Raw genomic sequence first — 144179 nt, 5'->3', positions numbered from 1 at the left:
GTCTGGCTTGTCAGGCTATCAAATGTAGTCAAATTGGACAGATAGTGAAAATAAACCGCTTCTCGTCCAGGTAGATGAAGAAAACAGACGTGTTTAAAGGTCATTTCCAATCATTTACATCACAGAGTTTACCGGTAAAGTCATTCTGGTAATTTTATGGTAATTTACTGGGATTGCTGTGTGAAACAGGGCTTATAAAAAAAAGATGTTAACTTCTATTGCAGCATCACAAAAGCAGAAGTTTTCAGTATGCCATAGTAGAAACACGTTACTTATGTCACAGTCAGTTTATTTTCTAAAGACGGATATAGAAGGATAAATACATATTTATAAGTAAAACATTTCACACCTGACCTCTCTTGATGAACTTTCTCTCCAGTATGACAGACTAAACCTGATTAAAGTAAGAACTCAGTATTTGTGCCCTTGAGCTCAGACCTATCCTGTGAGAAGAAACCACAGTAGAGTACTGTAGAGTCCCAGTGTGCGTGTGTGTGTGTGTGAAAAGATCTGTCCAATACTCGCATTACACTTCTTTCTCCATTCTTTAAGGTCTTTATATGTGTATATGAACCATAAACTTGTATCACAATCACTGTTGAGCCACTTTTAGGATAGTTGTGGTTTTATAGATCTGTCCTGTCCTCTATAAAATGCATTATACGTTTGGCAATGTTTAAGAAAAAGAGTTTAATTTAGTGTAAAGACTGCCCCCTTGTGGTAGCTTTGTGTATGGTGAATGTGCAATGATACAAGCACAGATGAAATATCCTATACACAAACAGAGCCTTCCCATAATCCCTTGTCTTTATAATATACTTATACATGTGCTGATCAAACATTCATGGATGGATGGATGGATGGATGGATGGATGGATGGATGGATGGATGGATGGATGGATGGATGGATGGATGGATGGATAGATAGATAGATAGATAGATAGATAGATAGATAGATAGATAGATAGATAGATAGATAGATAGATAGATAGATAGATAGATAGAAATGAATGCAGTGTTGTGGGAACCAACTCTTGAAGGTTCTCAGGTGTATCCTATGTGACAAAATGTCCCCACAAAGTTGGCAATTTTCAAAATCCTTGTCCTTGTGGGGACACTTTTTGGTACTCATGAGGAAAATGGCTTATAAATCATATTAAAGGTGCATTAAGTAACTTTTCATGTTAAAAAATACCAGTTTTCTAACCCATACATGCTTAAACAATTGCCTGATGGGCTGAATGAGCCCTTCTCTGATCACTGAGATTGTCTCTATAATCCTGTAAAGTAAAATAAATAAGAGGAATTCGGGCCGAAATTTTAGACTGGGCGTGACGTCATGCGCGTTCACGGCACGCTCACATAGTTATGTCTGGCAGGTTTGTGTATTTGCCGGCATTCTCCGTAAGATACCTGCTTGTAGTTCATTTCAAACACCAACGCAAACTCCACGTAAGATAAAAAAAAGAAAACTTTTGTCTAGTGCAACCAAAAGGGCCAAATTGGACTCAGACAGGCGTCGGAATAAGACGAGAGTAAACATAGGGAAGGCTTTCAACAAATGGAGAGATCTCCGGTCTGTTCTAGGGCTCAAACGGGATTTATAACTTTATTACCTCTGAAGACATTATGATTGTAAACAAAAGATTTGCGGCTGATGCTCCTTTGGTTATGAACAGTTTGTGCTCATGCAAGCGTGCGTGTGCGTGTGGTCCATGAGCGTGCACATCTCTGGCTGCAGTTTCGCTTGCCGCCAGAGGTGGCATAGTTCTGCAAAAACTCAGAATCTTGCGCTATGCACCTTTAAATAATGTCTTTTGAAAATGTAAAAATGCAGAAACTTTTCTGTGATGGGATGGGTTAGGGGATAGAATATACTGTCTATGGAATGTCCCCATAAAACGTATGTGTGTCTGTGTTTGTGTGCAGTGATATGTATATAGCCAAATATAAGTGTTTGTGTATATTTGAATCACTCAGAACCCTTAAAAACTCACTCTAATGTTTATCTCTTCTATTTTTGTGTCTTCTACCATCAAAATCGGATTCTTCAAACTCACAGAAAAGTCAAAGCTGGTATAACGTAAGTTTTTTTTAATAAATGTTTTTACTCTTCATTACTTTTGATGTTGAATGTCGTGTGTTTATACAATATTGTGTACAATATTGGCAGGTTGGGGTTCTTTAGGAACTGGATTCTGTTTTTCATTATTGAAATAATTGTTTATTGCTCATCTACATTTTATGTCATGTGAATCTCTGAGGGTGTCGCTTGCCAGAGTTAAACTGCCTTCACAGACATTTCATGTAGCAAATGATTACCTCTTTCTTCTGGAAGGCTGAATGTTTGGCCTGACATTTGATTTCCTATGGGAAAGAATCCATTTTTTTTTTTCAGGTCAGCTAGTACTTAATGACATTTTTCATCATTTTACAAGTGCCTTTGTGATGTTTTGTCAATGTGTTATTGTCGGTCATAACCTCAGAACATCAGAACAAAGAGTGCAGTGTTCTTTCTCTCAAATAAACAGTGTTTCCGTTTCTGCCACTGTTACTGCTCAAACATACTAGTCTACATCTAAAATATATAGTATACCACTAGAGGTCGACCGATATTAGTTTTTTCAGGCCGATGCCGATGCCGATTTTTTAAAATCCGGGTCGGCCGATGGCCGATTAATGCTGCCGATTTATTTTGGCCGATATTTGGCCGATATGTGCTTGTTTTTAACCTCTATTTGAAAGATATAATTTAAGTACACAAATAATTACTAAGATAGACAAAATTTCTCAACAAAAACATTTATTGAACACACCAATCTGAACTTGTACACTTAAATTAAAAATGTATAATGTAAAAACATTGTATAAATAATGTATAACAAATATATTAAATAAACGAAACAGGTAAGAAGAAAATAAGCTGTCAAATAAACTTGGCTGGGTGAAGCGCTGCCATGGGGGTGGTTTTCTTTTCAGCCATCAGACTGTAATGACTAAAAAAGGGGAAAAATAAAAGGTTATGTTAATATTTTTTGTATAGTATCTTGACATCATCTTCAAGTCATTTTATAGGTATAGATATAAATCTAAAAAATGTTTCATAATTCAGCTAATAATTCAGTGCATTGTAAGTAATACAAGACTAAAAACATTTCTATCCTCTTCCCAAAAACTGTCCTGAAACATGTATTTATGGTTTATTTGTTTTGTTTTATGGACAAAGCTAAATGGACATAACACAATTATCGCAAAAAAGGGGGGGAAACGGAATTATTTAATAATATAGTAGTAGCAATAACGTACTAGTAAATTGTATGTTTCCACTGTTCGATCGCGTCCGCGCCTCACACACACACACACACACACACACACACACACACACACACACACATATAAGTAAACACTCTGCGACTTCTCGATCGCTCCCACGCCCCCTCTCTCTCTCTCTCTCTCTCTCTCTCTCTCTCTCTCTCTCTCTCTCTCTCTCTCTCTCTCTCTCTCTCTCTCTCTCTCTCTCTCTCTCTCACACACACACACAAATATAAGTAAACACTCTGCGACTTCTCGTTCGCTCCCGCGCCTCTACAGTGAAATACAGTCACACAACATTACACTGTTTGGCCAGCATTTTTACCGTGTTTAATCCAGCTAACGGTATGCTAAAGTTAGCTGCTGACTAGCGTCACATGCAGCGACGCGGTGTTTCTGTTCTAACGTCCGTTTTCAGAGCATCCAAGAGAAACAAATGCATAACAGTAGCACCGAAATGAAGCAAAGAAATCCGTGTTGATATTCGGTCCGGTAGATAACGGTCGTTAAGGCACCAGTGCCGCGATGACACTAGCAAAGCAAAGCCAGTCCTTCACTAGCTTATAGTGCGCGTTGGTCTCTTTTTTATTACTTATTTCTCTGCATTGAGTGACAACCCTCTCAAATATAAGACACACAAACAGAAAAAAATAAGTCAAATGTACTGTCTGCAATTGCAAATTTCTTGCTTACTTATTGTGACATGATAGCAACCCTTCTGCTGTGATAATGCAACCTCAACTACGCTATCAATATCCAAAGTAGCCGAACGTCATGTCGCCTATTCATGTTTTTTCTCAAAGTTGGCAGTAACATGAAAAGTTTTTAATTAAATATAAAGGAGTTATAAGAATGGAATCCTTACCGTTTTCTTTAGGCACTGGAAGCTGAAGGTCTGCGGTCTGCTCACTCTGCTGGATAATGACTCTAGGGGCAGCGTGCGTCGTACACGTGTGCGCCTGCCTAATAATCGGCTTGATATAGGTGGATATTGGCCGATGCCGATTATGTTAAAAAATGCAAAAAATCGGCCGATTAATCGTCCGACCGATTAATCGGTCGACCTCTATATACCACAGATCATTTGGTTCACATTGAAATCTCAGACTTTTGATTTGATTTTGAGATCTCTTCTGAAACTCATGTGAGATTGCTGGATTCTTTTTACGAGAAGAATCTAAGAATTGGGAGATTTAGGAAAAGTTCCCGTATTATCAAATTTTTTCCTCACTGAGAAGCAATTGAGATGAAAATATTTAATTTGTGGGTATTCTCCTCAGCATCACTTTTAAAACATAATTATGTTTATATAAAATGCACTGTTTTTTACAGGGAACATTTTGCAATTTAATGTGCAAATCCTGATTATATACACTGAACAAAATTATAAATGCAACACTTTTGTTTTTGGCCCCATTTTTCATGAGCTGAACTCAAAGATCTAAGACTTTTTCTATGTACACAAAAGGCATATTTCTCTCAAATACTGTTCATAAATCTGTGTTAGTGAGCACTTCTCCTTTGCCGAGATAATCCATCCACCTCACAGGTGTGCCAGAGTCCACACTCTGAAGACTGTCAAAGCTTTATATTTACAACGCGGTTTGTTGAACATTATTGCCTATCGTTTGCTCGCTTTCTGTATGTAGTCTATTCAGAATTTGAATTATATTTTTATGCTGCTAAGAGGACCAACAGCCACGTATAAACTCTAGAGTTTCAGGAGAGACCGCATTTTAATGTGGGTGCAGTTTGGGTCACGGTCTCTGTCAAACGGGTCAGGTATGGAATTCAATCAGTGTTGCCGTCGGATAACAGGTCAGGTGTTTTGTTCGGTAGTGTGGGTGCGGGTTTAACAAACACGACTCTGCGAGGGAAGTCTGAATGGTTATGATGCTTCTGCATGACTCTATAAACAGGAAAACCAATGTGTGGACAACAGCATCTGTGTGGAGATAACAGTCAGTGTTTATAAAGACCAGCAGGAAACAATGATGCTGGGACTCTCTCCAAGTGTGAGCTTATCAGAAAATTGTATACTTTGCTCATTTTTGTTTTTCTTGGGGAGGCAGATAAACCGCAAGCTGTTGAATAATCTGCTCAGTTGTAAGATGGCAGCTGTAAACATTGTAAATACAGACAGTGAAGGAGAAGCTTTTTCTCCACAGGACTGTAAATAATCACATGTCACGGTCAAGTCATTTTTATTTGTACAGAATATTTACAAGTCATGTTGTTTCAAAGAAGCTTTACAGAAAATCATGTCTTAAGCTTTAAACCCCCAGTGAACAAGTGAAGAGTAAGCGTAGCAAGGAAAAAATGCCACAAGATGTTGAGCTAGAGAAGTGAAAAGTTCTGAGAAATTCTGAGATAGCCTAAAGTACAGTATGAATGGGAATATAGTGTTATTCTGTTTTAATTTGTCATTTGTAGTGGTGCCATTAATCATGGCAAATTTCCACTGCATAGTACGGTACGGCTCGCTTCGGCTCGCTTTAAATGGTACCACCTCTGTTGAGGTTCCATGCGTACCGTACCGATACTAAACGTGACGTGAAAACACTGCAGATCACTGATTGGTCAGACAGAATCGTCACTTCAGCGTCATTGTATTTGCGTCACGAGACACTAAACCCGCTAGATTTAAATAGCCAGACAACAGCCAACGCAGTAGCACCTGTTTTTAGAGTATTTACTTGACAAAATAAGTTTAAAAAGAAATGGCTGAATCGTGGTCAGTGGACGAGGTGCAGACGTTCCTCTCGTTGATTGCCGCCGGACCAACAAACAGTGTAGGGACAAATTAGAGGCGACAACTATTAACGATCAGTCCCACCCACTTTGAAGCGGTACTAACTGCAGTGGAAATGCAACCGAGCTAAAGCGAACCGAACCGTGCCGTGTCGAGTCGTACCATGCAGTGGAAAAGCGAAGCGAGCTGAACCGTTCCGCGCCGAGACGAACCGTGCCATTACAGTGTACTTGCCTAAAAAAGTACTGAGTAATATAAGGTAACTACAGGGCTTAAGGTTAGGTTTAGGGGTAGGTTCAGGATTATTACCCAGTTACTGTAATACTATAATAAGTGCATAGTGTGTACATGGGGAATAGGACTGTAAAATAAAGTGCTACCCCTTTTATTCTATAATTCTACTTCAATTAATGGTTATATTTTTGTAAATATTTTAAATGAATTATATTTTAGTTAAAAACAATTCTTCAAGTTTACCAATAGGACCTAGATTTGACATTGGGCAACCAGACATGTAGTGCCAACATGTTTTATTAGACAAAAAAAGAGACTTCCTTAGGACTTCCAAAGAAAAGAGATGGCTCTACCGAGTGTCTTGCTCCTGAGCTGAACAATGTGTCTGGCTCAACAGTGGCCTCAGATGTTTTGCTTGAGAGGGGATTGGACGAGAGGCCAGAGAGAGAGATGATTCACCCATTTGGCATCCCCTCAACATCCCCCCTTCCTCCAGCCCAGGAAGTTAACTCGAGTTCGTTCACCCCGTGAGAGTGCAAGAACGAAGGAGAGGCGTTGTCCTTGGCCGTGCCTCAACACTTACACCATAAAATGACTTGTGCACAATGGGGGCCTCTGTGTTTCTCTCAAACACTTTTTATCTCTCTGTCCTCTACTTTCTCCAACTTTTTGGTCTCTTTCTCCCACTTCATGAAATAAAAACAACTGCTGCTTTTGCTGTTTTGGGGGTTTCGCAATAAAACAAATTTGTGGAAGATGAAGTGTCTTGTTCAGGCACCGAACCCTTCAGGGTCTTCAGGAAACTGACAACAGCAGCTGTCACAGGAGTATAAGGTTTTTTTGTAACATTTCCGGAGTGACATTGAATCAAGCTTGACCTGGGGTGGGGGTGTAATGGCAGTCTTAGGAAAAGCATATAAATCTCCCAGCTCTTCGATCATGAGTGAGAAAAATGTACTGCCTGAAGCAAAGAGCTCACTACATCTGGCACAGCCCCTCCTCTGTCTTCTTCTTTGCATACTATTGGCCAGCTGGCTTCCCTAGCTCCTCCTCCCTCGTTCTCACACACAAACATTCTCTCAGGCCCCTCCCACTCCTCTTGGCAGAAATGTTTTGTAGAAAGTCTTAGTGAGAACTCTTTCCTGTTGTAGTAAAGGCTGCTTCAGCTCAAGAGAGTCTCTCTGTGAGATTAAATGACACATTTTGCATCCTCCAGGAAGATATACTCAACGGGACGTGCCGCAGATGAACTAATCTGGACTTGCAAGGATATTAATGCTTGCATTTTGACTATTTTTATCCATGCTAAAAGAATTTTGAAAGATTGTTTTTATCTGAAGAGAAACCCTGCATTTTTTTTTACAGGTGGATGTTTTTTTGGGATTCCTCAAGCAGTCAAACACTTTTCAGTTTTTGAATTTATGGATAGTTCTTGGACAATTTTGTTTTTCTTGGCAAACATTTAGGATACGCAATATCCTAAATATATGTTTTCATCAGATAACCGTAACTGAAAACCTTCATGAACCCTTTGAATGTAAAATATTGTAAAGTGGCAACGTACCTACGCACGAGTTTCTGGCTGGATCTGGAACTGTTTCTTGTATTTTGTAAATTTGGTGGATCAGCAGGCATAAACCCTCAAACAAAAAAGATCGTTTTGCCACAGCCTTTCAAAGCAGACCACTAACAGTCCTCTGTGTCTTGTTGAAAGTTGGACTCATTTCCTGAGGAAACCGTGCTCCGTTTTCCTTGTCAAGATTGATTTGCCTCTCTTGTCAATGCGAGGAGTTCTGCTGTATATGGAGGATTGTTTGGCTGGTGTTTAGGTGCTGAGACTCAGGCTGCACTACTTAAAAAACAAACCCGGTAATGCCAAAGGACGGGTGCAGAGGTTACTCCAGGTCATTTTAGAGCATGGCCTGCTGAAGCTGGTATTGAGCTCAACCTGCATATCGTGAAGCATTGCACCACCATCAGGAGCTGAGACAATAAGTGGGAACGTTTCCTCAAACGGACGAGCAATGGAAGTCCTCAGCTTTGATGCAGAGTCTGATTGGCTCTACGACTGGGAGGCAGTCCAACAGCCTGAAGTGCCCCCGTGTGATTGGATAGACTGGGACTGGGATTCAGAGAGTTTGCCTGCTGTAAGCATCCAATCAGTGAGCAGATGAGAAGGGAGTTGTCTCCCTTTTTAGTTTGGCTTTGTTGATGTTAGATCATGAGCATCTCATTATGTTTCAGTGGAGAGACGACTACAGAGTTTTACTACTGTGCGCTTAGGAAAGATGTCATGCATTTGGCTGTGAATGCAATGATTTGAGGGAATGCAGTAGTTTTTCATACATTCAGTTGAGTACCTTGATGTAGATCGTTCGGCTGACAGAGTATTGAAAAAAAAATTATATATATATATATATATTTTTTTTTTTTTTTGTGAACCAAACTGCCTTTTCCAAACTGATAAAGTGATTTTTAAAGTACATTTTTGTAAAATATTAAAACTTTAATCAACATTTATTCCCACAGAAAGTGTTAATGGAAACAGGGTGTCAGCTTTACAAATTCATTTGAGAATTTAATGTTAATATTCTTTCCATTTTAAAATTCACGTGTCTAATATACAAAATCATGGTAACCAGGTATAAAAGTTTTTTTTTTTTAATGTTTTTTTTATGTATTGAGCTGCTGTTAAAAGAGAAAATATGCTGGGGACACAAAAAGCCTTTAAAATAAAATAGTTTAATTCTTTCTTCTAAAATAAAAAAATATATAGAAAGAGAATGAAGAGAAAATTCTAGGTTTTATTGCATTAACAGGGGTGGGAACAGGCCAAAAAATCTTCACAATTAAAGTAAATGGGGAAAAAAAGAGCATAAATATACTTACAGATTTTTCTTTTTCATTTTTGGTTATTGTAGGTAAGGCAAAAAAATGTGTGTGTATATATGGGGATACAAATGGCACCCGTATTGTTGACCCTTTTACAGTTTGTCTCCAAAAAAAAAACAATGTATGAGGTCTTTGCTCCTCCTTAAGTGTTTTAACTGTCTCTGTGTGGATGTTTGTGGTTCTATGTGTGTTTATCTGTACTGTACATAGCTGGTCTCATTCTCTCTCTCCTCTTGTCACTCAGGTTTTGAGCCCCACATACAAGCAGCGAAATGAAGACTTCAGGAAGCTCTTCAAGCAGCTGCCCGACACGGAGCGCCTCATTGTGGGTGAGTCTTGTGTTTGATCTTTACACACTGAAGGCAGCTACACTATAATTAGCCGTCTAGTAGCATACATGTTATCATTTACCATACAACCTTAAATTACTGCATTGATTTGTTGTTGTTGATTTGGTTAGCCCAAAAATGTTGAGACCTACCTTCTTTTTCTTTTTCAAACTAGTGATTGCCTGTTATATTTTTAGTGTTTGGTTGTAAACAATATGTATAAAACATGGAAAGTGGAGGATGCATCTTAACATCCATGACCTTTTGAACTCTGACCTCTCACCTCATCCTGACAGACTACTCCTGTGCCCTGCAGAGAGATATCCTCCTGCAGGGCCGCCTCTACCTCTCTGAAAACTGGATCTGTTTCTATAGCAACATATTCCGCTGGGAAACGCTGGTGAGTTGAAATATTACTCTCATCTCTGAGTGCATCAGTCTCTCGTGGCATTTTCTTGCACAGCTGTGAGGAGAAGTAGCGTATTCTGCACGGAATTGACATTCCTGCCTCTCTTTAGCTCTGAAAAAACGGATATCCATGCACTGTACTGTGTTGCTTCAGCAGGTTTGTTGAGTTTGTGTTGCTGTTGTCATCTCTCTATGTCTGTGTGTGTGCAGCTGACCGTGAAGTTGAAAGATGTTTGTTCCATGACGAAGGAGAAAACGGCTAGACTCATCCCCAACGCCATCCAGCTGTGCACAGACAATGAAAAGGTAAACAGAGGTCTTTGCCTTTGTGCCCCAAACTCTGTCGTACATACTAAACATTTGCTTATTCTCCTTTAGCACTTTTTTACCTCATTCGGGGCGAGAGATCGGACGTACATGATGATGTTCAGACTCTGGCAGAATGCTCTACTAGAAAAGGTTCGACAAGATATGTCATTATTCCCAATGATCCTTTGAAAACTAATGTTTGGTGGCCATGTTAGCCCACAAAGTCTTTATGTGTCTCATATTTATCTAGCCATTGTGTCCCAAAGAGCTGTGGCATTTTGTCCATCAGTGTTATGGGAATGAACTGGGTCTGACCAGTGACGATGAAGATTATGTACCTCCTGATGACGACTTCAACACCATGGGGTGAGTCTTCCCCCATCCTGAATGTTGAATCATTTAGGTGATTCATAATTCACAAATCTACACCCTCTCTCACAGCTTTGTTAGAAGAGGTCCAGGAAACAGATTTTCAATTGCAAGTTTAGGAATATCTGGTATTGGGGGTATTTTGTTTAGTCACAATAGTGGTTTTGTACCCCTTTCCCAGCTTCTAGTACACTCAGATTTACAGATTTAGTTTTTTTTTTTTAGGTCTAAACTCAAGAAGCTATTTTAACACAAAATACACCCATTCAGATACACTGATATAGTCCCAATCAGATACAGCCAATCCAAACCAGTTTTGTTTTTGAAAAATATTTGTGGGTCATGATAATGCCAAATGTTACCAGTAAAAAGTGGCCTACATTATTTAAATATATCTAGTCAGTGACAGAGTGCAAGCATATTCGTCTAAAATAATTCAGTATTTTCAGCTTCAGAATCATGAATATTTTTATTCTGGAGTTTCCATTGTCAAAGTGTCCAAGCCTATTCATTTACATCCACAATGTAATATAACAGTACATTTTTGTTAACCTTTTACCATATGTCTTGGATTATCGCAATAATATTGTATCGTGAGTTTAGTATCATGATATGTATCGAATCGTGACATGAGGGTATCGTTACACCCATCATTATTAATTAAAAGTGGCAGTAAAAACATGTATAATGTTACAAAAGATTTCTACTTCAAACAAATGCTGTTTTTTCCTTTCTATTTATCAAAGAATCCTGAAAAAAGTGTCACCGTTTTCACAAAAACAATAAGCAGCACTTTTTTAAACATTGATATTAATTAGAAACATTTCTGGATCACCAAATCAGCATATTAGAATGATTTCTGAAGGACCGTGTGACACTGAAGATATACATCAGTCAGACTACAGCGGTACATCCAAATTATCATTGATTAGCTGTAGATAATCTTCACTTCTCCTTTTTTCCCACTGTCTATCAATCCGTCTCATTGCTATCTGTGGTAGAGGGTCTATTTCACTGCCCGAGCTGGTAATCTTGACCTGCAGCTGTTGCCCCTCTCCCTGGTGCAGGTACTGTGAGGAGATTCCCGCTGAAGACAACGAGGCCATTGACAACTGTCCCAAAACCCAAGATGCCAAAATGGACATCAGCCCTCAGCTCCACAGGAAGGTTTTCCTCAATAGCAGTCTCAATTCCACAGACAGCACAGACGCTCCGGTCAATGTGAGAACTGGGTCACCTTCACAAAACACATACAATAACTGTTACAGTGGGAATACCCCTGCAGAATTGTTTATTAATGGTAATTTATACATTAAATAAATGGTTAAGATTGCCATACCTGACCAGTACAGCATAATGTTAGCACTGCTAATTTATATTTTATTCATTAAAAATGTTCATAATCAATCTTTCTCTCCTTGTAGTTTGATGTGCCCCCAGTGGAGGACTTTACTGGCTGCGTCCCAGAAGACCTCCTGCCCCTGCCTTTACCTGACAACATGCTGTTAGAGACCAGTGGCTCCGCCCATGTTCCCGCCCCCTCCCCCTCCCCCTCCCTTGATTTCAACGACAACGAGGACCTCCCCACTGAACTGAGCGACTCCTCAGAAACACACGATGAGGGTGTGTATGCAAAATCCATTTCTATTTACTGTACCACAACTTTAGTCTGACAGTTTCTGTGCGTGTGTTTTCTCAGCTGGGGAAGTGCAGGCCTTCCAGGAAGATCTGAATGGGAAACTGTACATTAATGAAGTGTATATGTTCAGTGTGGAAAAACTGCACGACATCCTCTTCACTGAATCCCAGTTCATGAGAGAGTTTCTGGAGCAGAGGCGCTTCTCAGGTAATCTATCTATCTATCTATCTATCTATCTGTCTGTCTGTCTGTATCAATTTATCTATCTGTCTATCTATTTGTCTATCTATCTGTCTGTCTGTCTATATATATATATCAATTTATCTATATGTATCTATCTATCTATCTATCTATCTATCTATCTATCTATCTATCTATCTATCTATCTATCTGTTTATTTATCTAGCTATTATTGATTTGTACCCTCTTTCTCTCTATCTTTCTTTTGCAGATGTGGTCTATCACCCCTGGAGGAAAGAGGACACTGGTCAGACCAGAGAGATCAGGTACACCATCGCCCTGTCCAACCCACTGGCCCCAAAGACGGCCACAGTCACAGAGACACAGGTGAGCTCACCAGAGGAGATAAACAAGCCTCGTGCAGTCTCTGAATCATGTTTAATGTAGTTTTTATCTTCATGATGATGTGAAAAGCTTTAGTTTCTTTGTTTTTCTTGTAGACTTTGCACAAGGCCAGTCAAGTGAGCGAGTGCTACATCATCGACGCAGAGGTGATTGCTCACGATGTCCCATATCACGATTACTTTTACACGCTCAACCGCTACATGCTCACTAGGGTCGCCAAGAACAAGTGCCGTCTGAGGTAGAGTCTGCGCTCTATTTTAATCCAATAAATATCATTATAATGTGTATTGCTTGGTGCTGTAAAAAACAACACATTTTGTAGCATGTAAGAGGAATAAAATGCTGTGGTTTCTGCTTATGAATCTAAAAGAGTGTCAGCTGAACTGCGCTACAAGAAGCAGCCGTGGGGATTGGTCAAGGGCTTCATTGAGAGAAACTTCTGGAGTGGCCTGGATGAATATTTTAGGTATTTAGGTAAGTTTTAAAAAACATTTATGAAAATTAAATATTAATTTTGAACATTAAATATTTAATTTACATTCAGAGTACAAGTTTAAGATATAACATATAATATAGCCTACAATAAATATAACAACTTAAAACAAAAAATACAGAGAACTGGATAAAAAGAATGAAGATTAAAATAATCACTGTTTCTCTCTTTGTGTGTGTGTGTGTGTGTGTGTGTGTGTGTGTGTGTGTGTGTGTGTGTGTGTGTGTGTGTGTGTGTGTGTGTGTGTGTGTGTGTGTGTGTGTGTGTGTGTGTGTGTGTGTGTGTGTGTGTTTAGAGCTCGAGTTGAGTAAGCTGGTGCTTTCAGAACCTCACAAACAGTCTCCCAGATCCAAAGCGTTACACACTGCTCCAGTGAGGCGGAGGAAGCGGCCCATGACACACATGAGGCAGCAGCACATGGACGAGGCGCTCAGCCCCGTCACCACACCTGAGGATGAGAAGAGTGTCATCCGTCGCATCAAACATGTGGCAGGTGCGACATCAGCCAACTCTCCTCCTGAGATACTTTAATGAACTGTACATGGGCAGGAATATAGTTTTGGTTGTATTTTCAGGTGTTTTCCTCTGTGTTTATTGAGTATTAATGTATCTGCTGTCACAGGATCCACACAGACCAGACACATCCCGGACCACGGATCTGAAGGCCTGGCTCTCTACAGCGTTTCCAAACTCCTGCTCATCATCAGCTCTGTGTGGGTATTCCCAATGAGAGATGAAAACCAAGACATCACAGGAATTAAACAGCAAAATTAAACTTCTTTTCTCCCAGATTGACACATGCAGATAATTTCTTGAAATATTTTTTTTTTATGTTTACATTTTCTAACATGGCACAAAAGTGTAGAATAGGCCACTTTAATGTCCTCACTGCATGTTTCATTCAGTGTCTACTTTGGTCTGTTTTCAATCTTCTCACTTTGTCAGTCACTCACACTGTTACATTATTAGAGGATTTAAAAAAAAATCCCCCACGTTTCCGAGTTACTGTTCAAGTTACTCACATTGTTGGTCAGCAGGAATTCATTATGGTCTGTTGTTCTTTGGCTTCATGTCTTTTCTCTCTCCTGTTTTCATTGCATCCTGCAGGATTTGTGTAAGGTATTCAATGTTTTCATCTGTATAAACGTATAAATGCTGTCAAAACATTTTCAGCTGCTGTGATTTATTTGATGTAGCTGATATAGAGATTCATGAGCTGATCTGGGTTTGTTCTCTTCTGTTCCTCAGTCTGGTGCTGCTGGTCTTTTTAAACATGATGCTGTTTTATAAGCTATGGATGCTGGAATACACAGCCCAGAGTTTGACCTCATGGCAGGGTCTCAGGTCTCCGGAAAGGTAACTAGACCCTTGAATGTGATGATTTGTTATTTTTATGAGAAGGAATGTGAGGTTTTTCAAAACACCTGAACGAAATGTAAAACGTTGGCACGTAACTGTTAGCCCACTGTAAAAAAAAATATTTTATTAATATGTATTTTTGTTTCGTTTTTAGGTAAAAATGTACAAACACTTACAACTAGCAGTATTGCATAAGATGGAAGTTAATTTTTTCTTAAATCATTGTCCAGTTGTTTTTTACACATAAACCCTTGTTTTACACATAAATCTGTAGCGAGGTTAATGCAAGAAAAAATGCCAATGTGGCAAGAATGAATAAATTCAATATATATTTTGCTGCATAAATATGAACACATGAATGCTATTTGCATGAGGAATGTTTTGTGTATGTTGCAGTAAACTTCCGCAAACACAGATTGAATGGGCTCAACTTTTGGAGTCTATGCAGCGTTACCATGAAAACGAGCTGGAGAAATGGAGAGAAATAATAAAGTCATCTGTGCTGTTGTTAGATGAGGTACGATCAAGTACTGTACAAGTTTGAAAAATGTGCGAATTTCATAGCTGTATCATATTAAGAAATAATAAACAGTATTAAACTGTGGTCCAGGGATGACGTCGAAACCCGGAAGACTACCGGTAACTCGTCACTGGTTCCCTTGAGATTTTCCTTTGGGATGCCTGTGGTATACAGTACAACTTGACGATGCTTTGACATTTTGTTCTACAATGTAAATTACACACACCCATAGCAAAAATGCACATTTTGAAGCGCATATTTCTAATAAGTAACTAGATAAGACAGTTTGGGTTGTGAGTGTGTGTGATTTATGTTGTAGAACAAAATGGCAAGTATCATCAAGTTATGTTTACCATGTTTACTCATAAATAAATAAAAACATAGGAAAATTACCAAGAAACTACCATTAGTCTTCTGGGTTCATGTCATCCCTGCACCTCTCTATAAGGAAGAAAGGAACTCAAAGGGATAGTTCAACCAAAATGAAAAATCTGTCATCATTTACTCATTTTCACGTCATTGTAAATCCATATGACTTGCTTTCTTTAGTGGAACACAAAAGGAGAAAAGAACTTTACTTGTTGCACTTGAAAAGGATGCAAAAGCATCATGAAATTGGTTCGTATGATTATATTCCACATCTTTTGGGTGAACTATTCCTTTGAACTGCAATCAATCCAGGATTTCAATGATACATTTGTGTGTTTACAGATGAGAGAGTCTCTAATGAAACTACAGAAAGGTATCGGGTTAAAAGACTATGATTCAGACAGTGAAGAGAGGAGAAGTCGCTATCACTGACGAACAGAGTCCCGGTTCAGCGAATGTAATGAACATCTCCACACGCAAGCGATCAGATGAGTAAGTGGGCGGCACTGACTGAACGCAGTCTGGCTACAGCACTGTGAGGCCTTTCTGACAGCAGACACTGAAGGATACCCAGCACTTTCATTTCTCCGTCTTTAGAGCTGAAATGCAGTTCGGAGGAATGATGGTGAAATCGGTCTGTTCACCCAGGGCTAAAACAACTCAACTGTCACCGCAAAAACAGACACCGACTCTCTGGTTTAAACACTCGGAAAACTTGAGCATCCCTTTTTTAAACCTTTTGGAGTCTGGGACCAGATAAAGAAAATATGGAGCTACTATCAAACAAGTGTTACTGTATGTGAACATGTACACATTTATTTATAAAAACAAAATATGGAATTGAATGATATTATGATAGACATGAAAATATATAATTTCTATGTAGAGCTATATTTGTTGCCAGAGTTCATTTGTAAATGGCTTCCATGGAGAATCGAGGCTGGTTCCTTGATAGCTTGCGCCATGGTACATCAACTATATGCAACTGGTTTATCCTCCTCTGTTCGGAATGACTTCCTCTGATTGATTGATTTGCGTTGGCAAAAGATCCACGGTAGAATCATCTACTGAGCGTCACCGGCTGCATTCCAGTGTTCATACTACTACACGATAAAAATACTTTTAGCATATAGTTAGGTTAGGTTAATTTTCCATGTTCCACTCCATCTTGCGTACAAGCGTACAAGCTTTTCAAAGTATACTCATTTTACCGTGAGCGCGGATGGATGTGTTTGGCAGGTGTGGGCGTTTCTATTCAAGCACTCGGATCACTCTTACATGCGCTGTTGTTGTGCACAAGTTGGTATGGATGCAAAATTCAGGACATTATTATTTGAAGGAGGATTTTTCAGTCATCAGATTCAACTATAAGAAATCCAAAGGATTATTTGCCTGAAAAGTGAAAAACTGTGGCTCTGTGGTGCTATCAAAAACATCTCAACCAGCTTGGCACGGCAACCAATGGCTAGAGTTTGGGCGGGACTATTTGTTTGGCTGATCAATGATAGGCGGCACACACTTATCTATGCTAATAGTGTAGTGCATCAGTGGCATATTTTTGTAGGCAAAACCTGGAAACAAGTTAGCATTTTAGCACGTCCAGCTCCGTCATCCCGAAGTCGAAGTTTTTGGTTAAACTCAAGCTCGGGATATTTTCACATTTTATTCTACAACGAAAAATACATCAGTACAGTACAGTACAATACATAAAGTTGTCGGAAGCTTAGTGATGATGACGTTGAAGTCATGCGACTGTGGTGTAGTTCGTTTATAGCCTAACTTTAGATTTTTACTTTAGCCGATTGTATTTAGACTCATTTCTGAAGATTTACATGTAACTTGAGAATCATGCATTTTCTCAGCGCACTATTATGAGGTGTAGTATGAGGACTGGGATGCAGCCATCAAGCCTGTGGTCAACCAAACCTCTCATGTCGTAATGGTTGTGGTATATTACTGGTTAACTACCATAGGTCCACTCCAGCCAATGGCATCCGTTCAAATGTGAATGAGTTATTGTCACATGAATGTGTTTCTTTTCTCCCTCAGGGTTCATTTATATCCTGCGGGCAGCTGTAAACAACTTCATATTGCCAAGCTTTGATTTTAAAGCCACTTCATGATTTTTTTTTTCCATGTTGTACTGTATGTTCTCCATGTGTTTTGATGCTGAACCAGCTGCTGGACGGGTGAGAGATGCACATTGATTTGAGAAAGTATTTACCGTGGCTTTATTAGAGTAGTGGAGCTGGACAGACTTTTGTTCCTGATGCGATCTAAAGAGAGACCAGCAGTGGGTTTGTTAAGACTAAACTGTGAAAAATCCAGGTTATGCTTGAATTTTCAAAAAGAAACTGAGCAAGTAATCTGAACATTTGGCAATATAATAAACATTCAACCTCACGATAAAGTTCAAATTAACTGTAACCTCTTGAGGTGCCAGATGCAAAGTTGCGTTTTCTCATACACACTCTCACACGCACAAGTGGGAAATGTATTTCTAGCTGGAGCTGCGGCCCTAGATTGGCCTCTAGTGATATTGAGTTTTGGTGCTCATGTGGGCGACACGGATTCAAGTCTTCTTTTATTTCCTGATCCTGTTTCCCATCAAGAATAGTTCCAAAAGGCCAAAATCTAGAATTAGAAATGTGTTTACTGGAATTGATCTATCTCTAAGCAGCAATTTCACAATCTAAAGATGGTTCTGATTTGTATATTTAAATATCAGGTGGGGTTTTCCCCCCCACTTATTATACAACTCAAGAATCCTAGTTTCTCATGGAATCAACTTGTTTTAAGTCCCATGTATGGCATGTTTAAGAACAATGTATGAACTGATGAAAATACTAGAGACCGAGAGCTGACGGCTTGGAGAGATGCTGGACACATGTCTTTTGGAGTCTATGCATTGCCCTGTTGGCTTTATTGACAGACCCCTTGTCCTATTTTAAGCAACAAGGGCAATTAGGAAACATCGCTAGACTGAAAATAACATCTGCAGGTCACAGTGATCAGCTTGCACTGTTTATGCTAAAGGATCAGTTAGCTCTCAAGAATGGTCCACCCACAAAATGTATTTTTCATTATGATTATGTTCCTAAAAATCAATCCATAACAGGGACCGTGGAATTTATGTCTGTATTCATCCTCATAGTCATTAAACCAATATGCAGTATTTAACGTGCAATGTGTGTTCAAGTAGAGTAAGTATCACTGAAACTGCACATGAACCGTCTATGAGAATGTATTTTCTGCTGAAAGACGATCCTTTATTTGGACGTTTTTTTGAAGCACGGGTGATTTAGACGGTGTATGTCGAGCATTGGGAAGCCACAGCAGTTCTGCCACTTTGCTCACTGTCAGGCCCTAAAAAATATTCTTTCTTTCAGCATTTTGCAAGTTCTGCGAACAGTGTTATTTCTACTGTAGCCTGTGTGCACTGACAGCATGGTTGCTTTCCTGTGGCCATGACTGTTCTGGTCCAGGTGAATTGGAAATTCATATATGATATGATTTTTTTTTAGGGCATGTCAATGTTAGGAGCAAAACACTGAGGTAGAAAAGCACTGGTTACCCCCGCCCCCCCCTAATAAAAAACATGGAAAGAAAGAAAAAAATTATGTATTTTAATTACAACATTGAGTTTTAAAATGCTTTTTTATTATTATTTAAAATGTTCTTTACCAAATGTATATACATGTGTTACTGCAATGTATGTATATGTTGTGTACAGTGCACATCCTACATGCGCTGGTTGCACTGTGGGATCCCTGAGAAATGTTCAGAAAAAAATATAACAAAATTTGTGTTGTCAAGAAATAGGCGGAATGAATAAAAGTATTTGAAGACGATTTCCACGGCATTTGTTATTACTTACTACATTTTCTGCATTTTAACTTTTTTTTTAAATTATTTTTAATAGACATTTTATATCTTATTTTATATCAAACGGACTGTCATGGTATTTCTTGAATTCTGTTAGTGTTTGTCTTCACCTTGTGGCTGTTAGCAGATAGTGCACTTTTAAAAAAAAAAAACTGGACTACTTTTGACAATTACCACAATGTCAAAAGTGTCCTAATTTACCCAAATTAACCCAGATTTATCTGAAAGTGTTACTCCTTTACCACATTTTTTTAGTTCTTATTATGAAATTGTAAATTACAAAGAATAATTTCGAAGATATAGAAATTAAATTTCAGTAACCACTCAATTAGAGACAAATTTACTTTTTGGCAGCAAACACTTAAGATGGGTTTGGTGCACATAGAGATAAAAAAAAACCATGTAATAAAATATTCTGCTGTATCTTTAATGCTGTGGGCCTAATTTTCTGCCAGAGGTCCTGGACATATTGTTCAGATACATGACGTCGTGGATTCTATCAAATACCAACAGATCAGAATCAAACCCTGACAACCTCTGCTAGAAATCCTATAATGGGCCATGTTTGGATCTTCCAAAAGGACAGTGATCCAAAAATATATATATATATATATAAATGGGTCACTGAGCACAAAACCAAGCATCTGCCATGACCATCCCAGTCCCAGACCTGAACCCTATAGATAATGAGTGGGCTGAACTGAAGAGAAGAAGCACCAACATGGATCTGGGGAGATTCTGTATGGAGGAATGGTGTCTGACCTCTTGTCATGTGTTCTCCAAACTCACCAGGCATTATAGGAGAAGACTCCGAGGAGCTGTTATCTTGGGAAAAGGAGGTTGCAAAAGTATTTAATAAAAGGGCAAATATTTGTTCCCAAAGTGTTTTGGAGAAAAACATTTCTTTCATAATATGACCCCCCACACACACTTTCAATTATTTTACTTCAATGAAAGGTTAGATTTTTTGCTAATTTTTAAAATAAAATATCAAAAGGATTAACAATGCAGATTTATATTTTACAGTCATCTTATATAATATTTAACAGGGGGGCAAATAATTCTGACCAGCACCGTATATGTCTTTGTGTGTATGTGTGTTTATGTGTACTTGCTGGTTGTTTTGATGAATACATTATTGTGTCCATTATAGCATCAAGACATCAGTGTGTGGGTCACTTTGAAGACATAAAATCATATTAATTATATTTAATTCAGATTAATGTTCATAAACCATCAACATTAGAATTTGTAGCTCTGAATTTGTTTAGCTTTTTCCTGCTGATATCTTTTCACACTTGAGGTCCATTGTGATGGACATTACACTTAAAAATATTTTTAAAAGGGGCTTCTTCGTTCTTCCTCCTCCTGTCTAGTTGGTTAATCATGCCTGTCTTTTGTGATGCCTGAAGTTCAATCACCAGAAGACCTTTGTTCATCTTCAGAACACAAATGAAGATATTTTTGATGAAATCCGAGAGCTTTCTGACTCCTCCAGTCCATAGACAGCAACGCAACGACCACTTTCAAGGCCCAGAAAGTAAAGACATCGTCGGTGTTCTGAAGTTGAACCCAAAGCGCTGTGGTTACAACGTGAACAGCGTAGGAGACTGACACAAAAGAGTAGAAATTCTTTAATAATGTTATTTTTGCGCACAAAAAGTATTGTCATGGCTTCATAATATTAAGGTTGAACCACTGAGTCACGTGGACTATTTTAACAATGTCTTTATACCTTTCTGGGCCTTGAACATGGCCGTTGCATTGCTGTCTGGAGGGGTCAAAAAGCTCTCGGATTTCATCAAAAATATCTTCATTTGTGTTCCGAAGATGAACGAAGGTCTTATCGGTTTAGACCTAATTCATTACAGAAATTTAATTTAGGGGTGAACTAACCTTTTATGTTAGTGGCAGATCTGCATTATGATTGGTTGATCAAAGACCAATGAGTGACCAGGCTTTACTCAAATTAAAACATAAAATTATATTGGTTTAAACCAAAAACCATGTGATGTCCATTCCAATGGCTGCAGGACCTGAAGGGGTTAATTGTGTTGGTATATTTATCTGGTCAGAAATTAACCAGGGGATGAACCCAGAGAAAGTGACAAATTCTCCAGATATTTGAAATGTAAATTCCTCTCCTTTTCTCTCGTTTGTGTTTATATAGTTAAAGTACCCTCTCATGAATGTAAAACGAAAAGTAACGCGACGCGACGATTCAGCACGCTATTGGTCAGCGCGTTCGGAGATGGTCGCGTCGCGGTGTCATGTTGAAGAACACCCGCCCATGACTGCTGATCTCCTCCTCTTCCAGGAAGTAAAAAAAGGCGTCAAATAAGGAGGAACAAGGGAAAACACGTCCTCCCCACATCTGTCTCTCTCCCTCATTAATGTGTTAAGCACATTAATGTTTTAGTTTGTCGTGTAAACCCGCTGTATGATGTCCATTAGAGCGCGAAACAGAGAGGTCTGCGCAGACTGCAGCTCGACCGGTAAGACAAACAAAACAAACACGAAACAAACGCAAACAGACAGTGCCTTTGAGATCTTGCAGGTTTTTATTCAGACAGATGTTTATAAACTGAATTTATTTTAGATTATTCTCAAGTCTTAGCCAACACAGTGATAATACACGGATAACGTTAACGTTAGCTACTGGTTTCTGAATAAAACATAACGCGGTTAAAGGACAGTCCCGATATTCCCATTTGGAAAATACCGCTAACGTTAACAGATGATGGTCAGGCCCTCTTTTAAAAAACAAATTTTTACATTCAGATCAACCAATAAACCGTAGTCTCCCAATCTTTACTTTGAGGGGAAAAAAAAGCATCTTTAATTCATTAAGCAGGAACTAACAAAGATATACCATGGTAACCGTAGTTTCCACCGAAATCCCTTGTTTCTGTTATCATAACGGTTATTGTGATTTATTATAATAAAACACTGAACTTAAATACCCCCCCCCCCCCCCCAAAAAAAAAATGTCATAAAATGTAGTGATAGACCAATAATAGGCTATATGTTATAAGCAGTGGCATTTAATGTTTCTAATAAGTTTAGTCTATAAGGAAATAACGTTAAGTGTTTATTCATTTATTTATTCCTAATTTTATATAACGTTATTTTTTTACAGCCAATTTCTACACATATTATTTTTATTTGTAAGTGTTCTGGTAGTCAATATTCAGAACTGGTTATTTGTTTTGGTTTTATTAGTAGGCTATATTTTGACACAAGAATGAAAAACTATTAAAAAATATATATTCTACAGCAAAAATACACATAAATTCGATATTATATTTAGGTATATGTTATTATATATTATTATTTAGGCTATTATATTTATGTACCGTTGTTTTGTGATCCAACTGGTCTAAATTATCTACATTAATTTACTATTTCGGATTTATCTGACTATTAAGTTTAAAATGCTGTTTGTTGTTCACGTGAAAATTAATGACTGTAAAAAAATTTATTTAAATAAGTTAAATGGAACTGTAAATAAGTTACTGTTCCTCATTTGCTTCAATGACAGTATTTGAAAATTATGCAGGAGAACCTGATCATCAGAATTTAAGTTCTACTGTCGTGAATGATTGTAAAAACCAGCACATCTGGCCATTTTTACAAAGGAGTCACATGCTCATCGTTAAGGCCCGTTCACACCAAGAGCAATATAGTTGGAATCACTTTCAGAACGATTTTATCCAGTTGATGAATGATAAAAGCATTGACAGCCAATCAGAATCAATCCTGCTATAACGAGCTGTTAGAATAAACAACGATATTGTCCGCTGGTGTGGACACATATAATTATCTTTATTTATCGTTCTTGGTGTGAATGTGCCTTTATACATTTGTCATAGATTTGGCAAGTTTTAGGTGGGTAAGGAGGAAGAATGTATAATGTCGAGATCTGCCTTTTGAGGGGAATTTGTAGTACTTGAGTCGCAAAGCTTTTCTTTTCTCTTCCTTAGATCCACGTTGGGCCTCGATCAATCGCGGAGTTCTGATCTGCGATGAATGCTGCAGTATTCACCGAGGTCTCGGCCGCCACAGCTCTCAGGTCCGGCACCTGACCCAAACTTTGTGGCCCTCCTCACAGCTACAGGTGAAGACCCATTCTGCGTGCTCTAAAGTGGAGCAGCTTTGTTTTGGATGTTTCCTGAGGCTCATAAAAGGAAATGAGGCATTGTATCTCAGTTCCTCAAACAGAAATAGAATAGTGGTCTGCGTTTTTTCTCTCGTTGGCCCCGTTACCACACCGCAAGACAATTGAGCATGTTTGCATGTACACAAATACGATAACTCCCTAAAAACAGATCCTTGAATTAACCTCTTGTCCTGGTTTACATGCAAACCAATAACCTGGTATTGCAAGTAATCCCTGTTTACATGACTTTTGTTAAATCTGATTATTGCCCAGTAGTGATGTCAAATCCTAATCATTAATGTATCTGTCTTTGGTTTAAGGATTGGTTAATGCTTAAAGGAAGAGTTCACCCAAAATATTTAATTCTGTCATCATTTACTCGCCCTCAAGTTGTTCCGAACCTCTATGAATTTCTTTCTTCTTTTGAACACAAAATATATTTTGAAGAATGTCAGTAACCAGACAGTTGATGGGCGCAATGACTTCCGTAGTATTTTTTTTTTTTCTTGTTCCTTGTTTTCATTGGATTGTCTAGACACTGCTCTTGTATCTTGCTGACGTTGGAGTCACAGGAACACCATTGCAGCTTTTTATGCATGTTCATTTCTTGTCTCAAGTGAAAGTTAATGAAAGTTGAGGTGAAGTGTTTGGTGTTTATCCATAGATGGTGAAGTCCCTGTACAATAATGGAGCAAATTCAATCTGGGAACACAGCCTTCTGGATCCATCTTCCATCATGAGTGGAAAACGCAAAGCCAATCCTCAGGACAAAGTCCAGTGAGTCCCATATATCATGACGTTTACAGCCAAGCAAGTCTCTCAGCTTAAACATGCCCACTTAATAATTTACTTCTCTCTCAGCCCTAACAAAACAGATTTCATAAAGGCTAAATATCAAATGTTGGCGTTTGTTCATCGAATGCCATGTAGAGAAGATGATAGTGTCACTGCCAAAGACCTCAGCAAGGTAAGAATGTTACTTAATAAAAATGAACGAACTGGACTGTACAATAATCTCTGAGATGAAAATGAGACTCACACAAGGCCTATTGGAGATCTACACCTGATGTGGTCTTCAGAGGTCTTGAGACCAAAACCACTAAATAAACCATGAATGCACTCTTGTTTTTTTAGCAACTTCACTCTAGTGTGAGAACCGGCAATTTGGAAACGTGTCTGAGGCTGTTGTCGCTGGGAGCACAGGCTAACTTTTTCCATCCAGTAAGTTTCAAAGACCATAAAGATATTGCTACATTTTTAAATGCTAAAGTTCTAGTTTATGTAATCTAAAAAAATAAGTGATCTACTCATGACGGGCAAATTATTAAAGAACAGACGCAGCTGGATAATTTCCATAATGACCAACGCAATCTACCAAGCGCAGTGCAAATTAGCGTCTGGTTTAATTAAGACTTGCAAAATAATGCCGCAAATAACCGTAAATTGACTAGCTCAAACCTTAGTAAATCACCCTGCATGATTCATTTAAATACTCTCCTCCCATAAAACTTGTGTCTGAAAGGGAAATGCATATGCAAGGTCAGTCAGAAAAATAACTGTCCTTTTCACTGCGTGACTTTAGTAAATCCTGACAGTAGTTTTTTAACATCAAAAGAGGGTTTGCGCTGGAGCAACCTGGTAGGAAATCTGGCCCACTGATATTATCAGAACTTAATTTTGAAAAAAATGTGTAAATACTGTGTTTTGCATCGCAGTATGCCTTCATGTTGATCCACTGCTAAAGTGGAATAAGAATCATTATTTTGCTTTCTTTGCTATTTATTACCATAGCAGGAGTTAAGCTTCATTGTCCCTGACTGAATTACTCTAATGAATGTCATTTGTTTTCTTCAGGAGAAAGGAAATACTCCATTACACGTGGCAGCTAAAGCAGGTCAGCTGCTACAGGCAGAGCTGCTTACGGTTTATGGAGCCGATCCCGGAGCACAAGACAGTTCTGGGAAGACTCCTGTTGACTACGCCAGGTGAGAGAAATGCAGATTTGAGGGATCAGTACAAAGATGAATCCTTTTCAGTGATGTTTTATGCTCTGTTATCTGTTATGTCTCACTATAGGCAGGCAGGACACCAGGAACTCGCAGACAGACTGGTGGAGATCCAGTTTGAGCTGACAGACAGACTGGCGTTCTATCTCTGCGGAAGAAAGCCAGGTCAGTGATCAGTATCTCTGTAATGACAGCGCAGCATGTACCTCAAAGATTTGAGATTCTGGAAAGAAAATGGCTTCTTATTTTCCTCAGATCATAAAAGTGGGCAACACTTTATAATTCCTCAGACAGCAGACAGGTAGGATAAGCTCTCTTTTGTATCATGCCTGTAAATTATTAATATACTTAATTGCATAATTTGTTTTCGTTGCTGGCTTCATATGGATAAGAAATGTGTAAGTATGGAAATGGCACTTGCTTGTCTTTCTAGAGTAAGTTATGATCAGATGATAATGGCTCTCTTCATTTTATTTTACATACAGCAGTCTTGACTTGTCAGAACTGGCCAAAGCAGCAAAGAAGAAGCTTCAGTCTGTAAGTTGTATAGTAGTTTACTGTTTTTGTAAAGCTGAACCTTAGTTTGTCTCCATGCATGGTGGGTTGCTCATTACATTTTTATTTTGACACCTAAAATTAGCTGTATACAGCAAAATAACCTTGCTGTGGTGCTTTCAGCTCAGTAATCATCAGTTTGAAGAACTAGCCATGGATGTGTACGATGAAGTTGACCGAAGGGAAACAGATGCAGGTTAGAGAAGCGTAATAGTCTGATATCTATCCATTTTTCTCTAAAAGTACAAATTCTGATTTTATCCTAACATTGTGAATGGTGTCATTCTTTTGCTATTGTAGTCTGGCTTGCAACGCAGAACCACAGCACCTTGGTAACTGACACCACAGTGGTACCTTTCCTCCCTGTCAACCCTGAATATTCTTCCACCAGGAATCAGGTACATTGACACGGATGCACACACCTTTTAAAATGATTGAGTTGATTTGATCATGTTTGAGTTTCCCTCTGTTTGTGGTATTTATGTTGCAGGGACGCCAGAAACTCGCAAGGTTCAATGCACATGAGTTTGCCACGCTGGTTATTGACATTTTAACTGATGCCAAACGCCGTCAGCAAGGAAATTCTCCTGATAATGTCAAAGGTGATGAAAGGTCTTGGGTTTGTCATGAACTGTATGATGCATAAAGTTCAACTTCCACCCTTTGTTTCTTCCCAGATAATGTGGAGTTAATTCTGAAGGACATTGGAAACCGTCATGGCAGTGAAAGTTCTGAGATGGACCAGCCTGATTATGACAGTGTAGCATCAGATGAGGATACTGAGCAAGAACCAACATCTGGAAAAGACGAGAGGACCAAGGTAAATTGTTGAATTTCTCTGGGTGCGTAATAGTAATATTATCCCAGGAATAATTGCGAATAACAATATTATTGTCATTTCAAGACAATTTTATGCCACTAAAAAATCATCATTACTTTGTGCGGCAAGTTTAAGAGTTACTCTTTTTGCGTAAATCGATGCGTACGGCTGTCTGCCGGAAGCTAGTTATTTTAGTTAAAGTTTTAAATATGGATCTTTTTCTTACACTAACGCATCGCTTCACTTCAGAAGGCCTTTATTAACCCCCGGAGATTTATAATAATCTTTAATAATGAATTTCTTTCATTATGAATTTTCATTCGACGAATATTTGAAATTGTATTTGACAGCCCTAGTTATTCTAGAGTATATATGTATTGTATATAATAATTGGAAATTTTGAATGAGGTCACCTCCATATATGGTGCGATAAGTCAAAATAGTAATTAACGCGACAGGTCTACGTAATAGTGTGTGGGATCAAAACTAACTGTGATCTTTCTTATCAGAGCTCAGAGTCCTCAGACTTGTCGGACAGCCCGATCACCGTTCAGGAGTTCATGGAAGTGAAAAGTGCCCTCAATGCGTCTGAAGCAAAGATCCAGCAGCTCCTCAAGGTCAACTGCCATCTTGGTGAGGAGTTGAGACTCATGCAAAGCAAGGTAAGAGGTCAGATCGCAGTCGACACTCCATCACTGCTGTAGCTGAAAGTGTCTGACTCCGCTTAGTGTCTTCATTTCAGTTAAACTCCCTCCAGAATGAGAACAGCACTCTGAAATGGCAAACTCCAAACAGTCTGGCAAGGTCGCAGGACCTCCCGCAGAGGGCACCTCCACGCGGCTGTAGGGCCATGTCGATGTATGAGACTGGTTCAGGTCCGAGGCAGTACCACCCTAGAGGAGAGACCGTCCACCCTGACACAACTCTGACTCTTCAGCCACTGCCATCTAATGTAAGTACAAACCGAACCAAAGCCAGAGTTGGTTTTGGTGCTCCCGTTTCATTATTTCCTTTGGTTTTAACTCAGTTGGTAACCCAATGAATCATCACTTCAGGTATGATTTGATAACCCCTCTTCTCTTTTTGTGCATTCATAATTTTAAAAAAATCCCTCAAAACATAATCTGAACCCTTTCTAGATTGGGAAGGGTCCCTCGGTGACTGCCTTCTCCTCCCTTCCCACGTTCCCCTCAACTCTGTCCTGGTCCTGTGATGAGATAACCCAAAGGGTGAAGTACCTGCTCAGTGAACAGGCTGTTGGAAGGGCTTCTTCTACCTGTCCCCCATTCACTCAGTGCATGAATCAGATCTGTCCAACCAATGGACAACATGTTCCTCAGCTGGATTACTAACTTTAAACCGTATACACAGCGAGAGACGCCAGCCATTAACATTACTCACCACTCTGCTTGATGTGTGAAGCAGTCACTGGCTCTCTGATATCTCAGACCTGAAACATACTCTATGCAAGTACGTGAATGCAAACGCTTCTAGCTACACTAGTTTGATGCCGCCCATCGTTTGAAATGTATCAGAATGCAATCCATGCTTTTTTGTGCAGATGCTTTAATCCAAAGTGAATTAGATTGCATTGAAGGTATACATTTTATCAGTTCATGCACGCCCTGAGAATTGAACCCATGACATTGGCGTTGCTGGTGGAGCAACAGTTTGAGGAAGTTAAATTTAGTTGAACATGTTTATAGCTAGCTACCTGAATAACATTGCAGTGCGGTTAAATAGGGCAGATGTTTGAAGGTAACTCTATCGCCCCCTTGAGTCTCGAGGGTTTGTTACTGCATTGTTAATGCGAGAACACGTTAAGTATTTACGATGTGTTGGCCAAGCGTCTGCATTTGACTGCTAGCGCAAAGTATGTTTCTGGCCTTACTTTACAGCTCTGTTATGCTGATGTTTTGATTCTACACCAAAAGCATGATTGTTTGCTGTCTCTTCAAGCTTTGAGTAAGCACCATTTGTCAGTAACAGGTTGCATCCCTTGTTTAAGCAGAAAGCTCACTGTGACTCTACTCCTGTTACAGGGATCCACCTTGGACGCCCAGAGCGGCATGCCAGAAAGTGACTATGATAATGCACTGAACCACATTGAGATGGAAGAATCTGGGTTTGTCTTTTCATCTTTTGTTGTTAAAAAAAAAAAAAAAAAGATATATATATATATATCAATTGTGAATGTATTTTTTTTTCTTTTTTCGGTGAATGCTTTCCACCTTCCCCACAGGTCAACACTGAGTAACTTCTCCAGGGCGAGTGGCTGGCCGGGTGACGGTACTGTGCCACAATCAGAAAACCTGTCTGAGGGCGAGTGTGATTCGACTCTACCGTGCACAGAGGACGTCATCAGCAAAACAGAGCTGATCACTAAGAACATCCAGGAATTACTCCGAGCTGCACAGGAAAATAAACATGAGAGGTAAGAAAATGTGGTGACAGCCTGGGTAGGCTTTAGTGGTGTGAAAGGACCCATTCTTCAGCTGGAGACTTCTGTGGCTCAGCCCTGGTGACACAGTGTCTCTATTGTCTGTTAAGCAAGTGATGGAATTATGTCAACACAGCTGGGATATAACAACACATGGCCAATGGCCATGTTGGAAGGATACGTGTAGATCCACAAATGGCTCATGTTTTGTCTTTTTTTTCTGAGTTTACTGCATGCCGTATGTTCAGTATTCACATAAGTATCAGGAACAGTCATTTGAATCCAATATTCTGAACACTGGGAGCCTTTGTGCTAGCATTCGGTCTCGGGTCTGTGATGATCATTAAATATGCAGTCATGGGAGAACGATACCTTAGGTTAGCATTTCACTCACCCAGATCTGCACTTTAGCTGTCCTTTCACCGTGCATAACAAGTCACGTGTTGCTGTGGTTTTGGGGAGTTTTTTTTATTTTTATCATCAAGAACCACTAATTATCAAAAAGGGCTTTTCGTACCCTTGTTTTAATCCTGTATTTGTAAATAAAATTGATTTTTTTCTTTTTTTCTTTAAAGCTGAATTGGGTCATAGTGTGTCCAAAGGTTTTGTGTGGATGATTGGAGCCATTTCAGAATCAGAATCAGAAAGGGCTTTATTGCCCAAGTTTTTTTGCACATACAAGGACTTGATTTTGGTGACAGAAGAAGCTTCCAGTACAAGACAACAACAGTACATAGATTGTAAAAAATAAATAAATAAAGATGTATGAATAAGATACACATATGTATATATAATATATATATATATATATATAAACAAAAAATAAATGTTTATGTACAGCAGAGTAGAATTGGAGAGTATATTTGGTTCTACTTCCCCAAGTTTTTATAATACAATTTAATATTTGAATCATAATAATTTTAAATGACAATTGATCTAATCGGAGAGAAAAAAAAAAAAATTTCCATTGTCTTTCTTTGTCCAAGTTTTGTCCTGTGTTCGGAGAGAATTCTTGTAGCAGTGACCGAAATGGCTACATTATTCCCTAAGGTAAGCCTTGAGCCAATAAGGAAACTTTTGCCATAGTGGAGAATATAACCCTTTATATCCTTATATTGTCTCTGCATCCACACCAAGCACTAAACGGTTAATACGGCTCTGAAATTGTCTCCCGCCACAGAGGCCGTCCTCCGAGACCGTTCGCGGATCCTTACGCCTCTTGACCTCCAGTGCCAGCCGTCTGCAGGGCGAATGTCAAAAGGTCACACCGCACGATTCCCAGCAAGTTATTCAGTGTGCCTACGACATTGCCAAGGCGGCTAAACAGCTGGTTACTGTGACTACCAAAGACAGTAACTGAGTTACATGCCTTTCACCATGTACACTTTGCTATTATATTGTCCAGTATTATTGATCAAATTTTTTTTTTTTTTTTTTTTTTACGTTTACACTAACACAACTTTCGGGGCACTAAGCCTTGATAATCAGCGGCCTGATTTTTATTATTTTTTCAAAGCTTTACTGTGCCGTTTTATAATGTAAACTAATATTTGTTTTGCTTCCCATGGTGCTAATTAACTGATTTGTCATATCTGTATTGCTCTTGTTTGTGGATGAACAGAACATGGCCTTTACGCATTTCCTACCTGCACATTTCAAATATATCATGTACGAAGTTTAAGTGAAACAAAACTGAAAATCGTAAACAGCTATTATTGCTGAAATTCAGCTGGCATAGTAAGTATTTCTGTCTTGAAAACCAGCTCACTCAAAATGTGACCGTGATGTAGATGTCAGGACACACAATGCCTCATTTCTTGTGCAATAAATACCTTTAGCCTCGCTGCAAAATCCTACCTTACCTGTCCTGGTGTTGCCATTGTATTAAGTATTCAGAGTGTATAGTCTTATTATGGAGTGCTTTAGTATGTGAGCTGTTATACCTCATTTGTGTGTATGCTTGGGTGTCTATTATACACTTAAATATATAGTCCCTCACACATACAGACACATCACCCTCTGCTTATGATTTTAAAATGTCATGTTTATTTTCGCCATTAATAGTTTTCATTCATTTGTGCCTAATCATTATCCAGTTCAAATTATTGTCCCTTAGAATTTATTTCAAGATGCCGTCTTTGCAGCTTAATCCCAGGCATGTGTGTGAAAGTTTTCATTCGTCCAGGGCATCAGAGAATGTCTGAGTTTATTCATAGGCAACTGTCAAACGAAATCCTTTTACTATGAATTCACTCTGTCTGATGTTTTACAGATGCTCTAGTGTGTCCAAAGGATGTGTTCATGTGCTGCCTTGTCTGAAATAATACAAATAACACAAACGATTGCCTAACGGCCCACCAGCTGCTGTGTTAGTGATTCCGGTATTATGTGGTGTCGCTTTGTATTATTCAGTACATTGTATTATATTTATATACAAGTTATACATGTAAGCTGATGGTTGTCAGTTGTATGCAACTAATCTGGTGCGAGTTTGTGCCATTTCCTGCTCCAGTCGCTGGTGGATGTGTTCACATGCACTTACCTGCTCAATTTGGAAGGACAAATCGGCCTTCATATGGGATATGCATCTTGCAGTTGATGCAGCTTCACAATCTTGTTACTAAATATAATAAATTTTAATTGTATTCATGCTACAGCTTGTCATTTTTAATCAAAAAAAGCATGTTCATTCATTATTTGCATGTACTGTAGAATGACATCAAATCTTAAAGGGATAGTTTAATCAAATGTTTTACTTAATGGAACTCAATGGGGCGCATCAAATATTTTATGTTCAGCAGAACAAAGAAATTCGTACAGGTTTGGAACAACTTCAGGAAGAGTAAATGACAGAATTTTCATTTTTTTTAATGAGCTATCCTTTTAAGCGGCTCTGTTGCACTTATTTATAAATTGCCACAAGGTCCATACGGTTTTAATCCTATAAAGGGATATAACCCATTTAATTATTTAAAAGCATGTAGCTTGTCAGTGGGGAGGGTATTTAAAATGCTGTCATGATTTATTAACGCTGTGGCCACTGCGGTGACTGACTGAACTCACTTCGGGTTTGCTTGCTTGAGTCGGTCAATTTGTCAGTAACTCTCCCTCACCTGTTGGCTGTTGAATATTTTTTTCACAGAATTTAAATTAGAAACGAACGGTGGCGAACCTTTGACAAAAAAAAAAAAAAAGCCACAAGATTTCAGCAGCTAGCATTATTTACATGTTTTGTGATGGCACTTTTGCTGGATCAGCAGTTTGCGCCGCTGACAGACACCAACGAGATCGCCACGAAAACATTTCTGGAGTCAGTTTCTCATCTTCCACATTTTTTCGGTAAGTCGTTAACTTACGTGTGACTTAATAGTAAGTTACAAAAACATATATGAGTTTTTGGTGAGCGAGCGAGCATAATAAACTGTATCTTAAGGCCTATAGAATACCGAAGTTTATTTAAAATAGAATCAATAACTGGGGGGGAAACACAATGAAAGCAATTTTGGACATTAAATATTTCTCTCCCTGCTATTGACTTTCACATTTGACATTTCAGTTTGTCCAAATTTGTGTAATAAACAACAAGGGGGTCATTAAACATTGAACGCAGTGGACAAAACAGAACTGATAGTCTTTACGCAGCGCGGGTGAATACCTCTTTTAACCACACGGTGGTGCCAAATTACCATGCGCGTTTATCACTGTGTTCCAGGGTCAGAAAATAGCCTCGGCAAAAATGCCTTCTGATTCCTGAAGTGATCAGAATATGGGTACAATAAATGTTGTTTCAGTGAATTCCTGTTATTTACAGTTTGATATATTTCATAGTATTTTATTCTAGGCCTGTCTAGTTATATTGTACTAACTATGATACTAAAACTATAAGTAGTTTAGTATAGTGGATCAACAGTTTGTTTACCAGATGGCTACAACTTTCTTGGTACCTAGGCTACAGCCCTTTAAAATAGCTGCTTCGGATTTGTAAACAATTGTATGATGTCAGGATTAGCTGTTATAATGCGTTTTATAAAATTACATTTCAGATTGCCTGGGTTCCAAGGTTTTTGCACCAATTAAGGCTGACATAAATGGAAACATCACAGTAAGTCTAAGGGCTAAGCTAGTACCGGGTATGTGTTCATTAGTCAGTTTTTAAGGATGCTTCCTATATCAAATGCCTTTGAAAATGTATTTTATGAGTGTTCTGAATTCTTCCCAATTCTCACTAGAAAATTAAAGCTGTCTATGACTCAGATCCAGTGAAGTATGAGACTCTTCAGCAGATACTGTTCATTGAGAAAAGCATCTATGGCTCAGAGTGGCCTAAAGTTGGAGCCACGCTGGCGCTTATGTGGTTAAAGAGGTAATTTGTTCACACAGGCCGGTGACACACTGGATGCGTGGCGTTTCTGTTGCGTGTCAGCTGCGTGGCGGATGCGTCGCGTTTTCTGTGTCTTTACACACCAGAAACGTGCCTGACGCGGCGCTGGCGCGCTGCTGCTGCTGTAGGTGACAGAGGGAGGCCGCCGACAGGCTCTTGTCTTCACGACAACAGTTTCAACTTTTTTCACACACCTTCACCTTCCAAAATCAGATTTTCAAAAATAGACTATGTTTGACAGGTGCAATATTTGAAAATCGATTTTTTTTTATTTTATTTTTTTATTACATTTATATCTGAATTTATGTCAACCTATAGACTTTAAAACATTAAAATGCCATTAATTAATATGTAATTGTGTACAAAATGACATATAAACATGTTTTCCTATTCAATTTTGCCTGGAAACGCTTCCAACACGCTTGCGTGTCGCGTGAAAAATAGGCGTCGGTTCTATTTCTAGCATGCACGCGTTTTCCGCGCGGCTCATGCCGCGCCTGAGACGCGCGTCTCACGCAGGCAGTCTGCAAGCTCTAACCTGTTAACATGGGAGCCGAAATAAAAACGGACACGCCACGCAGCTGAGACGCTCACGCCACGCATCCAGTGTGTCACCGGCCTTCTGCATGTCCTTTGTTTTTTCTGATTTTAAATCTCAAAAATAATGTGAAATAATAACAACAAATCATTAATAGAAACTAGAGCTGCACAATTCGAAATACACAGAGAATCTAATTTTTGTAGGCTATTAAAATAGACCACAATTCTGAAGGAAAATGTTTATTTATGTGATTTACAAAACCTGAACTTTACTAAGCAAAATTTTATTTTTTAGAGATATTGAAAAATGTTAGTATTATTTTATTTATAAAATGCAATTAACAAAATGTAACATTGGGAAATATGTAACTATAGCGGCGCATCAATAACTCTTTGCGGATACCATAGAAATGAATGAGAAATGCTGTAAACGTAATCCTGTCCTGCAATTGCCCGTGACTTCTCTTATAAAACAGGATTTTTTCGGTGGAAACTTTAAAAATAGATAGATCCAAAACAAATGTTTAAAAGCAAACATGTTGAAGATTAGCCAATGGGCTGTCGATTCATTAAATAAGCAGTTTTCCCACAAAACCAGTTTCTACAGCGTTATGTAGCCTCTCCTCCATTGACATCCATTAAAAAAATGGCCTCTAGTCTCCCTTCCTGCGTACCACAGTTTCTACCGGTACATGACGTGAACGCACCTAAAGTTGCGACCATAGGTGAATTGTGAATCATTATCTGGGAACAAGATCGTGTGGGTGTTGTGACTGTCCTCACAGCTTGTAGTGATGACGCACTGCGCTAAATCCAATACTTAGTCGTAGTGCTTTTACTGTATTGCCCAAACCTGTTTAGCGCAAACTCCGTCCGCAGTCGATTCTAAAGATTTCATTACTCATGTCAATCACAGTGCTGATCACCAACATAATGTTACAGAAGATAACCCCTAAACACATCCTACACCCTAACCTTAAACTAGTTTGGGGGGAAAACATGTCCACTACGTATTGGATTTAATGTGTTAATTGTGCAGCTCTAATAAAAATATACTATGCATGTACAATTTATGATTTTTCATAAATTGTTTGACAGTATCACCAGTGTTTTCCTCAGAGGTCTGCGGTTCATTCAGATTTTACTGCAAAGTCTAGTGGATGGGGAGAAAGATGAGGACAATCCCAATCTTATTCGTATCAATATCACTAAAGCGTATGAACAAGCCCTCAAGAGGTACCACGGCTGGATCGTCCAGAAAGTCTTCAAGGTGGGTGTTTTCAGTAGCTATGTGTGCATGGCGAGATGGCCATGTCATTTTGTTTTGCATGTAATGAGGCCTGGAAAAGTCTTGTAAAGGAAATTGTCTAGTAAAAATAGTCTGTAAATATACTTTTACTGTGATTATAAACAACTGAAAAAGTCATGGAATTTAATTAGTCGAAAAATGTGGGTCATCTGTAATAACGTATGGCTTTTGTATTAAGACAATGATTGCTTGCTTACCCAGCATTTCTGTTTGGTTTTGCTGTAGGCTGCCCAATATGCTGCTCCATGCAGGTCAGATTTTCTTAAAGCTTTATCCAAGGATCAAGAAGTTGCAGAGGAGGAATGCTTAACAAAAGTTTGCCAGTTCTTGATAAACTTCACTGCAACTGTAGATGCCATTTATGAAATGTATTCCGTAATGAATGCTGAACTGGACTACTTAGTTTGAAACATCCTACAGACGTCAGTTTCTGAAGCAACTCAGTCTTTTCATCTTTAATGCAGCACAGTTTTCAAAGTTTCAAAGGCCCATTCACACCAGGAACGATAACTATATTAGTGTCCACTAGAGGTCTTCACGGGTCCACTTGGATCTGAAAACCCTGGTCTCCGTGGCATGAACTGGAGCGCGTCTCAAAAATAAACTGAAACACAGTAGGCCTATAGCCTCACAGTCACAGACATTATGAATTTCGTTTTGAATTGTTCTGTTTAAAAGAATGATTTCAAGCGTTCTGTAGATAATAGATATATTTCTCAGGTCTGTGAGGCAAGTAGGCTATGCTGAGTTTCGGTTCATTTATGAGACGAGCTCCGGCGCCCGTGTCGTCGTGGTTTCTATTATCTGCTTTACTTAGTAGGCTATTTATTAAATCCAGGCAATTGGTTGATGAAACATTGATTAAAATTAAGATACAATTAATACAAAACGAAATTCACTTTAAAGAAAGGCTTTGTGCTTTCTGTTTGAGGTCTCTGTGAAAGTTTTAAAGCAGTCTTTTGCCGATTTCAGAGCGGTCGCGTCCGTAACCGAGAACTGTCACGTCCTCAAATTGTTTTTTCCCCATAAATGCAAACACGAAAAATAAAATAAAATGAATATTTTATGTTCTGTGGAGAGCATAGTAGCTTGGAGAGCGTACATTAGTAAGCTACAGGACATCGTCTTTCAAACCATGACCTGCGCGAAAAAGAAAAAATAATGCATCATTGTACCCAGCACTTCTGAAAATGCACTTCTGAAAATACGGACGCCCATGGATGTAAATGCCGTTTACGTTCGGGTCCAGTCGGGTTCGAAAGGAAATGCTGTCAGGTCGGGTCGGCCTCGGGTCTAATTTTATCGGGTCTGTATCGGGTCGGGTTTTTCTTAAAAAAATAAATAAATGATGCACGTCGGGTTCGGGTAAGTAGTGATTTGAGTCGATTCGGGTCGGGTACAGTTTTTAGGACCCGAGAAGACCTCTAGTGTCCACACCATGATTACATTCTGTTTATTATAAGCCTGTGTTGCACTTATGTCATCCGCCTCTTTAAAATCACCATTAAATCAAACTTGACCATTCTTATTTTTTAAAAGAATATTGCGTTAGGCTATTTATTATAAAGGATTTATCCTTAGGGCTGTGCGATTTAACCGCAGAAAGCACGATTCTGAATGCAGCATGCCTAAATCTCGCGCGAGAACAGAACCGAGCAGTTTACCATTACGACAAGTAAGCACAGAATCAGGGAAGGTGAATCCAGGACAGTATAAAAAAAACCCATCTGTGGTTTGGGAATATGTTGGATACAGGAGAGATGATGTTTCTGAGAGCCCAAGGCCATCCCAAGCATGGGGGTGGGACAGTGCTTAATTTGTAAAGTCGGAGGTCCCGGAGCGCAGAGGGGGGGTGGATCCGGCGACTCAAAACGGGGGTTGGAGGAAACGGAACAAAAAAATAAAATAAAAATTACACTGCCTACATAGCTTCTCTGCAGGGAGGGACAGCATGTGCTGAGTGGGTGCTGCTCATTGACGGGGAGCTGCGCAAAACTTGGTCACTAATATTTAATATTCAGTTATGTTAATGATCACAATTAAAGTTTTTATTTTTATTAAATTGAACAAGCGCAACATTCAGCATTCAATCAAATAGATCTATTCTAAAAGATGTAGGCTATTATTATTAATAATGTTATTTCAACACAATATCTCGTTATTTCGAAATAATATGTGTGCGTAATTCGGTGTGTAGCCTATTGATTTTTATTAATAAACAAGTGTTTTCTCTAAAAGTGTCGACTCGGCTGCAAAGATGAAGTTGACGATCGCCATCTCCGTGTGAATGCGCTTACTGCACCCACACACCGGACGCGAATAGCGCGTCAGGCGCGAGTGATTTCAATGTTAAGTCAATGCAAAGACTCCATATTATGTCATTTGAGGTTACAGTGTGCATAATGTGTAATTGTAATAAGACTTGTAACGCGTCTTTGCATTGACTTAACATTGAAATCACTCGCGCCTGACGCGCTATTCGCGTCCGGTGTGAACGCACCATTATAGAGAGAAATGCACATAAACAAGCCTGGATTATCAGAGAGTAGCCTTTTTCTTTTTTCGTTATGAATTATTTCGTTTAGAGACATTTCAAGCTGTGTGTATTTGATGTATTTGTCATGTCTATGTGAGGCATACTCTGAGTTTCGTTGAGTTAGGATGTGCTCTAGTTCACGTGCGCAAGTGAGCGCGCGGGCGCCTCCGTTATATTTGTTTCGTCGGCCTATTCATTAAATACAGGCAATTGGTTGATGAAAAATTGATTAAAATTAAGATACAATTTATACAAAACGAAATTCACTTTAAAGAAAGGCTTTCTATAACAACTTCAACTTCAACGGTCAAAATCATGTCTGACCCGCTCCATGTCTCATATTGCGCATCGTATCTTACTCGGTCGTGCTGTTCACTTTTCATAAATCAACATAAATGAAAAAAAAAAAAACCGTTATAATATTTTAACAAATATGAAACGCGCTTTTTTTAAAGGCTACAACAGTATAGTAGACCTACATAGCCTACTCTCTATTTGTACAAATTTCTGCACATTAATTTAATTCTGAATTTTGCTCACACAAGTGGAAAGGCATTTGTTCAAAAAAAAAAAAAATCACGGATAATTGTGCGTGCATTTATTAGCCTAATCATTATGATACTAAAATCCTAACAAATAGGCTATGTACAAAAAATCAGATGAGCCCATAATATGAACGGTTAAGCATTTTCCTCCCATAGAAAACCATTAGGCTATAAGAACGCTTAATGTGGCTTAATGCAGATTAGAATGTCCCCTTATTTATGTCGAAATAACGAGATATCGACACTAGGCTACTGTGTCCACCGTGGTCTCCGTTTTGATCAGCGGAAACGATTTTTGCTTTTTTGGGATCTGACTGTCCAGCGTATTTGAAAAAGTTAAGCAAACTTTCCTGTCTTTTTGAGTCCCCTGAGTGAAACGATAGAGGCAGCAATCTCAACTCGTACAACTAGCGCGCAAGTCATGTGTCACAAACATTGAACACTACACACAAACAGTCTTTTTTTTTTTTCATCTAGGCAATTAATTTTAGTGACACAGGAGGTGCCGGATCCAATAAAAAAGGTTCCGGATCCAATGTCGGAGGTGACGGAACATGTTCCGGCGTGTTCCGGCTCAAATTAAGCCCTGGGGTGGGAGGCGGGGATGTTCATCTGGGATGGCCCTGACAGAGCCAGGAAATTTGCAAGCACTTTCAAACTTTTGTTGCAGCAAAACAAGAGTGTTGGCCATTCACACAGAATAATTTTTTGCGGTTAAAAACACAACAAGGAAGTTTTTAAAAGTTAGGCGCTAAAGACGTCTGTCTAGTGTGTGCTTACATAGAAAAACAATGGCACATTCCGAACCAGGTGAACAAAAATCAGGCATGCGAACTGTACAACATACTGTAGGAAAAGAGTTAATTGAGAAATAACTGGCGGCGTCACGTATGCCAAATAATTTATGCAAAGATATGGTGCCCACAAATATGAAAGCCGGCTTCCAAAAAAGTTATACAGACAATTGAGTATATAAAGAAATCCGTGTTAGTAGCTGGTGCACATTTTTTAAATTCTTGTCTCGTTGTAACAGAAAACCCTGTTACGAAGTCTTTTATCTACAGTCTTTCCTCCTCACCGCTAGGGGTGCTATGGTGCCTAAATGAGAGGAAATGTAGGGGAAGTTAGCAGAACAGCAGCAGTAGAAAGCATGACTTACCTGCATTTGTGCTGTCCTGGTCAGGAAATGTTTTATTTCAAGCTCAACTAAAATGTATTGTATGTATTTTAGAAGGACTCTTTCTGAGTGACTTTAACACTGCATGTTGCAAACTAAATATGTATTTAAAGCCCAGAGGGATATAAGCGTGTGGTGTTTGGCCTATTTATGACTGTTCCTGATTTGAAGGAATTTGATGCATGAGAACTGTTATCGTTGGGAGTGAAATCATTGCAAATGGTTGGATTATTCATCTACTAAAGGACCGCTTCAACTTTGGACATCCTTTGATGAACTAAACCATCAGATAAGACTTGCACACATCAGTTTTCACTTTATTGAATTGTGCAACCTAATGACCAATTCCTGCAAAGCACTTATCTGTTAAATTTTTTTGTTTAATGTAGTTTATTTTCTTTTTCTTGTATTTACTTTTTGGGTGTTGACAATTATATTTGTTTGCATGGGAATATAAAAAAAAATATAGTGTTTATTCAGTTGATGAGCTTCTTACCTTCGTGAACAGCTATTAGGCAAACTGAATCTGCGTTGTATAACTTTGTTTTGCATTAAAAATATGAGACGGTTATATCGTAATCATTAATCTAAAAACACAAACACACTGGAGAGCCACTTTAAGTGAAAGAGACACTGACACAGTTTTTTTTTAATGTTTAACTCTTTCCCCACCAGTGTTTTTTTAAAAGTTGTCAGTCACCGCCAGCGTTTTTGATCATTTTCACCGAAATTTCATGGCCCCCAAAATGTTTGTATGAATATCTGAACATGCAATATATCAAAAGAAAGAACTGACCCTCTGCTTTTAAACAAAAAAACCTATTTTATTCTAGCTTCATGCATCTATTCATGCAACATTTTGAGCTAAAATCTGAAAATTCCATCAATGGCGGGGAAGTGTTTTCTCACAAATTATGGAAATTTCAGTCAATGGCAGGAAAAGGGTTAATACTGTATACTGGTGTGGGATGTTCGCTAACATTATACCACTGGTCACATATTTCAAACTTCTTTTTACCCCAAATCAAAAGAACTTCGCCATGGAACCTTATTGGAGCCTTTATCCCCCTTGATGTGAACAGGCCGTAAAGGATTAGTTCACTTTAAAAAAAAATTTCCTGATAATTTACTCACCCCGATGTCATCCAAGATGTCCATGTCTTTCTTTCTTCAGTCGAAAAGAAATTAAGGTTTTTGATGAAAACATTTATCCATATAATGTACTTCACTGGCGACCAAACGGTTCAAGGTCCAAATGACAGTGTCAGTGCCGCTTCAACGGGCTTTAAACGATACCAGACGATGAATAAGGGTCTTATCTAGCGAAACGATCGCTCATTTCAAAAATAAATAAAAACGTTTACGTTCGTGACGTCACGTAATACGCAATTACATTGAAAAGGTCTTATACTGTGTTTACTCAGCTCTTAAGGTGATTTTCTGGAGTAAAACTGACGCTTCATTGTGTGATGTACAATATTAAACTCATCAGTATATTTGGCTATCATTCGGACGGGTCCACTACAGCAGTCTTGAATTAATAGTGATTACAATCAGATGACAAATACATAACCGTAATTAAACTAAACTACAGTATACCTGTTCCATCTCCATACAGCATATATTCTCTGACTCTGTGGGCATTATTGTCCAACTCCGGGTCGAAATGAACACCGTTACTGAGAGTTTTGTTCTGATATTATCATTCCGTGAGATGATTGTCCTGACAGATCGCGAGCTCGTGAGGCTCCGCCCCCTGTGCCGTGCAGCAGAAGCTCATTTGCATTTAAAGGGCACACATAAAATGGCGCGTTTTTCTCAGCCCCAAAAATTGACAATTTAAACATGCTGTAAAAAAGATTCTGTTGGGTATTTTGTGCTAAAACTTCACATACACACTCTGGGAACATCAGAGACTTATTTTACATCTTGTGTAAAGGGGCATAATAGGTCCCCTTTAAGACAAATTCTTGTTGTAAAGTATGTGGTGTATAATAAACAGTTTGGCTAGAAAATCTAGCAGTATTTGTATTGTCATGACACCTTGGGGGACACTTTGGATGAGTGGTAAACAGAAAAAGAATTGCTTTGCAATTGCACATTCTCTTTTAAGTTAAACTTTGATGAGCATCTGTCTCTACTGGTTTAGCTTACAATGGTGATGGTCTTAGCAGCAGACTTGTCACACAGATCAGTGTCCCTTTATAATGAGTTTTGCAAGGATCTAAACGTGCCCTTGCTGTATCCTTGCACCCTGATAATAACTATATGAATTTTTCAGTGTAGTACATCAGCAAGTTAAAGTTATAAACTCTGATGAATATGTGTAATGGAAGGTTCAGTAAGGAAGAAATCTGAGAGTAAAGCTGCTCTGATGTTAGGACGACTCATTGTGACAGTTTATCTGCTTTCCTGATTTCCGGAAGCCATTTTGCGTCATCCAGCGGACTTTTGCTGACAAATAAACATACATTTCTTATTCCAGTTAGCACAGAGAATGAGTAAACATTGTTCACTTGTGAAATAAAGTTCCAAAATTGAGCATCGCCTTACAACAGTCAGCTGTTCCTGACGTGTACCAATCCACTTGCGGCATTCGTCACTTTAAATTCCCATTCGTTCAGCCTCTTTCTATTGCTTATCTGCACACTGCACTCCCGCCTCCATCCCCAACTCCACTTATCTGTATCTGTAATCTAATCAATTCTGTTAGTTAATTGTTAGTTAATTATCGTAGTTAATTTCATTGTATCATCTTTCATGTATTTTGGCTTGTTTACAACACTCATGTAAAAATGTAATTGCAATTATGTATGCATGATTACTGGATGCGGGGCCACGATCTCACCGCTCTGTCCAGGCATGGCTGCACGGACGGGCGCGTGGATTTTGCCCATAACAGATCCATACCGCCAACACTAACTGTATGCATTATTATAATAATATACATTTGACGAAAGTGGCCCTGACTGAATGTAGGTTCGGGAAGAGCCTCATTCAGTAGGCCTACACTCAATTATCATTTTGAGCGTACATAAGGAGCAGTCATTGCGGCATCCTACTGACAATTCTTCAGTTACGGGGGATCAAGCTCCTTCGAGGACATCAAGCTCAGTTATTTTACCATTAACTGTTTAGACTGGATGAGCAGGCGAACTCATGAAATATTGTATCTAACAGACACCACAGTAATCTCATTGACCACATCAGATTCTGTGGTACTTCTGCCTACACCAGATATGACTGCTAATTTTGATATTGTTCAGGGACTCATTATTAGCTCTTTTCTGTTTGTCAAATGTCTGTGAAACTTGTTTAGTTTATGTCTCAGTTGTTGAATCTTTTTGTTCATACCAATAGTTATACATTAAGACATTTTCTGAAAGTTAGAGAACATCACTTTTTACTGTCCTCTTTTTGATCTTTATCTTATTTGATCTTTAATAACACAGATGCAACAATATTGATGAAAGTGATTAAGCATAAAGCACATAATATCTACCTTTACCATTTATTCCAGTACATTGAGGATTTATGCTGCTTGCTCAGTTTATTTAATAAGCTAATTTAATACAATTTATGAACATTGTGTCACTTAATTTCAATGTGTGTGGAAGGAAGTTTAATTAATTGTTAAAATTGAACATAACATGTAGTGTAAATTAAAAATATAAACCATACAATGATAAGCATATCCTTTATGAGGGACAGCTTTACCAGTTTAATTACAATTAATGCTCTGTAAAAATATTGATGAGAGAGGATGCTGGCTGAAATATTTTCAGAGTTAAGATGTGTTTAACTGTCTTTTTAAACCAGGGATAAAATAAAGCATAGACCAGAGGATTCAGACCTGAGTTTGTGTACAAGACCCATGTCAATAGATTCATGGTTGTGGAAGATATTACTGATATAGAACAGATATAATACGGAATAAAGCACAGCAAATAAACTGTCACAATGATTCCTAATGTCAGAGCAGCTTTCCTCTCAGATTTCCTCCTCACTGATCCTTCCATTACACATTTACCACCCTTCATCAGAGAGTTTATAACTTTCACTTGCTGACGTGCAACATAAAATATCCTCAAATATAAAGTTATGATTAGGGTACAAGGAAAAATAAAAGACATGAACAGATCAGTGACTCCCCAGGCAAAACCAATCATTACAGAACACTCTCCATAACACATGTCTGTTCTGAGTGAAGTGTCTAAATATCCACTATTAGCTACAATTGTAGCATTGTAAGTTGAAAAACAAACCCAGATCAGACAGATGCTCAGTAAAGTTTTAGTTGTGGTTATTTTCTGTGGGTACAGTAAAGGGTGACACACAGCCACATAACGATCAACAGCAATTAATACTAAATTACTAAGAGATGCTGAGAAAACCAATCCCAGGATTATCATAAACAGTTTACAGAAAGTGTCTCCAAAGTACCAACACGTCTCAATAAGTCTGGTGGCATCTATGGGCATGACAAGTCCCATAAGCAGGTCGGCCACAGCCAGAGAGAGAATGATCAGGTTAGTTGGAGTGTGAAGCTTCTTGAAGTGAGAGATGGAGATGATCACCAGCAGGTTCAGAAACACAGTCCATGCTGACAGCAATGATACAAACACATACATGATATTGTATTCATATCTATAGCGCATTCCCTTGATACATGATGAGTTGATGGCAGGAAAGCAGTATTGAGTCTCATGATCCTCTGTCTCATAGGCCATGAGTGAGTCTCCTCCTCGAGTTTGTTCTGCTCTCCTTTCTGTCCTTTAATTTATACAGTATGTATCAGACAGCCCACCCATCTACTGCCCACTGATGATGTAACATACAAAGTTTTTTTATTATAATTTTTTTTTCAAATAAGGAACTCCCGCACACTATCAGTACTTGCAAATTAATATAAAAAAAAACTTTTATTAGCAACGGTTCGGTCTCACAACCTTCATCATATGCCTGATGAAGGTCGTGAGACCGAAACGTGGCTAATAAAATATTTTTTATATTAATTTGCAAGTACCGATAGTGTGCAGGAGTTCCTTATTTGCAGATTTGTCGACCTACCTATTTGGTCTTATTTTCCTATGCACCTATCACCTGCAGGTGTGCGATGGTGTTTGTTAATTGATTATAAAAAAATTTTAAATCTTTTTTTTTTTGGAACATTAGCTTTGAAATGCAATTAATTTCTTCAGTCCAGATTAGGATTCTCTCAGGGCGTTTTCACACCTGAAGTTCATGTTTTGATACATTTTATACATTCTGTAAGTTTTGGTTTGGTTTCACACTGCAATTATGCGAGCGCACTAAAGAACTTTACATGACATGCTTGCGTCCTGTCGTCATCATCTATGTGGGCTGCATCTCGACATTGATTGGTTTGTAAACGGACATGCGTCTGACGTCAGCGTGTTGTCAAATCGGTGGGTAACTTTGACAACAATGAATGAACAGACGCATATCGTTGAAACTATATTGTTATTATTATGGTATTACTATCTGCAGCACCAACTATACGCAAGGCTAGTTCAAATTCGCCCAATGAACGTCCTCGTTGTGCGAACATATGATCGTCGCCGGCAGGAAAGGAGGAGAAGACTGCAAGCGTTTTGCGTTTTTCCAGTTGACTTCTTATGTCGTCAGACCATATTTCAAATAAAAACCTTGTCTCCTCCTCTCCCCATGTGCTACCACGGCTCATTTTTCCTGCTATCTTTGTCTTCTTCGGCTACGCGGGAACCACCGGAACTTCCTGTAAATGGTCTGAAAGTCCGAACCTTACAGAAAATGCTTTTACACTATAACGAACCAAACCTTTGTTCAGTTTGATCCGGACCGAGACTACCTCTTTTCATCGGACCAATTTTGAGTCGAATCAAACTGAAAAGTCTGAAAATCCAGACCAAACAAGGTAGGTGTGAAAGGGCCCTTACACGGTTCAAAAGTTAAAGAAGTTTTTTCAAAAAACTAAAAAAAGAAAAAAAAGTCAGTGGGAAGCGAAACTGGTTACCCACATTCTTCAAAATATCTCTTACCGGTTTGGTAAGAGTCAGTCAAGTCAAGTCACATTTATTTATATAGCGCTTTGTACAATACAGATGGTTTCAAAGCAGCTTTACAGAGATGACAGGAAAATAATGCAAAAAAAGTTTGTTTCCTGAAGAAAATAGCAGTTCAGCTTAATTAAGTTCAGTGACGCTTCATTTTTGTTTTAAAAATGTGTAAAACTTACTCTGGAGTAAACCGTGATGTCATCGTCCAGCTCAGTTAAGTTCTTGTATAATTGTGTCAATGCAGGCAGATAAGTATTATTATTAAATGTTACATTTAATGTTCCCAACTAAGCAAGCCAAGCCAATGGCAACAAAGGTGGAAAAATACGACAGTGGCAAGGAACCAAACTCCATCAGGTGGCAGAATGGAGGAAAAAAAACTTGGGAGAAACCAGTCAGGTGGGCCAGTTCTCCTCTGGCCAATGAACGAATAGTGTATGATTATGATTCAGGCAGCATTATAGGTCAGAAGTCAGATTGGTTTGGAAAAATCTGAATATTATCCAGTTCCATCTAGTTGAAGATCGGAGTCACGCCGGTATGGCGATGGGTTTGTTGAGGATCAGTGCCGATGGCTGTCGTGTCGATGAGGCCTTCACAGGGGAGAGTCTTGTTGACAAAATCACTGCTGACACTTCAGGGATGAGTTGTGATCGTGTCTAGGTAAAGGTCCTCCACCTGGTCTGGATACGGCCTGGATCCAGATGATTACAGTAAACCTGATGTGTTTTTAATCTAGATTTAAACTGACAGAGTGTGTCTGCTTCCCAGACAATGTTAGGAAGATTGTTTAAGAGTTTAGGTGCTAAATAGGAAAAGGATCTACCGCCAGCCGTTTTGATATTCTAGGTATTGTCAACTGGCCAGAGTTTTGAGATTGCAATAGACGTGAAGGACTAAAGTGTTCTAAGAGCTCGTGTGACACAGGAGACACAGGAGAGTTTGGGTCACACAGAGATGGGGTCAATTAAAACCCGTGGCTCCTGACAATACATTGAGGTCTTAAGAAGCGAAACAATCAGCCCATGCAAGAAACTGAACATTATTTACAACATTTTTACATGTAATTCACAGCCTCAGCAAATGGTTCCGAGCGGATTCATAGCAGTCTGGAGCACGAGCTTCCTGTCGCTTAATGACATAAGGGCTAGAGCAAACTCTTATTGTTTACAACATAGAGGGAATACCTGTGTGTTATTTTGTTCATCAAAATTGTATTTACTTGTGCTAATCCTGGATGATGTAACCTATATAAAAAATGATGATTACGTTCACTTGTCTTGCACAATCTCAATCGGGAAGATTGACTTTTCACTAAATTTCCCAACATTTGAGCTCATGCATATATGTCAATAGAATAAATGTTTCATTTAGAATTGTTTCATGTAGTCATAATATATATATTTTCTGCTAGTGCCCTCTAATGTTCATTGTATCAACTTTGAACCTTGGGTTGGGCATATCCCTTTTGTTGTTACACAGCAGAAAAAGGAAGAAAACAGTAGGAAGCAGTGCTGAATGCATGCAGTGAAGTCGCCACTCAGGATTGGTAACTTGTCTTGCCTGGCTACCAGTTTCTTTGAAGCTGTTGATTTGTCAAACAAGCAATGACAAGTTTCTAATTTATTCCTGATAATAAGTCACCCGAGGTTATTCATTACAGCTACAGTAAACTCTGAAGGCCAATTATAGCCATTATGGTTTGCTGTTGAGTAAATGTGCACCTTAGAGTGCTGTTAACACCTGTGCTGAATGCAGAGATGATCTATTCATTAGAGGTGTGAAAGCAACACATCAAAACACACAGTGACTGCACTGATGCAATAGCTGCTGCTCATTATTCAGGGGTCAGTTACATAATATTTTATTTTGATGTATTTTAGAAGTAAATTAAGTAAACTTCATATGTCAGGTAAATGTATCATGCCAATTTCTTAATCAGTTTAAAGATCAGATACAAAACATCAAATGCTCTGGAATAAGGAGAGAAGATGCAAACCTTGACATTAGGAAATACAAATATGTCTCTGCGACTCTCAGCATTCACGGGCCAATTTGAGCTACAAATCGCAGAGCCTTTTGCTGCATTTCATTAAATAGACAGAAACCTCTTTCACATGGAAACATGTGCAAACAACCTTTTGAGAGCAGGAGGCCATTTGCCTGTAAGACACACTTATTTTGTGTGCAAGATATTTCTAAACTCTTAAGAATTGTATTACCTTTTTATTAACTTCTTTGGAAATGAGACATTTGTATCAGTCGCACTTAGACATATCAAATTATCCCAAACATGTATAAACTGTATAATAGTAGGAAGTTGCTAGTCATCCAGTTTTTTATATCAGCTATGCATTCTGTTAATAATTTTGTGAATTGGTAAGTTTCGTCAGGGTGTTAAGAAATGTAGAGCTGCGTATCATCAGCATAACAGTGAAAACTAATGCCATGCTTCCTAATGATATCTCCTAAGGGTAGCATGTACAGAGTGAACAGCAACCGTCTGAGCCTTGTGGTACGCCATACTGAACTTGTGACTGATAAGACATCTCTCCATTTACTGCTACAAACTGATAACGGTCAGATAAGTATGATTTAAACCATGCTAATGCATTTCCTATAATGCCAACATAATTTTTGAGTCTATTTAAAAGAATGTTGTGGTCGATAGTGTCAAATGCAGCACTAAGATCCAGTAACACTAATAGAGAGATACAACCACGATCAGATGATAAGAGCAAATCATTTGTGACTTTTTGATTTATGAGAGCTGTCTCAGTACTATGGTACGGTCTAAATCCTAATTGAAAATTCTCGCAGATATCATTTCTTTCTAAAAATGGAACATAGTTGTAAAGATACTGCCTTTTCTAGAATCTTTGACAGAAAAGGTAGATTCAAGATTGGCCTGTAATTTACTAATTCTGTAGGATCAAGTTGTGATTTTTTAACAAGCGGTTTAATCATAGCCAGCTTAACTTTTTGGTACATATCCTAGTGACAAAGATGAATTAATGATATTAAGAAGAGGATCTATGACCTCTGGAAGAGTCTCTTTCAGTAGCTTAGTCGGTATAGGGTCTAACATACATGTTGTCGATTTAGATGATTTAACGAGTTTAGAAAATTCTTCCTCTCCTATAGTAATGAATCAATCAAATTTTTCCTTAGGGAGACTATAATGCACTCCCTGATGCGATACTGTAGTAGACGGTTGCATAATTATAATTTTCTCCCTGATATTATCAATCTTATAAGTGAAGAAGTTCATAAAGTCATTACTGCTGTGCTGCTTAAAACCTTCTGGGCTTGAATATTTATTTTTCATTAGTTTAGCCACCGTTTCAAATATTTTATTTTCTTCTTATAGGGTTGAATCAGATCTGGCATCTTTTACAGCCTCTCTAGATGCAATCGAGCTCTCTTTCCATGAAATACGAAATACCTCTAGTTCTTCTAAGCTATCTGGGATGTTGAGATGATGAAACTGATCAGGAAGATTATTAATAAAGCAATCTTTAGTGGCAGAAGTGACAGGTCTAACAAATTTGTAACACGGAGTCGGCTTTGCAGCCTTGGCTAAATGAAGTTTACACAAGACTAGATAATGATCTGAGAGTATGATTATGACAATGAGTAGGTCCTGACACGTGTTGTCTAACTCCAATAAAGTTCAGAATATCTTTAAATGCCAATCCCAATGTGTCTTTTTTGTTATCTACATGTATATTAAAATCACCAACAATTAGGACTTCATTTGCAGCCAGTACTAACTCTGATAGAAAATCAGCAAATTCTTTGATAAAATCTGAATTGTGCCCTGGTGGCCTGTATACAGTAGCCAGCACAAAAGTTTGGAGGATTTATCACTTACGCTACATAACCTTACAGAAAACACAATCACTTCAAATTAATTATATTTTAAACTAGATTTCTGAGTAATACTGAAGATATTGCTATAAATTACAGCAACACCTCCCCCTTTTCCTTTTAAACGAGCAGGAACAAGTAGTAATCTTGCAGGGTGGACTCTTTAAAGTAATGTAATCGTCTGGTTTCACCCAAGTTTCTGTCAAACACAGCACATCTAGGTTATGGTCTGTAATCATATCATTAACAAAAAGTGCTTTTGAAGAAAGGGATCGAATATTCAGCAACCCGAGCTTTATCATTTGTTCATCTGCATTATATTTGTTTTTTATTTGTTGAACATCAATACAAATTTTACCCTTAAATGGGTTTGGGAGTTTTTTGTATTTCCGTGCTTCCTGCTTCCTGGCCTGAGTCCCAGATTGTCATGTTTGAGCTCTAAGACTGTACCAAATTACTAGAGAGAAGAGCAGCACCATCCCAGGAGGGATGAATACCGTCTCTCTTCAACAGGTCAGGTCTGCCCCAAAAGCTTTTCCAATTGTCTGTCTACATTATTTTGCGGACAACCAGCCATTGAGTTATGACAATCTGCTAACTATCTCATCACTCCTGCGAACATGTGAGATTTTTCGTCTCAAATAGTGAGTTCAAATGTTAATTTCTTTTGTTCTCTCAGAGAGTTGCCGTCTCTTCCAGTTTTTCCAGCCTTAGGCTCCAGTCTAGGGAGAATAAGCAATGTCACTGGGGGAATGTTTGGATGACCGTTGCATAACTAAGAAAAAACTTTCAGAAATAATGTTTTAATAACAATTTCAAAAGAATGGAATATTCCCCTTATGTTCACATAAACCAAGAAAAAAAAGTTCTTAAAAAAAAACATTTTGAACGTTTAAAAAACTTTTAGAAATAACGTTTTCATAACTTATTGGGAATGTTAGTAACAACAACAAAAAAAAATTTTTGTTAGCTGGGTAATGAGCTGACAAGTTGAATCGGGTGTGTTTGATTAGAGAGACATCCAAACTGTGCAGAGCTGGCCTACTCCAGGATCAGGGTTGGTCATATACTGTATGATAACACAGATGAGGCATCACTAATGAAAGTAGTTTCAATGTGTGTCTAAAGAAATTTACTTAATTGTTCAATTCTGACAATATCTGCATTTGAAATTTAAACAGCAAACATACTAAATTAAATGAGATATACACTGATACATGTTTTGAAAAATATAAAGATAAATTATGCAATGATAATTATATCTACCTTCATGAGTGACAGCTTTGCCAGTTTAATTATTCTGTAAAAATGTTGACCAAAGAGGATTTTGGCTGAAATATTTTCAGAGTTAGGATGTGTTTAACTGTCTTTTTAAACCAGGGATAAAATAAAGCATAGACCAGAGGATTCAGACCTGAATTTGTATACACAACCCATGTCAAAACACTTATGGTTGTGGAAGAGATTACTGATATAGAACAGATATAGTATGGAATATAGCACAGGAGATAAACTGTCACAATGATTCCTAATGTCAGAGCAGCTTTACTCTCAGATTTCCTCCTCACTGATCCTTCCATTACACATTTACCACCCTTCATCAGAGAGTTTATAACTTTCACTTGCTGACGTGCTACATAAAATATCCTCAAATATAAAGTTATGATGAAGGTGCATGGAAAAATAAAAGACACCAACAGATCAGTGACTCTCCAGGCCAAACCCATCGTAACCGAACACTCTCCATAACACATGTCTGTTCTGTGTGAACTGTCAAAATATCCATTATTAATTACAAGGATAGTGTTATAAGTTGAGAAACAAACCCAGATCAGACAGATGCTCATTAAAGTTTTAGTTGTGGTTATTCTCTGTGGATACTGTAAAGGGTGACACACAGCCACATAACGATCAACAGCAATTAAAATTAAATTACTGAAAGATGCTGAGAAGACCAATCCAAGGATTAGAATATACAGTTTACAGAAAGTGTCTCCAAAGTACCAACACTTCTCAATCAGCCTAGTGCCCTCTATGGGTATCACAATAAGTCCCATAAGCAGGTCGGCAAAAGCCAGAGAGAGAATGATCAGGTTGGTTGGAGTGTGAAGCTTCTTGAAGTGAGAGATGGAGATGATCACCAGCAGGTTCAGAAACACAGTCCATGCTGACAGCAATGATACAAACACATACATGATATTGTATTCATATTTAGAGCGTTTTCCCTTGATACATGATGAGTTGATGGCAGGAAAGCAGTATTGAGTCTCATGATCCTCTGTCTCATAGGCCATGGGTGAGTCTCCTCCTGTTAAGAGTTTGTTCTGCTCTCCTTTCATTTATACAGTGTCTGGATCAGACGGACCAACCCATCTACCGCCCACTCTGATGCAATTTCTTTTGTGAATAATTTATTTTTATTTTTTAAAACATTAGCTTTGAAATACAAGCCATTTCTTCAGTCCAGATTAGGATTCTCTGACGCTGTTCAAAAGCACATGCATTTGGTTTTTGTGTTTCATTTCTTCGCTGTGTTCGCAGCTGTCTTGTTATTGTTTTGTATTTTCACATGAAAGCAATGCACAGGTGGAACTGAACTGAACACAGGTGTGGTGGTCATTGCTTTAATCAGTAATAATCAGCCACTGTAGATCATCCTTCCTTTGAGCGGCTCCTGAAACTCATCTGAGGGGTCCCTTGCGGAAAAAAAAGTATACTTCAAGACCAAGTATATTTTTAAGTATACTAATATTAATGATCTAGAAGTATACTTGTAAGTGTACCGTGTCAATACTACTTGGATCTAAATTGGCCCACAGCTTCATTTAAAAAGTGACATTGTAAACAATTTTTTTGTCAAAGACTACGTCCGGATGGGATTAAGAACGATGATCAAAACATAGATGAAGTGGATCGAGTCCGTCAACAGCTTCACAGTCGTTTCCTCTTCATTGGCGTAAGAAATCTTCTATCCCATGTTTCTGCTGCTTCTTCTTTACTTTTTGAGCCGGAGATTCTGTACTAGAAGATGCGTAATAGTGCCCAATACCCTATAACAGTGAAACTCGCTCATTCATGTCTTTATGGACCTTGCTTTGTGCACTGGTGCCACGGTCCTTTTGGAACAGGAAAGGGCCATCCCCAAACTGTTCCCACAAAGTTGGGAGCATGAAATTGTCCAAAATGCCTTGGTAGGCTGAGGCATTAAGAGTTCCTTTCACTGGAACTAAGGAGCCAAGGCCAACCCCTGAAAAACAACCCCACACCACAATCCCCCCTCCACCAAACTTTAAACTTGGCACAATGCACTAAGGCAAGTAACGTTCTCCTGGCAACCGCCAAACCCAGACTTGTCCATCGGATTGCCAAACAGAGAAGCGTGATTCGTCACTCCAGAGAACACGTATCCACTGCTCTGGGGCCTCATTTATAAAACTTTGCGTAGGATTTGCGTCAGAAGTGGCGTACGAATGAAACATAGGACGTGCGTACGCACAGAAATATTCGGATTTTTAAAACCGTGCGCACGCACATCCTACGCAGTTTTCCCTTAATAAATCACAATCAATTCTAAATTTAGCGTAGCTTTTGCGGCTTCATGTCACGCCCACAGTTGCCCATAAATAGTCCGTGAAACGCCCTCAAGTTAATATTCATCGATTGCGAAATCATGGCAAACACAGAGAGGAAATAAATAAAAACATATCTTCACTCAATGTGAAGTAGAAGTTATCGTTGGCGAGGTGGAAAAGTGGAGAAAAATGTTGTTTGGAGGGCACAGTGTGGGCATTACTAATGCCAAAATGGCACTTGAGTGGCAAAAGGTTGCAGACGCCGTAAATGCTGTAGCCTCACAACCTCGGACCGTGGCCGAAATAAAAAAGAAATGGTCGGACAAAATCAGCCATTGTGCGTCATTACGCATTGTGATGGGGCATTTTATTTCCATCCATTTAATTGCATCTGACAAGCTACAGATGTCGGTTATAACCTACGTGGAAATGGAAAGTAGTTCAGTGCAAATGTAATTTCTTGCAGCTTTCTGAATGGTTGAGACATACGTCATATTATTTTATCAAAAATAAAACAAACTAAAGGCATATGCATGAATACCATGATTCCGTAGCTGATGAAGAAATGTTTACTATGAAAACAACTTTCCCCAGTGGACAATGTATCTATCTATCTATCTATCTATCTATCTATCTATCTATCTATCTATCTATCTATCTATCTATCTATCTATCTATCTATCTATCTATCTATCTATCTATCTATCTACCTAATTATCTATCTATATGTCTATCTAATTGCATCTATATCTGCTCCGCCAGACGGACACGTTGACGAGAATATCAGTTTTGTACATTATTTCGTTCTGTTTACCATATTATTTATGAGGATGAATTGCATAACATGCCAATATTATCGCAGAACATATTTCACTTTTCTTTTTGCAAATATGTGTTCATTTGCATTTCTGTTGTAGCCTAATTTTCGTTTGATTTTGTTTGTTTTACACTGCAGATCGATCGAACGGGTGTTCGTGTAGGCTGTTAATTGTAAGATTTGCTTTGTGAAGTCTTCATGTTATTAATGTGAGACAGTATTGCCATTTCTTTTACACAACGGTCTACAGTTTCACACACTTTCACGTGTTTCTTCCATCTGCCGACGGTGTCGCTATTTCTCATTTCACCCGTTTTTGTGCGTACGCCTGGGTCAGAGCTTGCGTGAAGGACCGCACATTTTCCCGTGAATTTAGCTTTTTATAAATACCAATTATTGCGTAGAGAGCGGCGTACGCCTTCTTTTGTGCATACGCAACGTTTATAAATGAGGCCCCTGGAGTCCAGTTTTATACTGCTTTATACAACTGCATCTGACACTTTGCATTGCACTTGGTGATGTAAGGCTTGGATGCAGCTGCTCGGCCATGGAAACCCATTCCATGAAGTTCTCTATGCACTGTTTTTGAGCTAATTTGAAGGTTGGAGGTCTGTAGCTATTGACTTTGCAGAAAGTTGGCGACTTCTGCGCACTGTGCACCTCAGCATGCACTGACCATGCACTGTGATTTTACGTGGCCTACCACTTTGTGGCTGAGTTGCTGTTGTTCCCAATTGCTTCCACTTTGTTATTATACTAACAGTTGACCATGGAACAGAGATGGGCACTCAAGTTAGAGACTCATTTTAATTAGAGCCTTACCGATTTTATCAGCCGATATGAGCCTGTCGCAGATATATATCGTCATCGGCGTATATGATGCAGATGTGCCATCGATATGAACTGCTGCTGCCTGAACAAGACAGCTGTAGACAGTGTTAAAGCCCATTCTGCCTATAACGCTACGTTACAACATCAAGCAATATTCCAATCATTTATATAATTATAACATTTATATAGAGCCATTTTGCATGACCCCTCCTTGAACTGACACCTTAACATGGTGGAGGGGTTTGAGTACCCGAATTTACCCTAGGAGCTATGTTGTCCGGGGCTATATGCCCCTGGTAGGGTCTCCCAAGGCAAACAGGTCCTAGGTAACGGGTCAGACTAAGCGTGGTTCAAAACAAAACCCTTTATGAGGAAAATTCTATCGAGTACCGTGACGTCGCCTGGTATGGCGCAGCCGGGGCCCCACCATGGAGCCAGGCCCGGGGTTGGCCTACGGGCCAAACGGCAATGCAGAGTACCCGTCCTTCTTGGAGTCTCTGGGAGGGGTGCTGGAAAGTGCTCCGACTGGAGACTCCGTTGTTCTACTGGGGGACTTCAACGCCCACGTGGGCAACGACAGTGTTACCTGAAGGGGCGTGATTGGGAGGAACGGCCCCCCTGATCTGAACCCGAGCGGTATTCAGTTATTGGACTTCTGTGCTAGTTACAGTTTGTCTATAACAAACACCATGTTCAAGCATAAGGGTGTTCATCAGTACACGTGGCACCAGAACACCCTAGGCCGTAGGTCGATGATCATCTTTGTGGTCGTTTCATCTGACCTGCGGCCGTATGTCTTGGACACTCGGGTAAAGAGAGGGGCGGAGCTGTCAACTGATCACCACCTGGTGGTGAGTTGGATCCGATGGCGGAGGAGGAAGCTGGACAGACTCGGCAGACCCAAGCGTACTGTAAGGGTCTGCTGGGAACGTTTGGCCGAGTCTCCTGTCAGAGAAATCTTCAACTCCCACCTCCGGCGGAGCTTAGACCGGATTCCGAGGGAGGCTGGAGATATTGAGTCCGAGTGGACCATGTTCTCCACCTCATTTGTCGACAGCTCGGAGCTGTGCCCGTTCGGTCTCCGGTGCCTGTCGAGGCGGCAATCCCCGAACCCGGTGGTGGAGACCGGAAGTAAAGGATGCCGTCAAGCTGAAGAAGGAGTCCTATCGGGCCTGGTTGGCTTGTGGGACTCTGGCAGCTGACGGTTACCGGCAGGCCAAGCGAACTGCAGCCCGGGTGGTTGTGGAGGCAAAAACTCGGGCCTGGGAGGAGTTCGGTGAGGCCATTGAAAAGGACTATCGGCTGGGCTCGAAGAGATTCTGGCAAAACGTCCTGGGGCCTCAGGAGAGGGAAGCAGGGCCCTACCACTGCTGTCTACAGTGGAGGTGGGCAGCTGTTGACCTCAACTGGGGATGTCGTCTGGCGGTGGAAGGAATACTTCGAGGATCTCCTCAATCCCGCCGCCACGTCTTCCATTGAGGAAGCAGAGGCTGAGGGCTCAGAGGTGGACTCGTCCATCACCCAAGCTGAAGTCACCGAGGTAGTCAAGAAACTCCTCGGTGGCAAGGCACCGGGGGTGGATGATCCGCCCTGAGTACCTCAAGTCTCTGGATGTTGTGGGGCTGTCTTGGCTGACACGCCTCTGCAGCATCACGTGGCAGTCGGGGACAGTGCCTCTGGGATGGCAGACCGGGGTGGTGGTCCCTCTTTTTAAGAAGGGGGACCGAAGGGTGTGTTCCAACTACAGGGGGATCACACTTCTCAGCCTCCCTGGGAAAGTCTATGCCAGGGTACTGGAGAGGAGAATACGGCCGATAGTAGAACCTCGGATTCAGGAGGAACACTGCGGTTTTCGTCCAGGCCGTGGAACACTGGACCAGCTCTATACCCTCTACAGGGTGCTGGAGGGTTCATGGGAGTTTGCCCAACCAATCCACATGTGCTTTGTGGATTTGGAGAAGGCATTCAACTGTGTCCCTCGTGGCAGCCTTTGGAGGGTGCTCCTTGAGTATGGGGTCCGGGGTCCTTTGCTAAGGGCTGTCCGGTCCCTGTACGACCGAAGCAGGAGCTTGGTTTGCATTGCCGGCAGTAAGTCAGACTTCCCGGTGCATTTTGGACTCCGGCCGGGCTGCCCTTTGTCGCCGGTTCTGTTTCTAGGCCAGGGGCCGGAGGGTTTCTGGTTTGGGAACAACACGATTTCGTCTCTGCTCTTTGCAGATGATGTTGTCGTGTTAGCCCCTTCAGACCAGGAACTTCAGCATGCACTAGGACGGTTTGCAACAGAGTGTGAAGCGGCTGGGATGAGAATCAGGACCTCCAAATCCATGGCCATGGTCCTCAGTCGGAAAAAGGTGGCTTGCCTACTTCAGTTTGTTGAAGAGTTCCTGCCTCAAGTGGAGGAGTTTAAGTATCTTGGGGTTTTGTTCACGAGTGAGGGAAGGATGGAACGGGAGATTGACAGACGGATCGGTGCAGCTTCTGCAGTAATGCGGTCGATGTACCGGTCTGTCGCGGTGAAGAAAGAGCTGAGCCACAAGGCGAAGCTCTCGATTTACCGGTCAATCTACGTTCCTACTCTCACCTATGGATTCATCGTCCGTTTAGACGATCTTGATGCTGCTGTCGATTAGTGATATCAAGACCACAGGGCCAGTAAAACAGTAGTAAAAACTCTGATGCAACAGCTCAGGAACTGGCCGGCATTGTACGAAGAAGATTGCCAGCAACAACAGGTATGATACAAAAAATCCATACATCCATATAATCCAAAAAAGAAACTACCTGGTAGGAGATAGTGACTTTGTAGAAAGTAAGTTCTAGAGTGCAAAAAATGATACACAAAAGAAGTTTTCTTAAGGGAAAAGCGGCAACAGACAGTGCCAGCGTCCTCTCGCCTCAAGCTCCTCTTGTACATGCTTTTGTATCCTCGAGGCTGGACTACAGCAACGCTCTCCTCTTTGGGATTCCTGGAAAAAGCCTTCAAAAACTACTACAATACATTCAGAACAGTGCTGCAAGGATCCTAATGAGGATAAGGAAATATGACTATATCACTCCCATCCTTCACTCACTCCATTGGCTTCCTGTCTCATACAGGATTAACTATAAAATCATCCTACTTACCCTTCAATGCATTCACGGCAACGCACCCCCCTACTTAAAGGAACTACTGACAAAACAAAACTCTTCACGCAACCTCCGCTCTGAAAACAAAGCCCTTCTTCAACCACCCAGAACTAAGCTCCGCACTATGGGGGATCGAGCCTTCTGCTCAGCCGCACCGCATCTTTGGAATTCCCTTCCAGAAAACCTAAGGGCTCCTCAAGCCATAGACTGTTTTAAGAAAGGACTAAAAATCTTTTTAAGCAAGCATTTTTTACTTTTTGCTAACTTTTTATTTTATTTAATATTTTTTTTCTTCCCGGTTTTTAAACTTTGTTTATACTCTGTAGCACTTTGGGATTGTTTTTAACTATGAAAAGTGCTTAACAAATTGAATATATTATTATTATTATTATAACTACTGATATAATAAATTAGTTTTTCATTTTTATGGTTTTATAATATCTGCGTCACATATTTCCATACGTGTCACGGTAGTTCGGACCCTTGTCATAGAATTTGATTACTTATGTCCATGTTGGTGTTGTCACGATGTGGTGCAGGCAGAAGACGAGGGACAATCAAAAGGTCCAATGCAAACTTTTACTAACGATATAATTCAAACAGGTACAGACAGGCAGTAGGTTCTCACACACACACACACACACACACACACACACACACACACACACACACACTCACTTAAGGGGGGCGTACACGGTGTGATTTTTGCTGTTTTAACGAGCTCCAGATAATTTTTTCACTCGGGAGAAAACGAGTGGTAATCAGTGATGCTCGCGTGGTCGGTTCATTTCTGAGACGAGTTCCAGTTTATGAGCAATGCAAGTTATATTGCGCCGGCGCTTTCATGTCCTGATATTGTCTGCTATATTTGCTTCTTATTTATTAAATCCAGGCAATTGGTTGATGAAACATTGATTAAAATTAAGATACAATTTATACAAAACGAAATTCACTTTAAATAAAGGCTTTATACAAAACAAAACTTAATGTGGTCAAAATTATGTCTCCAGATATATTGCACATCTTATGATTACTCATGCTGTTCACTTTCATAAATCAACATAGATAACATAAAAAAATAACATTATTTAGACATAAATATGAAACTAAATACATTTTATTTAATGGCTACAACAGGCTTACTGAGAAATTTAATGTCGGAGTGGAATTTGAGCGAACACTGTTTTGCCAGTGAGCATGTGGGGCAGGGGTGAGTTTTTGAATAGCCTAATAATCAAATAATTCCCAGCGATCGTCGAATATTACTTTTGCTTGAAATGCCCATTCCTACAAAATAAGAAATGTCTTAATCAGACAACAGACCAGCACCATAGCATAAGAAAAATATAAAGAAATTTAAAAAAAAAAATTACTGTCCACACGGAGACGCATTTAGCTGTAGGCTATACACATTTTGTGTCGTATTGGCGTTTTGTCCAGACGGATCCGGCGTTTTGAGAGACTGAAACCGATATTTTTTTAAACTGGGTCCCAGAGTGGATAAATCTGAAAACGACACGCTTGCGTTTTCGTGTGTACAGCCAATACGTATATTTTGTGAAACGATGATGACATCACCCCACGTGTCGACTAATCAGACACTGCTTAGTCACGTAACAGCAACAACAACTGCCGACTACATGCTTGTATAATAATATAATGCTGCAGAAGCTACTGAGCCTATTTTATTCCTATATTTATTATTTACTTGAATGTATTTCTATTTTATTTATTTATATTTTTCTTATGCTATGGTGCTGGTCTGTTGTCTGATTAAGACATTTCGTATTTTGTTGGGATGAGCATTTCAAGCAAAAGTAATATTCGACGATCGCTGGGAATTATTTGATTATTAGGCTATTCAAAAAACAACATATTTAAGAGATGACGATTTTGGGTTATCATAATAAAAAATAATATCTTTAAGGATAAAACTGTGGGTCACATTAGTTGGGTTAAAAATATAATAACTTATATCAACCCTAAATGTATTGGTTATACTACAATCACAAAATAACTGGGCAGCTGTACTCAAACAAGACCACAAAATGAGTTTTATCAATATCAAGATATAGATGAATTAAACCTGACGCTCATATCTTTTAAGCTGTTGCGCTTATGATAACGTCAACATGGCAAATGTCCGGATCGAATTCATATTTAACATAATCATGCTATAAAGTACCTACTCTTTTAGCGCTCGTTAAGTAGGCCCTACTTTGAATTTAAGTACCTACTCTGTGAGTATGCGGTTTCGAATGCAGCCACTCTTCTATATGACAATCCTTATTTTGTCATTGTGTTTTTCATCAATGATAACACAGATGCAGCATCACTGATGAAAGCATAAAGTACATACTATCTACCCTTTTCCTTATTCCAGATGTATGCGGTTTACTCAGTTCACTTAATGATCCAATGCAACATAATTCATGAACATTTTGTCACTTAAATTCAATGTGTGTCTAAAGAAATTTACTTTATTGTTCAAATCCGACAATATCATTTGAGATTTAAACAGCAAACATAAATAAGCTATATACATGCTTTCAAAATTACCAGTTTAATTACAATTGATATTCTGTAAAAATGTTGACCAAAGAGGATTTTGGCTGAAATATTTTAAGAGTTAAGATGTGTTTAACAGTATTTTTAAACCAGGGATAAAATAAAGCATAGATCAGAGGATTCAGACTTGAATTTATGTACATGGCCCATGACAAAACATTTATGGTTGTGGAAGAGATTACTGATATAGAACAGATATAATACGGAATAAAGCACAGCAGATAAACTGTCACAATGATTCCTAATGTCAGAGCAGCTTTACTCTCAGATTTCCTCCTCACTGATCCTTCCATTACACATTTACCACCCTTCATCAGAGAGTTTATAACTTTCACTTGCTGACGTGCTACATAAAATATCCTCAAATATAAAGTTATGATTAGGGTACATGGAAGAATAAAAGAGATGATCATATCAATAACTCTCCTGGCAAAACCCAACACAAACAAACACTCTCCATTACACAAGTCTGTTCTGTGTAAAGTTTCTAAATAGCCATAGTCAGTTACAAGAATAGTGTTATAGGTTGAGAAACAAACCCAGCTCAAACAGATGCTCACTAAAGTTTTAGTTGTGGTTATTCTCTGTGGGTACTGTAAAGGGTGACACACAGCCACATAACGATCAACAGCAATTAATACTAAATTACTAAGAGATGCTGAGAAGACCAATCCAAGGATTATCATAAACAGTTTACAGAAAGTGTTTCCAAAGTACCAACATGTCTCAATCTGCCTGGTGGCCTCTATGGGTATCACAATAAGTCCCATAAGCAGGTCGGCCACAGCCAGAGAGAGAATGATCAGGTTAGTTGGAGTGTGAAGCTTCTTGAAGTGAGAGATGGAGATGATCACCAGCAGGTTCAGAAACACAGTCCATGCTGACAGCAATGATACAAACACATACATGATATTGTATTCATATTTAGAGCGTTTCCCCTTGATACATGATGAGTTGATGGCAGGAAAGCAGTATTGAGTCTCATGATCCTCTGTCTCATAGGCCATGAGTGAGTCTCCTCCTGTTAAGTTTGTTCCTCCTGTTTGTTCTGCTCTCTTTACTGTCCTTTCATTTATACAGTGTCTGAATCAGACGGACCAACCCATCTACCGCCCACTCTGATAATGCATAATGTTGTAATTATTTATTCAATGTATGCATCATTATATTTACCTTACACAATAATAGGGTAAGGACAGGACACACCAAGCTCTGGTGGCCAGGTCACCACCATGACCAGTGATAATGCTCGCCAATCCTGTGCTTTCCCTAACTTCCTGTCCGGTTGTCCCCACACCGGTGAAGGCATAGTGGTATGAGGAAGACGTACATAATATAATTTGAACACACTCTTATCATTTTGGTCTCTGGGGAGTACTGTGGGTGAATGACGCAATGACAACTGAGATAACTGCAAGCAGGTGGTACAAAACAAATAAACTTATTTACAGCTATATACAAAGAAAAATTTTATGAGCCACAGAGAGAAAGAAGATGAGCAGTGCTAAACAAACAAAAATAACAAAACTAAAGCACACGCTCTGAACAAGCAAGCACCCGCACACGCTTCATCTCATCAGCACCATTCATCCCAGATAGCTTAGAAGAACTCAATGTTGCAACATAAATGATTGACTCTTTTCCAGCACTTTAGACACAGTTGTTCCATTGCGCTTAAAGAACAACGAGCACACTCAGGCCCTAAAGAGAGCAGCCAGAAAAATGGAGCGTAGCTGGAAGAAAACTAAATTAAAACATTTTTTGCATTTCGTGGAGAGAGAGCACGATTGCGTACAGAAAGGCATTCAAAACTGCTAGATCTGCTAGAAGACAAGCAATTGTTTTTGTGGATAATCAAGATTTCCATACATTTTAAATTATAATTTTTTATAACACATGCTTGTCATGCTGACGCAGGAACTAGCCAATAGTTGCAATAGTTTGTGTTTGCACACAAAAATAATTATCGTCGCTTCATAACATTAAGGTTGAACCACTGTAGTCACATGGACAATTTTAACAATGTCTTTACAACCTTTCTGGGTCTTGAAATTTGCAATGACCTATGTGGGGTCAGAAATCTCTCAGATTTCCATCAAAAATATGTTAATTTGTAGCCTGGGAAAACCCTGACGAACATGTGACAAATAAAATATATCCAACCTTGCTGCACTCACTCTTCCATCTGAGATTTTGACCCATGTATATTGCCTTTCATTGGGAAACTTAATTCTCCATGCATCTACTAGATCAAACTGAACCAATAAACTTTTAAAATTCCTGCTAGACTGTAAATGTGGCTCCTCCTCACTAAGCCTATCTTTATTAAAATCAACAGTACAGTTCCAATCCCCACCTAGAATAAGATAGTCAAAATAATTTAACTCAAGGGCTTTCTTTATATTATTGAAAAAATCTATTCTTTCAGTCCCAATGTTAGGGGCATAAATATTAATAAAACAATAGATTGAACCCTCTATGTTAGCTTTAACCATTTGACCTCGACCTTTAACTAAATCACAGGAACTTAAAACGTGAATTTTTGAGTTACTAGAAAAAAGTATTGCTACCCCTCCACTCACATTACTCCCATGATTTAGAAAAATTTGACCACCCCAAGACAATCCCCAATCAACTTCATCTTTTATTATACTATGTGTTTCTTGTAAAAAGATTACGTCTCGTTTGTTTATTTTTTGTACTTCCTTAACCATTTCTCGCTTCTGTCTATCTCTCCCACCATTTATGTTTAAAGAGCCCACTCTTAAACTCCTCATAGAAAAAAAGAAAAAGAGGGACAGACAGAGAAAAAACCTATGCAAAAAGTGCAACATGATCGAGGCTGACATCACTTACTTTTTACTAGAGCTTTTTTTTTCCTTTTCTATATTTGTTTGACTTCGAAAACTTTTTTGAAGTCCCGTGACATGTTTTCTCAACCGATACCGTTTCCGTTCATCCAACAGCTCAAAACCAACCATCTTTTGTAATATTGCCACAGACCTAATTAATTTTTCTGTATCATCAAAGTGATCATCAACCTTGACTGACTGTCCAAACGTTTTATCCAAGAAATTATTGATTTCCTCCAAAGAATACAAATCTTTCGCTCTACTTGACCCTTCAAATGCTTCGCCCTAGTGTTGTCACGGTAGCAAAATTTCAGTATTCGGTACCGATACCTGTGAAAATCCACGGTTCTCTGTACCAATTTTGGTACCAAAGCTAATTTAGATTAAATTTGCATATATTAAAGTGTATATCCATTTGTTAGATAACATTAGAAAAAATGACCTAACAATAGTTATACACTGAAGCAATTATTCTCCTTGGGGTAATTTAAAAATGTAGCCTACTAATACATTTTTAAAATCAAAAGTTTTATCTGTTCATGAACAATCAAGTGTTTGTATTAAATAACATTCACAAACATACATTAATGTTGTAAAAATATATTGTTCACTCAATGGCCCTCATTTATCAATCTTGCGTCGAAAGGGCGTATATGTTGGCGTAAGATTATGCTTACACTCCTCTCACCGCCTGATTTATGAAGCTGTGCGTATCTTTGAAATTTAGGTGTACTTAATACCTGCTCTTGATAAATGCCGCGGCTGAAAACGATCGTCATTAGATTAACACGCCCCTATATATTCACGTCTCCGCCTCCCCCACGCCCTCATTTTACGCCATGGACACACGGAAGACGGCAAAGAGGAGAAACTTCTCCGGTGGAAATCCAGTTAAAACTCGCTGGTTGGTTGAGCAAATTACCTATCACAATGCATTATTTTACAGCACGTGTTTTGAAACTATTAGCGTTGAATTTCGCATGACGTCACATGTAATGGGGTGTACAATAGTGATGATCATGTGAATAATTGCATGACAATTTGTAATATTCTTATTATTAGTATTATGATTTTGATTATTAATGACGCTTATTGTTATTTAGAAGAAGAATGTCTTTGTTATTATTATTATTTGTATTATTATTATTATTATTTAAAAGAAGAATAATGTCATTTTAATTATTTTGTCAGTCTGAATTATTTTTTGGTCATTGAAAGCATTTCATTACTGAACCCAGTCCGTGCGCACCTGCCGGGCTTAACTCACAAAAATAAACACTGAAGTTTATCATTTCTATGTTGTTGTTTTTTTACAGGGTCATAATATATCATATCAGTGCGTTTTGTGGTGTTAGGAATTGTTTTTCTGCGCATTTCAGCACTAACTCAAAACGTGCGTACATGTACACCACCTCCTGAGCTGGCGTAGGATTTGAGTGTGCCGTAGGCTACGCCAACGTCCATATTGATAAATCGCAGTCACCGTGGTTTTGGGTGTACGCCAGGTGTAGGCTACGCTGGAAATTGGGTGTACGCACTTTTCATAAATGAGGGCCAATGTGTTGATGTTAGATAAGGCATTAAGTGATGTTAATGAATGGTATCTTTTGGCGCTTTTCCACTGCATGGTACTGCTCGGTTCGGCTCGGTACGGTTCGATTCAGCGCGGAACGGTTCGGCTCGCTTTGATTTTCCACTGCGTTGTACGACTTGACTCGGTACGGCACGGTTCGGTTCGCTTTAGCTCGGTTGCTTTTCCACTGCAGTTAGTACCGCTTCAAAGTGGGTGGGACTGATCGTTATTGTAGGTACGGTGGTAGCCGTGTGCGGCTAAGAGCTGTGCTACTTCCGCTCCTCGGCAACCAACGAGAGGAACGTCTGCACCTCGTCCACTGACCACGATTCAGCCATTTCTTGTTTGTTTGTTTTTTACTTTTTTTTTTGTCAAGTAAATACTCTAAAAACAGGTGCTACAGTGTTGGCTGTTGTCTGGCTATTTCAATCTAGCGGGTTTAGTGTCTCGTGTCGCAAATACAATGACGCTGAAGTGACGATTCTGTCTGACCAATCAGTGATCTGCAGTGATTTCACGTCACATTTAGTATCGGTACGGTACGCTTGGAACCTCAACAGAGGTGGTACCATTTAAAGCGAGCCGTACCGTACCGTACCATGCAGTGGAAATGCGCCATAAGTGAGACGTACCGAACCGAGCCGTACCGTACCATGCAGTGGAAAAGCGCCAAAGCGTGCCGTGCCGAACCGTACAGTACCATGCAGTGGAAAAGCGCCATTAATGTGTTACCAACTAAACAGGAGATAAAACATGTTTTATTTGACTTGACTGTACTTTTATTTAATCCAAAACTGCGTTCATATTTAAAAGGCCTTTTAAACTATATACAACCGCACACGATACCACTTTAGGGGCCGTTCACATATCGCGTTTTATGCGCGTGCAAATTCAGTGAGATGCACTTCAATGCATCTCAACAGGTCATGTGACAAAAACCAGCGGCCTTTCCGTAAAAACATGGAAAGCTCGGCCGAACAGCTGATCATAGCTGTACAGGGCGGCTTTTTATTTCTCATCTCAATTAATATATCTAGTAGTAAAGCTAATGCAAGGGCTAGAAATCAATTATTTTTTTGATGATACTTCCTCGTCATCATGGAGAGCGCAGTTTGCACCGCTTTCTCCTCTCCACAAGCGCGTGCTTTACCGTCGCGTCTGCCATTGCTATGCAACCATGAACAGAGGCGCGCCTGGAAAACGAATTTGCACGCGCAAAAAACGCGCAATGTGAACGGCTCTTTCCTCCTTTCTGGTCAACAAGTGGATTCAGAGAAACCGCATTAGCAGCGCCGCCGGTCGCCATGTCTCAGTGTGTTTATGAAGAGGACGCTACTGTGCACCGTTCGGACAGCGCGTCAAAAACCGGATTAATCCGATACTTCGGTACCACCGGTACTTAAGAAAAGCTGGTACCGTAACCATTTAATTTTTTAAAAAATCACTCAGAAATTAGCGGTGTCTGGGGAAGTACGTTGGTCTACCACCCGTCTCCCGGTCATCCAAAAATCTATGGATTTTCAATTATATTTCCCGGTCAACGATATGTCCATGACTTTTCAACCACAGGTCGTTTCCCGGTCAACTCTAAATCAACGACTTTTCAACACATTGGCAATCGCCCAGTAAACCAAATATCAATGTTTAATCAATCATAAAGTTAACTATAGATCAATGTTGTTCCGATGTTGTTGCCATCAACATTATAACGTCAGGTTTCATCGATATATTAATATATTAATGGTGATTCAACATTTATTTTGTATTGAAGTTTCAATATCAACCATAATGATGATTCAGATGGAAAATCAATATTTATTCAATGTTGGCTTGCTGTCTGGGTTTAGTGTTTTCTCGCTCTGCACTTTCTTTTCTCTCGAGGCATCGACAACACAGCTGACACAGGTAAATACACGTGCTAGAAGAGTTTTTGCTAGAAGACATTCTGGTCCCGCTACGGATGCCACGATGCCATCAAGCGGTATCTCTGGTCGTAATCAGTCCTTCACTGACCAATCAGCGTTCATTAGCAGAATGCTAGCGTGTTATGGGCAACAACAACTCAACCCGTAAGAAATCAAAAGGACATAAGCACTCGTTCATTCAACTTTCGACCTATAACCCATGTTGAACTTGCAAAACCTACAATCAAATCTGAGATTTCTCAAAGGCAATCGGGTGAAAGAGACAAATTTAGCCGTCTAGCTCCATAGACTCCCATTCATTTTGCACTCGGGCGATCGCCCCCAGTGGAACTCTGGTGGAACTACAACCAAAAATTCGGTACAATAGGACTTAATAGGGAGTGGGCAGGCTCTCCGTAGACGGGCTCTGGTAGCATATAGCATTGGCTCCCAAGCCTGCTAACTCCATAACGTTGCGCTAGGTGGGCGTGGTTTCAGATAGCCAGGCTCCTCAGCTCCGCCTCTTTGCCCATATTCTGTTATCCGGGAGTGACGAGCGGTGACGCGAGGCCAAGATGGCGACGGCCGGTCCCGCCCACTTTAGGCTTCAAAAATGCTCTTCAGAAACCTACGGGTGACGTCACGGACACTACGTCCATATTTTTTTACAGTCTATGATTCGGTCTCCCTGAGCAGTAGACACACTACTAGTAGAAGGTAAAACAACTTGCTGATCAACTTCATGCGTTTGTTCAATATTATTATCTGCGCGTTCAGCTTGTACTCTGTGCGGGCAAGCAAGACGTTTATGTCCCACATCACCACATTCAAAACATTTCATGCTCCCTGAATTTGCATACACAGTATAATATCCTCCTCCATACTTTATCTTAAAGCATCCAAAGACTGTGTTGGAGAATCTAGGAACATAAACACTTGCCTACGAAGTGAGATTACATGTTTTAAACGCGCATCTTTACACCCGAGCGTCACCGTGCTTAAACCGCTTGCAAATTTTCCAAACTTACGCAATTCTTGGTCAATCAGCTCTTACGGAATAAAAGGCGGTACACCTGAGACAACTACTCTTGTCGACGGCACTGATAACGGCGAAACTTGAACAAATAAATCATTGATGAATACCCCGCTTTCAATCAAATTATGAACCAAGCATTCGTCTTTAAAAAAAAAAAAACTGCAGCTTTGTTCATTCGAGACGCGTGAGATATATTATCAAAACCTACCTGCCAACTGCAAGCAGAGCCTCTTCCATCGTAACACCGGGATCAGTGACAAACCGAACCCCGTGTCACAGAGGACGCCATACCCGCGAAAATTCAAACAATTGTTTTTACAACTATTTTCCGCCCAATTCAAAAAGTAAATGAAGTCTTACCTTTATCATGCACGTGAGGGGGAAAAAAGATCACCACAGCAATATCCCAAAAAAAGCATTCAAACTAGCTCTCCATCCACATCCACTCACTCAATCAACCACTCACACCAACAGAGAGAGAGAGAGAGAGAGAGAGAGAGAGAGAGAGAGAGAGAGAGAGAGAGAGAGAGAGAGAGAGAGAGAGAGAGAGAGAGAGAGAGAGAGAGAGAGAGAGAGCTGTGCTTATGTAATGGGAATTTAGTTTTATTTTTATGAATAAAAGCTTGGCATATTGTCATATGAGCAGGGGAGATACTGAATGAGTAGGCCTACATATTTCTGTTACAACAGCTGGTGAATTAAAACCACCCGTTGGTATATTTGAGTGGCCGTATAAGCTACAAACAAGTACAAATTTATGTATTTGTAGATTATATAACAGCAGCTTGGAAAACAGACAAAACAGAACAGCTAAACAGCTGTATTTGAGAGAAGAGCATGTAATAGCCACAGACGCATAATGGAACTATAACTGTATTCTTGTGTTATTGGACTAGTGAATCATTCATTAAAGGTGCAAAACAGCCACACAAACACACACAACAGACAGATGCAACAATTGCTGTTGTTTACTAGGCCTACACGGTCCGTGATCCAGCCCAAATGTGTGAACTTCGAAAACCAACTGGATAATTAAAGGAATTGATTGGAAATGTGTTTTTTACATTAATGTTACCTTGTTTGGCTCATAAAATATTGCCTGCAGATGTTTCAATATGGCATTAATTTATTAACTTATGAAAGTGAAGCATACAGTACATAATATCTACTTTTATCATTTATTTCAGTGGACTGAAGATTTGTGTTTCTTACTCAATTTACTTAAGGTAATAAAACAACTGAATAAAACAATCCATCAATAATGCAGCAATTGCAACAGTGTGAGATACATGTAGTGTAAATTACAAATATAAACTGTTAATCTACCTTTATGACTGTATAACAATAATGCACTTTATGTGAAATTGCTCTCAGAGTGAAGGTTTAACCAATTTAATTACAATTGATATTGTGTAAAAATATCAACCAGAGAGGATGCTGGCTGAAATATTTTCAGAGTTAGGATGTGTTTAACTGTCTTTTTAAACCAGGGATAAAATAAAGCATAGACCAGAGGATTCAGACCTGAGTTTGTGTACAAGACCCATGTCAAAACATTTATGGTTGTGGAAGAGATTACTGATATAGAACAGATATAATACGGAATAAAGCACAGCAAATAAACTGTCACAATGATTCCTAATGTCAGAGCAGCTTTACTCTCAGATTTCCTCCTCACTGAACCTTCCGTTACACATTTACCACCCTTCATCAGAGAGTTTATAACTTTCACTTGCTGATGTACCACATAAAAAATCCTCAAATATAAAGTTATGATCAGGATACAAGGAAGAATGAAAGACATGAACAGATCAATGATTCTCCAAGCAAAACTCATCATAACAGAACACTCTCCATAACACAAGTCTGTTCTGTGTGAACTGTCAAAATATCCACTACTAATTACAAAGGCAGTAATATAAGCTGAAGAGCAAAACCAGCTCAGACAGATGCTTATTAAAGTTTTAGTTGTGGTTATTTTCTGTGGGTACTGTAAAGGGTGACACACAGCCACATAACGATCAACAGCAACTAAAAATAAATTACTGAGAGATGCTGAAAGAGGCACATCAAAAAATATTGAATAGAGTCCGCATAAAGTGTCTCCAAAGTACCAACACGTCTCAATCAGTCTGGTTGCCTCTATGGGCATGACAAGTCCCATAAGCAGGTCGGCCACAGCCAGAGAGAGAATGATCAGGTTGGTTGGAGTGTGAAGCTTCTTGAAGTGAGAGATGGAGATGATCACCAGCAGGTTCAGAAACACAGTCCATGCTGACAGCAATGATATGAGCAGGTAAATGATATTGTAATTATGATTGGAGCGTTTTCCCTTGATACATGATGAGTTGATGGCAGGAAAGCAGTATTGAGTCTCATGATCCTCTGTCTCATAGGCCATGAGTGAGTCTCCTCCTGTTAGGAGTTTGTTCTGCTCTCCTTACTGTCCTTTCATTTATGTGTCTGGATCAGACCAACCAACCCATGATACCGCCCCCTCTGATGCTGCATAATGTTATATTTATTTATTGTATGCATTATTATATTTAGCCACACAATAATATGGAAAACGGTGCTAAAGTTTAAATTGAAATTGCTTTTTATTTACATGACAAACGTCCTTTACTATTTCTTTTTACATTTATTGTTTCTGTCAGTAACCAATATTTCCATATATTACAAGTTAAAAAAAAAAATTAAATTCCCATATACTTAGATTTTTTTCCCTTTAAGGTACTGTATGCTATTCCACAGCACACTGACTTCTGATCCAGAGGTAAAGTATAATTTTTTTTCCACCACAGAATTATCTTCAATTAAAGTTAAATCAGTTCTGGAGTTGCTTTTTGTATGAAAAACCGAACAAAAACAGTAATAAAATAATAATAGAACTGTAGTATTTCTTACTTTAAAGGTGGGATCAGTAGTTTTTGAAAAACACTTTTGAAAACTGTGTCGGACCCATAATAAATGGTTTCAACGGAGAACAGTGAAGTCTAGAAGCACTCACTTCCTGACTCACATTCCCTTCCGAATCTCGCAGAGACGAAGAGCGTGAGTAAGAGCTGTCCATGAGCTAGCAGCAGGATCAACTTTATCACTCTCTATGGGCTTCTCCCTTGATTTTATTGGACTTTATGCCTCCACGTACCACCGATTGCCTGCAAGCTTCTCCGCCGGTCTATACGGTAATTTCTCGACTGTGCGACTGTGACGAAGACTCAGGCTGAGTAGGATCCATATGCAGCTTTATTACAATCGGAGCAAGCTCAGTGTACAAACAGGCGTGGGTCAAAATACCAGGGCGAACAACAATATCAGAGACAGAACAACAAACGTGGTCAAGGCTGGCAAAAGTTCAAGGCAGGCAGATAACAGCAGAAGTGGGAGTCCAGGTAAAACAGAGATCAGGGGCAGGCAGAGAACAGTCGTAAACGGTAAACCAAGGCAGAGTCCAAACACAGGCAGAAGATACAATAATCAGATAATGCTCAGAAATGCAGCCGGGGCAAACAAGACTTCGCAAATTGTGCATGAACAGGCAGGGTTTAAATAGTCTGGTAATGAAGATCAGGTGTGCAGTAATCAGTCCCAGTCTGTGGCTTCTTGGGAAATGTAGTTCAAAGCCCATGCTAATATTCAGGAGAGTGAGACCTCCGGTGGCCGACAGAGGGTTCTTCACTGGCGTTCGTGACAGCGACAGAGAGTTGAGTGGTTATGATGCAATCGTTAGCCTATTTTTACAAAAACTTTCTACGGGGCCATAACGTAAGATACAAGGTAATGGAGCCTTTTATACATTGTCGTGTTTCTTTAGAAATAAATAATAGACAAATGTCTTTAAACGCCTCAGATGTAAAGTTATTCGCTGTCAAAGTGCTCTATGAACAAGGAATATAGGTCCCATTGACTTCCATAGTATATTTTTTTCGAAGTCAATGGGACCCAGAAACTGTCTGGTTACTGACATTCTTCTAAATATCTTCCTTTGTGTTCAGCAGAGGAAATAAATTCATACAGGTTTAAAACAACTTAAGGGTGAGTATATGATGACAGAATTTTCATTTTAAAGTGAACTAATCCTTTAAGTTTCCCTGGTGTCTGCGCGCGCAATAAGTGGGCGGGCTAATGTTTCGTCTTGACGTCACGACGAAACGGCTTATGACTCGTTTGAAAAACAATTAATTTCATTGACTCAGAGTCGACTCTTACTTTTGAAAGACAATAACTTTATATAGGCTACGGTGCACTTTCAGATTTAAAACTTTGCAGGATGTTTTCATTCACTTAGCTATGTTACACACTACATGAAAGGTAATTTTAAAAAATCCATGTTAGGGACCCTTTAAGTATTGTGGTATTCCGCCATGTTTCTCAGTGACGCGCCCACAACTCATAAAGATTCCCGACACAAATTAAGACATAACTGTCACTATACTGTACATTTCTCAGATTAAATTAGTGGTCAAATACAGAAACGTGAGTCTTATATCTTTTTAATGATGTATAGTTTGTCAAGGTCATAACATTATATCTTAGTAAGTTTAAACTATTTAAAGGGGTCATATAATGGTACATGCACTTTTACAAGTTGATTGTACTGAAATGTGTGTTGGCAGTGCCTGTTGAGTTATATGTTCTCATTAATCATATATTTTAGACATGACGGAGAGAAATGAAAACTTAACAGGTTATGGGCCCAGGCGCGCCAATGCTACAGGAGGAAGATGGCAGAGGCTAGTCTTCGACGGAGATGAAAATAACTACGAACTATGGGAAGTAAAATTTCTTGGTCATCTGAGAATAATTGGTTTAAAAGAAACTATACTGTCTACCGGGGATGTAGACGAGGAAAAGAATGAGGAGTGCTACGCTGAACTAATCCAATTTCTCGACGATAAAAGCTTGTCACTGGTGATGCGAGAAGCGGCTGATGACGGCAAGAAAGCTCTGCAAATACTTCGAAGTCACTACGCCAGTCAGGGTAAGCCTAGAATTATCGCCCTATACACTGAACTAACTTCGTTAAAGAAGGAATCTGACGAGACGATAACAGACTACATTATCCGAGCTGAGAAAGCGGTGACTTCCCTAAGAAACGCAAAAGAAGTAATAAGTGACGGACTGATAATAGCTATAATCCTAAAGGGCCTGCCAGATTCCTACAAACCTTTCGCCATCCATACTACACAGAGTAGTGAAGAATTGACTTTCACCCAGTTCAAAAGCAAACTAAGAAGCTATGAAGAAACAGAAAAATTTGATGATAAATCCAAATCTGACAATGTGATGAAAGTGCACATAGCATCCGTGACCTGCTACGTATGTGGAAACCGCGGTCATATTGCGCGCGATTGCCGCCAAAAAGGCGTACCTAAGTGGTGCAGCTACCATAGAAGTTCAACACACAGTGATGAGACATGCCGCCGGAGAAAGGACGGGCACAAAGATGAAGCAAAACAGGCTGCAGAAAAACAAGAGGAAAATGAGAATAAACAAACATTTGTGTTCAAAGTCAGTCAAACATTTCTTCCAGACAATAATACGAAAAATGGACTAATGGTTGACTGTGGAGCAACATCACACATATTAACAGAGAAGAACAATTTCACGAAATTTGATGAGAGTTTCGACCCAAAGTCACACTACATGGAGCTGGCGGATGGAGCCAGGATGAACAACGTGGCATTAAAGCGGGGCGACGCAGAGGTGTTACTGCTGGACGTGGAAGGGAAACGCGTCAGGATCACTCTAAAGAAGGCCTTGTTCATACCATCATACCCACAGAGCATCATCTCCGTTCAAGCTGCTACAACAGATGGGGCCAGGGTGATCTTCCAGGAAGGACAGAATGAACTGATAAGCAAGGATGGGGATGTGTTCCGCATAGAAGAGCATGAGAGACTGTACTATCTGAAAACGGTAAATAACAACAAACATTGTGTTGATGCATCAGTTACTGATATGATGTCCAGGGACAAAGTAAGTCTAACTTGTGATGTTAAAACATGGCATGAGATCATGGGACATTGTAATGTTAGTGATGTGTTGAAATTACCTGAAGTGGTAGAGGGTATGGAAATCACAGGTAATACCAAACTAGACTGTAATATTTGTACTGAGGGAAAGTTCATCAATAGCAGAAATAGGAAAACTGACACAAAAGCTAGCGAGGCCCTAGAGTTGGTACACACTGACTTAGCAGGTCCCATTGAACCAACTTCTCAAGATGGATATAAGTATGCAATTTCATTCACAGATGATTTTTCAGGGGCAGTATCTGTTTACTTCCTTAAGAAAAAGAGTGACACTACTCAAGCGACAGAGAAGTTCCTTGCAGACAGTGCACCATACGGTAGAGTCAAATGCATAAGATCAGACAATGGCACAGAATACACAGGCAATGCATTTCAGTCACTTTTACGAGAAAAGGGCATAAGACATGATACATCATCTCCATACTCTCCTCATCAAAATGGTACCGCTGAGAGACAATGGCGAACCATCTTTGAAATGGGAAGGTGTCTGCTAATAGAGAAGGGATTACCAAAGGTTCTGTGGCCTTATGCTGTCCAAACTGCAACTCATATCCGAAACAGATGCTATAATGACAGAATTAAGAATACTCCATACTTCATGTTGACAGGAAGAAAGCCAGACATTTCTAAAATGTGGGTTTTTGGATCAGAATGCTATGCGTACAACCACAATCATAAGAAATTGGACCCTAGATGTGAGAAGGGAATATTTGTGGGGTATAGTAAAAATAGCCCAGCTTATCTGGTATACAATCCACAGACAGCGAAAGTGTCAAAACATAGATTGGTGAAATTCATTAGGAAGAGCAGTGCTGAACAGCAGACACAAACCGATGAAGATTACTTAGAAATCCAAGGCTACAGAGACAGGACACAGGATAGTGAGAACAGTAGTGATGCCCCACAAAGTGAGGAAAGCACAGAGAACCGGGTCCTAGATGGAGACATGGAGAGTATTGATACAGACAATACAGAGGTGTCAGAACATGATGGAACTATGGAAAAAGTAGACACAGACGACAACAAAAACAGTACAGGTTTAACAACTACGGCTAGTCAAAAACAGTACCACTCGAAAAGAGAAAAGAGAGCCCCAAAGTATTTACAAGATTACCTGACATACTCCGACGATGATGTAACCAATGTGAGTGTTGATTATTGTTACAGGGCAGTATGTGGAGTCCCTCAAACCTATAGAGAGGCCCTTATGTCACCTGAGGCTCCCGGATGGGAATATGCTATGAAGGAAGAGATGGACTCACTTAAAGAAAATGACACATTTGAATTGACAACTCTACCAGAGGGCAGAAAGACAGTAGGGGGAAGATGGGTATATGCCCTTAAAGAAAATGCAGAAGCAGGAAAAATCTTCAAAGCTAGGTATGTTGCAAAGGGATACAGCCAAACTGAAGGCATAGACTACCATGAAACATTTGCTCCTACTGCAAATCTCACCTCAATACGAGCATTAATGCAAATAGCTGCTCAGAACAACTTCTTAGTTCATCAGATGGATGTTAAAACAGCATACTTACATGCTCCAATAGAGGAAGACATATACTTAGAACAACCAGAGGGTTTTGAAGAGACATCTGACATAGGAGACAAGTTAGTATGCAAGTTGAAAAAATCTCTGTATGGTCTAAAACAGTCTGGAAGAAACTGGTACGAACTTTTAAATGATCATTTGGAACAAAACAACTTTGAGAGAAATCAGTCTGATCACTGTGTGTATAGAAAACAGATTGAAAATGAGACAATCATGGTGATCATCTGGGTAGATGATTTGATAATTGCAGCAAGCAGTGAGGATCAGCTCAACAGTTTTAAAGAAATAATGAAGTCCAAATTTAATATGAAGGATCTAGGGAAAATATCTTATTTTTTGGGGATTCAGTTTGAGCAAAAAGAGGGAGAAATTAAAATGAATCAGAAAAGGTACACTGCCAAAATGCTTGAAAGGTTTGGAATGTCAAACTGTAAACCAAAAGCTACCCCAAGTGAGTTAAAAGTGGAGTGTAATAGGAATGAGGAAGAAAACAACAACGAGATTGAGAACCCCAAAGAATACCGTGAACTTGTTGGAAGCTTGATCTATGCAATGACCTGTACCAGACCAGACATTAGCTGGATAGTCAGTAAACTGTCTCAAACCCTTGCAAAGCCCAAAACACATGACTTAGTAGCTGCTAAACATGTTCTGAGATACCTAAAAGGTACAGCTGATTACGAGCTGTGTTTCAAGAAAACAGACAAGACTTTAAGTCTAATAGCATTCAGTGATTCTGACTGGGCATCTTCTGTTGAAGATAGGCGTAGCACCTCCGGATACTGTTTCAGCCTGACAGAACAAGGACCTGCTATTTCATGGAAGTCTAAGAAACAGCCGACAGTGGCACTGTCGACCTGTGAAGCTGAATACATTGGTCTAGCAAACACTACTCAGGAAAGCATGTACCTAACTCAACTGCTAAATGGCATGGACAGTAGTGTTTACACTTGCACCACGATGTATGGTGATAATCAGGGTGCCATTGCACTGAGTAGAAATCCAGTGAATAGATCCAGATCTAAACACATTGATGTGAAATATCACTTTATTCGTGATGCTGTCAGTAAGGGAAGAATACATATTGTGTACTGCCCAACAGAAGACATGGTGGCAGACATTTTGACAAAATCTGTATCAAAAATTAAAATTCTAAAGTTCAAAAGTTTTCTGTTTGGGAACTAAAAATGTGTGATGACGTACATGGGTTAAGATGATGAGAACAAGTGGGGGTGTTGAGTTATATGTTCTCATTAATCATATATTTTATGTTATATTATGCTACCTACTGTTGTATGCCAAAAATGTGCAAGAGTTCATTGTGCGCATGTGTGAACAAACAAAGGACTTTTATTTTGACACAAGTTCGGAACTCTGTATACAGACAGAAAGTGTTGCTGCTCCCTCGGGTACTGATGTGATGTTATACCAGTGCGTTGAGATGTAAACCTACAAATAAACAACACCAAAGATGTTATATCTGGATTATTCTTTAATGGATGGATGACAACAACATATTGCATTTAGACATGACGGAGAGAAATGAAAACTTAACACTGTACACAACCATCATATAATGATAAAAATCCATCCAGTGTTTTTTTTTTTTAAAATCTCCTTATATGTTTTCCCCTGTCTCAAATCGAGCAGTCTGACCATGTGACGTCACACGGACGTACGCCCCTCCCACGATTGTTAATTGACAGCAGCGTTTCAACACAGACCCGCCCTGAGCGAGCTATCCGCCATTGTTAATACGCTGGAGCAGAATGGCGTCTAAGCGATTGTGGTGTTCTGCTCTTGGGTGTAATAACGAACTCAGCAGTCATTTTAATGTTCCTAAAACCGAAACGCTGAAGACTCAGTCCGTGGCTGAGTTTTGTTTTCGAAGGGAATATTCCCCACGATCAACGTCAATGCTTTCATGTTTGTGCAAATCATTTCTCACCAGACTGCTTTATAAACTAGGGTCAGTATAAAGCTAGTTTTGCTAAGAAGCTGCTCCTGAAAAAATAATTGGTACCAACTATTCGTGTTACTGCTGCACCTCCAGAAGAAGTGAGTGTAAAGTTTTATTCATCACTGACAAGCCTACATTGATTTACCGGAAAAAAGTTTTTCATGACCATTAGCTGTAACATCAATCTGTCAATGAACTAACGTATAACGTTACATCAGTAAACACATAGCGTTCGTATCTCACTACTCAACCCTGCCAGTACATAAAAAAATAGATCAAAGTGACATTACGTTAACCAACCATTCAGAAACGACCTGTTCGAGCCTTAATTGTCGAACTTCTAACGTCATCTTGTTCTGGGTCCGACTCTGGTTCAAATTGATACGGTTGCACAGATGTGTCCTCAGAGACTCCCGCTGCCATTCTTTCTCCAAAATATACCCTCAACTGTTGTCAAGGCAACACTCCACGTCAAAACGCCCCACAGAACAGAGGGGCGGGGTGAGCAAAGCTATCATTTAAAGACATATGCACTTAAATGACGTGCTGACATTTTTTAGAATTTTTACTTAAAGTATATTACAAACTTTTCATTTAGACCCTAAAGAATCATATTAACTTGTACAAAAATGGCATTATAATATGACCCCTTTAAACACAGAATGATTCAGTGCGTCCACACACTGGTGAAGCTTAACAGGTTAATATTGTAGATATCGATCCGATCAAAATCCATTTGAAAATAGTTTGTATTTAATAAAAGAACATTACGTTTATAGGTAGCGCAACTCTATTAACTTTATAAGCTCCGCTCCTCACTTCCGACCTGTGGCTGCTGGTCTGAAACTGCTGGCACTGCAGATCCGCAACTGATACTATTGGCTTTGATCATACAGCTGATTATGAAAACAGTCAAATTTCTGAATCCCAAATACTCTGCATTAGCAAAGCTTATTGAGCAAGAGACTGAATCAGTAACAATTCAAACTTGAACATTACTTTGAGCTAAATGTATTTTTTATTGCTCTAACAAAATACAAAATAAACAGTATGCAAACAAACCATATAATAATAATAATAATTCATTACATTTATATAGCGCTTTTCTCTAAGCGCTTTACATATGGAAGGGGGAAATCTCCTCAACCACCACATATACCCTGATAATGTTCCTTAGAAGAAAGTCATATATAGAGTGACATGAGGGTGAGAGTTATATAAGAGTCACCTAACGGTCCCTACACACCGGACGCGAATAGCGCGTCAGGCGCGAGCGTTTTACGCGCGTAACGCGTCTTTGCATTGACTTAACATTGAAATCACTCGCGCCTGACGCGCTATTCGCGTCCGGTGTGAACGCACCATAAGAGGGAACATCATGATCAAAGGTGGATTTGGTCCTATTTTCAAAAAATTTCTTGAAATAAAGTGTTAGTTATTTGGTCATGTTTAAACAATAAAGCCTCGACAAGAAACAAACAGTACTAGTCATGGTTTGCTTTATGCTATAACAGATTAAACAGATTATGCATTATCAGTAAAGAAGAAGAAAAAAAAAGGAAAACCTAACAACAATTATGAATTATTTGTAAAAATGTCTACAAGAGAGGATGCTGTCTGAAATATTCTAAGAGTTAGGATGTGTTTAACTGATATTTTAAACCAGCGGTAAAATAAAGCATAGATAAGAGGATTCAGTCCTGAGTTAGCATACAAAGTCCATAATAGAAATGTCATTGTGGCAGAAGAGATTATTGTAATATTTGTTAAAGACAAGACATAGTATGGAATCCAACAAATAAGATAAACCGTCACAATGATTCCTAATGTCAGAGCAGCTTTACTCTCAGATTTCCTCCTCACTGATCCTTCCATTACACATTCACCACCCTTCATCAGAGAGTTTATAACTTTCACTTGCTTATGAACAACATAAAATATCCTCAAATATAAAGTTATTATCATGGTGCAAGGAAAAATGAAAGAAATGAACAGATCAGTGACTCTCCACGACAAATTAATTATAAAATAGCATTCTCCATAGCACAAGTTTGCTCTTTGTGAAGTGTCAAAATATCTGCTACTAATTACAAACGCCATATTGATACTCAAGCTGAAAATCCAGCTCAGACAGATGCTCAGTAAAGTTTTAGTTGTGGTTATTTTCTGTGGGTACTGTAAAGGGTGACACATAGCCACATAACGATCAACAGCAATTAAAACTAAATTACTAAGAGATACTGAGATAATTAGACCGAGGGTTATAGTGAACAGTCCACAGAAAGTGTCTCCAAAGTACCAACACGTCTCAATCAGCTTGATGGCATCCACAGGCATCACAATAAGTCCGACAAGCAGGTCGGCCACAGCCAGAGAGAGAATAATCAGGTTGGTTGGAGTGTGAAGCTTCTTGAAGTGAGAGATGGAGATGATCACCAGCAGGTTCAGAAACACAGTCCATGCTGACAGCAATGAAAAAAACACATACATGATATTGTATTCATGTCTGGAGCGTTTTCCCTTGATACATGATGAGTTGATGGCAGGAAAGCAGTATTGAGTCTCATGATCCTCTGTCTCATAGGCCATGAGTGAGACTCTTCCTGCTGCTCTCCCTACTGCCCTTTCCTTTATACAGTGTCTGGATCAGACCGACTAACCCTCTACCGCCCACTCTGATGCTACGTAATGACATAATTATTTTCTTTTAATAATCTCAACTTTGGCAGTAAAAATGCTGTTCATAAGAGACAAATGAGACATGAAATTGTTTTTACACAATGCTATATCCATACCAATAGGTGTCAGTAAAATGAAAGAATTCTGACTTTGTCACCTCTGCTGTGTGTGAATCAGCAGTCTGCAGTGGTGACTTGCGATGCTTGGCTACGCCATTGTGTGTGTGTGTGTGTTGTGATACGTCATATTCACGTAGCAGCTGCAGCATTGGTGATGAGAGAACGCGCTTGAGCAACAGTTCACAAAGGAGAAATCAATCAACATGTTACATAATAAAATATTGGTCACAATTGATTGGTCATGTTCTAAATAGTAAACGTATAACGCATCTACTAATAATTATATATGAATAAATAGATTTTTACAGATTTGTTAGAAACGATGCGTCGCGATACAAATGCCAACTTGTATCCGATGCACACTTATTTAAATCGATGCATCGCATCGTTAGCTTTTATGCTGATGCACAATCTTACCATCCCTAATATATGAGAAATATCACACTCGTAGCAGTGCGATATGGCTGTATATCAGCACGGCAGTGATTCGGCCGTAGGTAATCACAGCGTGCTGATATACGGCCATATCGCACGGCTACGAGTGTGATATTGCGTTTATACAACAGTTCGATGGCACAAGAGAATAAATAAATAAGAAACAACAACAGTGTCTTTAAAACAACTCTTTTGTGCAAAACTACTTCATTCCGCCATGGATTTAAATCTCAAATTAACAGTTTGACAGTTGAGCCCAAGCCTCAGTTACTAATTCTAAAACGTCACTTTAGAACTAGTCGCTTCATTGAAGCTTATTGTAGAGTATTGTGGTATTATGAGAGAGAGATCGACTAAACGAGTGTATTACCTGCATCTGTTATAGCATTCATTCTTTAGGTCGATGTCCATAATATTATATCCAAAAAATCAGTTTGAATGTCTGCTGAGGAAAGTGTTATGTTCATCTTTGTCCTTCTCATGACAGCAGTAAAACAACTTGTTCTGACTCATTCGTAAAGACCGTTTGATATACCCCAAATGAGTTATATCTCATGTTTAACCACTATAAGAGCCAGCGGCAAATTCACAAAGGACTGGCTGAGTTGACGCTGTTCTCTGCAGGTACAACGCTGAACAGCCGCTGACGGCCTGGAGCTCGCATCGGCGAAACAGATTGTAAAATAGGGACTATGATTATAGCCGAGGTAAGGCTGTTCCAGGCGGGGTACATGAGCGCTGAGCGGCCGGTGATCGCCTGGGTCTCACAACTCCGAAAACGTCAGATCAAAATTTAAAATAGGCGCTATATGTATAAATAAACAACATATTTGCGCTTTAAACAACTACATTGTCGACTGAAAAACTATAACAACTACATTTCGTCACACAATAACGGTAGTATTTTTCACAACTCCGAAAACGTCAGATCAAAATTTAAAATAGGCGCTATCTGTATAAATAAACAACATATTTGCGCTTTAAACAACTACATTGTCGACTGAAAAACTATAAAAACTACATTTCGTGACACAATAAAAGTAGTATTTTTTAATTTAGCTACAAGTTATCGCGAGAACAGATTTAGATCAGGCATACTAATGGGGTCCTTAGCTCGGACTCAACACTTCAGTCGGACCCGTTTATATACTGTCTATGGTCGGACCCAACACTTCACCACACCGGATCTTATGAAGTCATAATGTTCCTCGTTTAAATAATCCCCGCCCACAGAATATGCAAAAAAGTTGCAGAGGCCTGGTTGAACTGTGCTAGAGACGATTAAGGTTGTTGTCGCTGTTTTTTCCACCCCAGAAAAAGTTTGTCCTAAGGCTGATGAATATAGAGTGGTTAAAATGTATTTTAAACACTGTTTCTGAACATTATAACAGAGCAGCAGACAGAATGCAGGCTATGCACAAAAGCTTCTCCTGAATGACATAGCCATTCCCATTTTGTCCGGACAATCTGTTGTTTGTAGATCACAACTTGTAAGTATGTCTTATTATTTGTAGTTGTGTTTTCTATTAACAGTTCCAATTATAAGTTGTATGTAGCTGCTATGATATCTTTGGCGAAGGGCAACGCTTTCTGCTCGCCTGCTAACTAACATTACAGTATTGTAGTGTTTGTTTACTGCAGCTTTTGTAAGCTCTTGCGTTTGTGAGACTGTTTCGCCACCCATTAGAAAAATCATCCATGATTTTGTGAATGATTACTGTTTGTCTAGCTATTATTTTCCGACAAATAGAAATAAAAAACAATAATGATAATAAAAAAACTTAAACAGATAGAATGTGCACTGTAGCACAGTACTATAATTATCTCTCTGAAAAGACAGATTGTGGAGACACTTTAATCGTTCACAATCTACACATATACATACAGTAGTACTGAAAAACATTCTTTATTTCTTCTGTTAATGAATGTGTCCACATCCAATTTAAGACTCAAACTAAGTCTTAAAAACTACATGTTACAGCATTAGAGTTTGTGCTTTGTCAGTGGGAAAAAAATAATAATAATAATTCTACCCCCACATTAAATTATTCATAATCTGTAAAAATATCCATGAGAGAGGAAGATGGCTCCAATATTTTAAGAGTTAGGATGTGTTTAACTGATATTTTAAACCAGCGGTAAAATAAAGCATAGATAAGAGGATTCAGACTTGAGTTAACATACAAAGTCCATAATAGAAATGTCATAGTGGCAGAAGAGATTACTGTAGTCCCTGTTACAGACAATATATAGTATGGAATATAGCACAGCAGATAAACTGTCACAATGATTCCTAATGTCAGAGCAGCTTTACTCTCAGATTTCCTCCTCACTGATCCTTCCATTACACATTTACCACCCTTCATCAGAGAGTTTATAACTTTCACTTGCTGATGTGCAACATAAAATATCCTCAAATATAAAACTATAATAAGGGTACAAGGTAGCAAGAATGAAAAGAACAGGTCTGTGAATGTCCATGAAAAACTTATTACTAAATAGCACTTTCCATTGCACACATCTGGTCTTTGGGAACTTTCAAAGTATCTGCCAGTGCCACTAATTAAATAGATAATATTGTAGGTAGAGGAGAAAAACCAGGAGAGACAGATGCTTATTAAGGTTTTAGTTGTGGTTATTTTCTGTGGATACTGTAAAGGGTGACACACAGCCACATAACGATCAACAGCAACTAAAACTAAATTACAAATAGATGTTGAGATAAGCAGTCCCATGATTATCATAAACAGGTCACACAAAATGTCTCCAAAGTACCAACACGTCTCAATCAGCTTGATGGCATCCACAGGCATCACAATAAGTCCGACAAGCAGGTCGGCCACAGCCAGAGAGAGAATGATCAGGTTGGTTGGAGTGTGAAGCTGCTTGAAGTGAGAGATGGAGATGATCACGAGCAGGTTCAGAAACACAGTCCATGCTGACAGCAATGAAAAAAACACATACATGATATTGTATTCATGTCTGGAGCGTTTTCCCTTGATACATGATGAGTTGATGGCAGGAAAGCAGTATTGAGTCTCATGATCCTCTGTCTCATAGGCCATCAGTGAGTCTCCTCCTGTTAGGAGTTTGTTCTGCTCTCCTTACTTCCTTACTTTCATTTATACTGTGTCTGGATCACACTGACCAACGAATCCACCGCCCACTCTGATAATGCAATGACATCATTTATTTTTTTAAATAATTCCAATCTTGGTAGTCAAATTATTGTGATCTAGAGCCAAAAATAAAGACATGCGACTGAAAACTTTGCTTTTACATGATGCTACATCCACATCTAAGAGAACATTAATTATGCTTTATATAATAATATTATTTTATTTGATAATATATTATAATGTATTGATAATATGCTTATATTATGCTTTTTTACTTTTCCACTTTAGTTAGAGTGAAATGTTGCTGTTTGAACATAAAAAGATCTGCAAGTCCACTCCAAAGGGAGATATTTTATTTAACAGAATACACTTTCCAAGAACTACAACAAACGACTCGTTTGGACTACAACAAATTTTTTTCCAGCTCTTATGAAGTCTCATTTAATGAGTAAAATTAATTTTCAAATAATCTCCGCCCACGGAAAACGTGAAAAAGGGGGATGATGCCTGGTTGAGCTGCGTTAGAGAATACAGTGTTGTCGCTATGTCAAAGAGACACTGTTCCCTTTCGAATGGTAATTTCGTATTGCGTAGCTATACGCAGTGGGGAAATCTTCTTTTCCTCGATTTACTGAAGCCTATAATGTAAAACGCATTTTGCAGCTGCACAGCTAGCACAGTGAGTGTCTGGCTCACTCATTGGCTGTGCTGCGGAAACTGCACATCCAACGCTCCAGCTCCGCTTCAAGCAGGCCCAAGTCCGTCCCGCCTTCGCCTCATCTAGCGAAGCCGGCGAAGCAGGTCTCTCAGCCCCGCCCTGCGGCTGATACCCGCCACCAGTCGCAACCAGTGAAAGCGCTAGCCGGCACCAGGGCCCGCGACCCAGCGTCGCGGCAGACGCTGGGCCACCGAAGTCCTCCTAGCGTCGAGGGTAAAAAGACAGGGCTCGTGTCTCGCGCTAGCCGAGCCCCACTTAAAGGGATACTCCACCGTTTTTTCATATTAAACTATGTTATTCCCTTAACTAAGACGAGTTGATACATACCTCTCTCGTCTCAGTGCATGCACTAAATCGCTCTGTCTTGCGGCGAAACTTTGTTAGCACTTAGCTTAGCCCAGTTCATTCAATAGGGGCCAAGCAGAGAAGCTACCAAACACCTCCACGTTTTCCCTATTTAAATACAGTTACTCGGGTAGTGTAACTCGACCTAGGACGGTGACACAAAACAAAACGTTGCGCTTTTCTAAGTGTGTAAAATTGATAACTATATTGTATGGCGGAATACCATAGCAAGTGCTTGGGAGCACTTCGACTTGGCGCAGTAATATCTTTGTTTGTTTAAAAACAAATTTTTATATGAGTTCTGTGAGTCTATATAACACAAGTGAATAGGTTCTCAACATTGATGCATCAAAAACGAAAACGATAGAAATTCATAAAGCCCCAGTGGATGAATCAATGACATCTGAAGCTAAACGATTGGTGTGTGTAAGAAAGACGTGACGTTTAACTAAAGTCCTTTGTGGCGATTTGGTTAAATCATTGAGGGTCAGCTGCAGACACTGGTAGATCAACTGAGAATTAAATCCATAAAGGATGTTCACACCGTTTTACATATTATTTAATCATTGCAGGTTTGCATAAAATTCTGTTTGTTTTCCAACTGTCTGTTTTTATTCATTTTGAGGAATACTGAATCTGTATTTGTGCGAGATAACAGAAAACGGCATTTGTCTGGTGTCTATATTTAAGCAAAATACACATCGATTTTACTACGAATGTAATTCAAATGGATTGGTTCACATAACCATTCTTCTTATTCTAAAATGAACTTATGCATTACCACATTAACTACAGTAAACCAAAAGCTATCATTAATATTTTAATCTATTGCCTATTTTTATTTTATAAGTGATGCACTATGATGCACAAATGTTCCACAACTTGAATTTTAACAAAGGTTATTTTTTATTCTAAGGAATAAAACATATCAAGAATTTTCAATGACAATATTCAAAATTCAACCTCAGTTTAAACTTTAAAAACATAACGGTTGAAATCAAGCATTTTACAAAATTTTAAAACTGTACGAACCCTGCATATACATATTGGGCATAATGAGGGTGAGTAAAATAATAAAATAAATTATAATTTTTGGGGTGGAGTATACCTTTAATAGCTACAAATCAAGTAATTGGGCACACACTCAGCGGTGCACAAGGAAGGACTACAAAACATCTTGCATCTTCACTTCAATCCACTGTTATGTTTATGCATCAAGAAAATAATTATTCCATTGTGCATCATCACCAGTGGGCAATAGATGGGTTGGTCAGTCTGATCTAGACACTATATAAATGAAAGGACAGCAAGGAGAGCAGAAACAAACTCCTAACAGGAGACGACTCACTCATGGTCTATGAGACTCAATACTGCTTTCCTGCCATCAACTCATCATGTATCAAGGGAAAACGCTCAACACATGAATACAGCATCATTTACCTGCTCATATCATTGCTGTCGGCATGGACTGTGTTTCTGAACCTGCTGGTGATCATCTCCATCTCTCACTTCAAGAAGCTTCACACTCCAACCAACCTGATCATTCTCTCTCTGGCTGTGGTCGACCTGCTTACTGGACTTATTGTGATACCCATAGAGGGCATCAAGCAAACTGAGATGTGTTGGTACTTTGGAGACACTTATTGTGGATTGTTTGTAATTATCGTTAGGTTGCTCCTTTCAGCATCTCTTAGTAATTTAGTTTTAATTGCTGTTGATCGTTATGTGGCTGTGTGTCACCCTTTACAGTACCCACAGAAAATAACCACAACTAAAACTTTAATAAGCATCTGTCTCTGCTGGTTTTGCTGTTTAGGTTACAATATTGGGTATGTAATTAGTATCGGATTTTTTAAAATCTCAGACAAAACATGTTATGGACAGTGTTTTGTTATGAATAGTCTTGCTTGGACTTTCACTAATTTTACCCTTAACTTCCTATTTCCTTGTGTTGTGATCATCACTGTATATTTGAGGATATTTTATGTTGTACAATGTCAAGTAAAAGTTATAAACTCTCTGATGAAGGGTGGTGTAATGGACGTTTCAGTGAGGAGGAAATCTGAGACTAAAGCTGCTCTGACTTTAGGAATCATTGTGACAGTTTATCTGTTATGCTGGATTCCTATCTATATCTGTTCTCTAACTGAACCGACTGCAATCATTTCCACTACAATGACATTTCTAACATGGACTTTGTTTGTTAGCTGTGGTCTAAATCCTCTTATCTATGCTTTATTTTACAACTGGTTTAAAATATCAGTTAAACACATCTTAACTCTTAGAATATTTCAGCCAGCATCATCTCTGATGGAAATGTTTACAGATAGTCATTCATGATTGTGGTTGTGGGGGGTTGATTTATTTTATTTTTTGCACTTAAAACAAAACCTCTGTTTTTCATCCCAAAAAATGCACAAATACCCCTGTTGCAACACATGATGTTTTATAAACAAAGTTCGGGAGGAGCACGATCAGATAACCAATCCAATTACTTGTCATCAAACAATTACGTCTACCCTAATCAGCATGACAAGAAGCATATATATATATCCATTCTGTCAACTCACCTAACATTCCTTGACAGTTTCCAGCATCCCTCCACCACCCCGACTCCTCACCCTCGGCTCTCTTTTACAGCCAGGAATATGGGGGGAGTACTCTGGGTTCGGGCCGAATACCGAGCCCGGAGCCCTCTCCTCGGACAGCACGCCAAATATGCATACCATTTATTCCATCTGACTTATTTGTGAGTGTGAACTCGTGAAATGTAATGTCTTCATGTGTTCAGGTGCAAGACTAAGACATACAATTGAACTATCAACATTAAAATAAAAAAGTCTGTAATTATTTACTCACCTTAATGTCTGATACTAGACCATTCACTTTCACTGTCCAGACAAAATATGCAATATGAACATAAATGTTGACTGAGGCTGCCAATAACTCTTCTGCGTTCTAACGCAGTACATGTAATCTTAACAGAGAATTTATCCCAAAGTCCAATGTTAAAATAATAAAAAAATCCAAAATGTAAACTATGTGAGAGAAATGTTTAATATAAATATTTAAATGTATTTAATTAAATACTGAAAAGTATCCGTACAATATAGTTCAGTGTAGTAAAAATGTACTGCTTTATGTGTGTTTTATGTATGTTAATGCTTATTAAAGTATCACAACATTACAATATCTACATGCTAGCATCCACCTCTTTAAAAATCAATTGAGTCTCCTGTGCTCTTCGCATGCAGAGCTGCTGCTTATGTAGGCTTGTACATAAAGTGTCTACATAAATTTCAGCATTTATGTATAAAAGTATCACATGTATAATCATTTAAATAACTTCATATGAATGTCAGTGACTGTGGCACGAACTGGGCCCTGTCAAACACTACACAGGGAGTTAATGGATACTGGCTGCAGTAATAATTCTGTAATACACAAACTCAATGCTGCAGAACAGAACTTTAAGGTTTACTTAAAGTAAACTTTTATGTTTCACTGGACATCAATGTCCATGTGCTTTATACTGACAGCTGCAATTGTTGATGACGTAAAAGCAGTATTTTCTGATTGGGCATCTTTCAGCTCAGTTTTTGCAATGTGTTCTGCAGCATTTGCATAGTCGGACCACCATTACTTTTTGGTGTTGAATCATCATTGTAGCTGTCAGTGAGAGAGATCATTCTAGATGGTTGTACAGTTTAGGGAATCGGTGCACAAGAGGAAAAATGAAAGTGACAAAAGCAAGCAAATGACAAAGTTAAGAAGGCACACACACATTTTACATCATCTTATCTGATTATTCCATTACACAAATATTTTCATAATAACATAGTCATCTGGAATGCAGAAAGTGAAGACCAAGGGATCAACATTTCCTCTCATCCAGCAGGCACAGAAAATACATGCCAGTTGGCCGTTGGCTTTGGTCTGTGCAGTGTGTTCAAGAGCCAGTTTTTGGCCCAGATGCAGAAGATGCGAGGCAACACTGCAGTCAGATTAGTTACCATTAGTTCTTTAATGTCAGCTTGGCACGTCATGGCCTATATTCCTTACACAGGGTATCCACAGGTTGTAGTGGACAAAACATGCACACACATAAACACTGCTTTTGGCAGGCCTAATCCACCTTTCTTGGCGCTGCAGTATTAAATAAGTCAACATTAAATAAGATTTTCTGGACATTGTAAGAGACTAATGAATAATTATCTCATTGGTGATCTTATATTCATGCTTATTCTGACTGAAAAGTTAAAAACGTTTTGCAACATTTAATCTCATCAAAACAAACTCACAGACCTCTGGGCACAATACAACATAAGTGGATTGCATGTGTTTGCCTATGTAAATGTTTGTTTGCCTATGTTTGCTTCACACCCTTAATGAACAGATCACAGGAGAATTGTCACAACAGGTGTTAACAGGACCCTCAGGTTTACTTCTAAAATACATAATATACACACAAGTGGACGTCCAGATGATTAGTTTCTGTCTGAAGTTAGTAATTGAATTGGTCAAATTAACAAAGAAGATAAGTCACTGTCTGAATAACAGGTCAGTGGCACATCAACACACAAGAGAGACTAATAAAATGTGGCGTTTATTTTAAAGAAAGATGGCACAAACTGGTTTCCAGCTAAATATTTAGCAAAAAGGTTCGACTTCATACATTCACTAAAAACTACTACTACACAATCTAATTAAAATTAGTTTAATTAAGTCAGTTTTGAGAAAAGCTCTCATTGTCATGTCTTTGTGTGCTTGTTTTATATAGTCTTTTAGTTTGTACTTTCCCCTTGTTGGTCTGTTTCCAGCTGTGTCTAGTTAGTCTCATTAGCCCTTGAGTATATAACAGGAGCGAACCGTGACCCTTGAACCTTGGCCCTCTCACCCTCTTCCCTCGTCAGGAAAAAAGTAAACTAACTAAACTAAAAGTAAACAAGAAAAGCAACAAGTAAACAGTGCAGTGAGTCTGAGCGTTATCACCCAAATAAAATAAAATGCAAATTATCAATACAAACAATTAACACAAAATCCCTGTGTGCACTTCTGCGGAACATGGTGACAACTGGGCGGGTTGCAAAATGTACAGTAGGACACACAAAACCAACTAAATTTAATGTAAATCGACGCATCATGACCGTGTTCAGACCAAAGCAAATTAGCGACAGACATTTCCGCATCACAGACATTGAACAGTTATTGTGGCATTTTGGAAACCACCAGCACAAACAAGCAATGTTGATAAATAATATTATTAGATTGACACAGAGGCTTATTAAATGTATGCAACAGAGTTTGACCAAAGTGTGACCTGCCAATTCCGGTTTGCATTCCAAGAAGTGTTGGTGCTTAATGTAACACTATCTAGTATAAATGATAAATCCCGCTTGACATTTGTATTCAGGCCACCAGGGCACCATACAGACTTTATCAAAGAATTTGCAGATTTTTTATTGGAGTTAGTACTCGCTGCAAATAAAGTCCTAATTGTTGGTGATTTTAATATACATGTAGATAACGAAAAAGACGCATTGGCATTTAGAGACATTCTGAACTCTATTGGAGTTAGACAACACGTGTCAGGACCAGCTCATTGTCGTAATCATACTCTAGATCTAATATTATCACATGGAATCAATGTTGATGCCGTTGAAATTCTGCAGCAGAGCGATGACATCTCAGCTCATTGTCTCGTGTATACTCCATTTAGCCAAGGTTGCAAAGCCGACTCCGTTTTGGAAATATGTTAGACCTATCACTTCTGCCACTAAAGATTGCTTTATTAATAATATTCCTGATCGGTTTCATCTCCTCAGGATCCCAGATAGCTTAATAACTCGATATTGCAACAGAAACTTTTGACTCTCTCTTTTCCAGACCTTTAGACACAGTTGCTCCTTTGCGCTTAAAGAAGATTAAAGGAAATAGTCCAATGCCGTGGTACAATGAGCACACACGGGCACTAAAGAGAGCAACAAGAAAAACGGAGCGCAACTGGAAGAAAACAAAACTAGACGTTTTTCGAATTTCGTTGAGAGAGGCCCAAAAGGATTGCCTCTCCCCTGTAGCGTTCCGGCGAGTATGACATATTTTCTTCAAGATGCCTCCTGGACCGTGACGTTTCTGTCGCTACGGCTGCTGACACTGTGCTCATGTACATACTGATATGCGATTACGCTGTTATGTTGCCCTGTATCTTTCAGTGCAAATGGCTACTCTGATCTAACTGCGTTTGCTCACAGTTGTTGTCGCTACGGCTGCTGACGCTGTGCTCATACTGATATGTGATTACTGCTGTTATGCTGCCCCGTATTCAGTGGAGCCTGATATTCTAGCTGATATGCAAATTCGGGTGTACTTGAGCTGAGCAGCTCATTGGTCTGGCCCTGCCTATCAGCTGTGGGCACTCCTAGAGGAACGACGACTGTTGTTCTACTCTGTGATTGGTGTAGCTGGTATCTTCGACCTGATCTTCACCTCTCACAAGGCGGGATTTTCTGTTCCCGCAGCATCAAGCTGACGCGATACTGAAGTGGCCGCTCTCGGAGGGAACGTCTCTGGTTACTGTAGTAACGCTGTTTCACTGAGAAACAGCGTGACCTCCGTTATCGCTACTATGATAAGCGCTCTGGCTGTGCTACTGCATTGTGAGGAAGTGTGTGCGTATGCTATTCCGCTACTTACGCTGGTGCTACTAAAGATTCTCGCCTTCTATGTTGAACACCGGCTGGCCGTTGTTTTTCATAAAGATGTAGTGTTGCTGGCGCCGATGCCGGCCATTAGCCCTCATGATGCACTGACTATACAGCTGTTCCTAACACTGTTCCACACGACTGTTATCAAGCCATGCCTCAGCCCCTTCCATAGAGGGCCACCTATGAATCCAGAGAACGTTTGTGGCCGTAAGGCCACCTTTTGTATTCAGAATGTGATTGCCTTTGAGCAATTACTGTTCTGTTGTGCGGCGTGACAACTGTTCTACATCAGAGAAATTCCCCCTATTTGCACCACATGTTCTAGCTATGCAGGGGAAGACGGCTGAGTACCACTGGAGTGTCTGTAAGGCTTCGTGGCAACGCCCCTCTCCAGTGCATGTTTCAACTAGGCCGTTTAGACCAATGTGCAGTCCACTGCTAGCACTATTAGCTACTGAATATGTAGCTGATGCATTCACGACACAGCCTTCTGTTTCCCATGGTTTCTAAGGGTGCTACGGCTGTAGCTATCGTAAGAGCTGGTTTAATGTCTATGCACCACTACACTGGTGCTTATTATTCCACGCTCTCCGTTCCATCTGGACTGATCTGGTTTTGCTCGACTGTGCTTAGTTGGGTCTGACACTCTGCCAGCTTGATGTCTGGTGTTTCAACTAGGTCCAGTACATGAACAAACCATGTGTACATTCATGAGTGTTGAGTGCGGCTATCTCCCCCCTACTTGAGTGGGCCGCACGTTCTGGATGATCGACTGATTATACAATCAATCTGTATCTTGATGGGAACTCCATTAGAAATGACCTAGAAACCACTCTTATTTGCTCCATAATTTCACTCCCCCTCAATTGTGAAAGGAAGAACATTCAGTCCATATATTCATGGTACAACTCATTTTGACCTCACTTAGCATCATTTTTGCTACACTACAACCTAAATTACCTAATCAGTGACAATGAGAGAATGTTAAATAAATGTCCACTGATGCACAGATCATGATTTTTTCATGGTCGATTCAGAATTATTATTTATTTTAACAAGCAATTGGGATGAGCAATTATTTGCTCTATTACAGGCCAAACACGCCATACATTTTTTTTGTAGCATTATGAAATTAGACTCAACCACTGTATTTTAATCACAATCCAAACAAAGATGCTATACATATTGCATGAGCAGCTCTTTTTGTCTAATTGTTATTAGATTTTATTTCAAGATTTAAAGCAAAAACAGATTGGTCTGACTATAGCTTTGTGAAATTATGCTACATGAAACATACCAGCACAAAACAAAAACAGCAGAAAGAATTTACTCTCTGACAGTAGGTGATGTAACAGCAGAGATATAACGTTTACCTGGTTACCGCTGTACACAATACAGCGCTGCACTTACAAACACAACTTCAATAGGCATTATATTTTCTAAAGACAGTCTGTTCCCTTCAGAGATACTTTTTTATAACCCCCCACCCTAAATTCAATATTTATATTTTTATTCCAATGATTGCTTGAAGTGGCTTCTATATTTTAATCTTTAGCGTACATTCGCTTTTTCTTGCGTATCACCACTCAGTGCAAGTGAGTCGAGCCGTCGTTAGCAGGGCGAAAGGTGGTGAACTGGTATATCAGCCAATTTTCTCTGCTGTGCTCTCCTCCCCTCTTTGCGCCCTTCTCGTCCATATCATGGCTTGTTTTAACATCCTGTTTACAGTCTTCGTAAAACATCCACAAAATTGACAATTTGGGAAATGATTTCAATGCAGATTGTGTACAAGTCTGGAACAGAGATAGGAAAAAAAAAAAAGTCTGCTTGCCGATCATGTGGCAAAAACGGTCCGGTTCCAATTGATGGCCGGTTGACCAGTGCACCTCTAATGATTAATAATTATGATGCGCACAAGAATAAGGGTTATTCTGATTTGAATTATGCTTCAAAAAGGAGTAAACCTTAGTTTCTAATTGTGTGTATCTATCATATCAAAAGTTGGGAGAATAAAATAATGATTTCATTATGCAGCATCAGAGTGGGTAAAAATGGGTGGGCCAGCCTGAGCCAGACACTGTATAAATGAAAGGACAGTAAGGAGGGCAGAACAAACTCCTAACAGGAGGAGACTCACTCATGGCCTATGAGACAGAGGATCATGAGACTCAATACTGCTTTCCTGCCATCAACTCATCATGTATCAAGGGAAAACGCTCCAGTTTTGAACATAATATCATTTACATTTTTGTATCATTGCTGTCAGCATGGACTGTGTTTCTGAACCTGCTGGTGATCATCTCCATCTCTCACTTCAAGAAGCTTCACACTCCAACCAACCTGCTCATTCTCTCTCTGGCTGTGAGCGACCTGCTTACTGGACTTATTGTGATGCCCATAGAGGGCATCAAGCAAACTGAGATGTGTTGGTACTTTGGAGACACTTACTGTGGACTGTTTGTAATTATGGTTAAGTTGCTCCTTTCGTCATCTCTATGTAATTTAATTTTAATTGCTGTTGATCGTTATGTGGCTGTGTGTTACTCTTTACAGTATCCACAGAAAATAACCACAACTAAAACCTTAATAAGCATCTGTCTCTCCTGGTTTTGCTGTTTAGTTTACAATATTTGGTTTGTAATTAGTAATGAATATTTTAACATGTCAGAAAAAACATTGTGTTACGGCCAGTGTGTTGTTTTGATTACCCCTGCTTGGAAATTCCCTGATTTCATCTTTTCCTTCTTATTTCCTTGTACTGTGATAATCACTGCATATTTGAGGATATTTTATGTTGCACAACAGCAAGTGAAGGTTATTAACTCTCAAATGAATGGTGTAAAATGCGTAATGGAAATTTCATTTAGGAGAAAATCTGAGAGTAAAGCTGCTCTGAAATTAGGAATCATTGTGACGGCTTATCTGCTTTGCTGGATTCCATTCTATCTCTGTTCTCTAACAAAAACAATTTCATCCACTACAATGACATTTCTAATTTGGACCTTTTATATAAACTCAAGTCTGAATCCTATTGTCTATGCTTTATTTTACAGATGGTTTAAAATATCAGTTAAACACATCTTAACTCTTAGAATATTTCAGCCAGCATCCTCTCTGAAGGACATTTTTACAGATTGTCATTCATGAATGAAGGGAGGAGGGGGGTGAACAAATACACAAATACCGCTATTACAGAACACGTCATATGTATTTAGGTGTTCAGGTATGAGAATGACACTTACAATTTAGTGATCAACATTAATGAAGACAGAATTCAACCAAACATTAAAAAATGATAATCATTTACTAAACCTCAGGTTGTTTCAAATCTGTTTTTTAACACTAAAGGAGATGTTAGGCAGAATGATTGCCTCTGTCACATTTCAATTTCATTGTATGAACAAAAAAACAACAAAAAAGGATGAAATCAATGTGAATGATGACTGACATGGTCAGATACTGCCTAGTATCTTTTTGTGTGTTCTGAGGCAGCATGACATGTATCCTTTATAGATAAGGCAATCCTATTTGTGAAAATTGAAAACGTTAACCCAAGATGTGGACAATGTAGAAATGTTGATAGTACTTATATAAACTTATTTCATACAGTAGTTAGTTAAATGCAGAAATACAAAATAGTTACCGTATGTGTAATAAAAAACTGTTTTAACTATCAATTGTGTGTGCTGTGGATTTTAATGCTTATTAAAATATCTTGCTATTAGCTCAAATTCTGTTTGAAATTAATTCAGTCAGGCCCACTTTCATCAATAGTTTATTTATACATGGCAAGAGTTATGTTTGGTTGTACAATTTTGTTCTGGGCCAAACTGAATGAAGCATGATGAAGCCGTTTCTGGACAAGGTGAGGAGATCAGCAATATTTTTGCCCATCTGCTGAAATAAAACGGGTACAGTAGTTTACATATTTGATAGTTGCACACAATTGTAAGATAGATAAAATGGCTCCTGTGCATCCTTATGGACATTTTTGTCTGTTAATTCTTTTATCAAAAATTTAGTGTGTGTTGTGTGCTTATAATATTTGAGAGAGAAAAACTCAACTGCAAATCTAAAATGCAATCACTGTGTGCACCAGTGGAGTTTTGCTGGCATCCAATGGGGAAAATCTGTTACTGCGCCATACCGAAAGCTAATTTTTGGAGATATCATCCTCAAATTTGGAACTTAACTTCTTCAGATTTATGGCTTTGAATTTCTATCAGTTTTAGAGTTCAACATGTTTCATAAAATATATATTTTATATAAAATAATGATAATAATGTTCATAAATATTTTTCATAAACTTAAACCTCTAAAAAAAAAAATTGGTTTCACTTTTTTAACTTCAACAATAATCTGCCAAGGGTCCTCTTTAAAATGAGACCTTAAGTCTTTGCTCCCAAGCTTAACATTTTTATGACCGTTTTTTGACTTGGACATTTTTGTCCACTACGTGTAATTTTTTTTTATTTTTTTATTTTTTGGTTAATGCCAACTGCATGAATTTTGGCACAGGTGTGTTTTTATTGGAATTTTACTACGTCACGCCCATTTCCTTTAAAAAAATAAATATATTTTGCACTATAGGTACAGAAAATACTTCCTCTCAGCAAATTTTGGACAAAAATGTCTGCATTGAAACCCATTAAAACTGCAATTTTTAACCCCAGGGCCATTTAACTATAAAATTATGCAATCTTTGTTAAGAGGCTTTCATTCTGTTGGCAAGGCTTCAAAATTAAATTTTTTACTATTTTTCAACAGATAGTGTCATTTTTTTAAATTTTGGCCTATAAAGCAAATACTCGCTTTATTCCTGTTTTCTGCTTCTGCATGTTATAGAGCCAGCTGTTACTGCGCCCAAAAGAAATCTTATCAAAAGCTCATTTTTTGAGATATCAACCTCAAATTTGGAACACAACTTATTTAGATTTACGACTTTGATTTTCTAGCCGTTTAACTTGTTTCATAAAATATAAATTTTATATAAAATAATATTAATAAATAAGGGTTAATACAAATGACAATACACAGAAGAGGTATACAAGATTACATCACTAGCCTAAAATCACTGACATCCATCAGATGGAGGCGGGAGTCTAAATGCAGCTAGCATTATCATCTGAATAGAGTGAATTTAAAGGATCATTGTAACAAGGGTGAACTGATGCGAGCATAACTGACATGGCCTCCCTGAACTAACATGATGCTTGATTTATAAATCAAGACTTCTTTGCTCTCCACATTAGTAGCACTATTTGTGTGGTGTGCAGAGCTGTAGAGTGCTCCAAATCACTTACCTAAGAAGTTCCATGTCTCTTAGTCCGTCACAGTCACACGTACAGCATGCATCCTTTTATTCTATATAGCTGAATAGAAACAGCCAGAAACTTCGTCAAAAATGCAGTTTACGAACTATTAGCGGTCGGCGGCTTGAGTGTTTATGTCGAGCTATTTGCGATACAGTCTTTGTTAGCTGTGGCTTGAGCTGTGGGTTTCTGGCAGATTTAAACAGTGGCATAGGAACATAGCTCATTGAGTTATGATTGTTAAATCACTATTATCTATAGTTTGTTAATTATCATATTTATGAGATATATTTATTTTGCATGATAAGTTTTACAACACTGTTAATCTAATAGGAATGATGGGGGGGGGGGGGGGGGGGGGTTAGGATGATAGGATGGATAAGTGTAATACTCACACTTATCCATCTTTCATTGCTATTGAGTGGTGCAGGTATGACGTCACTTTGTTAGCATCACACTGGTTCCCTCGAAAAAAAACAATAGAATTTTCCCATAGGCTTTTGGATTATCGATAAAAACAAACTCTGTGATCAAAAAAAAGTTTATGATAAATGCACATTTTGTCCATCAAGATAATTCTCACAGATAAAAACAACCTTTATGAATTTTGAAGCCAAGTCGCCAGAAGAAAAAAGCTAAAGGTAGGCTATAAACAAACTACACCACGGTCCCACAAATTCAACGTCACCATCACTAATAAGCTTCCGACAACTCTTTCAGGTTTTTCTAAAAACATTTTCCAAGAAAAGCTTTCTATTTCAGATAAATGCTGTTCTTTTCAACTTTCTATTCATCAAATAATCCTGAAAAGAAATTGTACACAACTGTTTTCAACATTGATAGTAATAAATGTTTCTTGAGCAGCAAATCATCATATATTAGAATGGTTTCTGAATAATCATGACACTGAAGACTGGAGTAATGATGCTGAAAATTCAATTGTAAAAATATTTCACAATATCACTGTTTTCGCTGTATTTTGGATCAAATAAACAAAGCCTTGGTGAGCAGAAGAGATGTTTTTTATAACATTAAAAAACATACCGTTCTAATAGCTTTGCCCATACTGTAACTGAGAAAACTATTGTGATATGTATAAATATGGAACCTCACAAATGACTGATTTGGAATTCTCAACAGCTCCATGTGCCACACAAAAAGAGCTCCTCAGAATCAGTACATAATTGATTTCAACAGAGCATGATGCCAGCATGTAAGATAAGATAAGATAAGATATACTTTATTGTCCCCGAAGCTATAATACTCTAAGCATAAAGATAAACAACACACACTAATATTGCAGAAAATAGTGTTTTTTACACTGAATGATTTAGAATTGATACTTTTTAGTTTTTAATGAAAGGTTTATTTACATTTACATTAAAGGTGAACTATGCCGGTTTTTTACCTTAACCGAACAGCTTCAAATTCATTGGAATGGTTATATTACTTTTTTTCGGGTTGAATGGTGGTCGTTTCGGGTCCCCCCCATCGCATTTGGGCGGAAAAAAAACACACTTTGAGCTGGTTTCACAACTCAGGAACACATTATGACGTTGCAATTTCTGCAATTATTCAGTGACTGATCTCAGAGATCAAAGTTTTAAAAAAAAATTATGAATGACAACCTGTAAAAATGTCCACCAGAGAAGATGCTGGCTGAAGTATTCTAAGAGTGAGAATGTGCTTAACAGACATTTTAAACCAGCGATAAAACAAAGCATAGATAAGAGGATTCAGACCCGAGTTAACATACAAGGTCCATGTTAGTAATGTCATTGTAGTGGATGAGATTGCAGCGGTTTCTGTTAAAGAACAGATATAGAACGGAATGCCACAAAATAGATAAACTGTCACAATGATTCCTAATGTCATTGCAGCTTTACTCTCAGATTTTCTACAAACTGAAACTTCCTGTACACATTTACCACCCTTCAGAGAGTTTATAACTTTCACTTGCTGACATGCGACATAAAATATCCTCAAATATAAAGTTATAATCAGGATACAAGGAAATAGGAAAGAAAAGATTAAATCAGTGAATCTCCAAGCAGGAGTAATCATAACAATACACTGGCCGTAACAAACATCTGGTCTGTGTAACGTATTAAAATATCCATTACTAATCACAAAGGCTATATTGTAAACTGAACAGCAAAACCAGCAGAGACAGATGCTCACTAAAGTTTTAGTTGTGGTTATTTTCTGTGGGTACTGTAAAGGGTGACACACAGCCACATAACGATCAACAGCAATTAATACTAAATTACTGAGAGATGTAGAAAGAAGCAGTCCAAGCGTAATTACGAAGAGTCCACAGTAAGTGTCTCCGAAGTACCAACACGTCTCAATCAGATTGATGGCATCCACAGGCATCACAATAAGTCCAATAAGCAGGTCGGCCACAGCCAGAGAGAGAATGATCAGGTTTGTTGGAGTGTGAAGCTGCTTGAAGTGAGAGATGGAGATGATCACCAGCAGGTTCAGAAACACAGTCCATGCTGACAGCAATGAAAAAAACACATACATGATATTGTATTCATGATTGGAGCGTTTTTCCTTGATACATGATGAGTTGATGGCAGGAAAGCAGTATTGAGTCTCATGATCCTCTGTCTCATAGGCCATGAGTGAGTCTCCTCCTGTTAGGAGTTTGTTCTGCTCTCCTTACTTCCTTACTTTCATTTATACAGTGTCTGGATCTGACAGGCCAACCCATCTACCACTCTAATTGTGGTTATAATAATAATATAATAATTTTATTCTGAGTCTCAACTTAATAGTATGCATAAGCATAACTGAAAACATAAACTGAAGGGTATAAATTTGTATTATTTGTTGTTTCTGCCAAACTTAAATATAAATCAGATCAACTGTGAGGCTTGTGTGTATTACAAATACCGGTAATTTAGTTTAGGATTAGTTCAAACACACAAAAAAGAAAATTATGTCATCATTTACTCACAATTCATGTCTTTTCAAACGTGTATGACTTTCTTTTTTCTGTGGAGAAAAAAAAAGTATTTTGAAAGTCAGTGGGCTCCAAGCAACTTTGAACACAACTTCTGTCATTGGTCTGACATTCTACTGACAAAAACACACAATAATACATTTTCCAAAATATTTTCGAAATATTCTCTCAACAGACATTTACATCGACAGTCTGGCGTTATAATTTATTTGATTTTGGTGTACTGTGGAGTGGGTAAAACTGTTTTTAATGGCAGGCTAGCAGATACCGTTGACTCGCGCTAGCCTAGCACTGGCGAACTATGCAACTGGAAGGACTGGATGAAATTTTTTGAAAACTGTCTCCACTGATGAATAACAACCAGGCTAAATTGAAAATGAGGTCTGATGTCCAAAATCCTGAACCACCCCTTTAAGTAAATCCACTTCAAAAGCTAATTACTCCTGGACAGCAATGCCATAGAGATATCAGAGCTACCGCAAAAACGGAAGTTCAAAGACAATATTCTAAAGATGGCTGCGCGCTTGTTTCTCTAGCGCATAAGGTCTATAGTTATTGACCTTGGTGTGAACAGGCCTTAATCTATGCAATAAAGTGAAAAAGTCACACATAAACAGTTGTCACACATTTGTGATTCCTGATTTAGCTCTGTTATGAATTATTTGTATATCTGTGTCCACTACAGTCTATGGATATAACTTGTGGAAAGAGTATGGATGGAGATGTGTTATGGCCAAAAATCAATGGGGACCAATGAGTTGTACCAAAAAGATTTCACAGTAGAAATGCTAGGGAATTTAGTGAGGAAGAACTGAAAAAATATTTAAAAAATTACAGATATACTTCTTGTGTTTGCACATTTAAAATGGCTTGATAATCAGTTGAAGATAGTCTGTAGAGCGAGAACTGTAAAGTAGACATCTGTAGTTCACAAAATGGCAGTAAAAAAGTTGGCAGGTAGTACACAGAGGTTAACCAAACTGACCGTGTGGTGTAAATGAAAGAAAAATCTAAATTCATAATTTTTGTTAGGCCATAAACTATAGAATAAACATCCCCATGCTTATGCATATTTAACTTATGGGTGTGTTTAAAACCAAAGCATCAACCCTCCTGTGTAATGATGTGGCCAGGTTTCATTTAATATAAATTAATCCACAAAACTGACACCAAACCAACAAGCTTGAAAATCCTCCCACAGCTACAAAATGTTGCTATGAAGTGGTCTTATTTTTAAAACTTGTGGTGTTCCTAATATTTTTTTTAAATGCTTAACAGGGTAATGACAGAAGCAGATAATCAAGAAATGGACTACTGCTTTTTAAACAACAATTTGTCATGCATCAAAGAAATCAAACCTCAAGTGGAGTACTTTGTTTTGTATGTTTTCATATCTTTAGCATCTTTTTTCACTGTGTTTCTGAACCTGCTTGTGATCATCTCTCATCTCTCACTTCATCACTCCTGCCAGAATGGGCCATGGAAGGACCAGCGCTCCACGGGGGCGTGCTCTGGCGACAGAGGGGGATGAGAGCGACGAGGCCCGTGGGCGGTGCAGAATAAGTTTGATGCCCTCAGTCTGCTTCTGGGCGGTTGAGAACTGTTGGGCGAAGTCCTCAACCGCACCGCCGAAGAGGCCAGCCTGGGATATGGGGGCGTCGAGCAAACGAGTTCGCTCGGCGTCTCTCATATCGGCCAGGTTGAGCCACAGATGTCTCTCCTGGACCACATTAGTGGACATCACCTGGCCCAGGGAGCATGCGGTCACTTTCGTCGCCCTAAGAGCGAGGTCAGTGGCGGCACGCAGCTCATTGAAGAGCCCTGGGTCAGTCCTCCACTCGTGCATGTCCCTGAGCATCTGGGCCTGGTAGCATGCAGAGTGGCCATGGCATGCAAAGAGGCGGCTGCCTGCCAGAGTCAAGTCAAGTCAAGTCACCTTTATTTATATAGCGCTTTTTACAATACAGATTGTATCAATGGAGCTTCACCGTGATAACATGAAAATAAAAAAAAATAAAAAATTGCATCATCGTCCACCTTAAGGCAGATCTATAATATTGTTGAATATTAAGTGTCCCCAACTAAGCAAGCCAGAAGGTAAGGCAACAGCGGCAAGGAACCAAAACTCCCACAGTTCTCCTCTGTCCAATGAGTGAACAGTGTATGATTATGATTCAGGAGCATTACAGGTCAGAAGTCAGAATGAATCAGAGTATTTGTCCAGTTCCGGTTGGTTGAAGTCGGAGTGGAGAGGAGGAGAGACTGGTTGACACTTCAGGTCGGCGGCGTCGTCGTGTCCTGGCGCTGGTCCTTCATCAGATCTGGATATGGCCTGGTTCCGGTGGACAGCTGTAAACCTCGGGATAGACAGAGAGACTAATATTAGCGTAGACGCCATCCTTCTTATGATGTACCAAGTACATCAGGATTTACGGGAAGTGTTCCCGGTCCCGGCTGTTCTAAACTATGCAGCCTAACATTGAATTATAGAAGTCTATAATGTGTTATGTGTATGCTAGGCCGAAGAGATGTGTTTTTAGTCTAGATTTGAACTGACAGAGTGTGTCTGCTTCCCAGACAATGGTAGGAAGACTGTTCCAAAGTGTTGGTGCTAAATAGGAAAAGGATCTACCGCCAGCAGTCGATTTTGATATTCTAGGTATTATTAACTGGCCGGAATTTTGAGATCGCAGTAAACGTGAAGGACTATAATGCGTTAAGAGCTTGCTCAAGTTCTGCGGAGCTAAACCATTTAGTGATCAGCAATATTTTAAAATTTATACGATGTTTAATAGGCAGCCAATGCAGTGTTGACAGAACGGGGCTAATATGGTCATACTTCCTGGTTCTGGTAAGAACTCGCTCTACTGGGTGGTTGCCCTTTACGCTTAATAAACAAACTACAGCTGGTCCAAAACGCAGCAGCTCATTACAATAATCTAGCCTTGAGGTCATAAACGCATGAACTAATTGTTCTGCATTATTCATTGAGAGCATATGACGTAATTTAGATATATTTTTAAGATGGAAGAAAGCGGTTTTACAGATACTAGACACATGACTTTCAAATGAAAGATTGGTATCAAAGAGCGCACCCAGGTTCCTAACCGACGACAAAGACTTAACAGAGCAGCCATCAAGTGTTAGACAGTACTCTAGGTTATTACGTGTGGAAGTTTTTTGTCCAATAATTAGAATCTCAGTTTTTTTCTGAATTTAGTAGTAGGAAATTACTAGTCATCCAACTTTTTATATCAGCTATGCATTCTGTTAATTTTGTGAATTGGTAGGTTTCGTTAGGTTTTGAAGAAATATACAGCTGAGTATCGTCGGCATAACAGTGAAAGCTAATTCCATGTTTCCTAATGATATCTCCTAATGGTAGCATGTACAGAGTGAACAGCAGCGGTCCTAGGACTGAGCCTTGTGGTACGCCATACTGAACTTGTGATTGATTAGACATCTCTTCATTTACTGCTACAAACTGATAACGGTCAGATAAGTATGATTTAAACCATGCTACCAAGCAGAGTAGATGAAAACCTACAGGCCTTGGAGGGGTGCTTAGGGTCCGACGGGAGGAAGCACTCTGAGGACACAAGTTGCATCGCAACAGAGCGTTCCACCATAGGTATTCCAGTGTACCCGTAAACAGCTGCCTGATCGAAGGGAGGAAAGGCGGAGGAGGTCGTTGAGCAATCACGGGAAGACAAGGGTGTTTTCTAGGACCTTGAGACCTCCTCATGCACGTCCGGGAAGAAAGGTATTGGGGTTGGACACCGACGTGAAACGGCAGCCGCACCCAAAAACCAATCATCTAGTTGCTGAGCGCTCGCTCGCGGCCGCCCGGGAAAGCATGGCTGTCAGCTTGGATCGGGTAATGCTGGCGCGCTCGGAGGCGGCAGCACAGCCGAACCTTCATCTCCCGAGGACTCCTGCCCACCTTGTGATGCTGTGACCGACATAGCATCTTCCTCAGGAGGGCCAAACGACACCCTCGGCCAGCCCGCGACATCAGGCCGGGACTGGTCAAGGGCATCATTTGGTCGGCTCGCGGGTTGCGACACTTGAGAGGGGGATGTGGCCCGAGGACGAATCGTTGGTTGTTGTTGCCACACCGTCACTCTCAGGTCACCCTGGCCACCAGCCGAAGTACCAGCTCTATTTTCACTAGAGGGAGTAGATCGGGGTGTGGATGAGGGGACTCTCACTCTTTCGAGATCACTGAGTCTCGACCGTAGTGTCAAGATGGCCATGTTTCCGCAATGAAAACATGAGTCATTCACAAGCGCTGCTCTGGCGTGCTCTAAGCCCAAACACGCAAAGCAGCGATTGTGCCCATCTAAGTCAGATAATAGTCGACCGCAACCAGAAGGGCACGGGCGATGCTTCTTTAAAAAGACGCGCCACGCGCTGCTCTTTTAGAGAGAAGGAAATCCCCACAGATGCTGAAGCGACCAGGGAGAGAACACACACACACTGGCAGATCACTGCTCAGATCGCAGGGAATGTGCACTCGCTGGAACTCGCCGTCACACCAACACCTGGAGGGAAGCTCGTCTCGAAGAGGAGAGTATTTGAGAGATTAACTCAGAATGGCTTGAGGAGTGAAGAAATAAACCTCCGAAAGCGAAAACATATCTGCATGTTGCCGGCGCACTTCTTTTATACCCACGAGGTGGGGCGGAGTTACGCTATGCAAATTCAGCAGACCCATGGCATTTGCTTGCCATTGGCTCATTTTATTACTGTTCGAAGAGGATAGGCTTCTAAGCTAACCCCATTTCGTCACCATTCGACGTTCCTCGAAGTGACAACGAAAGGGAATTACAGTTGCAACATCTCATAATGTGTCTCAAACTGAGTAGCGTATCTGAGAAACGTCCTGCTCGAGTTGTCCTTGCGATAGAGGTTCGGGTTGAATGAACAGTTCTTCCAGGGCTCGAGACTAACGCCGGCCTATCGTCCTGGGGACGATAGAAAATGTGTTTAGGACGAACAGAAATATCCTCCAGGACGCCTACAGGACGAAAGACATTTTTTGTATGTGTGTTCATTTATTACTAGGGTAACTTACTTAGAAAATGCCAAAATTAACCGAACAAGCGCTGATTACAACGGAGCGCGTCTTCTCATGCTGTTACTATAGTTACTATCACTGGCCGGCTACTCACCCGGAGACTTGTTTCGCGGTACATCTATCACATGGCTTAATGACATCGCAAATATGTTGCGCTGGTTAAACAACGGTGAGGACGAGGTCAAACAGATAGAGCACCAAGACGGCCCTGCATCTCCTAAAAACTAGAAAAAAATTTTAAATAGTGACGATTTGGGAAGCGATCCAGTCAAAACTGATGTCCTGCGTTTGTGGTAGATGCGCACATTTGTACTGTAACGTGCTGATCCACCCAGCGGCACACGGGTTGACATGCGCTGCATGTCTCTTAAAACGTAAAAAAATGTAAACGTCTGGGAGAATGAGTAGAGCAGACATATAGATCTGAATAAGAGTGACGACGCAAAAAAAGCTAGCTCTATTCGGTACGGTTTTCTGTGCGCACACACCCGACCCCAAGCGAAGCAGCCATGCACAGACACCTATACAGCGCGCAAGGACTGAATTTCGCGTCCGAATGGACAAATACACACAACATTATGTCGAAATGTCCGTTTTGGAGAGTATTCACGTATACTATGTTGGTTATGTCTTAAACAGTTTTGAGTGTATCGGATGTGCATCAGTGCAATTGGATCCGCATGTCATTGGACATGATCCGATGTCTTAAAGTGACAGTGGATAATAAACCTAATGCGGTCTGTGTCCTTAATATTGAATTGTTGAAACGTTTTGAGCTGTATGTATTTTTCTCTTAATTTTCGTATATATAAAACAAAGATTTGTTCTGCATGAATACAAAAAAGCATTTAACTCCTGTCTTTTTTATTAAATCTGTTTTTTACCTGTTTACAGATAACTACTTTGAATGGAGCTAAATAAATATAATAATATATATCATAAACATTTTAATGGTGTTTTTATTATGTGACTAACAACTAAAAACTATAGATGATAATAACAAAGTACATAAACAACGTGTTCATTTTGGGACGGTTGACATTCACTTTAGGACGGTTCAAACTATTTCAGGACGGTTTCAGGACAGAGGTGAAAAAAGTTAGTCTGGAGCCCTGAGTTCTTCCAATATTTCATCGACTCGCGCTTGGATTAATATGGTAAAATCGACATCATTGTTCGCTACTGTGTTTAGTTTACGGTTTAGGAAGCCTCGGGACACACAGAGCTGACGTTGTTATGGCAATGGGAGTTTTTGTATTGTACGCGGGAAACCAATCAAAACCGACTGAGCCGTCTGGCCAATCAGAGCAGAGTAGCTCGTGGAAAGGGGGGAGTTAGAGAGATTGATTTATCTGGCGAGTCGTTTGAGAATCATTGAAAATCTGGTGATGTGCAAATGTATATTATGAGAAAATGAAAACATTTTTTTACCTTTGATGCATGTAAATCTGTTGTAGGAGACTCCAAAACAACATTAGGAAACTTTAAAATAGCATAGGGGCACTTTAACATACAGTGCTAAAACAAACCTGTGATACGAGTTAGAATGCTGGAGACAATAACATTTACTGTAGGTCTCTCAAAAATAACGTTAATTTTGTTATACTTTTTTCCCCTTCAGTTTAACACTTAAAAACATTTCATGCAATTAACGCAGCAGGTTCTAACATTGCTAACATTGCCTCATTTTGGATAAAAATAGAAAAACATACTGAAGTACTTTGTAACATAGTAACTCGAGTAGTTTTTCAGCAAACTACTTATTTACTCTTACTTGAGTTATATTATTTCCCAGTATTTTTACTTGTAGGCCTACTCAAGTAAATTATTTCTTAAGTAGCAATACTTTTACTTAAGTAAATTGTTTAGTACTCTTTCCACCACTGCGTCATTCCCAGCTCAACATCCCTCTTCCGAGGTATATGGAATGCAGCATTAAAGTGACAGCAGCCTAATAAACCTGCTGTCTATTATGAATGATAATTAAAGAATAAAAGACAAAGACAAAATCACTCACTGCTCTTGACTGAATAACTTTTGGAGCTTTAATAAGAATTAATAATTTATAAATACATTACAAAAATGATGAAAACAATAATTTCAATTTTAAACAAGTACAAATATGAAGCAGCCAGTAGAAAAAAAAATCCTTAGCATTGAGCACTGCTTTATTAAAGGCACAGATAAATGTAATATTAGTACAGTACTGTAATGTGATATTTGTTAAGTTCACTTAAATGTAAAAGTTGTTATACGTTTTAAAGCCTATTAAATGTTACAGTTATGGCTTTCAAATACACTATAATTTTGGTTATCAATGGCTAAAATTGAGAAAATAAATCCATTTAATATAGACATCAGCATTGGTATCGTATCAGTGATGATGTCCTTCATAGTACTTAGTAAAACTAAAAAGTAGTAAAAATAGGCCATTAAACGCATATTTAAAATAAATTGTCTTTGAATCTACAATGTAAAATATACATGTTAGGCGTGATTAATCTAGATTAATTACTAAAAAAAATAGTTAACGATTAATTAGTTAGTTGACAGAACTAATAGCTACTGGAAATGTGTCTGATGTTTCTTACAGCTTTGGCATGTGTAATATATTAAATGAAATGAGATCACCACAAAATTAATGAATATCCTGGTAAAATCAGCGAGGATGCTGATTATAATATGTTATGATGTGTTTAACTGATAGCTAAAGGAGCAGTAAAATAAAGCATAGATAATATTCAGATATGATGTCAATGAACAAAGTCCAAGTTAGAAATTTTCCTCTGGGAAAAGACTGAAGTATTCTGACGATGGATTCAATATTTTTAGAGTCACGATGTGTTTAGCTGATATTCTAAACCACTTATAAAACAGCGCATAGATAAGTGGATTCATACAGGAATTCATGTACACAATCCAGCATGTTACATTAAATTCAACTGATTCTGTAGACTCATTTCCTTCAATAAGAGTGACTATATAGTATGGTATCCAACACATAAAGAACACTGCGACAACAATCCCCAGAGTTTTTGCTGCCTTTCTTTGTGACCTGCTGACACCTGCAACAGAATGTACAACCTTGGCCTGATGTTTTGCAACACAGAAGATTTTCACATATATAGACATGATTACAGAAGAAGGGGCAACAAACGTGACTATGAGGTCTATGACAACATGTTCAAATTTAAAAGAAGCTGAACAGTCGCCATAACACCTGTCGTGTGTCTCTGGATAAAACATAGTGTTATATAAGATAATGACAGAATATATGCCACAACACAGCCAGTTTATAATAATGCAACAAACAACTTTATCAGTTGTGACCCTTACTGTGTATCTCAAAGGATCACTCACAGCAATGTAACGATCTACAGATATAAAGACTAAATTACCAAGAGATGCAGTAACAACCATAAAAATAATAAATAAAAACAGAGAACAAAATGTCTCTCCAAAGTACCAGCATGATTCTATGAATGTGATGCCCCTTAAAGGTATAACAATCAGTCCCACAATCAGGTCGGCCACAGCCAGAGAGAGAATGAGCAGGTTAGTTGGAGTGTGAAGCTGCTTGAAGTGAGAGATGGAGATGATCACCAGCAGGTTCAGAAACACAGTGAACACTGATGCTAAAGAAATGAAAACATACAAAACAACGTACTCCACTTCAGGTGTGATATCTTTGAAACATGACAAATTGTTGTCTAGAAAACAATACTGTATTTCTTGGCTGTTGTGCACAATGATCTTTGTGTTTGACATTTCCATAATTGATTATATCCTCATAATATGTAGCCTGGCACTGTGCACCCCGTTCTTCATCAAAAGACCACTTTGAAGCTGTGGTACAATGTTCAAGCTGTCAGTTCGCCTTTCTGCCTTCCTTTACTGACTCGACTCTAATTTAAATGTACAGAAAAAAGAGACCCATCATTAAACCCACCTACTATTTAAATATTCAAAGGATCCAATGAGGAATTGGATGATGTGTATAATATTGTGAATGTGTAAATAGTGAGTGTGTAAGGCTTTAAATGGACTCCCATATTTGTATCATTTTGACCGTCTGAATATAGTGTCTACGCTAAGCTATTGTATACCCTGTGGATCATTAAAATTGTATTGGAAACCTTTTCATCTTCGTGCTTTCATCACCTGAGCTACCGTGACAATAGGTGGGGTTACATTAACTAGTAGTTCTCTCCTACAGCATGCTTAAATTAAATATAAATGCAAGAGACTGTATACAAGACCTAAAATTATCAAACACAATGTCCTGGGATGTATGTTCATTTATAGATCAGTATGTCTATAAATTATTGCAGGAAAGTCTGTTTTAAGGGCTGTAGGTCTTTCCTATGGCCTCTGCTTTTTCCACGTGACCACATTTTTCAAACCAATAAAAATCCTCTTATCTGATCGTCGCCCTGGCAACGGAATCCTTTCCTGCTCTCTTGTCTCTTTTGGGGGGATGTTTTTAATTGCTAAGAGTGGGCTTTAAAGTGTATTTGTTAAATGTAACAAATAGTTATGTGTCTGATTGTCTCAGTCTTTACAATATTGTGTACATAAATATATGGTGGAATCCGGCTTGTCCCGTAGATGGTATGTTCGCATGCTTTAACCTTGCGCACGAGCAGATCCGTTTGCACTCTGGAGATGCGTTCAGTCTTTACGTTTGCAAATTCCGGCATATAAATACATTAAATAGCGAATCCGTCATGGCGCGAGCGCACCTGGCTTTTAAGGGGAATAGGCAATTACACTCTGATTGGTTTTTTGCATGTTACGCCAAAACACACCCATTACTCAAGAGAATTGAGACAAGACTCTTCGACCATGTGCTGGGCGCGCCGAACATTTTTCCCGTCGTTAAACTAGCAAAAGGATTTGGAAGAGATTTTGAAGGGGAACGGGAGAGCTTCACTCCGACGAGGCGAGTGAGGATTATCTATACTACGGAGAGTATAGAGATTCGCTGTTTGTTTAAAACAGCAAAAGTGAAATGTGCTCTGTGGCGCCCCATTGGGCTATACTGGTGACACCACCCCAGCAGAGGACGTCCCTGGATTGTAGGTCCAGTGGCACCGCAAACCTGCTCAATCACTTCCATCTCAGATAGGGTTTTAATTTTTCTTATTTCTTTTGATTATTTTAATTTCTTCTATGTAAAGCACTTTGAATTACCACTGTTTAGCTTTGCATTAACTGAATGAGCACTGTGCCACTGTTCGTCCGACTGTTTGCACTGTATTTTATTTTCTAAACTGTTTTAATTATTCTTATTTCTTTTATTATCTATGTAATTATTTTAATTTCTTTGAAATTTCTTTGTTAAGCACTTTGAATTACCACTGTGTATGAAATGTGCTATATAAATAAACTTGCCTTGCCTTGCCAAAAGTGGATTCGGACACGCCCTAAGTGCACTTGCGCCCTGTGCTTTAGACTATGCGCTTAGATCGTTAAAATAGGGCCCCTAGTCTTTTTCACGGCAAATTCAAAGGAAGCAAGACAATGTTGTCGATACCTGAGGTAATACTTCTCGCCATTTATTCAGAGTGTATGAACGATTGTTTTTCCGTATCCATTTTCTTAAAAAGTGTCTTGGCTTGTCAAACAGTGATGGATTTTTCTGGACTTCGGCCATTAAACATAAATAGGTTGCTTTGCCCCAGGGCAAAAACTTCTGTTTATTTATGAGTATCTTCACAAAAGTCTTTAAAAACAGAAAATTCAGATGGAAAGAAAAAATAATAGTCTGACAGAAATACTGGAATAAAAATCATGTAAAAGCTTACTTTGGGTCTATTTGCATATTTCAGTCTGTTCAGTTGTCAATAGTTTTTTTTTTTTGGTATAACAGAAACAGTGCTCATAGAGATACAAAACGTGTCTAGTTTTCTCAAGAATAAGATGAGTCATTATTTATTTCACAGGTTTGCCCCACTGTTTGTTTATATTAATTTTGTTGAACTTTATTGATTTTGAATGAACATTTATAAACAGTCACATGGGATATTGGCATGAAATTTTAAGCAGTGTGAAATGCTATACTACTTCTAAATGTATTTTAAACAGCATAGAATATCCTCAAATACAAAGTAATAATCACTGTGCAATGATACAAGAAGTAATATATCAGATCAAGCTAATTTCTTGTACACACACATATACAGTATATAAATAAATATGTATAAGAAATTAGCTTGATCTTTATATATGTATGATCATTTATCGTCTGGGAAAATACTTAAGTATTCTGATGATGGCTTCAATATTTTTAGAGTCACAATGTGTTTAGCTGATATTCTAAACCACTTATAAAACAGTGCATAGATAAGTGGATTCATACAGGAATTCATGTACACAATCCAGCATGTTACATTAAATTCAACTGATTCTGTAGACTCATTTCCTTCAATAAGAACGACAATATAGTATGGTATCCAACATATAAAGTAAACCATTACAACAATACCCAAAGTTGTTGCTGCCTTTCTTTGTGACCTGCTGACACCTGCAACAGAATGTACAACCTTGGCCTGATGTTTTGCAACACAGAAGATTTTCACATATATAGACATGATTACAGAAGAAGGGGCAACAAAAGTGACTATGAGGTCTATGACAACATGTTCAAATTTAAAAGAAACTCTACAGTCTCCGTAACATCTGTTATGTGTGTCTGGGTAAAACATAGTGTTATATAAGATAATGACAGAATATATGCTTGAACATAGCCAGTTTATAATAATGCAGCAAACAACTTTATCAGTTGTGACCCTTACTGTGTATCTCAAAGGATCACTCACAGCAATGTAACGATCTACAGATATAAAGACTAAATTACCAAGAGATGCTGAAACAACCACAAAAACAATAAATAAAAACAGAGAACAAAATGTCTCTCCAAAGTACCAGCATGATTCTATAAATCTGATGCCCATTAAAGGTATAACAATCAGTCCCACAATCAGGTCGGCCACAGCCAGAGAGAGAATGAGCAGGTTAGTTGGAGTGTGAAGCTTCTTGAAGTGAGAGATGGAGATGATCACCAGCAGGTTCAGAAACACAGTGAACACTGATGCTAAAGAAATAAAAATATACAAAATAACGTACTCCACTTCAGGTTTGACATCTTTGAAACATGACAAATTGTTGTCTGTATAGCAATACAGTATTCTTTGCCTGTTGTCCTCCACAATCCTCGAGTCAAACATTTTCACAGTTGAGTGCATTCTCATTTGTAGCCTGGTCCTGCTCCAGCTGTCAGTTTGACTAACTGTCTTCCTTCACTGACTTGACTAAATGTATATGTACAGAAAAAGGGACATCCAATGAAATGTGACGTTTCTTTATAATACATTAAACCCACCTACTATTAATAGCATTCAGTGACTATACCCTGGTGAAAAAAAGATAGGCCAAGTATACTTGAATAATTGCTCCAGTGAGGGCAGAGAGTCGCCAATGATCTTCTGGGCTGTACTGATGACCCTCTGGAGGGCTCTCCTATCCGCTGCTGAGCAGCTGGCAAACCACACCGAAATGCAGTACGTTAGTACACTCTCTATGGAGCTACGGTAAAAGGATATCAGAAGTTTCCGTTGCAGTTGATTTTGCCGAAGTATTCTCAGGAAATGAAGTCTCTTCTGAGCCTTTTTGAATATTTCAGTGGTATTGTTCTCCCATGAGAGATCTGCAGCAATGCATGTGCCCAGGAACCTGAAAACAGGGACAATTTCCATACAGTCCCCATTAATGTATAAAGGCGTCATGACTGAACTGCTTTTCCTGAAATTTATTATGAGTTCTTTTGTTTTTGAGGAGTTCAATTTAAGATTATTATCCGAACACCACATCGCCAGTCTTTGGACTTCATCCCTATAAGCAGTCTTATCCTCTCCTGAAGTCCAACCACAGTTGTATTATCTGCGAACTTAAGAATGGTGTTTGTGGGGTGGGTGGAGACACAGTCATAAGTATAAAGAGAATAAATCAGGGGACTCAGCACACAACCTTGTGGGGCTCCTGTGCTAAGTGTGAGGGTGGAGGACAGATGGGGACCCAGTCTAACGGTCTGAGGGCGATTTGTCAAAAAGTCCTTGATCCAATGACAAATGGATTGGGAAAAGCCTAGGTCGGCAAGTTTTGTGACCAATCTGCCTGGAATGACTGTATTCAAGGCAGAGCTAAAGTCTATGAAGAGCATCCTCACATAAGCCCCCTGATGTTCCAGATGACTCAGTGCAGTATGAAGAGCAGTAATGACAGCATCCTCAGTAGACCTATTTGCTTTAGAAGCGAACTGGAAAGGATCAAAGGTAGGTTGGAGACTGTTTTTGATATGTTTTAGGACCAGCTTCTCAAAACATTTCATAATGACCGGAGTAAGTGCGATTGGATGATAATCATTGAAGCTACTGATGACTGTCTTTTTTGGCAGCGGGATAATTATGGTAGACTTCAGGCAAGATGGAATAGTAGATGTTGAGAGAGACTGGTTAAAGATTCTTGTGAAGACCATAGACAGCTGGTCTGCGCATGACTTAAGCACCCTTCCTGTCACTCCATCAGGGCCGGCCGCCTTCTTTGGGTCCACTGCCTTGAGCACACATCTCATATCATGTTCCTGCACTGTGAGAGTGTGGCTGTTAGAGGCTGATGGAGGTATTCTGGTAGTTCCTTCTGCTTTCGTCTCATAACGTGCGAAGAAACAATTAAGTTCTTCTGCCAGAGAGGCATTGCCGTCGACGGTCATTCGGTTGCTGGACTTATAGTTGGTGAGATAAACGGTTTATCTTTACAGAGATAAACGTATAATTTAAGGTAACAGATTGTTTTGGCTTTATAGCGGTTCTTGAATAATGTTATTTTCCAGCTAAAGTTAGTTTTGATTGATTCACTTCCGTCGAAAGGATAATTTGTTATTAAATTAGGGGCCGCTAAGACGACACCGTTCTCTCTACATAGACTTTAAACGCGAACCTGTGAGAAACGCTGATGGTGCTCACGTGCGCATCAAGAATTAATTCTATAGTTATGTGTGTTTGAATATATGTGCGCATGTTTGTAATTCTCTACAAACCAAGCCATACAAACTACTTGTCCTGCCTATACATTTGATACAGAATTTTATTTTATCACTACGGGGTAGATACGCAAATTTTCAACAATGCTTTATCTGTAGAATGATAAAGGGATCCTCCATAGGGAGAGACTAGTTGGCACTTCAGCACTGCGTTGTCATCGGGTCCAGGCAAAGGTCCTTCGTCAGATCTGGATACGGCCTGGATCCGGCAGGCTGCGGGAAAACCTCGGGATAAACAAAGACGATAAAACGAGTGCATCAGGATTTAAGGGAAGTGTTCCCAGTTCCGGCTGACCTAATCTATGCAGCCTAACATTGAATTATAGAAGTCTACAATGAGTTATGTGAATGCTAGGCCAAAGAGATGGCTTTAATATAGCTTTGAACTGACAGAGTGTGTCTGCTTCCCAGACAATGGTAGGAAGACTGTTCCAAAGTTTTGGTGCTAAATAGGAAAAGGATCTACTGCCAGCAGTCGATTTTGATATTCTAGGTATTATTAACTGGCTGGAATTATATATATACACACTACACACTACACACTACACACACACACACACACACACACACACACACACACACACACACACACACACACACACACACACACACACACACACACACACACACACACACACACACTTGAGAGTGTCAGAGTCAGCTTTCTATTATGGGGGCTTAGCCTCAAATCCTTTTATGTTGGTTTAAAGTTTACAGGATGCATTGAAACAGATCAGTTCATCAACACTAATGCTGCTTTTTAAACTTTCTATCTTATTTGTTATGAACATTACAATAAGAAAACAAGGTTTAATGAAACTACTTTTCATTCCACAGGTGCACAGTAAAACATTCTCACTCCTATAGAAATAATAAATGCTAACATTAATTTATGAAGACATTCAGTTTTTGGTAGCTCACAGATTTCACATTTTTGTTAGGATGTTTAACTTCATGTGAAATTCATTTGGATGAATACATTATGGTATTAAAATCAGTTAATCAGAAGTAAACAGTAGGTCACTGACCCATGACTCATCAAAAAAGAAGAAGCTGTTGCATCATCATGTGTGCTTGCCTGTGTTTTTCACACCTTTAATGAACGGTTCAGTTAAGGATCATCTCAGTGTTCAGCAAAGATTTTAACTGCACCCTCAGGGGCACATTTTGTAAATAACAATCCATAACCATAATTGGTCTTCAGAGTGTACTGTTACTCATTTACTCAGATGCTCATATCATCTAATCATGAGGGGTCACTGCCTACTGGTCAAGGCTTTGATCTGCTGTAACTGAAAGGCTCTTTAATCCCATGAAGAGCAACTGGAATCATGTGGCATCTCTGGCCTTATATATCCAGTGGTTCACAATCAATTAATGCCAAGCCCAACATGAGGGCACTAACATCCTTACACATCTCATATCAAGAAAACAACATTGCTTTGCTTAACATGGTGAATATCTAACACAACCAGAATTAACAATATTATACATATACTGTATCAATGCCATTTACTACAACACTTCGCTGATTGACGCTGATTGACACACACAAAAAAATTGTGTGACTAGAGATTAAAAAGTGACTAGTGAGTTTTGGCTGTTCATAAATTAATTCATGTAATTTAAAAGAATAGGAAGGTATAGTTTGATTCAATTTTCCTAAATCTCAAATATCCACTTCAGTGTAAAGGATTTTATAAGCTCTTCAGAAGTTCTCAGCTGATAAAAATGCCATCATATGTATACGCACATACATGAGCGCATTATATAAATCGCACACAGCATTGTTTTAGATGTTCAAAACAAAAAATGGAAGTTTTGAAAGTTCCGTTGCAAAAAATACGCCACAAAAGCCGTTTTATATACAGTAGATACTGTATATCTTTAGGTTTGGTCTATCCAGTGTCATTAAAAATGACAGTGTGCATGCTAAGTAGGGGTGCAACGGATCGCAATTGATCCGTTATCCGTACGGGCCAGGCCCCACGGTTCGGCACACATGTGATTCGCGGATTAACTGTAATTTCTGTACCTGAATACTACTGTTTGTATTTTAACTTTGTTATTGAGTATTCATCTCTACCTGTAATTTGTGTATTTGTTATTATTTTATTACTGACTGTTCACTTGTTTTAATAAGGTTTGAACTTTATCAGTTAGGCTAGCAGTTTTTTTATGTAGTATCGAAGAACTTCAAGCGAGCTTTAAGTAATAAATGAAAAACAAAGGATCACCCCCCATATATATATATAGGACAACTCGTATCACACATCGGACGCACACTTTCTCAGTTTATGGCCAGCAATAAAAATGCTGAATGGCGCCGCCGGTGAGTGTACACTCATAGAGAATAATGTGTTAGAATTTTAAATACACGGCGCGGCGCTGCGCTTCTCGTCCAGTGTGCGACCCCCTTTAACGTTACGTTTTGAGTGGATGAATGATGAGCGCGAGATGCTGAAATGGGTGCCAATTAGATTCTGAATGGAAAGTGTACTTTTAAAAAGTTGCCAAATGGTTCAATTGACAAGACCAAAGTGAACTGAGCTTTCACGTCCAGTCTGAAATACCACTTGATGGTCAAGCACACACACAGCTGATGCGTTTCTACGCCCACTCAGTAACTTTATCCTCGTCAGTATTTCTTTCACCCTTTTATTGATGGACAGTGTTAATGAGAGATTGTGTGAGAGATTAGTTGCTCCAAGTGAGAATGTTAGTGTGAAATTGAACACAGTATATGCCAATGTTGTTTTCAATAAAAAACATTAGCAAAAAGCAAGCCAATCCACTTTTCCATGTTGATAAGAGCATTAAAATGAGAAAAAATAATGGGACAAAAAGAAATCAAGAGACATTTAGAATAGATAAAAATGTGCGATTAATTGTGATTAATCGCGAGTTAACTATGACATGAATGCGATTAATCGTGATTAAATATGTTAACTGTTTGGCAGCACTAATATATATATATATATATATATATATATATATTATTTTTTCTGATCCAATTTGTGTGTGGAGTGTTAAGATTTAAGAAAGAAAGAAAGAAAGAAAGAAAGAAAGAAAGAAAGAAAGAAAGAAAGAAAGAAAGAAAGAAAGAAAGAAAGAAAGAAAGAAAGAAAGAAAGAAAGATACACGTTTAAAAAAAATTACAGTATCAGAGTGGGCGGTAGATTGGTTGGCCAGTCTGATTCAGACACTGTATAAATTAAAGGACAGAAAGGAGAGCAGAAAAAACTCCTAACAGGAAGAGACTCACTCATGGCCTATGAGACAGAGGATCATGAGACTCAATACTGCTTTCCTGCCATCAACTCATCATGTATCAAGGGGAAACGCTCCAATCATGAATACAATATCATGTATGTGTTTTTTTCATTGCTGTCAGCATGGACTGTGTTTCTGAACCTGCTGGTGATCATCTCCATCTCGCACTTCAAGAAGCTTCACACTCCAACCAACCTGATCATTCTCTCTCTGGCTGTGGCCGACCTGCTTGTTGGACTTATTGTGATACCCATAGAGGGTATCAAGTTGATTGAGAAATGTTGGTACTTCGGAGACACTTTCTGTAAACTGTTTATGTTCATCATGGGACTGCTTTTATCAGCATCTCTCAGTAATTTAGTTTTAATTGCTGTTGATCGATATGTGGCTGTGTGTCACCCTTTAATGTACCCACAGAAAATAACCATGACTAGAATGATAATTATTGTCTGTTTTTGCTGGCTTTTTTCTTCGACTTATAATATTGCAATTGTAGTAAGTATCTCAAACAGAACAGATGCGTGTTATGGCGAATGTAATATTATGCTTACATTTGAATGGAGAGTAATTGATTTAATATTTTCCTTTCTGTTTCCTTGTACCCTGATCATAACTTTACATTTGAGGATATTTTATGTTGCACAAAAACAAGTGAAAGTTATAAACTCTCTAATGAAGAGTGGAAAATGTGATATGGAAGGTTCAGTGAGGAGGAAATCTGAGAGTAAAGCTGCCCTGACATTAGGAATCATTGTGGCAATACATTTGGTTTGCTGGATTCCATACTATATTTTGACTCTAGCTGAAAACACAGCAATCCCACCCACCGTACTGTATTGTCTAATATGGGTCTTGTACATTAACTCTTGTCTGAATCCTCTTATTTATGCTTTATTTTACACCTGGTTTAGAAAATCTGTTAAACACATCTTAACTCTTAGAATATTTCAGCAAGCATCCTCTCGGCTTATTTTTACAAATCATCATTCATGATATTTTTACCATAACATTGTGCTTTAAACTGGTGAAGCAATTTTATATAAAGCACACCATATATTGTCATTTTTAGAACAAATTTTAGATAATTTTAATAGAAAATCCATAATAAATCTATGTACCAAATAAATTAATGTAATTTGTTGCAAATGTAACTAAACAAACCTGTTAATATTTTATCAACTTGTAAGGAATCTTAAGGTGTATTCACACCAGGAAAGTCCGATAGTTCACTTGCTTTGGTCCGGACCAAATAATTTTGTTTTGGTTTTTGTTTGGTACGGTTTGCTTTCACATTGCTCTTTTTGCAAGTGAACCAACATTCAACGCACACACTCATTCATTCCATTCCAATGATGCACACACGACGCGCAGAAGGACGCGCAACAGTATCGTGTGGCCAGACAGAGCGCCGGAATGGAATTATCTTTCGCACTTGAACAAACAATAACAAACCATTATGCCAAAATGTAGTAAATCAACAACAGATCACTTTCCCATAACGCAACTCCGACTACGGAAGCCTGTTAACTCAAAGGCGCAGTGCTTTCTTGCAATTGGGTCGGTTCATGTTCACATCGTAAACGAACCGTACCAGAGTTCGTTTGGAACCGTACCGAGACCACCTCTTCAGCTGGGTCTCGGTGCGATTGTTTGGTCCGCACCCGAGTTTGATTGCTGTATTCACACCTGCCCAAAAGGTCTGCACCAAGGGGGGAAACGAACTAGAGTTCGATTCAATCGAACCAAACAAGGCAGGTGTGAATACACCCTTAATTATCCTGTTCATATACATGATGCTATTCATAAATTATAACACATGTATAAGTGCATTTCTAATTAGGTCAAAACATTAAACAGGGAATACAATTTTATTTAGTAGGTGTCACAATTTTGTAACTTCAAGTTACTCAACATTAGGGCTACATGATTAATCGAAATTAAACCAAAAATCGCGATTTGGCTTTTATGAAAGTGCGATTATGAAATCGCTTTTTCTTCCGTTTTTAATTCAATTAATACACAGGCGTGTTAGCGAAGAGTGGCTCTGATCAGTAAATGCTGCTCCATCTCTGACAACACTGCGAGTTTGAGTCACTTATAATGCGTCTTTTGAGTGCACGCGTGTTGGGAGTGAGTGCTCCTGAGAGCGTGTTGAATGTTAGTTTTCTAATTCTCTTTTTTCCTAAACTTTTGTCTCTCTGTTGATGTTTTGAGGTGTTGTTTAGAGAAACAGTGTTTGTTGTGGTTTATTTTTGTTTACTTTGTGGAGGCAGCGGCTGCTGGCGTGGCTGGTCAGCATGGCTGAAGCAGGTGAACAGTTTAGTTTGCATAAACTCACGCGTAAACACGCTATTTAACTTTCTCCGCCTAACGGTGTTTGGTTGAAGAGTGTAGCTTGGGTTAGATTGTTGGATATGATAGGCTAAATCGGCTTTTAAGATGAATTATCACCGTTGTGATCTTTTTAGACAAAGTGGACGAAGTAAATCAGCTACTTGAGAGTGGAGTAGTGATTCAAGACACATACAAACTAGTTTCGTCTCTAGTAAATCCTACTAAAAAGGCCATTATTCCGAAGAATGTACCCCCTTTATGAAAAAATGAGCTTTTGGAAAAATAACTAGGGAGACTAGGAAAACTAGTGTCTCCGATAAAGTTGATTCCTATCAGCTGTAAATCTCCTCATCTTAATAAGAGTATCCCATTTAAAAGAGATGCCAGTTACACCAAAATAGGGCCTTTACAGTTCCAGGTCTTCACATCTAATTTTGTTCAAGCTTCACAATCATTTGTGGAACTATATATTCTATCCATTTCTGTATGCTTTAATTCAATGCAAGTTAGTAGTCTGAGATAGCAGTAGCATTGCATTTACATTTAGCAAACGTTTTTATCCAAAGCAACTTACATTGCATTTCAAGGTACACATTTACATTCTTATCAGTTCTTGCTTTCCCTGGGAACCGAACCCATGACCTTGGCGTTGCAACAAGCGGCAGCGCTCTATTGTTTGAGCTACAGGAAAGCTACAGGATTGCACGCACCTAACATTTTTTATAAAACAACAACAACTCCATTATAGAATTTCAGAGTGGGCGGTAGATGGGTTGGTCATTCAGATCCAGACACTGTATAAATTAAAGGACAGGAAGGAGAGCAGAAAAAACTCCTAACAGGAGGAGACTCACTCATGGCCTATGAGACAGAAGATCATGAGACTCAATACTGCTTTCCTGCCATCAACTCATCATGTATCAAGGGAAAACGCTCCAGACATGAATACAATATCATGTATGTGTTTTTTTCATTGCTGTCAGCATGGACTGTGTTTCTGAACCTGCTGGTGATCATCTCCATCTCTCACTTCAAGAAACTTCACACTCCAACTAACCTGATCATTCTCTCTCTGGCTGTGGCCGACCTGCTTATTGGACTTATTGTGATACCCATTGAAGCCATTAAACTGATTGAGATGTGCTGGTACTTTGGAGACATATTGTGTGGAGTGTTTGCAAATATCATTGGATCGCTCCTATCAGCATCTCTTAGTAATTTACTATTAATTGCTGTTGATCGTTATGTGGCTGTGTGTTGCCCTTTACTGTACCCACAGAGAATAACCACAACTAAAACTTTAATGATTATCTTTCTCTGTTGGTTTTGTTCCTCAGCTTACAACACAGCCCTTGTAATAAATAATGGATATTTTGACACTTTTCACACAACAGATGTATGCTCTGGAGAGTGCCCTTACATGATGAGTTTTGCCTGGAAAGCCAGTGACATAATATTGTCCTTTGTGTCTCCTTGTATCATGATCATAACCTTATATTTGAGGATATTCTGTGTTGCACGACGGCAAGTGAAAAATATTAATTTACTTTTAAAGCCTGGAAAAGGTATAATGCAGGGCACTTTAAAAATTAAATCTGAGAGCAAAGCTGCTCTTACATTGGGAATAATTGTGACATTTCATCTGCTTTGCTGGATTCCATTCTACATCCTTTCTTTATCAGGAAGCACAGTCAACATTGCAATCATGTCAAAATTTCTAACATGGACCTTGTATGTTAACTCAGGTCTGAATCCCATTGTCTACGCTTTATTTTACCCCTGGTTTAAAAAGGCAGTTAAATATGTCTTAACTCTTAAATTATGTACGCCAACATCCTCTTATGTGGACATTTTTAATGATAGCATTAACAATTCATGTGAATGACAGTACTGCAGATATTACACATGACAAATATAAGAGGTAACCTTTTAAGACCAAATTGAAAAATAATGTTTGGAACAACACTGAATGCGCATTTCACATTATTGTTCTGACAAATGATTTAGTGGTTTTGTCTAGTGTGTTTACAGTAATGATTTGACAACTATATCTATATATCTGTTCAGATGGCCTGTCTTTTTGTTGGGTGCTATATTGTCCCAGAAGTAATTTAGATAAACGATATTATTGTCTATAAGACTATTTTATGCCACTGATTATATAATGGTAATATAACACTTTAATAATGCAAATACACATTTTCAAATAATAAAGAACTTTAAATTCTTCAGGACATTTAGATACTGGAATGGAAGTGTAAAAAAAAAATCCTAAATAAAATAAAACTTAAATGAATTATAAACCTTTGTGAACAAAAAGTGCAAAGTAGCAACAATCATAAAAAACTACCTAGCAATATTTTATTTTAATAATATATTTATAATAACAATAATTTCATGATTTGTTATCACAACTTTGACTTTTGTCAAATCAACTTCGATAACTAAAGTGTGAAGATAACATACTATTTTGAGTTTCTGTTTATTAAACCCTTCTTCATTGTATTAACAATTTTTTTATTACAACGAACTAAATTAAGGCAACAAGGTAACTTGCTTTTTTAAGTTAAACCCAAAACATTTTTTACAGTGCATGTTTGACTTTAGTTTAGACTTTTAAAGTATCTCTGTACATAACAAAAAAGCACTTGTATGGAGATTTTCCATCTACAGATTATTTCCAGACCTTCTTTTCTCAGTAAAGTGGGGTGCACACTATTGCTGAAAAACACAAACCCTATTTAGCAGCCGATGTCCATATGAACAAAGGCACAGATGACCCCAAACATTGATAGAGTGATTGTATAAAAAAAAAAAAAAAATACAAATGATATATCAAATGTTTTCTGTTTACTTCTCATCTATACGTTTATGCTGTGTTTTGGGGGATATTAGGTACTTTAACTATTTACTGCAAAATTCCTCAACTATACCATTAGCATGCATATAAAAATATTAATTTTGTTATGAAGAAAAACACTTTAATGATGATCAAAATTAAATACAAGTTGTTTCTGGATATTGGGAGAATTCTGCCATCTGCTGGTTAGAGAAAATCTATAGGAAATAGTTTTAGAATTATATTTACATTACCATATAAATCCATTAAAGGCCCATAGAGATATATTCATTTTCTGCTCTAATAACAGCTTTTGTGATGTATATTTTGTGAATGTATATATTAAACATTCTAAAATACATTAAAATAGCATTTTTGCCAAAATGTAAACAATGTTGTTGTTGTTTGAGGTATTTTGAAGTGTCTTGTTTTTGCAATAATGCCACATAAGTTGCCATAAGTTATTAATTTATGTATAAATGAATGCTGTATTTATTGATTCTTTTCTTTTTTTGACGAATGAAAAATAAGAATAAAATCTTTGGCTTTTCCCATTCATTTTCAATGTGGGGTAATTCTGACTTTTTAGGTTGTTTCGTGTATATAGATAGATGATGTAGAAAAAGTAAAAAATGCCATGGAGATGAAGGGAACCATGTTTTTTTAAGGAAAAGTCGATTGGGGTCATATTGACCCCAAACACCATATGAGCTTGAGTGCCGCGTGTTTAAAGGGGTGGTAAAATGCCCTTTTCACAAGATGTAAAATAAATCTCTGATGTCCCCAGAGTGTGGGAAGTTTTAGCTCAAAATACCTCACAGATATTTTTATATAGCATGTTAAAGTTGTCACTTTTTGAGGGAGAGCAAAAACGCACCATTTTGTGTCTGGCCCTTTAAATGCAAATAAGCTGCTGCTCCCGACACAGAGGGTGGATCTTCAAGAGTTTGTGTGTGTGTGTGTGTGTGTGTGTGTGTGTGTGTGTGTGTGTGTGTGTGTGTGTGTGTGTGTGTGTGTGTGTGTGTGTGTGTGTGTTAGCAGCTCCGATTACCTCACGCAGACACACTAAAATGACAGAAACTGTTCTGCCTTTTATGTTTAAACAGAGTCAGATAATGATGGAGAGACTCAAGAAGAAGTGACAACATGTAGAAAGCAACCGGACGTCTCTGAATGGTTAGTTGATTAATTTATGTTGCTGATGTGGAGTTAACTACATTCAATTAGCATATTTTGTCATGGAAATCTATAAATCGCTCGTATAGGAACTGTTGTGAGATGCACACAGAGTGACTATATTGCATGTGAAAAGACAGATGCTAGAGTTTGAGCGGACTCACAAATGTGCTCGACTACAACAAATCTTCCTCTTCTCAACATGGACGGTGTTCCCGGGGGCGGGGTTTATGTAAATTTTAGCATTGTAACTTTTGCAGATGTTTTTGCTCAAACAGCAACATTACACAGTAACTAAAGTTAGAAAAGTGAAACCATACTCAACCACCCCTTTAAGCAAAAAACACGACCGCAACAGTTAAACACGTCAGTCTAGTGCACATTTGCATAAAAAAACTGGAAAAACAGCAGTTTCTCTGGAAACTGCCTCAATGCTCTCAGTGAGGGTGCACCATTACGGGCTGTCACATTTATATTTGCACAGGAACAGTGGATTACGGCTTTGAAAAAGTCCATTTGAACTTTCTGTAGTGAAACACTATAACGTCTCAAACAACGTCTTTTCTTCACCTGTCGGTGTCCGCTCTGTGTGTGAGGAGGAGCTGCCTCTGATACAGAGAGCAGACAAGATGAGTGATCGAGGCAGTACGATCAGCTAAAATGTTTTTTTGGTTTTTTTTTTGCTAAATGTTTTTAGCTCAAATGTTTTTAAACATAATAGGCAATATATCGCGTCACCAAAAATGATCAAGGTCATGTCCCTGTTATCGTGCGATAAGTTAATATAGTAATTATTGCGACAGGCCTATACTTTTAGGCAAGATATTTACAAATGTGTCCAGAGTTTACAGGTATACTTTCCCATCTCCAGATCTAATAATACGTTAGTAGTAACTAATCATATCTAATAAGCCTGATTAGGTTACTTAAACACATATTAAAATAAAATAAAATTTGAGAAAGTACAATTTTACTTCTTGTGTATAAAATAAATGTCAAATTTACACTATGGCATTTCAAGCACAAGACTAGACAATCACTGAAAAAGGTTTATAAATGCATTTGTATTGAATTAAAATCAACTCATTTTATTAATTATGAGTTGATTAAATTGAATAGTTAAATTTGATCATTTAAATTATTAGACATTTTATTAATATAGCCTATACCTTTTTACTCACAAGCACCGTTAAAACTATATTATTAACACATTTTAAAATTCATTTCAGTCTAAAAGAATGATTTTTTAAAAAGTACTATAAAAACAACTGTATGAACAATGATTTTGCCAATTGGCCAACAATGTGACCTATAACAATAACCTTGTCAGTTTCCATGACCGGCATACTTTATGTCAGTTTAAATTAAAGGAGGCCTACAATTTTAATAAGAAACATTAATTTGTATACTAGATCTAGATTTATTGATTACAGTATCACCTATTGAAAGAAAGTCTGCACAGTATTTCTGGTTAGACATGCTGGGCTCCAAATCTCCATAGCTGTGTGTTAGATAAGTTAAATACAGTACAGGCACTATGGGAACAGACAAAAAGAAATGCTTAATAACTGTCCATATCATCACTCAAACTAATCCTTAGTCATTTTATCCCGTCTCTATCTCATTTGTCTTGATCCTCGTGTATTACAAATTTTAACCACTGGTAGAAATAATCTTTAGTGTTGAAGTCTTTCACTTAAATTAAAGATTATCTCTGAAATAACACTTGAACATTGCAAAAAAAATGTATTTATATTTTCTCTTAACTTCTATCCTTTGGAAAGCGACTTTTCCCCATCACACCACATCACAGTTCTTTAGCGTTTGCAGATAAACCCAAACTCAATATTTAAAAAAGTCCCTGAAGACTACACATTTATATTGTGATTAACACTATTAAACAGCATTATTCTTCATGTATAAACAAGATTTGAGCTTGCATCAGTTTTCCACTCTGAGTTTGTAAATTCTTAGAAAGAAGTTGTTTAAATGATCTTAGTCATTTGAAGGCCTTTAAGAGAACAAATGGGGATTGATACGGTGTCAAAACCATAAGCTACACAGAGATTGATCCTATCTTATCTTTCACAATGAAGATCACACCACTTTATCTGGAGACAGATGATCTTAAGGGGATAATTGACCCCAAAATGTCATTATTTACAACCTCATATTGTCCTAAACCTGTACGCATTTCTTTCTGATGTAGAACAGAAATATTTTAAAGAATGCTGAGATGTTTCTTAAAATGTTTTATATTCCACATAAGAAAAAGTTATACAGTTTTGGAACAATATAGGGGTGAATAGATGGCATCATTTTAATTTGGGGGTAAACTATACCCTTCATATGTGCTTTACATAACGTTTACAGTAATGCAACAGCAGGAGATCATTTCTCTTCCATAAATAGGTTGAAGTATTCTGATGAAGGTTTGAATATTTTCAGAGTCAAAATGTATTTTGCTGATATTCTAAACCATCTATAAAACATTGCATAAATAAGTGGATTCATGCATGAATTCATGCATAAAATCCAATACATTATATTAATTACAAAGGAGTCACCTGTGTCTTGACCAACAGTAAGAGCAGCTATATAATATGGTATCCAACAAAGAAGATAAACAATTACAACGATACCTAAGGTTCTTGCAGCCTTTGTTTCTGACTTGGCCTTTTTGTCTGTGAGTGAATTCATATGCTTTGCTTGACGTTTTGCTACGACACAGATTTTCAGATATAAAGTAATGATTAAACAACAAGGTGTCACTAAAGTAATTAAGACATCTGTTATGATATATCCCAACTTAATAACGAGTACACATTCTCCAATACACTTATAATTTTTCTCTGGATAGAGTAGAGAATCGTACAAAAGAAAAAAAGAATAAACGCAGGAAAATACCCAGTTTGCAACAATAGAAAAAACTGCTCTGTTAATATTTACCCTTGATGGATATCGCAAAGGGTCATTCACAGCAATGTAACGATCCACAGATATAATAATTAAATTACCAAGAGATGCTGTTACAACCACATAGAAAATAAAAGGAAATATCGAGCAAAATATTTCTCCAAAGAACCAGCACGGCTCGATCAATTTGATACCCTGTACTGGCATAAGAATCAGTCCCACAATCAGATCAGCCACTGCCAGAGAAAAGATCAGCACATTGGTTGGAGTGTGAAGCTGCTTGAAGTGAGAGATTGAGATGATCACCAGCAAGTTCAGAAAAACAGTGAACACTGATATTGTAGAAATGAATATGTATACAATAATGTACTCGAATCCAGGTTTTACATTTTTGGTACAAGACAAATTGTTGTTCGGAAAGCAGTATTGGATTGTTTCATTTTCCGTGTTTGTTGCGCCCCAGTTAGACATATTGAGGATAGCTCAATCTATGCTTCATAAGAGACCTATTCCAAATCTGTACGAGGATGCTTGTCAAGTTTGTCCTCCTGGAGCATTACTGACATGACTGTTATATACTTGCAGAACGCGCAGAGACCACCCATTCAACATGACGTCTGATTATTCACCTTTCAACCCACTTACTAGTTAAATATTCATAGATGGGATTAATCTGATTCATACAGTTTTGACATAAATTAATAATATTTTATTAAAAGAGAATATTCATACAGTTTTGACATAAATTAATAATATTTTAATAAAAGAGAATATTTCAGAGCTTATTTTAAAGGTACATTTTACACATTAAGGTATCTGCACAGACACACTTGCTGTAGGTTTGACAAACTACTATTAGAACTAATCGTTCTACTGCCATACATTCTACTTGAAATTACTACTTAAGTTATGCATGTTAATATACAATACAAATTAAAAGCTTGAAGCTTTAGACATGTAATACTTTAGACATGTCCCTGTAAATTCTAATAAAATTAATCTTCAAAGTAAATAGACATGTAAAATTTGCTCAAAATGACTAAATTATAGTCATACTGTATTATTATTATTAAAATATCATATTTTAAAAAATTATATCAGAACCACAAATATTCTCACATTGCATTAATATACATTATATTATTGTAATGCTCTACTGGGTGGTTGCCCTGCATGCTTAACAAACAAACTACAGCTAGTTCAAAACACAGCAGCTCGAGTTCTTACCAGAACCAGGAAGTATGACCATATTAGCCCCGTTCTGTCAACACTGCATTGGCTGCCTATTAAACATCGTATACATTTTAAAATATTGCTGATTACTTACAAAGCACTAAATGGTTTAGCTCCGCAGTACTTGAGCGAGCTAGCATACACATAATGCATAAAAAAATAGTAAAACGCAGCGCACATCGCTGTCACTTTTTACCCAGCCGTCCAATCACAGTGGAGGAGGGGCGTGATTAATACCACATCATATCATAGCAACAAAGCGTCTCAACTGAAAAAAAAAACTGTGCTGCCAAAACGCTCTCAAGCACCCATAGCTCGCCGTTTTCAGTAGGGCTGGGAAAAAAATGATTTGATTTAAAAATCGAGTTGGTAGGTCAAATCGATTCATATTTTCAAAAAATAATTTTTTTTAGATTTTTTTTCTCCCCCTCTTCAGTATTGCGTATAATTAAGGCTGGGCGATAAATCTATTAATTCGAATGTGTAGTGTACGTCGATATGTTTGAATGAAAACCGGTTTTATCTGTAATATCCACAGACGCTCCCCTCTGGGCTCTCGTAGTTCCGACCGCTTAGCGCGTTTGCCATAGAGCTACACAAACAACATGGCAAATGAACAAGACCGAGGCTGCACAAGCACACCCGCCAAAAACATTTGCAAACTGAATCTGCAGGGCTGCCAACTCTCACGCATTCATCGTGAGACTCAGTTGTAGTTCAGACTCAACTGCTCAGCCGCAGTTGTCACTTTTCACACGCTCTCACGCCACATCGCGAAGCAAAGAGGACACTGACACCGACAGAAGGTTACGGGACTATTAATATATAACAAATTCTCAGCTCTCAGTTTCTGTCAATTTAATTACAAAATTCAAACAATAAACACCGTTTTGGCACTTGTAAATGTGACGTGACAGATCTCAGTTCAAGCGGCACGTGAACCGATCATGTTACTACCAACTTAGTTAATATAAATAAACACGAATGATCAATAGGTAATTTGAAAGATACAGTTCAACTTACCAAAATGTAATAAAATCGATCGATCAAGTGTTTTTTTAACCGCGGAAAGGCCCATAAACAGCAGGAGAACAGTCACGTAGCGTTACGTTTACCTCAGGAAAGCCATTTAATAACCATAACACGTTAGTTGGACTTAAACAATTGTCTGTAGAGAGGAGTATTTAGCTAAATATGTAACTATATTACATATTTATTATATTTTTACCTATATCATAAAATAATATAACGTTGTCATTATAAAAAACGCATTAAAATACATTTGAGATGTTATTTTTAACCTTTAATAATAATACCAGCTGACAGGGCTCTGTATGTTTACAGTAGGTGAGGTTTTTTTGGAGGAGAAAAATTAACATAACACATTAACGTATCTACCGTACCTAATATTTATCCAAAGGAATCGATATTGAATCAAGATCAGAATCAAATCACAAGAATTGAAATTGTGAAATTTGTGTCAAGCAATAAACAGTAGCATACAATCAGTGTACCACCATGTAAACATTGTGTTGTCACTAAACTTAATAAAATTCTGTTTAGTCACCAACTGTTTTGACAATCACAATACAGTTATAATTGTGATGCAAGTGTTTTTTTACATCTCCACCAATCCCAATCCACCCATTTTATGTTATGTTACATTTTCACTGTTTACAAAGGCAGGGCAGGGCCTGCCATCTTGGCTTGTTGTTTCTGATTGCACTTTATATAATTAAATAAAGCTAAAACTTGTGTTTTGAACAATTTATCTGTCATCTGCAGATTGATTTTAAATAGGGGGGGGGGGAGTCGATTTAAATCGTAAATCGAATTTTTTGTGAAAAAATCAGGGATTTTTTTTTAGGACATATCGCCCAGCCCTAGTTTTCAACAGATCGCCTAGCGTTTTCAGCTGGCTAAAAACTCTTTGGTGGACACACGGCCTAAGATTACCTGAGATTGCAGCAACATGTGTTAACTGACCATCTAACAGACAGACCACTAGTATACATATAGTGCTTGAGGTTGTTGCTGAAACCTTGTGTGTTTATGCACACAGAAACATTCACAAAATCTTTTTTCTGCCAAATATTCCAAAGTAAACCATACATTTAAGTGACACTTTTGTTGGTCTTGTACAAAGTTTGATAAATTTAAGTGTTTTGGTGTAATAATGAGAAACTCACTCCCAATGGGAAAGGATCTCAGCAACCACCTCTATGATAGCTCTGGTTGCATCAGCTCAAGTCTGTTTGCCTAACACCTTTTATTGTTAGGCTTCAACAGCATGTTTAATGAGACTACAGATGACAAATGTCAGAGACAAGTGCAAACAGAGTCTCGAGAGAGAGTTACATATTTTGTGTTGATTGGTCACAAGTGTTCACAGAATTATTGCATCATAAGTCAAGCACAGAGACACCAGAGACCATGCCGAACTACATTTTACACTTAAATTAACATTGAAGGAGGAGACATCATTACAGATACAAACATTTGTGATTTAGGTGCTAAAAGCCTTTCCAGAGCATAACACTGTTAAATATATAACGTGGTCAAAAAAGTGTTAATTGGTCACAAAAGAGAGTCATCATGTCATAAGTGTGAAGAACACTGAAGCTTGTTGAACTTTGACTCTTTCCTTTAAACACGTACCTTCATGATGGAGTAATTTGACAGTATTACTCAAATTACATTTTTGTCCTTATCTTCTTAGGGATGATGAATCTGTTGATTACCTATATCTATCTACTTTTCTACTTAGGGCTCTCAAACACACACAGCATTCACATAGGCTTCACACACCTACTGACCAATCATTTGCAATGATTTGTCTTACACTTTTATAGTTTCTAGATTTAGAATGACATGAGTGCATGTAAATTTAACAGAATTTTTAGTTCCAAATCTTTATGATGAAATATTTTACAGCTGAAATGATTCAATATTTTAGAGCATACCTAGAAGCATGTATATTTTGAACCATTTTAATATTTTATCAATTTCCATGAATTTTCCAATTATTTAAAAGACTAAAAAATGATTTTAAAAATCATTTTAAACAGATCAAAAAGAGTCAAATCTATATGATTTAATATTTTTACAGCTGAGCATTTGAAGAAGCATGCATTTCATAACTAAAAATGCATTACTTTTACAGGCCTGGAAACCAGAATATTTAAACAATAGGCCTACATCCAGATAACTGTGGGAACCCTAGCATTAAAGTAGAATGGTGTCATTTCTCTGATGGTAATATATACAAATATATACAATAAAAATTAGCCATTCATGGGTAAACACTGTGGCTGCATGGTGCTCTCAAAACACTGCTTTTTGGCATGTCAACTTCTAAATCAACCAATGGCGTGAGTCTGACAGTAGCCGTGTTTAGCAACAATTTAGGAACTATCATTATTTTTGCAATATAATTTTAGTCGCCAGTTGCTCAGAAATTACACACTTCACCATATAGTACCTACACCGCATCCTAACCAGACGTGATGCGACAAATAATTTGTCTGTCCACACTAGACGCGACGCGACTGCAAGATGCGTAAAAATCTATCAAAACCCACAGCCAATCAGAACAGCGTGTGGGCGGGCTCTCGCGTCAAGTACACAGCATCAGAGAGTAATCCTGACGGCAATCGCAAGAAAATAGATATGTAGGCAAGATCTGAGATAAATTATCCATTGTTGCTTTTACAGCTACAAAGCTGGGAGCACTAAATTATATTCAAAGTCACATTACACGCTTTTAACATTAAATGAAGCACATAAACAGTGCCTGAGATTATCATTGCCACACTTTGTGTTTGTTGTTCCAGCGCGACGTCGCAAAAAAATAGAAACAGTTTCTAAAATAGAATCGTCGCGTGTCGCGGCTGGTTAGGACAAAAACTCTGATTAACATAAAAGACGCCTTTTATCGCGTGTCGCGGCGTCGCGTAGCGTGTGGTTAGGACACGGTGTTAAAGTGAGAACAAAACTTTTATCCTATAGAAAAAAGACATGGGATAGTTTTTAAAATGTATTTTTTTGTTGTTCTTTCTTTCTTTTTTTTGTGGGGGTGAACTATCACTTCGACTTTTTAAATTGTCCTTACTTGATTCTTTGGTTTACACAGTGGTGTAAATCCCTCTCTGTGTGCTGTTCTTCGAGTCGAGACCACGGTCATGTATGGTGAAGCTCATTAAGGCCTGTTGCTGGAGCCCTAAAAGAGGAAAGAAGAAGAATTAAGCAAGGGGTTCCTTAACAAAAGCCTTGTTGCATATCCACCTTTTACCTGACGAGCCTACTGCGTTTTGAAGCGTTTTGAACAGACTTCCAGTGTGGGGAACTTCCACTCAAAAAGACTAAAACGAATCATTTTAAATGATATGGTTGTTCTACAATCAATCCTTTTCTGTCAGATTGATTCCCTTTCATTCCCTTTTACCCCTACATGGGCAGGTAAGTATCCATAAAAATTCTACTCTTACTACAGTTTGATTAATTCTATATAAATTCAGTAAAATTTCACATAAAATATCCTGTCTTGAATCTGATTTCCCACTATTTAAACTGTGCAATGCTGAATATGAGTCTGAACATACTACATTTAATGTATGAATTTCTTCCACCACTGCATAGCCAATAGAATTGCCATAATTTCTGTTGTGAATACAGATATGCGATTTGATCATCTCTTAACAATACTATATTTTAAAAAAGGAATAAATATAGCTGCTGCTGTAAAAAACAGAATCTGGATTTTTTTTTTTTTTTTACCCATCAGTATAGATTTGAAAACTATTAAAATAATTTGTTTAAAATATTGATCCACTATTATTTATTTTGGCATACAGCTTTCCTTTTCATTAAGGCCTATTTTAACGTGCAGCTTGAGATCTACCATTGGCATTTGGAACACCCAAGGATGTATTATAGGTATTACTACCGTTGAGCTTATTTTTATGTCATCAATTTCTAACTTCTTGGAATTTGTATCAGCATTCCATCCAAAACTACTATAATTTACATATTCATGTTCCTAACATTTTTTTTAATACTTCTTTGACTGGATGGGTCTCAACATGCCCCCTTATGGAACACCAGTAGCCTATGTCATCTTTAACTTAAGTCTCCGAATGTCTAAAGCAACTCCGCCATTTCCACCTGCATCGCTGAGACTGACTAAGTATGTTTTAAAAGCCCCACTTCCTATTCTTAGTGCTTGAGACCTGAATACTTTTCTTTAACAGAGATACTGATGCCAAACTATAGCCTATGCTGCCGTAATATATAATTGGTTTTAGGATGCCATCTAGTGGAGAAGACTAATAAGATTAACGTCAATCAGATTTTATGTTCAATGTTTGCGAAAATACATAGAGAGAAAAGATTCGTAGCTTCTGATCAATACAGAATCGACCACATTTTTAAAAACGATTAATCCAATAATAGGTTTTTTTTTTTTTTTTTGCCAGCCCATCCTAAAACGGGATTTCCCCCTAGTTCCCCCTTATGCCAGACTAACGGCACACAGTGTGTATTAAATGATTCAGACAACTTAAAAGTTTTACAATTAGGGAAATTAATAGCAGCCTACCTTTGACAAAAACCCTCAAGTAAACCTCACCTTTATTGACAAGACATTTAGCAGCTAGGCTAACGGTCGGTCGGTCATTCAGTCAGTCAGCCTGATCGGTTTTCATTTAAAAAAAATCCATGTCCAATATTCGCTACTTAACATAAATAAAAGTTTATAAATATACATACAAATGAGTTTTGGCTGAATAAACTGTTTTTAAATAACTGTACCTGAAATGGGAGATTAAATAAACCATGCTGCTCTCGCGCTTGAGGGGAGGCCGTTTAAAGTTACACCAAGGAGAATTAACTATAAAGATTAACGATAAATATATAACGTTAGTTCTAAAAAATCGTTCTCAATATTAAAGTATAGCAGAGTTTACACCACACCTACAACGATAATGGCACAGAAAAATGATATCGTTGGAATCACTTTCAGAACTATTTGATCCAGCTAATGAACAATAAAAACATTGGCAGCCAATCATAATCCATCCTGCTGTAACGAGCTCGAGCATTTAAACAAGCAAGTGCTTAGAATCAACAAAACTCTGCTGTTTTTTACAGAGTTCTCGTTCGTTTTTATTGTGTATTAACATGCATAACTTAAGTAGTAAGTTCAAGTAGAATGTATGAAAGTAGTTGTTCTTGGCGTGTATATGGGCCTTAAACCTTAGAGCTCCCCATAAAGGCAGACTGGTGAACTAATTGATTTTGTCTACTTAAAGGTGGAGTAAGCAATTTCTGAAAAACACTGCTGATATTTAAAATCACCAAAACAAGCAAGTTTACCTAGCCTGGGAAAACCCAGACCACTTCCGGCAAATTTAGATTTGCTCTGCAAGTGGGTCTGGCAAAGAGCCCATTGAAACCCATTTCCAATCCGCCGAAATCGCGGCACAAATCAGAAACGTTTTACACGATGACGACAGAGCAGAGACGGTGACGCAGATTTTGTACATTACAGACATGGATGCCGCCGTGGAACATCACAACATCACTCGTTCGAATCAGCTATCGCGTCTGTTTCAAGCGATTTAAAATGGTCATTTTCGTTAACACAAACAGAGAATTGCTGAGAGTCTCGAGATGTTTCTCCGTCGCTCTGCATACGTCATGTCATTCATCGCTCTGATTGGTTTTAGATCTTTCCGACGTCCGTTGGTGACGCCCCTGTGGAAATGAATTGTCTATGGAGCTTTGCCAGACCCTTACTCAGTTACAACTGAGAGGGTCTGGGTTTTCCCAGGCTAAAGTTTACCCAAAAGGGTCACAAATTCAGCAACGGTCCGTGTATCATCTGATCATTTCATTTCCTATTTGGAATGGAATAACGAGAAATGAAAAAACAGCTTGTTTATTCGTTTTTTTGTTTAGTTTAAAAAACGAAAAATTAGATTTTGGCTCCATTTTTCGTTTGTGGTTTACAAATCGGTTTATGGGTTCGATATTTCGTCCGCGCTTGTGGGCGGCGCTGAAACGCCCCTTTCATCTGATTGGTCAAACCGCTCCGCCTTCAGTACGAGCTTTTCTTTCTGTCGGCAGAATAAGAGTCAGTACGAGTGCGGCACTAACATTATTGCACTTTAATAAAATAATGTCTGAAACCACCACTCACTTTTAAGTTACTATGCACAATATTATAAAACACCAAGTGTTTTGTTGCTCGGTCAGATCCGCTTTCAACATAATTTCTCAGAATTCGCTTATCTGCACTTTTAAAGTTTTATATGTAAAGACACTAATAGTATTACTTTTGATATAAAAATGACACTCCTGTCATATAACTTAAATGTTATTTTATTCTACATATAGGTCTCCTCTCATTGGGCAAGTTGAGATCACATGACCAGTTAAACACTGGTAACCTCCTGCTAATCAGGAGTGACAAATACGCAGGAGTACAAGATCATGTGACTTAAATAGTTATTCAGGCCATATTTACTCTCACTTGAACATTCCAGGTCTGTCAAATCCATGAGTTATCTTTTTTCTTACAGACTTTTTTCTTGAGCTGTGAGAGTGAGTTGTCACTCCACAGAACATAATACAATCATAATAAAAAAAAAGTATGACAACTATGATCTCAGTGTTTAGTGAGGACCTACATGGTAATTTTGATCCGCCCCTTTTCATAGTTTAAAAAAAGTTTCACTTTCAGTTAATGTGCAGACTCGTCTCAAGTTGTGTTTGTTTTTGTGTGAAATTATCTGAAACTTCGTACCGAGTCAGTATGTCAAAAGGTAAGCTTTTAAAAAAATGTTTGTGGTGTTTTAATTTTAAATAGTTAAGGCTCAATTGTGAGAATTCTTTGAAGCATTTATCATTTCAGAGACTCACTGAAGTAATAGAAGATAAAGTTGCGATTAGAGCTCAGCTGTAGTGTGTGGTGCTAGCAATGCCATGGTCTTAGGTCTGTTTCCAAGGGAACACACATTGTTGTAAATGTTTGAATTCACTATGGATTGATTTGTAAAACATTGTGTGCCTATCTGAAAAGCTTTGAGAAGTCCTTAAAAGAGCAATATAATATTTTGTTAACATTAAATTAGCAAAAACTAAAAATGATTATTTCTATACAGCATCATGTTAATTTGAACATTTACTCATACATTTTTTAAATCAGAACTCAACATATAGTGAATGCACTTTAAACTGCATTTATTTATTAAACCGATATTGCTCAATTCAAAGTAGCTTACAAATTAGGTGCGATTACTTATAGGGGTCAATCGGATGCCCATTTTCCACAAGTTGGTATGAGGGTCTTCATGTAAAGTTTGTAACATACTTTGGTTAAAATTCCTCAATGGTTGTGTAAAACACCCTTTTTACCTTCTCAAAAACATCTCTGTTCACAGCGACCCGTTTCGGTGCATGTCTCTTTAAATGATAATAAGCAACTGCTCAACTGCTAAAAGTAGGAAATCTTAATGATCCCCTAAATTTTGATTCATCCAACGTTTACCTTTCTGCTGCCAACCCTGCTTGCCCTTCAACTATGCTTAGTGTATTCTCAAAACGGTCCATCTACAAAATCATAGCAGAGCATTTATCTTCAGCAGGGGAAATTCGAGACTAATATTAGTAAACTTGTCTCTTTTGAAGATCAGACTCATTGCCAGTCACTGCCTGAAGTAAAAGATTGCTGCCAACTCTCACGCATTGACCGTGAGACTCAAGTAATTGTCACTTTTCACATCTCTCTCTCTACGCCAATCATCCATTTTCTCACGCAACTTACCGAAATGTATATTCCTCATTCATAATATCGACCAATCAGTGTTTTTCAACCGCGCAAAGAGGTCAATATAACTGCTGGAGGACAATTATGTCACATAACATTTACCTCAGGAAAGCCATTTAATGACCATGATATATAGCACGTTATTTTGGCTAGAAAAAAGAGCTATAGAGAGTATTTTACTAATTATGTGTAGGCCCATTATATTACATATTTATTATATTTTTTACTTCTTCATATTTATATCATTAAATACAGTTGTTATTATGATCAAAAACGCATTATATTTCATTACATTTTTTATTTTTATTACATTTTTACTGCCGACGGTGGGTCTCCTTTCCAAGCAATTTACTAGCGTTGCCATAGGAACGCTTAGGCTTTTGTCACCCGGAAGAACATCTATTACTGTTGTGACGTCATGGTGAATTGTCGTATACAAATGGCTGAGGGAGTAAATATGCTAATACGGGACAATCTGTCTGCGATCGTGGGCAGAGCATGAGCAATATGACATCTTATTGCTCAGAAAATCCAAACGGCTTGATTATTGAGAGTGTTTAGACTTTTTGAGGATTTAAAAAAAAGGAGTGAATGGATTTTTTTCATTGTATGGAGGTGGTTGTGTCCACACTGCAAAGACGCACCATATAAAAGTGAATTTTGCATCCGATTACCCCTTTAACAGACTCTAACATGATTCATAAATGCTGTAAAAACACACTGCTCAGGTCATGTTAGTTTGATGATGGATTTCAAAACTGCTTTTGTGGACTTCATTACAGGACATGACCACACTCATCAGTTCTGTGGAGACATAAATTTTTTTCTGATAGGGGCAAACCGATGGTGTAACTGTCTGGTGGGAAATAAAATTATTGGGTATGAACATTTCCTGCCAGAGCAGTCTGCTGAAGAGGTATCGCTGCAGATAGGAGTCAAATGGATTACTGTTATTCAAGAGCCTCAGACTGTAATTGAGAAGTACATGGAGACATCATCTAGGTGTCCATGTATGATTTTATTTGTTCTGCAGCGTGACCATGTTTTTCGAAGGGATATGGAAATGTTTGCACATTTTCAGCAAAAGTTTGGAAAGAAAATGGAGGAAAATACTGTTGTAGTTCTGGTCAGTAGCGAAGATAAGACATCAGTAAGGCCAAACAAAGAAACCGATAAGAACATGGATAGCATTCTCCATCAATGTGGAAGGAAAGTGTGTGATTTTAACAAAAATCTGGAGCAACGTGACTTAATCGAACAACTGATTACCTGTCACAAAAGTGGGCCTGAGCTCCAAGTATACAAGCATGAAAGGTATACTATATGAGTTTATATGTGGTCACATATGAGTTTATCCAGATGATTGTACCCTTTCCAGAGAGATCATATCCATTCCTTGATCCATATTCTATTTAACTGCAGATCATCACACAGGACCACATCTGTGGAAAGGGAGATCCGGAATCCACGAATGGCACAAGAGCATATACCAGGTAACAACCATTCAAATCTAAATTATCAAAGCATATAATAACAAAAATGGAATCTGCATTTCTACCTGTGAAATAAACTAAGAAAGACACTAAGAAATGTTTTTTTAGACTTAGATAGAGGATAGCCTTTCATGTAAAGAGTGGAGATGGTCAATTGCTGATTTGTTTGATACTTACAAGACTATCACAAGTCTTTCTTGCCATTTCAACTACCTTGGTGACATATTTAAAGGGATAGTTCACCCAAAAATGAAAATCCTGTCATCATTTACTCACACACAAGTTGTTTCAGACCTGTATGAATTTCTTTCTTCTGCTGAACACAAAATATATTTTCTAGAACGTCGGTAACCAAACAGCTGATCTATCCCTTTAAATCAGTTAAATGTAGAATTAGAACAGAAAGGATGCAGTTTTTGAAATTGAAATAAAATTATTTTATTTTTAATTTATATTGTTACATGCAGCATATTAATTATATTATATTTAAGGAGGTAACCAAGCTGCCATCAAGAAGAAAAACACCTTGACCATTGCGCTACTGGGAAAGACAGGAAGTGGAAAGAGCGCTACCGGAAACACCATCCTGAGAAATCATCATTTTGAATCATTTGCCAGTTCTGTGCCAGTAACACAGGTGTGCCAGATGGCAGAGGAAACTGTTTGTGGAATCAAGATCAGGGTTATAGACACCCCAGATTTCTTTGATGAAGACAGGAGAAAACAGGAGAAGCAGATAAAGAAATGCAAAGAACTCGGGCAGCCAGGGCCTGACGTGTATTTGCTGGTCACGGAACTTGGCCGTTACACCGATGGCGAGAGAGCAATACTTCCGAACATACAGAGAGCGTTTGGTGTGGACGTGGTAAAAGAAACCATTGTTCTGTTCACAAGCAAGGAGAAATTAAGAGGGAAAACTGTATCAGAGTACATTAAAAACACTGACACGCAACTGCAAGAGTTGATCTCAACATGTGGGTCAAGGTGTCATGCATTTAACAATAATGACCGCAATGTTTCTCAGGTTGAGAGACTATTGGAGATGATTTTAGAGATGAAGAGGAAAAATGGAAATACAGACATTTTAGAAGACTACTCATATTCTAAAGAATCAGAGAAAAGGGACTGCAGAATCCAGTAGACACTGGCAAATGATTCATAGTTGTTTGAGTCATGACTCATGAGTCATTCGTTGTCTTTTGTTCCGTGCAAGTTGTTTGATTTGAAGACATGTTTAGATAATTTTTGCTATAATCAAATTAATACACATCATTGTTATACAAATAAAGATATTTTATTTAAAAATCTCATTCATGCACTACATTTTCATTTAAACAACTAAACAAAAACATATATTGACATATATCAGATTTTTTGCACCATTTTTATGTGTTGTTGAGGTAATATTTTCAGAGAATGTGGTCCATACAAGTCTACATATTCTTTGGGATGTTTCAAGAATGCTCCAAAGTTTTATATTTTACAATAATGACAAGAGAATGCCAACTATTGTGGCATTGATCATCTCAGTCTATATTTAACATTCCTTCTGAAAAATATTTTTCATAGTTTCTTCCTTATAAGAAACATTCAGAAGAATTTCTTCCTGTTGAGAAACATTCTGCATAGCATCTGATCAGCACAGATGCCAAACAGATAGTGTTTACCGATTGTTGGTAAAAACAAGCACAGCGTCAGTTCAGACAGGCCACGTACAGGCATAGGTTGCGATCAGCGTTTTTGTTGTTTACATGGAGAAGATAAAGGCATCATTTTCAAAACCTTGCACTTTGAAACCCGTTTGCCCCCAAAACACTGTTGTCGTGTAAATGAACGGCCAAAATGCATAAAAAGTCTTCCATTTTCTGTTGAAAACAGTGTCGTTTAAACATGCCCTCAGAGTCAGACCTTCTAAAAATCAGCATTCTTATGTGGCGGGGGACGTCAAATTGTGAAGAGAATGATAGAAAAGCACCAGAAATTATACTTATTATACAAGTTCGTTACCAATATGTGGGTGTATAGGGAGACATAGGCAAGGGAGTATAAAATGGGGCAAATACAAAGTTCTGGCATGAAACTCTAGATGGTGCAGGCTAATAGGTCATTTTACTCACCTGTTCATAATCACATCGTTATCTATTGGACACAGCTGATTGGTTTCTGCCGTATCTGTAGCCAATGAGCTCGCTGCTCAACCTTCAAATTTGGGTGGCATTTGCCTTAGCAGTGCAGTGTGCTTTCAGAAACCCTCCAACTTCCCCAGCTGCACCTGTATAGAGCTGCTATGGGTAATTCATGTACGCTGCATTGTACAGCAGCAGTATGTCTTGCTTGCTCACAGCAGTGTGTCGTGTATGTATTGGCAGTAGCAAGTCTCATACTCTCATACAGTAGCAGCAATAACAGCAGCAGGAGTAGCAGCATAGCAGATCCCCCAAGACCAAACATACAACATTGTCTTACCCATTACCATGCCAATAACTCTGAGAGTTGTCATGACAGAACTGTATTAAAGCATACCAAAAGGTTAAAACTGTCAATACATTAATATTGCCAGGGCTCAATATTCACATGTAACAAAAAGGAACAAGAAAAATAAAGAGAAACTTAAACAACTGCAATATACACACACACAAAAAAAAGAGAAAAAAAAAAAAAAAAAAAAAAAAAAGAAACAGAAAGTTTACAGGAGTGAACTGGCCTGCTACGGCCCTCAATTCTCACACCACCACACTTAAAAGGTAACTGTCGCCAAAATGCAACCTAGGGTCTTTTTGTTAATCTACCCGAGGCAAACTTTCGTTTAGAAGCATAGTTAGAATGGAAACGCCACTATTAAGTTTGACCGTAGGAGAGAAAGCTAGTTCCATATAAATTCACGGATAATTTGTTGTTTTGTCGTTAGTGAAAATCAATATTGACCTTGTATTTGAAAAAGGATCCTCATATAAGATTCAGAGTCAGTTCATTCGCATTCAGAGATCTATTTTTGAATGACAAAATGCCGGCGGACACAGCTACAGTGAGTTGTTCAAAATCGTTCTTTTTAGTAAACTTTGTGTGCACAAACAATGTTCTCAATGCTCAAGTTCATGTGTAGAGCCCCTGGTGATACTTCGAGCAAAGTTTCATGTTGTGTCAAGCCTTCTTAGTGTTTTCAACATAGGCCTAGCTATTTAAAATGCTATCATATACGTGCCCCTATAGCTCTCCCATTCAAAAGGCAATTTGACCGAAAACGAAAATACGATCAAACTTAAAAGTGGTGTTTTCATTGTAATTATGCTTTTAAATTAAAGTTTGCCTCGGGTAGATTAACAAAAATAGCCTAGGTTGCATTTTGGTGACAGTTACCCTTTAATACACACACACACAACACTCTGGTGAGATCACTTCAACCTATGAAGCACGGCACTCAATGGACACGCCATTAAAATGACAGCAGCCAAACCCTTCTCCCACTCCTCTAAACACCAAAAGAAGAAAACTAAATAAACAAACTACCAATAATTAGCTGGTGCTAACCAGCCTCAAATAAAATCACAAGTTTCACAAAACAACAAAAGACACAAAGAAAAACAATATTCAATCAGTCACTTAACTTAAAGGTACACTGTGTAGGAATTTCTCCCATCTAGCGGTGATATTGTATTTTGCATTCAAACGAATAGTGTTCTCTAGCGCCTCGCTTTTTCAAATGCGTGTTGCAATACGGTAGCCGTTATGTACCAAGAAGCTATGACAACATGTCTTCCAATATCACTTCATCGGGTTTTCTTTCGGGTGATGAGGTTCATTATTTCAAACAAACGGCAACTTGACACACAACGAACAAACAAATGTTACAGTATGAATCACATACTGTAAAAAAGCATCCCCTGAGGCTCGGCATAAGTAGGCCTATGATCCTGCATTATGAAGTACCGTGCAGTGCAGCATTTCAAATTTGCCGGGACAGTGACAAGCGCCTCTCACTGATCTCCTTGTCCGTTTCAGCTGGTTTCAGTCACATGACAACGTCAGTGGAGAATGGCACATATTTCATCATAACATTGTGATATACATCATATACATAATTCAACCGCTATATTGCTAAATGTACCTGATTTTTTCATATCAACAGAAAAATATACCGGGATAACCTGCCTCTCTTGAGACTCTCTTGCTTCGCAGCATAGTTAATGATATGCTAAAGCCCGCAGGCAAGATTAAGTGATTGTTACAAGGTATTTTGTGACGGTATTCCAGCCTTATGAAATCAAATGAAGATAAAAGACATTAAAATCTCTCTAGATATCAGCAGAGGATGATTAAATAAGTCCACAAACAGCGTTACCAGCTTTTTGTCATACGTCTACAGAAGTTCTTATTTAGAATTAAAGATGTTTGGATGTTGATCTTTTATTCAAAATATTTAAGAGTAATTTAACATTGGGGATTTTGCTGTGAATGGACTTTTTATTTCCTGTTGTGTTCTACATAGTTTAGTCATGTCTCAAACTGGAAATTTAAGACCATAGCGTGCTTTAAACATGCAAGTTCCCATGTCAAGTTGCTTTGTAAGGTTCTCTATTTAAAGAAACTAACAGGAAATTCTGGGAACCCTAAAAATAAAATGCATTTCTGTAGCTTAGATAACTAGCTATAACGTGAATACATTAAGTGATTTTTTTTTTATCTTGAATTAAAAAAAAACATCTTGAATGTAAATTAAACTGCTTTGGATAAAAATGGATTGCCAAATGCCTAGATGTAAATATGCTTATTTTCTGCACAGTCAAAAGCCATATAATCCATAAATATTATTGTTTTAACCTTTTAACTGTCAACCCCGTTTTGTGATCTGAACTTAAATGATTGTAATTCATGAATGCTTTGGAATGTAGATCTATTTGGTCCCTTTTTAAAGAAGACACTGCTTTAAAAAAAAGTCAAAAATTTAATTCAGCTTATATATATATATATGAGTCTGTATTATGATGTGTGTGTGTGTTTCTCTCCCTCCGTTGTTTCCGCTGTCTCTCCCTTTATATATACACACATACATGGATACGGTATTTAAAAAATTGCTTTGCACTGTTAGACACAGTATTTTTTCTTTGTGAAATGAAAAAATAAATATAGGCTAGTGTATTAATGGGTCTTAATTAGGGGTGTAACAATATATCGTGTCACAAAATAGCGCAATACAAAAATGCAACAATAAGTATTGTGTTGTGTATAGTTATAAGTATTGTGTATAGTTCACCCAAAATGAAAATTACTGAGAAAAAAATTCACGTTTACAGAGTTTGTGTCAGTACTACATTAAATTACTATATAATGTTGAATATAATGCAATGGGGGAATATTCGTGGGTCCTGATAGTGCCAAATGGCTTATGTTACCAGTAAAAAGTGGCATACAGTATTTTAAATATATCTAGTCATTGACTGAGTGCAAGCATACTTGTCTAAAATAATTCTGTATTTTAAGCTTCAGAATCATTCTGGTGTCACCATTGTCATATGCATTGGGTTACCAACTACAAGTGTATATTTATTTCCACCCCGAATGTAATACCAAATTTTGCATTTTAATAATCTTTTACCATGTGTCTTGGAGTATCGCAATAATATAGTATTGTGAGTTCAGTTTCGTGATATATATAGAATCGTGACTTGAGGGTATCCTTACACCCCTATCCTAATACATCACAAATATATACATTCAAAACACATGCAAACCTCTTGTTTTCACAGTATATCCATTTTACTTGTATTTAAAAATTTTACATTTATTTACACAGTATAACTGATTCTTAACAGATGTTAAATGTTAGATAA

General features: G+C 38.4%; 15 protein-coding genes and 3 pseudogenes across 41 annotated transcripts in view; 9 read left to right on the top strand and 9 right to left on the bottom strand.

Annotated features, from left to right (window-relative positions):
* Positions 1-19421, top strand: part of gramd1ba (GRAM domain containing 1Ba) — a 71704-nt gene extending 52283 nt beyond the window's left edge. For 4 of the 14 annotated variants that reach the window (XM_079599921.1, XM_079599920.1, XM_079599924.1 and 1 more), the window contains 17 exons: positions 2063-2083; positions 9435-9519; positions 9816-9919; positions 10138-10233; positions 10306-10386; positions 10487-10602; positions 11673-11826; positions 12030-12228; positions 12305-12451; positions 12696-12811; positions 12925-13067; positions 13200-13303; positions 13618-13815; positions 13945-14035; positions 14571-14678; positions 15078-15198; positions 15913-19421. In XM_079599921.1, coding sequence (XP_079456047.1) covers positions 2063-2083; positions 9435-9519; positions 9816-9919; positions 10138-10233; positions 10306-10386; positions 10487-10602; positions 11673-11826; positions 12030-12228; positions 12305-12451; positions 12696-12811; positions 12925-13067; positions 13200-13303; positions 13618-13815; positions 13945-14035; positions 14571-14678; positions 15078-15198; positions 15913-16002 — 1974 coding nt within the window. In that variant the 3' untranslated portion in view covers positions 16003-19421. Of the gene's footprint in view, positions 1-379; positions 404-2062; positions 2084-7425; positions 8446-9434; positions 9520-9815; positions 9920-10137; positions 10234-10305; positions 10387-10486; positions 10603-11672; positions 11827-12029; positions 12229-12304; positions 12452-12695; positions 12812-12924; positions 13068-13199; positions 13304-13617; positions 13816-13944; positions 14036-14570; positions 14679-15077; positions 15199-15750; positions 15820-15912 lie in introns of those variants that run through there. The other 10 variants (XM_079599914.1, XM_079599923.1, XM_079599916.1 and 7 more) reach the window with 5 other exon arrangements.
* A 2291-nt stretch (positions 19422-21712) lies between these two features.
* Positions 21713-32088, top strand: git2b (G protein-coupled receptor kinase interacting ArfGAP 2b). Of its 8 annotated transcripts, none has more exons than XM_079599930.1 (20): positions 21767-21950; positions 23439-23572; positions 24279-24391; positions 24476-24581; positions 24749-24835; positions 25469-25599; positions 25691-25785; positions 25876-25921; positions 26109-26157; positions 26299-26371; positions 26476-26573; positions 26666-26777; positions 26853-26995; positions 27505-27657; positions 27738-27947; positions 28135-28224; positions 29038-29120; positions 29238-29429; positions 30422-30485; positions 30616-32088. In XM_079599930.1, exons 1-20 carry the CDS (start codon positions 21896-21898, stop codon positions 30793-30795), a joined length of 2214 nt encoding a protein of 737 aa, XP_079456056.1. In that variant the 5' UTR covers positions 21767-21895; the 3' UTR covers positions 30796-32088. The 8 variants fall into 8 exon arrangements, 6 of the variants coding, with proteins under 6 accessions (XP_079456058.1, XP_079456059.1, XP_079456056.1 ...); XM_079599931.1 differs by having other exon boundaries at positions 26106-26157; positions 27753-27947; XM_079599929.1 differs by having other exon boundaries at positions 26106-26157.
* Positions 32089-32553: 465 nt separating this feature from the next.
* Positions 32554-36188, top strand: gltpb (glycolipid transfer protein b). Its single transcript, XM_079599967.1, has 5 exons — positions 32554-32774; positions 33479-33537; positions 33665-33798; positions 35476-35626; positions 35891-36188. The coding sequence occupies exons 1-5, from the start codon at positions 32672-32674 to the stop codon at positions 36071-36073; spliced, it is 630 nt and encodes a 209-aa protein (XP_079456093.1). The 5' UTR covers positions 32554-32671; the 3' UTR covers positions 36074-36188.
* Positions 36189-43654: 7466 nt separating this feature from the next.
* On the bottom strand, positions 43655-44694 carry LOC306991793 (trace amine-associated receptor 13c-like; the record flags this gene model as incomplete). Its single annotated transcript, XM_079599969.1, has 1 exon — positions 43655-44694. Exon 1 carries the CDS (start codon positions 44651-44653, stop codon positions 43655-43657), a length of 999 nt encoding a protein of 332 aa, XP_079456095.1. The 5' UTR covers positions 44654-44694.
* A 6453-nt stretch (positions 44695-51147) lies between these two features.
* Positions 51148-52191, bottom strand: LOC306991779 (trace amine-associated receptor 13c-like; the record flags this gene model as incomplete). The annotated part of the gene is made up of 1 exon (XM_079599951.1): positions 51148-52191. One exon carries the CDS (start codon positions 52189-52191, stop codon positions 51148-51150), a length of 1044 nt encoding a protein of 347 aa, XP_079456077.1.
* A 308-nt stretch (positions 52192-52499) lies between these two features.
* LOC306991784 (trace amine-associated receptor 13c-like) lies at positions 52500-133938 on the bottom strand. Of its 2 annotated transcripts, XM_079599958.1 has the most exons (4): positions 133840-133938; positions 132143-132250; positions 100075-100112; positions 98622-99610 (listed from the first exon to the last, which is right to left on the bottom strand). In XM_079599958.1, exons 3-4 carry the CDS (start codon positions 100079-100081, stop codon positions 98724-98726), a joined length of 894 nt encoding a protein of 297 aa, XP_079456084.1. In that variant the 5' UTR covers positions 100082-100112; positions 132143-132250; positions 133840-133938; the 3' UTR covers positions 98622-98723. The 2 variants fall into 2 exon arrangements, 1 of the variants encoding a protein (XP_079456084.1); XR_013796166.1 differs by lacking the exons at positions 98622-99610; positions 100075-100112 and adding an exon at positions 52500-52548.
* Positions 60766-61788, bottom strand: LOC306991794 (trace amine-associated receptor 13c-like; the record flags this gene model as incomplete). Its single annotated transcript, XM_079599970.1, has 1 exon — positions 60766-61788. Exon 1 carries the CDS (start codon positions 61771-61773, stop codon positions 60766-60768), a length of 1008 nt encoding a protein of 335 aa, XP_079456096.1. The 5' UTR covers positions 61774-61788.
* Positions 69528-70586, bottom strand: LOC306991778 (trace amine-associated receptor 13c-like; annotated as a pseudogene). Its single transcript has one exon. The product of its transcript is annotated as a trace amine-associated receptor 13c-like (transcript).
* On the top strand, positions 72794-75487 carry LOC306991323 (uncharacterized protein; the record flags this gene model as incomplete). The annotated part of the gene is made up of 2 exons (XM_079599056.1): positions 72794-74053; positions 75337-75487. The coding sequence occupies 2 exons, from the start codon at positions 72794-72796 to the stop codon at positions 75364-75366; spliced, it is 1290 nt and encodes a 429-aa protein (XP_079455182.1). The 3' UTR covers positions 75367-75487.
* Positions 79131-80267, bottom strand: LOC306991783 (trace amine-associated receptor 13c-like; the record flags this gene model as incomplete). The annotated part of the gene is made up of 1 exon (XM_079599957.1): positions 79131-80267. The coding sequence occupies one exon, from the start codon at positions 80265-80267 to the stop codon at positions 79254-79256; it is 1014 nt and encodes a 337-aa protein (XP_079456083.1). The 3' UTR covers positions 79131-79253.
* LOC306991780 (trace amine-associated receptor 13c-like) lies at positions 86389-87433 on the top strand (annotated as a pseudogene). The gene has a single exon. The product of its transcript is annotated as a trace amine-associated receptor 13c-like (transcript).
* On the top strand, positions 93883-94944 carry LOC306991777 (trace amine-associated receptor 13c-like; annotated as a pseudogene). The gene has a single exon. The product of its transcript is annotated as a trace amine-associated receptor 13c-like (transcript).
* On the bottom strand, positions 107820-109076 carry LOC306991785 (trace amine-associated receptor 13c-like). Its single transcript, XM_079599959.1, has one exon. The coding sequence runs from the start codon at positions 108932-108934 to the stop codon at positions 107933-107935; it is 1002 nt and encodes a 333-aa protein (XP_079456085.1). The 5' UTR covers positions 108935-109076; the 3' UTR covers positions 107820-107932.
* Positions 111289-112518, bottom strand: LOC306991782 (trace amine-associated receptor 8a-like). Its single transcript, XM_079599956.1, has one exon. It carries the CDS (start codon positions 112411-112413, stop codon positions 111397-111399), a length of 1017 nt encoding a protein of 338 aa, XP_079456082.1. The 5' UTR covers positions 112414-112518; the 3' UTR covers positions 111289-111396.
* LOC306991792 (trace amine-associated receptor 13c-like) lies at positions 117483-118526 on the top strand (the record flags this gene model as incomplete). The annotated part of the gene is made up of 1 exon (XM_079599968.1): positions 117483-118526. The coding sequence occupies exon 1, from the start codon at positions 117528-117530 to the stop codon at positions 118524-118526; it is 999 nt and encodes a 332-aa protein (XP_079456094.1). The 5' UTR covers positions 117483-117527.
* On the top strand, positions 120679-121752 carry LOC306991322 (trace amine-associated receptor 13c-like; the record flags this gene model as incomplete). Its single annotated transcript, XM_079599055.1, has 1 exon — positions 120679-121752. Exon 1 carries the CDS (start codon positions 120724-120726, stop codon positions 121750-121752), a length of 1029 nt encoding a protein of 342 aa, XP_079455181.1. The 5' UTR covers positions 120679-120723.
* On the bottom strand, positions 126274-127269 carry LOC306991786 (trace amine-associated receptor 13c-like; the record flags this gene model as incomplete). The annotated part of the gene is made up of 1 exon (XM_079599960.1): positions 126274-127269. The coding sequence occupies one exon, from the start codon at positions 127267-127269 to the stop codon at positions 126274-126276; it is 996 nt and encodes a 331-aa protein (XP_079456086.1).
* On the top strand, positions 133041-139660 carry LOC306991788 (GTPase IMAP family member 2). Of its 3 annotated transcripts, none has more exons than XM_079599963.1 (3): positions 133041-133216; positions 138281-138351; positions 138843-139660. In XM_079599963.1, exons 1-3 carry the CDS (start codon positions 133101-133103, stop codon positions 139490-139492), a joined length of 837 nt encoding a protein of 278 aa, XP_079456089.1. In that variant the 5' UTR covers positions 133041-133100; the 3' UTR covers positions 139493-139660. The 3 variants fall into 3 exon arrangements, with proteins under 3 accessions (XP_079456089.1, XP_079456090.1, XP_079456088.1); XM_079599964.1 differs by lacking the exon at positions 133041-133216 and adding an exon at positions 135731-135854; XM_079599962.1 differs by lacking the exon at positions 133041-133216 and adding an exon at positions 136652-138172.
* The last annotated feature ends 4519 nt before the right edge of the window (positions 139661-144179 follow it).

Source organism: Phoxinus phoxinus, assembly GCF_949152265.1.
Source record: "Phoxinus phoxinus genome assembly, chromosome: 23".
Classification (NCBI taxonomy): Eukaryota; Metazoa; Chordata; class Actinopteri; order Cypriniformes; family Leuciscidae; genus Phoxinus; species Phoxinus phoxinus.
The sequence above is the reverse complement of the archived record's forward strand: the minus strand, read 5'-3'. Positions and strand labels throughout refer to the sequence as shown.

Excerpts from the sequence above, each read along its gene's own strand:
- git2b (XM_079599929.1), top strand. The coding sequence starts at position 21,896 with ATGATGTCCATTAGAGCGCGAAACAGAGAGGTCTGCGCAGACTGCAGC. Across the intron at positions 26,778-26,852 it reads TTCTCCTGATAATGTCAAAG|ATAATGTGGAGTTAATTCTG; the intron begins GTGATGAAAGGT and ends GTTTCTTCCCAG. Across the intron at positions 30,486-30,615 it reads TGGCTACATTATTCCCTAAG|AGGCCGTCCTCCGAGACCGT; the intron begins GTAAGCCTTGAG and ends CTCCCGCCACAG.
- LOC306991788 (XM_079599962.1), top strand. The coding sequence starts at position 137,601 with ATGATGGATTTCAAAACTGCTTTTGTGGACTTCATTACAGGACATGAC. Across the intron at positions 138,173-138,280 it reads CAAGTATACAAGCATGAAAG|ATCATCACACAGGACCACAT; the intron begins GTATACTATATG and ends ATTTAACTGCAG. Across the intron at positions 138,352-138,842 it reads GGCACAAGAGCATATACCAG|GAGGTAACCAAGCTGCCATC; the intron begins GTAACAACCATT and ends ATTATATTTAAG.
- gltpb (XM_079599967.1), top strand. The coding sequence starts at position 32,672 with ATGGCACTTTTGCTGGATCAGCAGTTTGCGCCGCTGACAGACACCAAC. Across the intron at positions 33,538-33,664 it reads ACATAAATGGAAACATCACA|AAAATTAAAGCTGTCTATGA; the intron begins GTAAGTCTAAGG and ends AATTCTCACTAG. Across the intron at positions 33,799-35,475 it reads GCGCTTATGTGGTTAAAGAG|AGGTCTGCGGTTCATTCAGA; the intron begins GTAATTTGTTCA and ends TGTTTTCCTCAG.
- LOC306991782 (XM_079599956.1), bottom strand. The coding sequence starts at position 112,413 with ATGAGAATGCACTCAACTGTGAAAATGTTTGACTCGAGGATTGTGGAG.
- LOC306991785 (XM_079599959.1), bottom strand. The coding sequence starts at position 108,934 with ATGGAAATGTCAAACACAAAGATCATTGTGCACAACAGCCAAGAAATA.